Raw genomic sequence first — 142099 nt, 5'->3', positions numbered from 1 at the left:
AGAGTGAGCTTCCTGTCTGAAGCACTGCTCATTTCCATTCCTTCATCTGGCTCACATTTCTCCCGGAGGGAAGCAATGGGTACTGTCAGCTGCTGGGAGTCTTTATGGCTGATCATGCGAGTCACTGCTGGGAGTCATTACAGCTGAGTATGCGAGTCACTGCTGGGAGTCTTTACAGCTGAGTATGTGAGTCACTGCTGGGAGTCTTTACAACTGATCATGTGTCTCACTGCTGGGAGTCTTTACGACTGAGCACGAAAGTCACTGCTAGGAGTCATTACAGCTGAGTATGTGAGTCACTGCTGGGAGTCTTTACGACTGAGCACGAAAGTCAATGCTAGGAGTCTTTATAGCTGATCATGGGTGGGGGTGAGTGTGGGTGTGAGCATAGGCCCCGCCCCCCTACTGAATAAATGTTCACCCTGGTTCTGTGACTGTGGGTGTGACCATAGGCCCATAGGTCCCGCCCCCATAGGACAAATTGACTGATTTTGCCCTGCTGGTGACAGAAGAGAGGACAGCTGGGGCAGCAACCCAGACGACAGATGGGTAGGGGTTGGGTGGAGACTGTATGGATGAGGAATGTCCCTGAAACCTGAAACAGGAACCACACAGGGAAGAGGGCCATCGCGGGATGGAAATTCCTTCAAACTGTTCGGTATTAGGGGCCCCCATTACAACGACAGAGGGACAACCCTGTACTGCAAATCAGCTCCTTCTGCTGAGCACATTAACTGATACAAACATGGGGGGGGGGGGGGGGCAGAGATCAGATGGGCCCATTCTGCTTCTGAGGAGGGGGCTCACCTACAGCAGGCTTGTTCCCAAATGCCCTATAAACTCTTCCCTTATAAATCAAACAGTCATAGACTATGGTGACTGCTGACGTCTGCTGATTTGGCCTTAAAAGAGGCTTCCGACATTGTTTAATACAATGTCGGAACACATTGTTTAAGACGGCCACAGCCTGGAAAGGCGTGCGGGGGGCTGGCCTACATGAGCCGCTGGGTGGACCGCTTACGGCGGGGTGTCCTGGAGAGAGCACGGTGCCTCATAGAGCTGTCTTTGTGTGGCTGGGCCTGCTCTGCCAGGTGCTTCCTGGGAGCTGCTGTGCGCCGCCCTGGGCAGAGAGGAGGACGGGGGCTTCCTTCGCAGCATCTCCTGCCTCCTGGGGGGGCCCCATTCTAATCAGCCGACAGGAAGGAGGCTATCGATCAGCCCCTCGCAGGGAGAGGAAATCCTGTGCAAATGAGCTGGACCTTATTAAACCTTCTCATTCTACGTACCCCCCCCAGCCCCCAACTGCTCTGGGAGGGGGGAGGGGGAGAACTCTATTTTCCTTTTTTTAATTTTTATTCCCACCACAGCTCTCTTCTGAGTGCTTATTGCTTATTTGATGGTCGATGTGGCTGTTTCCTTTTCTGTCTCAAACACTGTAGCACTGGTAGGGGCGTAACTAGCAATTCCGGGCCCCTTGAAATGTGACCGTGGACCCCTCCCCCCAAATTTTGCGTCCAATTTTACATATTAAAGGGCTCTTGTAAAGTGTTGGCCCCCCCAAATCTGCCAGGGTCTCCATGCCCCACACTGCATCCCTGGGTAAAGGGTCGGTCAGCAGCAAAAGCAGTAGGGAGGTGAGCATCAGCACATGCATCACTGGCAGTGATGTAAGGACAGATATCACAGGGACTCCATGAGAGCACTGGGGATGGGGGTGGGGGGGTGGGGCTCCAACAGGGAGGAGATTTCCTAAGTAAGCGTGAGACCCAGTCAAAGGTCCGTCCTGTGCAGTTTTGTTCTGGCTCAAAGCAAAGTCAGTATTTTCTTATTTGCGAAACAAACAACGGAGACAGGGCAGTGTGTCATGCAGAACCTTTAAGTAAGACGGACGTTTTTAAGTAGATTATGAGCGGCTCTGTGAGGTCAGTCGCTGCCTGGAGGAGCAGATTCCCAGAGACAAAGTGCCATGACAGCGGCCTGTAAGAGACAAATTGGATTTCACCAAATTCTCTCACGCTGGCGCCGGGCAATTTGTCTGTGTGGCTCGAGCCTTCAGGTCCCCGCAGCCAAAACTGTGCGGAAGCAAAGGTATCCATAGCAACAGGCTCCCAGCGGCCCCCCGTGCCCAAGGTTACGCTCTATCACCGAGTGGAGCAGCTGGGGGATGCGGCAGACCCCACTGTACGCAGAACGCGTGAGAGCAGAGGCTTGGGATATTCTGCCCTGTGTAATTAGCCAATCAGACGGGCTGTTTGCTGGCTGGCGCCCACACTGGAAAGTGCAGCTTGTCACATTTCCTGATTATGGTAACAAAGCGTCATTGTGACTCGCAGGCAGGCAGAACACAGGACACCTTTATCTGCAGGTCCTGGGAGTGCGGGGGCTTTGTTTGAGCCACTTCCTGCCCCCTTACATAACGATGGCGTCCCGTTTCACTGACGCCACCCCTCCAGGCTGGAAGAGCGTCTGTTCAGACTCCGCATCCCTGAAATAGGTGGTCAGCGCCGGCCGATGTGACGCATGTGCCAGTTCTAAGGAGTTTTTAGAAGCTCAACCTTGCTGGCTGGGAAGATTTAACTGACCCGGATTTGTCCTGGAGCGGCAAGCATGCGACGCACTCAGCTTCAGAATTGTCACCTTTGTACCCATTACAAACGGCCCCCGTTTCCAGGCAACGCAGCTCTGGCGTTTTCTGTGGGAAGTTCAGCAAAGAGGACAGAAAGTGGTCAAGGAAAACAGCCCCGATAGAGTCTCGCTACACCACCTTTCTGCTCTTAGAGACACGGAGGACTTTGTTCCCAGATGATGATAATGTGTCTGCTCGCCACTAGCCATCGTCCTCGGCGTTTCCCCAGGGACTCTCAGGCCACCCTCCGGTGGTCGGATGCTTGATAGAAGCTTCTCCACGTTTCACTTCAGAGTGCTTCTCTGTCTTGCCCCCGCCTTAAGCCTCCCGTCCCTCCTCCTCCGTCAGTGTTTACCAGTATTTACAGACGAAGAAGAAAGAAAAAAAGGCACTTTCAGCCGCAGTTACAGAGTGAATAATCGCCTTGTGCGGAGCCGCCGTACGTGTCAATGGAATGCGAGGACAGGAAGGGATTTGACAGGAATGTGGAAGCACATTCCCGCCTCAGCAAACCTGGGTATAAATACATATCAGCTGCATCAGCCCATCTGAAAGGGGCAATAGCTGGATCTCGGCTGAGCGAGGGCGAGGGGCCAGGACCATGTGCATTAAGATGAATGGGTCTTTAGCGAGTCATTCAGATAAGACAGAAATCCCACTTTGGCTGTAGTTGGTTGACTCTGAAATGTTATCTGATGCCCCAGAAGCCTCCTGCTATAGGTAGGAGTGAAAAGGAGCACGGAAGCCGTTTTCCCAAAGAATCGGCTTGGTAAGAGTAGCTTTCTGTGCCATGGATGACAGGAAGTAGTTGTTGTAAACTGTGTTTTTGTAAGGAAGTTGGGGGAAACTGAGCTGACAGGGCTGCTGGTTTAGAGGCCACCCCTCTAAGCACAGTTTCAGGTGACGTGTGAGGGGGGCGCCGTTGAGCTCCCCAGCCCAACCTGGGAAACCAGGGCTGGGCGTTTTCACGTCGATGTTATATCGCACATGAGCAGTAATCACCAGGCGACTTTTTTTAAGCCCACAATTTCTTAAGCAGATTAGTACTACCTCGTATACCTAAAATATTAATGAGGCATTTTCCGATGCTCAAAGGTAAGTAATCAGTATAAATTCAGCATATCCTTATATTTAATAAATGTGTCGGACTTTAAACTGCAAAAAGTACCGCCACATAACCAACGCTTTGTTTAACTTGTTCATGCACAAGATCTCATCTTTTAAAACATGTCATGGCTGCTGAGCTATTCCTTTCTTCACCACCATTTCAGTGCATATCACACTGAAGTATACCAAACCATAGTATACCAAAACAGTATTATGTGGTGTGCCCCGCTAGAGTGCATATCACACTGAAGTATACCAAACCATAGTATACCAAAACAGTATTATGTGGTGTGATTCGCTAACCGAATTTAATAAACATAAAGATATGCCATGTTTATACAGATTCATAATTTGCTTAAATTCTGGGTGTAAATAAATGTTCATATAGTACAGAAAAGATGGCGCCCAGCCAAATGCTTCACCCCTCATCTGAACCCCTGGTGATTATTGCTCAAGCACGATATAATATCGATATGATATCGGCCAGCCCAATGGAAAACGTTAGAACCTGAGAGCCTGGCTGAGAAGCAGCTGTCCGGCGAGCCATGCAGTGCCACATCGTGGGGCCAGTACAGGTCCAGTCAGAGACAATTACAGAAATATTTAGCGTAAAGAAAAAGCTTCTTAAACAGAGGGGCGACAAAGGGCAGATAAGAAATGCAGGAACAGCTTAGGAGGGGGTGTGGGGCGGGGGGGGGGGGGGCACTGGGGCAGGACAGTAGCTCTTTTGTTTCAGACCCACAGCTGGTCAGGTGTCATGGAGCATGGAGAATGAATGATTCTGGTTGGTTCAGTTGGGCCTGGAGACTCAGGCTTGACTCGCCGTCCCCCTCCCAATACTCTCTCTCTATCTCCGGACCCCCATCCAGTTGTCAGAGACGCAGATGTTTGCTGCGTTAGCAGAGCAGTGCTTTGCTCCCAGCGCTGCTGGCCCAAATGGGATCCAGGTGCAGAGATTTGCGGGGCTTAAGCACAAGGGATTCACCACGTGCCAGGAGTCCGGCCCGTCAGCGAGGACCCAAACTGTGGAGCCCTAAAGAAATTTCAGAAAGAACTGGGCTCTCACCAGCGACGTCAAGGTGGACGGGCTGACTTTCAGAATTCTTCAGGCTAGATGTATTAATATAAATTCATCATATTCAAAATATATGATTTATTTTCTTCTTATCTAAGCTGCTTGTGAGCTTTTATTCTGTTTTCCAGGGTTAATGTTTGAGTTTGGGATACAGGACTGAGACACTTTGCTGTCCTGAAACAGACGGAGCAAACTGGCAGTAAGACTCCTGCTACTGATTACTTTGAAAATCAAGATTTATCCATATTGTGCTTTTAAAGACATATTCGCTTTAAAAAGGTCAAGTTGCATATTATCCGGCCTTACAAGCCCTGCGGGATCTTCTGCCATGAAATAGGGGGAGGGTTACAAACCACGGTCCAGCTTTCTGGCTTTTCAGAGCCCAGAAAATCGAAATCTACGGGCTCGATCGTGAGCAGTGCGAGTCTGTCCTCCGCTGAAGCGCTTTCTGGGCCGTGCTGCTGGCAGGAGGTCAATGTGACTTTGCCGTCATGGGATATGTGTGCTGGCGTGTGCGTGTGAGAGGGTTCTGCTGAGCGGAATGACGGACGGACGGACAGGGAGGAGGTCTCAGAGCCAAAGGCAAGGGAGGAAGCTTGGAAAGGAAGTGAGACCAGCAGCTCAGTCATCGTCAGATACAGATGGATTCTCACCTCTCGCTCACCCCTGCGTGACTAGCACAGGTTGGGCCAGGTGGTTGTGAGAAAAGGAGGGGGAGCCACTGAAGATCAGAAGAATGTTCCTCAAAAGACATAAAAACAGGCAGCTGCCGCCCACTGCTCTTCTCCCTCAGACACACCGACTTGAACACACCGGCTAAGCGAACTATGTTTACGGCGTGAGGAAGTAGCGGCACTGAAGGTGTGCATTTTCATGCACTGCCCAGGGGATTCGTCTGCCTTCCTTTTGTCCTGGTGGCCGTTTCACTGGGACACCTTACATTCCTCTGGAGAGTGGCAGAGCTACGCTTCTGCTGGCAGCGAAGCAGCCAGAGGTCTCTGTGGATCTTCGAGGGCTGGGGGGGGGGGGGGGGGACGCCGCCATAGCCACACTCTCATTCTCACCATAAACGTCTCAAACTATTAATGAAACTGGGCTGGAGCTCCAGAGGACACACAAAAAAAAAGCATAAAACAGTCAGAGGTCCAGCTGATCCCTCAGCACGCAGGAGTCGGCCAGTCCAGCGCTCTGCCGGAAAGTCCACCGGGTGCAAACACCATCCTGAAGGCCATAGTTCTTCTTGGGATTTCGATTTGCTCTTGATGTAAAGCAGAGAGCTCGGTGCCGTCTCCGCAGTCCCTGTCCCATGTGTCGCAGGAAGAAGGAAGTATAGGAGCAACATTCACTGTTGCTATACCAGGCTGAACCAAAGGGGTTCACTCTGAGCGGCACAATGCGTGTTGTAACCTCAGGCGAATTCAGGTGGTCCGCACACACACCATAGCACAAGGTTTCCCTGTAATTAATACGGAAAGACAAGCGGGAGCCTGTCGTCCACGTGAAAAACTCCAGCACCTGCCTTTTCTGCCAAGAGCTGTTGTAGGTTTTTGCGATTTGTCTCTCATTACAATTGCCAGAGTAGGGAATGCATTCTCCGGCCTGCTGTTTAAGGCAAATACGGAAAATACCAGTTAGGGCACCCACACCAATCACTTAGTACTTAAAAAGAGTCATGGTTTGGACAGACATCACTTACTTTAAGGACAACACAAGGTTATGTTTAACAATATATATATTTAATTTCAATGTACATTCTGTTTTGACAAGGCTTTTAAAACTCTTCATCACAAACAAAAAAGCAATTAAAATAAATACTATATAAAATAGAACTTCAAAATAAATATTTCTATAAAGGGAAATTGTGAGTTTCTTAAACGTGACAAAAAAACTAATATAGATTATTTTCTCAACATTTAAATGGCACAGAGAGTGTACATGAAGCCATCGGTGTGAACAGAGGGTTAGGGGTTATATAACTATCCACAGGATATGATGTCAGACAAGTATGGAATGACCGTCAGATTCAGGCAATGTCTCCGTGGGAGCAAAATGTTAATTGGTTAATTGGGCAATTAATAAGACTACAGTTACAGTGGGGCTTGCGGTCACATGTGCGTTTACCAGGCCAGGTGGGGAAAGAAACAGCTCTTCATTACCAAAATGGATGAAAGCTCTTTTTCCCCCATTGAAAGTCAGGGAATCTGGGATCTTCATAATTTATTTATTTTTTCGTATTTGTCAATTGGTCTTGGAATAAGGGGAATAAGAGTCAAGTTTGATGGAACCAAATGGAACTAAAGCCATCTGACCAAGTCAGAGCGTAGCCTCCGTCTTTGCAACGAGGCATCAATTGCATGTACGAGAGGTATTTCTAATGAACAAGAAAAGTATTCAAAGAAAAATCGGTGGCTACTGCTCTGTCCTCCATCGAGCTCCCTATCCTCGACCGTACTCAAGTACCACGTAGGATTTTCCTACAGGACGGCGCCACCACATGTACATGGAAACAGGCCCCCACTACTGCCACGACCGTCCGTTTGTCATCTTCCTTAGGGCGACCCCGATGGGTGGCAGCCGTTCGTGAGCTGAGCACACAGAGGTTTACATATTTGTGCAGCAAATACCAGGATAAGTCACAGACAAAGGTGGGGCGGAGAGAACAGCTTCTGTGCATGAAGGTAGGGATGCCGTGTCCCGAGCTCTTCCGGTCAGTTTGAGTGCACAACACAAAGAGAGAAATAAAATTTAAGATAGCACTCTATACTCCTTTGGCTGAAGCCCTGGAGTACCATAATATCACTAAAACAGATCTTATGGGAAAACCTTAAGTATTTACAATAAGACTATATCCTTTACAACATTAAGAGGTCAACAGCAGCACATTGCAGACTATGCTCAAAATAGAGACGGCGTGTGATGAACGTAAGGGGAGATCAATGACTGATGTTAACTGAGGTCCTTTGTAATACTGTCCCCATGTTTACATGTAGGGTTTGCTTGATCATAAAGAAAGAGAACAACCGACAGGGCTTGTGCAAGTCTCGCTATGTTTTTTTTCCCCCCTTTTTCCTTGAATCGGATGCTTGAAATCCATGAACACAGCATTTTCCGCTGACATGTTGCAATTCTCATGTCCCCCCCCCCCCTTGGAAACGACGGGGGAGTGAAGGCGTGTTATCTGCTCAGGAAGAGTAGCAAAGCAGCGCGCCTGCACACATTTTTCCGTGTGCTGGAAGTGAGTGAGGTCTCCCTGAGGTCTTTCCCTACAGCGACTTGCGTTCCTGCTTCACCATACGTTCTAGGTGCATCACGACTGAACGTCGCAGACATGCTGAACTGTGTTAAATTGGAATCAGATATCCGTGTCTCATAGAACATTTTCTATATTCAAATAAAGGCCAATAAACACTCCTACATTGTTCATGTGAAATTCAACTCTCTTCTGAAAGGGGAAGCTGGATTATCAGAATAACATTTGGACCGGGGGTGTACAGAGTGGACAAATGTTAATTGGTACCGTTTGTGTTGTCTGCTCTATGGAAGTCAGCCCAATCCCCAGCCAGCAAGCCAGCATGGCTGCTCTGTGCAAGGTCCTTTAACACATTTAGCTGGACTATGAAAACAACCGCATCTGCAGGCAGAGAGAGTGCAGCGTTGTGGAGAGAGCAGAGTGACAGACTGCAGGGACTTCGCTGTCGTCGCTAGGTTACTGCCATCTTGGTCACATGCTGACCGTTGACCGCCATGCACTGTTGGAGGGCGTCTAGAGTTCAGTCATACGAGGAGAAGGTCAACAAACCCTCTTAAGTACCATAATCTCAGCTGCAGACTGCGTCCTGCAGCTGATCTCCTTAGAGCCTCCACGGCTGGAGCTGGCTGGGTTCGGCCTATCAGGAGAGCCGCTTGTCCACACCACCCCCCACGCCGTCCTCCTCGGTGCCCTTACAGGCGGGCGGATGCCTGCAGCGGCACCCGGGCCGGCTGGCACGGTCGTAGCACTTCTGCGAGAGCTTGGCACAGCCAGTGGCTGGCGGGTAGCAAAGCAGGCAGGGCAGTACCAGAGACAGGGCGGACATGAAGGTCCAGCGGACGCAGCAGTGGGACCCGGAGCAGGCGCAGGGCCGCTCGGCGCAGGATCCCTCGTCATCCTCATCATCAGTGCAGTGGTAGAGGACACCTTTGACGAGGCACATACAGGTGGCGCCGTCCACCACAGTCTGGGCTGAGCACACACATTCCTGGTTGCACACCCAGCAGGAGGGCAGCGTCCTGGGCAGGGTGCACTCCGTGCAGCGGCACCTGCCACAGTGGAGACAGGGCGGCGTGTGTCCGTCCACGACCCCCGTGGCCTTGGGGGGCTGCGGGCTGGTGAAGCGGGGCGAGCCGGAGGCAGGCCCAGCTGTGGGCGGAGGAGCGGCGTGGTCCAGCAGCCTCTGATCAGAGGAGGTGCTACCACTGCTGCAGCTGCTGATGGAGCCTGGCCGGCCCCCAAAGGAGATCCAGGGGTGCGTGACGTCACGGGGCTCACAGCGCGGCAGGCAGTCCGGCGGCGCCCTCGCCCCTTTCTGCCCAGGAGGCTGTCGTGACACCACAGCGGGGCAGTCAATATAGTCGTTCTCAACGCGAGTAGATTTAATCTGGTCGATGGGGAAGATGGAGAGTGGGGGCTGCAGCCGCCCGTAGCCGTTCAGCAGGGGCTGCACCATGACGGATGTGGAGACTCCGGGAATGTGGTGAGGGACCCTTGACTCCATGTGAGCATCTGCTAATCCTGCACGGAGAGGACAGCTGCGTTACAACCCGCGTTGGAGACCGCAAAACACGGTGTACTGGGTCTAAAGATATCGGTGGACAATTCATTTTTAATGATAATCAAGATTTTGATACTCATTAAGCTGTAGTAGTAGATATTGGTTTGACTACGGCAGCGAAAGTTTATCACTTCTCGATAATTTACATTTAGTTGTTTCAGACACGTTAACCGAATCTTCATCTAGCCAAACAAAAATGAAGTCATAATAAAGGCAATGGGATTATCCGAAGTGACATGTTCGTATTGGTCTTCTGTAAGAATAATATCCTCAGTACACAGCGATTCAACAAGGACAGATCTGCCAAATGCCTTTGCCGAAGCTCCCCAGTCATACCACCGAGGCTGATCCACCGCAGGTGTCCGTCTTACTGGCGCGTCTCCAGCGAGTCCGGAGCGGAAATTGTGTATTTTATTGCTTTTCAATAAAGTCAAAAAATCGTTTTATACTACCATAACCGGAATCCACGTTGGACTTTTGCTAACAGTTTGCATGGTATAGTGCTTCAAATGTATAATCGGCAGCATTTTATCACTTATCAAATATATTCCAGATGTGAAGTTCTGCCCATATTTATTGCCGTCTTAAATCCAGCAAGGATCATACCTTGATCTCTCGTTCTGATATTACTTTCCAAAGCTTACTTGAGTATATAATTATGCACGCAGATAACTATTTGGAGTCAATATTAACCGATACAGGTCTGAAGCTTTAGTTAAATCATTGTTCATATTACAGGTTATTGTATGAATCACTCCAACAAAGACAAAATCAGCCGAAATGTCATTACAGTGCAAAAAGTATGCTTGACATTATACGTACAAACGTCAATGGATTCCATTAAATCCAGCATATATTTATGCTGATTTTTGCTCTACAAAGACACCCAATTAGAATCTTGTCCCTTTCCTTATGGAGGGACACACACTCGCACACATCTGCAGTTTGACATTTAACAGCGGTCCTTCTACAATATGTAGCCTCAGAAATAGATCAGAGTCCTGGTCTCGTTAACTATTCTCTGCTTGACAGTGAGACAGAAATGACGATGTTACCCTACCCAGGCTTATAAAGACCCAGAGCCCTTTAATATCATCACAGGTGAACAGTGACCGGTGGACTGCACATTACGCTGGTACCGCGATTTCATAATGTGAGGTCTTATCTTATTGTTCTCCAAGGTATTAAAACCACTGTAAGCTATCACCGTTTAACATTTAGAAAATACGCATGCCCCCGTTTTTCACGAAAGCCTACTTTATCCAAAGCCAGTGCACCGCACATAAAGTGAGATCCGTGCTTACGTCCATTTCGGCAAAACCTGTGCAAATCACGGCGATACCTGAACATCAAGAGTATTGCAAAGTAAAACGCTGGTATCTCTGACTAAATAAATGTGGCTCGGTAGCAATATATGAATAACGAGAAAATACACAAAACATAAAACATAAATACAGATCAGAGTGCGTACCTGAAGCAGGAAAATGCGCATTTCCTTTTCCGACTTGTTCAGATGCATAGATACTCCAAAGCTGTCGCTCCAGGTTAAAAACTCCAAAGTCTCCGCTGGCTTGAACCGTACTGCAGTACGGACACAAGCTGGAGCTGCGATGTTGCAACTGCTGGGGGAAATGGCTTTTATGAATGGGAGGGTGGTGGTCGCACTGCGCAGATGCGCTGGGGATTTTTTTTTTAATGAATGGGCGGGCATAGCGTTTCAGGTCAGATTATCGTTTTATGAATGGGAGGCATCGGAACGCTACTGCGCAAGCGCCATGTCCGAAATTCATGAATGGAGGGATCGGGGTGTTTTCTTCTGAAGGGCAGCGTTAGAGAGGATTACATGAATGGATGAGCGTGTACCTCACGCCACGTTTCCTCTTTATTTATGCATCCGCAGACTGAATTATTTCAGCAGGAGCTTTTGCCCTAAAAACATGATTTATATGGGCATTTCGTTTGCACTTCTTATTTTACTGACATGACTGATGGACGAAATACACAAAGACAAAAGCAGTGGCGCATAAATGATTTAAAATAACCGCTTCGTAATCGCCCCGCAGGGCCGAAAGCCGTTTTAGTCGGCGAGTTTCGATGTGACATTTCCGTTTCGACTTATACTCCTGATTTGTAATTTCAATACTGTTGTGTATAATATAAAAGCAAAAGCAAACCCTTTTACATTCCTGAAACAAACGCTGTAGCAGGCGAAAAGAACGGATTAGTCTGAGAGATTTCATACTGCAAACTCAACCCAAACCACCATAAAAGAGTATGTAACTTGGCGGCTCGCCAAACCCATAAACTCGGCTCAGTGTTTAGTCACCTCCGGCAGCCAAATAATGAATAATGGATTAATTTTTAGCTCACGGGATGTGCACTTTATACTTTTAGCAGCATGGCTTCTTCGCAGGAAAATAAAAAGAGAGCAGATGGCGAAGCTCGCAGGTCTTTAAACGAAGCTTTCTGCGCTTTGCAGATTTAAAACCTCCCTTAAAATGGATGCGCCACAATTTCCTTTTATCCAAAATGGATTCTAAAGGTTTACTCTTTGTCACTGCTAAGGTAACTGTAAATGCACGGCCAAATGTGAAAAGTACTGTTACGATACGTTTTTGAGATGGATGTTTATTAAAAAGTGCGTAAGCAGTGAGAGGGTCCGGCCCGCATGGGGAGTTTACAGAAGAACAGGATGTTGTTGATTTATACCAAAACCCTACTCAAAGAATTACTGTAAATTGCCTTCATCCCGCAGTCTGCTGTTCCTACCGCCTTGCCCTGCACCTAGGACACCGGCTACGAGCCGCTTAACTGGCAGTTACTGAATCGAAAAAATTAAATAATTAAAACGGTAGCAACGCCACAAATGATGAGATCTGTAGTAAAGGACATTCTAAGTGAAATAATTCTTTAGTGTTGTGAATGACCTACATCGAGGACAAATGCAAAATGTATATCAGATTTGTGAAACGTTAATTGTTTATTCTGTATGAATTATTTTGTTCTGGGAGCCGGCGGACTCGGACAGTCCTCGCCATAGACCAGTGTCCCAGAGGGCTCCTGCCTCTGAGTGTTAATGGGGCCGATGTCTCCTTCCTTTATGCCCTTGAGCAAGTAGGAAACCTGAAAATGCAGGTGCCTGAAATGCTGCAATGTCCGAGAGGTTCCCAGACTCCCTCCCCCCACAATTACACGTGTCAGTTTGTATAAACCCCCTCATAGGACCCCGGGGCAATTTGGTGTGGCCGGGAAAGCGAGAAACGTTTTTACACACGGGCGCTCTGTCTTAATCCCGTGAGTTATGTGGCTGTAGATTGTTTGGCATGCTGCTTTGCCAGCGGCCCTGCAGAAGTCCGCCTGATGTCGGTCAGTTTGGCCGTGCCTGTCCCGTGACCCGCGCAGACTGGCGAAGACCCGGCGCAGCTACCAAGCCGACTGGATTTTCAGGTCCCGCAGAGCCATCCTGGGCTCAGGGGTGTCGCAGGGTAGTGAAGGCGTGGGCGGTTATACAAGGTGGCAGGAAGCGAGAGCAATAGGGGCATCAAAAGGGGCAAAATAACAAAGACCACAATAAAGGTCTTTACAGGTGGGGACTGAGACATGACTTCCTGTGGAGCTCTGTAATCAGCTAGTGCAGACTGAGCGCGCTCCTCAGGCCCCCGCTTATTGGATGCCGCTCTCATTCCACTGCCCCGTTTGCCCCTGTGTTATTGTGAGACGGAGAACATGACCAAGAATGTGTCATGCAGGACTGGAACTGCGTATTACAACCACCTCGAAATGTTATAAGGAAAGCAAACAAGTGGAAACGTTGGTCAGACCTCAGCATGAATAATCCTGCCATTAATTATGCAGTAATGCTAATGAAATCAGATAAAATGGTGACTTGGGGAAAATTGTGTTGAGACATTGACTGGGAAATATTCAGTTGCAGTAGGACTGCTTATGAACTAGTGTGTTTCTGCCAGGGCTGGACATGCAGCTCCGTGCTCACTTTGGAGATGTACGATAATTGTTGGTAAGCAGCCCTCGCAGCCATGGTCCTGCTGGTGACGTGGTATTCAGATGTCGGCTTAGATGTCATCCTCTTAATGTAGTTGGTGTTCTTGTGATGTGGGGGGGGGGCATTTTGATTTTTCAGGCTGGAGCTGTACTTAGTGCAGGAAATCTGCAGGCATCGGCGTGTGCAGGGGCGTGCAGTGATCAAGGGTGACAAATCACAGGCAGAAATCAGTCCCGCTCCAAACCTGCTATGTACAACTAGTTCTGTGCGTGTGTGCGTGACTGTGTGCATCTGTGTCCGTGTGACCATGCGTGGCTGTGTCCATGACTGTCTCCATAGTCTGTGACTGTGTCCATGACGTGTTCGTCACTGTGTGATCATGCGTGACTGTGTGTGTGTGACCGTGTGTGTGTGTGTGTGTGTTGACTGAGTGTGCGTGACCATGTGCGTGACTGTGTGTGTGTGACCGTGTGTGTGTGTGTGTGTGTTGACTGAGTGTGCGTGACTGTGTGTGTGTGTGTGTGTGAGTGAACATAGTGATGGCAGATCTTTGGCACTTTACACGCTTCCATGTGAGATGCATAAACAGAGTTTTGGGTGTCGATGTGTGCAAAGGCGCACAGAATAGCGATAAGCGATTCTTATAATGTGGCCGTGAGTCACTCTGCATATGTTTGGGAAACGCCCCCAGTAACGAACCTTCCTAAGAGATGGTGAGCTGTATCTGTACGTGGCTGTGAAATTGTTTAAAATGGGATAGACCATGCTGTCCTCTACACACCGTTCTGTTTGCAGGAGAGACGAAGGAAAGAGGTGGCATGTAACAGCTATCTTTTAATCACACAGAGACATCAGAGCAGTCCTGGATCTTTGCTAATAATCATCCCAGGAAGTGTGTGTGTGATCAGATCAAAGGCTCCTCCCCCATCCCCCCGATTCTTATCATGTTTCTGTGTCCTTAGTTTTCACAATTACCCATTTTCAGATTCTGTTCCTCCAGTTTGCACCTCCCCATTAAGACAATGCAGAGAAGAGACTGTGGCCACAGCTGATTGGCTCTTATTCCAGAGTAAACGCGGATGCGGATTGGCGCTTAATCCCTTCTGTCCCTTGACGGCAGCCTGGCCCCTTAAAGTGACGCATATTCAGAGACTCTTCTAATCGGTTGACGTTTGCGCTTTGATCATAAACAATAGCAACATCAGCCCTTAATAAACACCATTTCCCTGGGTAGTTTCCCTGTTGAATTTCAGCCTAGTTCTGCCTAATTACGCTATATGTCATGTAGAGTTACAGTATTGCGAAATCAGATATTGAGTGAGATACAGCTGCTGTTTTATCAGCTAGCGATTATAGGCCTGGCTATTCCCAGTGCATTCCTGGTGTCGTGTCAAGGAATTTCTGGAGAGCAGAAATTCTTGGGGCCCTGTGGAGGCGGGGGGTGAGGGGTCTCCTTGATAGAAGCCCCTACTCCCTTCCTGTGGTGGTGTGGAAGGCTGGGGGGTCTGCCTCAGCTTTAAAGGAGAGGATGACCTCTGACCCAACTTGGGGTTCTGGGTGAACTCTGTCCACCGGCATGCCCTTTAACGAGGCGTGCCCCAAGGCTGCAGTTCTCCCGCGCGTCTTGTGCATTCTCGGCATTCCGCCCGCCGCTCCTCGCACATTTCATTAGTGGTTCAGGCCCCGCCTCCTCGCTCCCTGGTTGAATCCCACACAGTATAGCTGACACAGGGGTGTCTTGCAGTCACGATGATGGTCAGCCTTAAATGCCCTGTTCCTTTCGCCCTTCATTACATCTACGTCCTGGGGCACAAAAACACTTTGATCCTTTGATGCTCTGAATTCCCTTCTGTCATGTGCTGGTTGGTCACCTGATCAGCTCTCGTATGGTCCAGCTGAACCCAACCTTAGCCATAACCTTATAGTGGTCATTGTACCACAGATCAGGAAAAGACACAACCCAGCAAGAACGCCAATGTGCGTGTATGTGTCGGAGCTTCCTGGAGAGTCATGGTGACTGTCCCTGTCTCTGTCCCTGTCCTTATCTCTGTCCCTGTCTCTGTTCCTGTCACTGTCCCTGTCCTTATCTCTGTCCCTGTCTCTTTCCCTGTCCTTATCTCTGTCCCTGTCTCTGTCCCTGTCCTTATCTCTGTCCCTGTCTCTGTTCCTGTCACTGTCCCTGTCCTTATCTCTGTCACTGTCCCTGTCTCTTTCCCTGTCCTTATCTCTGTCACTGTCCCTGTCTCTGTCCTTATCGCTGTCCCTGTCCTCATCCCTGTCTCTGTCCTTATCTCTGTCCCTGTCTCTGTCTCTGTCCTTATCGCTGTCCCTGTCCTTATCCCTGTCCCTGTCTCTGTCCCTGTCCCTTTCCCTGGCTTTTAGCCATGTGCTCGTCACTCGTTTTCATGACCTCACGCTTTTTCTGTTTATCATGTTTCCCCAGTGGAGCAGGTCCCTCCCGCCCTGCGGCACTCCCCTCGCCCGGAAGGAAGAGGAGGGAAATGCTGACTGGCCTCCACCTTCGTCAGCAGGAGGAAGGACGGACTTGACTAACCCTATCAGTGGAGCATCTCTGAGTTGCCGGCAGAGGCTATATTTAAGGTGTGATTCAGCACCGCTGGCTCCAGCAGAGCAGAAAAGATCGGCACCCCTCCATCCAGAGACGCCCTCGTTGACGACAGACATCTAAAATAAGCTTCATCTCGATGGCATGGCCTTCCTAATCTGCGCTGCTCGAACTATGGGAAAGGGCATCGTCAAGGTCTTGGCTCTGTAAGGCACGTTATCTTATGGTGTCAGGTTCTGTTGGACATGCATATTTTGGATCTGATGAACAACAATTTTATGGATACAGCAGTCGGACAACAGAGGCAGCATTAGACCTGACTTTGGAATATTGTGTGTTAGCATCCTGACCTAACCGGCCGGCCGTACTCACCACTGCTGTGAACCCTGAGCCGTATCTATGGGAGACAGGCTCCCTTTATTCGAAGATGAAGGCTGTATTTTTTACTAATGCAGTTAAGGCTCAATGTCACTGACGTGAGGAGATGCTGAACTGGCATCTCACATCGAGGGCCAGGAGGAAGCAGCAGCTTTGTGAGTTAATGTTCTGCCAGTTACGCTCCTGCTCCCCACTTCCTGTGACCAGCTGGAGCTTCACGCCCACCTCAGGGACGCGGGGGCCTCGTTGAGGGACAGCCACACACGGGGGTGGGCCTCGCAGGGCGGCCCGGCCACCCAGCTGCCATTTGTTCTGTTTGTTCTGGCACTGCAGGCGTTGGGGGGGGGGGTGACAGAGCCCTGCCACTTGGGCTCCCGGTGACACGACTCATCGTCTCAGCCGGTTTCCTTGGCGACTGTCGCCCTGGGTCCCTTCTGGGTTACCTGTTGGGCTTCCCCAGCCTAGAGGAATAGCAGCAGGAATTCGGTGTCCTGGGTTGTTTCACCTCGCATTTCTGACTCAGGCTTTTCCACTGAGACCAATTTGCCTTTTTTTATTGCTTGCTGGTTTTTCAGATCAAATTGTCTGACCTAAACAAAACGAGAGCAGACCGCCGTCGACTTCACTGTGGTGTGGGCGTCTTATGTCCTGCCACGTCACATGGTGATTGGACCTCTGCAGGTGTCGTGGGAGGGGGAACAGGCGGACGAGGGGGAGAGCAAAAAGCGGAAAGAGGACCTGGCGTCACCGCGACAGACTGGCGACCGCTGTACGGTTATCGATATGGAGGGACAGGATCTGAAAGCCGGTCAAGAGTCCAGCCCAGCAGGGGTCTTTATGCCCCCAGTGGCCCTCAGCCAGCGGCCCTCAGTGAGCTGTTTGACAGCAGGGGGCCCAGGGGGGCCCAGGTGACATGGGAAACTTCCAATGCTGAATGGGAACCTGACATATAACACCTGGGATTGGGGAGCTTCCGGCACCTTCCGTTCCGGCCCATAGAGGTGGCTTTGTGTGGCCAAAGGGAAGCAGGACAGAAAAGATGCCTGAATTCAGCTGCCTTCCCATCTATCAGAAACGCTTTTAGACAGAAATTTTGCACGTGGAAAATTGCATTGATGACCTTTAAATTTACCAGCTAAGTGCCATGTTTGTTTATAATGTTGATGCAGCCAGACAGAGCTGCCATAAAGGCACGATTCCAAGAGCCCCCGAGTGACAGCGGTCATTAGAAATTTGGAACATATGCTATGATTTTGTAGGCTCCAATATCTCTAGCAGCATCCCTGGAGTCAGATACAAAATCTTTATAATCGGAGCTTAAATTGGAAGTAAATTTGAGGAAAAAAAGGGCAGAAGATGGGCACACAGTTAATAGGTCACATATATAAGATATGGATTCTTCCTTTAAATTCCTGATTTTTTACACTGTTTGATAGTGATGCTTCCTTGAACATCTGGCTGGTGATTTGCCCGCTTTCGGTCCAGTCTGACCAGAACATCTGTCAGGTCACTGAGGTCCACAGGTCAACATAAAAGGATAGAGATGAATGGGGGGGGCTGTTTATGGTGCTCGTGTAAGGAAGGTGGGGGCTGGCTAGTTAGAGGAATCAGGGCTTTCTGTCCAGGACAGAGCTGTAAATCCTGGTGTGACATTAACATGAGCCACAGAAAAATGACAATAGAAATGTTTTCTTGTGACCTCAGACAGGTAAGCCTTCTTGAAGCTCGTGCTCACCGCGTCTCGCTCGTGCTGTGTCGTGTGCTGGCGGTGCCGCGTGGCACAGGCCATCTCCCAGCACCAGATGGGCACAGCATGATGGCACAAGGTGATGCATTTGACACAATCCGGTGGTGTCATTTCCACAGGCTCTCCAGATGGCCGCTCTCCTTCTGCAGCCAGAGAGCCTTTCCACAGATCATCTGGAGACTGGACAGCAGGGTGCACGCTGCCCCATAATGCACCTCTGATGCTGTGAATGAGAAAGCTGCCTACGTTTATCAATGGATGTTAGATACCCATTCTCTCTCTCTCTCTCGCTCTGTCACTCTTGCTCTCTCTCTCTTGCTCTCTATCTCTTTCTCTCTGTCTTTGTGTGTCGCTTTGTCTCTTCTTCTGTCTCTCTCTCTCTTTCTCTCTCTCTCATGCAAGCACACAAGCTCTCTAGGAAGTGGATATAAAAATATTTCTTCAGGCTGGGTTTTGAGGCATGCTAACCACGGCTTGCTCCGCCTTTCGCTGTGTATTCCACTTCGCAGTTCTCCCAGTCAATCTCCGCAGCCGGATTTGATATTTTCCAGGACAATGTTACCATTTCACTTTTCTCATTTGTTCTCTTATAAACTCATCACCCAAAATGGATATAAGCAAATCTGCTCTCTGTTTTTTTTAATTCCTAGGAATAGTTTTGGGTTTTAAAAAGGTTTCTGTGTCACGTATTCCCCTCTGCTTGTTTGCTGCATGGAAATACCGACTAGCCCTGCCTGTTAGAGCACTGTGGAAATCACACAGCCAGGGTCCTCGCTTATTTGATCCTGGGCTTTTTTTTTCCAGCCGGAGTGGATCGAATTACCCTGATTGTATAAATAGTATGAATGATTTCCGCTGGCAGATATATAATGCAGGTATCTCTTTACAAAGCTTCCTCCTCTGGCCGGCTCGCTGCCTTTGCCCTGCCTCAGAAATCCCTCAGCCCCTAATCCCCTGAGCAACAAAGGTCTGCTTCTCCGCTTAGCGTGGCACAGCACTCTGAGCGCGGCTGCCGGGTCTGTTCTGAAGGCCAAAAGCCTCCTGTTTACAATTTCCCTATTCCTGTTTTTAAGGCTGCTCCGCGGGCCGCCACAAAGGCCCGGTTTTGTCCAGCGGGAACAAGGGGGCCATTAGAGGAGAAATGAGGAAGGAAGGAAGGCAGCTTCAAGTGGATGACCCTGGGGGGGAGGGGGGACAAGGTCCCTTTGGGAGGGCACTTGAGAGGGGCACTCAGGCTGCAGGAACCTTTTTTCGGAATGCGTAAGTGGAGCAGGGAAAGACGATGACCACTTTTTACATGTCCGTTCACTGGAGGCGCCGGTTCACTTTGACCCCCCCCACTGACGGCCACCTTAACCCTTTCAGCGCCTGGCTCCACCCTGCCCCATCCGCGCTGTGCGAGGTCATCAGTTAAGTCAGGCCTTCCTCAGTCACTTCCTCTGCAGATGGACGTCACAGATGGACGGTCCGTTCGGTCCCGGCATCGTCATCTGACAGCATCTGCCGCATTTGTGCTTTATTGACACGGTGAGCAGGCAGTGCTTTGGCCCTTAACCCGGGCTGATCCCTGCCCCGGATCCCTGCTCCGTACGTGTCACTCCCAGGCCCGTGGAGCGCCAGCCTCTCTGACGTCAGCCCAGCAAGCGGACCCGGCAGCTGTGGGGTCCTGGCCACGCACTCAACCCAGAAACGGTCCCTCCGGGGAGGGCTAGGAGCTGCAGAAGCACGCGCTTTCCAAAAGGCAGATGGACTCCCTATACACGGTCAGGACCAGTCAGGGATCCGGACTGGGGAGAAGATTTGCTAAGGGTGGCTTTTAGGGGGGATTCTAATCAATACGCAAAGGGAGGTAAAGGAGAATGAGAGAACCAGGCAGAGAGGGAGAGACTGGGTGAGAGAGAGAGACAGAGAGAAACAGAGACACACCGAGAGATAGAGAGAGAGGGAGAGAGCACCTCTCCTTTTCCATATGGCTGCCATTTGTCTGGGGGGGGGGGACACTTCCAGACATAAATAACACTTAAAAAAAAGCCAAGGCAGAGCGGAATGCATTTCTTCCGTGGGGACTGGATCTCCGGAGGCCTGGTGTCCTTCACGTCAGGGAGGGAGCAGAGATCCTGACTACCCAGGAGGCTGAGGGCGCCACAGGACAGACTGGGATGGGGGGGGGGGGAACACCAGCAGCTAGAGGCCATGCATGTGCATCGCAGGAGACTGGCTGTAAAATCACAAAGAACAAGCTGGCAGTGGCGCTTGCTCTGGCTTGGAGGGGGGAAGCTGGAGCCAGTATCTCCCGTGGGTCAGTGGAGGGATACCTGGAATGAAGTCTGCCATGAACCTGTGACCCAGCTCTGATTGAAGCTCTCTGCCCTGAGATGACATGCCAAGGCGTTGGCACACCTCGGCTGCCCTTCTGCATGCCTATCGGCCCTGGGGCCCAAGGCCCGGGGCCTGGAACAGCCTCTGTCAGCGTGCACCATGGTCACTGTGATTAACAGCCGCTCGGCATGCTGTGGGACGCTCGTTCCGGACCCTTCCTTCCTGCTGCAAGTGGAATTCTCATTAAGTCATAACTACTTTTCAAGAGGCGCATTCTTCTCAGGGGCGGGTGGGGGGTGTGGGGGGGGAGTTAAGCTGTCCAGCACTCTCCAATGGAAGCGGATCGCAAAAATGTTACAGACCGTCCATTACGGATTCGCCGTGAGATGCGGGGAGAATCCATTAGACCAGCAGGCAGGCGGCACGAATCGCTGCGGATTATTTTGATATCACACAAGCGGGGTTTTTTTTTTGAGAGGATTCAAAAAAAGGCCCCCATGTTTAACTTTTAATTCTCGGCCTTTTCCATTTTTAAGGACAGGAACAGCCTGCTAGCAGCTGCTGCTTTCGGATTCCTCACCGTAGCCTGTTTTTGGGCGGTGTGTGTGTGTGCGTGTGTGTGCGTGCGTGTGTGCATGTGTGTGTGAATGAGTGGGCCCCATAAGGATAGGTGTACCCTACATGTGCGTACGTGCATGCGTGTGTGTGTGTGAAAGAGCATGTGTGTGCTATGATAATCGCTCAGCAGCGTCCCCCCCCCCCCCCCCCCCCCCCCGCAGCCCTGCAGGGAGCCAATGGCAGCGACAGTGAGGTCACCTGATGCTCAGCTTCCTCACGCCTGTATTCTGTCGCTAACAGCCGGCAGCTTTGGGCTCCCTTACCTAGAATAAATGAAATCGCCAAGGCTGATTGACTTCAGTGCCCCCTTGCTTTGCCCTCTCATTTAGCAATTAGTTGGGGTCCGTCCTTTTGCTGCCGTTTCCTGAGTGCATGTAAAATGATAGCCCGCCCCCCTCCCCCCCCCCCGGCTGGGTGTAATGAGGGCAGTCCCACAGGAGACGTTAACAAAGCCCGCGGAGAGGCACCGGAGAAACACGAGCACAAACAAGCACCAGGGGCCAGTCTGGCACGGAAACGTTAAAGCGTGAAAAGCGGAACCCAGCGAGGAGCCGGGAAGCTGATGCGTGGCGACATTAAATAGCAGCACTTACTGATATCTGCCAAAAACCATTACAGAATATCCAAAATGATGATCCTGTCTATATCTATGCTTGCATGTCAATCTACATATGTGGGGGATGTGTTTACTTTGTTATGTAAGCATAGAAGGTGCCATATAAATAAAATGCATTATTATTTTCATTATTATTATATAATATTTGCAGATAAAAATGGCTGCCCTTAAGAGACACAGAGGCCTCTGGTTTTGGTCTTTCTGTCAGAGAAGCAGACAGCTGCTCTCCGGGTCGATGCTTCCTCCGACTCCACCTCTCTTCTCCTTAACAGAGGAGCGTTTTCGTGGCCCCCGGGGTCCCGCTCGGCTGGCTCCACCGGCCTCGGCCCCCTCGCTGGGACACCCAGGCTCTGCTCCCGGCGGCCACGTCTCTCTCTTCCCCCTTTTCTGTCACACGGGGAGTCATTGACGCACGCGCTCAAGGCAGGGGAGCGGAGCAGGCCTGGGCATGCATTTTTGGCATCTGTATGGGGCCCGGGAGCCATTGTGGGTCGCAACAGTTGGCTGACCGCTTCCATTCAAGTGCCGAGCACTCGCTAGGAAAAGGAAAATTAAATAAAGGACTCAAAGCAAAAGAGAGGGAAGAATGGATCCTTTTTTCCTGGCCCCTGTTGCATCACTCGGGAGGATAACGAGGTTGGTCTTGAAGCGGACTCCCCCGTCGCCCCTCCCTTTGAGTGTCCGCCGTGCGTAAACATCAGACGGGGCTCCTAAACGAGGCACGAACTGCGCACGCCCCCCAGAGGTTCTGCAGGAAGGCAGATGCAATATCCCATCCTGGATTACACTCACCTTGACCACAAATCAAATTTTGTTCTGTGCCACTTCTGTACAAGTACTGTTATGAACTCCGAAGTGGCAATTTCTGATAGTGACGGAGGTGAGCCCTGGGATACGCAGCTGCTGTAAGCGTATATGTTCACAGACACACACCCATGCAAGTGAATGAGCCTTCAGCTAAGTTGCAAACCTGGACGTCAGACCTCCTGAGGGTTATCATCGGCATGTTTTGAGAGTTGTATGAGTTCCTGTACATTGGATGTGATATTATATAATGAATGAGAGACAGAATCATAAGGAACCAAGAGGCCACCATGGCAGGTCTCAACTTCTGTCACATCCAATCCCAACAGGAAGAATATGATGGCACCCCCCCCCCCCCCTCCTACCGCCAGGAAAGAGTGAACATGAAAGAGGCCGGGCCCTTTTCATAAGTAGTATATCTTTCCAGCCAATTCTTTTAAATGTCAAAAGCCTGTGATCTGAACAAACATTCCGGTAAGGGAAGATAATCAGCTGATCTAAACTCAATAGATCGAGAAGGGTGGCCTTGTTCAGATTCTTAGGTATAGACTAATTGAGATTTGTACAGATTGACCATGATAGACTCACATTGACTGACCAGTGTGCACTCAAGCTTACTGACTAATGTACATTCGAGCTGACTGACTAGTGTACAGGTAAAAAGACTGACTAGTGTGGACTGGAGCTTACTGGCTAATTTGGACTGGAGCTCACTGACTAGTGTGGACTGGAGCTCACTGACTAGTGTGGACCAGAGCTCACTGACTAATTTGGACTGGAGCTCACTGACTAGTGTGGACTGGAGCTCACTGACTAATTTGGACTGGAGCTCACTGACTAGTTTGGACCGGAGCTCACTGACTAGTGTGGACCGGAGCTCACTGACTTATTTGGACTGGAGCTCACTGACTAGTGTGGACTGGAGCTTACTGACTAATTTGGACTGGAGCTCACTGACTAGTGTGGACCGGAGCTCACTGACTAATTTGGACCGGAGCTCACTGACTAGTGTGGACTGGAGCTTACTGACTAGTGTGGACTGGAGCTTACTGACTAATTTGGACTGGAGCTCACTGACTAGTGTGGACCAGAGCTCACTGACTAATTTGGACTGGAGCTCACTGACTAGTGTGGACTGGAGCTCACTGACTAATTTGGACTGGAGCTCACTGACTAGTTTGGACCGGAGCTCACTGACTAGTGTGGACCGGAGCTTACTGACTAATTTGGACTGGAGCTCACTGACTAGTGTGGACCGGAGCTCACTGACTAATTTGGACTGGAGCTCACTGACTAGTGTGGACCGGAGCTCACTGACTAGTGTGGATTGGAGCTTACTGACTAATTTGGACTGGAGCTCACTGACTAATTTGGACTGGAGCTCACTGACTAGTGTGGACTGGAGCTTACTGACTAATTTGGACTGGAGCTCACTGACTAGTGTGGACTGGAGCTTACTGACTAATTTGGACCGGAGCTCACTGACTAGTGTGGATCGGAGCTCACTGACTAGTGTAGACTGGAGCTTATTGACTAATTTGGACTGGAGCTCACTGACTAATTTGGACTGGAGCTCACTGACTAGTGTGGACTGGAGCTTACTGACTAATTTGGACCGGAGCTCACTGACTAGTGTGGACCGGAGCTCACTGACTAGTGTAGACTGGAGCTTATTGACTAATTTGGACTGGAGCTCACTGACTAATTTGGACTGGAGCTCACTGACTAATTTGAACTGGAGCTCACTGACTAGTGTGGACTGGAGCTCACTGACTAGTGTGGACTGGAGCTCACTGACTAATTTGGACTGGAGCTCACTGACTAATTTGAACTGGAGCTCACTGACTAGTGTGGACCGGATCAAACCAAAGCAGAGTGCAGTGAAAGTTGCTTCCTCATTGTTTTCCTCCTGGCTTTTTATTATTGGAACTGAGAGACAGAGCAACCTTCCTAAACAATAAGGGCCAAGGAGGCCGTCCTTTCGATTTCCTGCAATTGTGCTTCTCAGGAGGTACAACGCCCACTTTCCCACAGGCTGTGGAAAGTGCTCTCTAGTTAATGGAAGAACGCTCTCCGACATTGTTTAGAAGTTAGTTGATGTCGTCAACATGAATTCACTGTTAAACAAGCCTCTGCGATTGGGAATTACGCAATCACCCCAGCACGTGCATGTACATACTTGTCAGTTCCCTGGGTGATAATGTCATTTTTTCGGGTCTTACTGTTGTTGTTCACAGAGGAAGCGAGGCACTCTGCCAGACCCTCCCTTGGCATCCGTGATTGATTAGGACGGATCAAAATCAACTCATTACTTGCCTGCCATGAACACCCCCCAGCTGCACCATGGCCTGGACTTGGCTCCTCATGGGGGAGGACAGATAAAAGCTGGCTTCTAGGTCTATGCAAAGCATTAATGCGATCCTTATGTCTGGGTCGACTTCTCTCTGCCATAGGCTGCGTAGATCTCATGGAGCAGGCTTGACTGGCTCAGGAAGTACACTGATTCTCGTTATGCTTCAGGGAGTCTTTCAGAGCTGTAACCAGACTCAGCTGACAAAGCAGAACAAGTTCAGGATCATGTTGTCAAGTATGGAGCTATATAATGAGCACTGACATTCAGCACTGATTTTTAAACCCTATTTGTTAGGGACACAGTGAGAGGTGGGCAGTTCAGGTCCAGTGAATAGTGAAGTCCAGGCCAAGACTTTGTTTCAACCAACCAGTTGAGTGCTCTGTGGTTGTGACTCTTTACACTCAACTGGTTGGTGGAAACAAAATCTTGGTCTGGATTTTTATTCTCTGGACCCGAACTGCCCACATCTGGACAAAGTGTACTGTCAGGTCCATGGAGTATGCAGACTAAAGTAGAGTTTGAAAATCTTCCTGGAGGACCCTCCTTCCTCTGTGAGTGTTTTGTAGACAATCTCCCTTAGCAAGCCACACTGAGACATACTTAGATGAGTCATATATATTTGTTAAAATAAATAGTACAATCAGCTCGACGACGGATTGCTTTCATTGCTTGGTGACAAGGAGCTGCTGCCTTCCAGCTAATGTCATTCTTTTCACTCCTTGGGCTGGGAGTGCTTGGTGGTAGCTGCAGTCCAGGGTCACTGCGACAGGGAATGTCTGTATACCAGGTGTGACATTCTCTTACTCACCGTAGCACGCAGTTACCATTTAGCATTCTGGCATGACAATCCCCAGCATCGTTTCGGAATCCTGTCATCGCATTCCACAAGGAAGTCGTGCATTTTTTGAGCCGCACTCAAATCTGTGTAACCTCTTTCACATTATCCTCCATCACTGAGAGTTTCTCGAGGACTGCAGTGCGCCAGTCGCTGTGCTACAGACTGGTGTACCTCAGGTAGTGTGCAGAATGGAGCAGCAGCATGTGGGAGAAAGCCGACATGCTAAATGCTAAGCATCAGTGTAGCTCCATAGCCAAAACAAGGGAGCCCGGCTGACAGCAGGCCGCCGGCACATGCCAGGATCCCTGAGAGGCTCTCTGGACAGGGCACATCCCTCTCTCCGGAGAGGGCACATCCCTCTCTCCGGACAGGGCACATCCCTCTCTCCGGAGAGGGCACATCCCTCTCTCCGGACAGGGCACATCCCTCTCTCCGGAAAGGGCACATCCCTCTCTCCGGACAGGGCACATCCCTCTCTCCGGAAAGGGCACATCCCTCTCTCCGGACAGGGCACATCCCTCTCTCCGGAGAGGGCACATCCCTCTCTCCGGAAAGGGCACATCCCTCTCTCTGGAAAGGGCACATCCCTCTCTCCGGACAGGGCACATCCCTCTCTCTGGACAGGGCACATCCCTCTCTCTGGACAGGGCACATCCCTCTCTCCAACGCCTAGGCCGACACGTGCGACAGATGGACCCTCATCTAGCAGTCAGAGCCAACACTGAAACGCTATAATGGTCAGGGGAGGCCATGTCCCCCCCCAACCCCCTGAGTAAAATAAATACATGGCCACTCCAGTTGCCCCCGCACATCTAAATAATAACAAAATATAGATGTTTTATAGATGAGTTTTTAATATAGATGTTTATTTTATATAATAAGCAGAACTATATAAAAGGCATGCCCCCCCCTTAAACATAACTGCCCCCTGACACACGACCCAATCGAAACTTTCTACAGGCGCCAGTGAGCCAAAGGGCCACATGGGGGTCTTATTCTGGAAGTTCCACAGTGACTCTCTATTCGGCGTCTTTTAATGATGAAAAAACCGAATAACTTCTTGAAATGTTACTATGTTGGAATTTCCACAAAGTATTTGCTGTTTTTTGGAAAATATAAAAATGAATTCTCCGACGCATATGCACTACACGGACGTGTGTAATCTCACCCACTGTAATAAACACAAACACACAATAATTAATGCACACGCATGTAAAAAACCCTTTTCAGCTATTCTATCATTGACACCCAACACATATATGCAAAATGTGTTGAACAATTCAACACACACATGTTTGTATTCATTTGTATTTACGGGAACTCTCCATTTATTTCTATGGGATAAACTCTGATCCCTACAATGATGACCTTAAGCCCTACAAGCCCTAGCATTAACCATAAGTAACCAAGTAAAATTTGTATGGTTTTGACTTTTGGCATTTTTAATTCATTGATTGCAGTCACAGATTTTTATAAAGTCGAGTTTCCCCTTTTGGGGAGCAAAAACACATCCCCACATCAGCAAAATAACAGGTTTTTATCATTGTGGACACACACACACACACACACACACAGACCAACTGTCCCAACCCATCTCACAGTTAGTCTCCACGACAACATCCCAGAGGCCCAGCCCGTCTCAGTCCACTTCTCAGCAGGAAGCTGGACCCTCACATGACGAGCCCCCAGAGGCCATCATGAATGAAGCTGCCAAATTTCCCAGAAATCCCTTTGGCAGGACAAACTTCTGACCAGTTCTATTGCACTGGGAGTTGAATCGCAGATGAGGCTCTCTGTGAAGGGGAAGCATGTTGTTCTTCATACTCTGAACCTTGTCCTGCCTTTTCTATTCAGTCAATAAGATGCATTTTTGCAGCATTAGATGAGTGAAGTCAGTTCTCATTTTCACGACTTTAATATAATTTCTGCACAAATCACAAAGTTTCATCACTTGTGTTTTAGCTATTAAAAAATAGCTCATTTTATGAAACATTCTGCTTTATATTCCCAGTGCTAGAAAATGTGGTCCCTATTACAGGGCTGTTTCTCAGATGATTTCAGGAAGAGTGACACGTTATTTCATTCACCGTTATTGCACCCTTTTGGATAAACCCAAACAAATGGAGCTTTTCCACTGTCCCCACGGACCGAGCCGTACATGAACTGTACCCGCAGTGACAAGGCCACGCTTTCTAACAGGGCCAACAACATCACCAAACTGAGCTGGTCGCGTCACCACCCTCCGACTGGTCAAAATGCACGGAGCTACTGGTGTTCCGCATCATTCTGCATATTATTCATTATTAGTAGTATCACACATCGCAATGTATTGATATATTCCTGATAACAGAACTTGAACATTTGCAACGGGCTGCTTAAAAAAATATGATAGGCCAGCTGAACGGAATGCATTCGTAATGTAATTTTGCACAAGCGAATGCTAATATCTGTAGAGTTTGATGCTACCATTAGATGGTGATTCTCACAGACGTGCTAGTAGAAATTAGCATATAGATTGTGACCTACACCTCTTCGCTTTTATGTCACTGTTGCTCCCCAAACCCGGCAACGCCTTTACCAAGCACCCTTCTGCAGTGGAAAACCGAAGCGGGCTGGAACCGCACCGTAATCAGTGCCTCTTCGCAGTACTGATTGATTCCAGTATTTCCAATGGAAAAAGCGCCATTATACGTCTGCGTAAAATCTATGCCTTTGGTAGCCCGACATTGTAGCCAACACCTGTAGTTGCATTTTTGTGGAATTGTGCGTCAGGCTACGAAGTAGGGTGCAAGGTAGCGTAGATACTACACAGAAGTGTGAATCTGCCTTAACACACAACATGGATTCGTCCCTTGAAAGAACACAGTTCTAATCTGACACATGGTCACCCCCCCCCACCCCCAGACAGATGGTCTCCTTTAAATGTCTGGAAGGTACCAGCCTGGTGACCGTGCCTTTTGTGAGGAGGCCCAATCACCGGAAAGGAACTCACTGAACACTTTGGGTCTTCAGGAACAGCTCTGGTGAATGGCTTTTCCTGAGTGTCCCCAAATTAGAACACGTCTGACATGAAAAGCTCGGTGTGCTTCTGTGCATTATTGTGTGAAAGGGTGATGAATGGCAGTGACTTCCACGCTCAGTCATAACGTAATATCCTGTAGACGGATACGTTGGGAATGCCAGATATTTGCCATTAATAGCCTGCTGTTTGTGCACCGCCACAGATATCAGTCTGTTCCCTCTGTCCTCGGTCAAAGAATGACGGGAAGTGGAAGTGACCTTGACTGGGAGGAGTGGGGGGGCGGGAGGGGGGGTGCTGACCGCCCAGGGAATCATGCTGATGACGCGTGTGAAGCACGCAATTTTCTCTCGTCACAAATCTGACAAGCCCCAAACACACAACACAGTCGGCTCTCTCCCAAAATAGAAAATGAGACGGAGATGGACTTTCTGTTCTGGAAGCACTGGAGCAATCGTGCAGAGTCCACCCCTGGAAGGCGGCGTGACACGGAGAGAGCTGGGAGGCCGACAGAGCTGCTTTACACTGACACGTCTGGGCCAGATCTTTTCCCATTAAAGGGTCAAAGCTAATCCCCCCCCCCGCCCCTCACACCGTCATGCACCCAGGCTGTGTGTGTGTGTAAGTGTGTGTGTTGACTATGTTTATATTACATTGTAGGGACCAAATGTTCCCTACAATGTAATATAACCATAATCCACACACACACCCTGAAATCAAAAAATAAAACGCCAAATTCTTGTATTTAGTTTAGTTACTTATGGTTAAGGTTAGGGCTGGGTAGGGGTTAAGGTCGTCATGTTGGCATTAGAGTTTTCCCCATAGGAATGAATGGAGAGTCCCCACAAAGATATCAAACCTGTGTGTGTGTGTGTGCCCTTCGTCGCCAGGTAAGGACGGCTTCTCCATTCGATTCTGGCGTCAGCAGTGTGAGTAAGCAGGAACCTGGATGACAGAAGGGATTTGCTCCGGTCGGCCTGTATGTGACCACAGTGTAGGGCGACTCACAGCGGAGATCCTAGTGAGGGACGTGACCCACCTGGTCTCCAGATGAGTCAGACACGGCGCTATTCACTGCACAAGACCACTGTGAATAAATCATTTAACTTTTTTACGCAGAGTTTTGTAATATATATTCTGGTTAACATGGAGAAATCTGCCAGAGTATACAAGTATAAATCTGTATTAAAGCCCAGTTTTTGTTTGTTTTGATTTTTTTTCCCCAAATTCATGCCCAAACCTCGTAAAACAACTTTTCGAATGTATTAAATTATAGCAGTAAGAGACACGCCAACTAAATATTGCGTGAAAGTACTGATTCAGTGCCGAAGAGTCACTGGGAGTCAGAAATGCTTCCTGCATGCCTTTGCATACCTGTTGTATGCCCATCGCATGCCTGTTGTATGCCCATCGCATGCCTGTTGTATGCCCATCGTATGCCCAGTACATCTTATGGCAGGACCCCCTCTATGCCCTGTACTCGCCATTTTATCTTTGAGTTGATTATTTCTTTTACTTGGCTTTTGTGGATGTGTGAATTATGTTTATATTACATTGTGGGGACCAAATGTAATTACAATGTGATAAAAACCTGTCATTCTGAAATTGTTCGACCATTTTTCAGGTTCCCAAAAAGATCTATGAATGCCATCACAAACCTAAAAATGCCAAAAGTCTCATATTTTGCTTAGTTACGTATTGTCATGTTAGGATTAGAGTTTTCCGCATAGCAATGAATGGAAAGTCCCCACAAAGATATACAGTAATTACAAATCCGTGTATAGGTCTATGTGTGTGTGTGTCTGTGCATGATTGTGTGTTTCTGTGTCTGTGCATGCGTGTGTGTGTGTCTGTGTATGACTGTGTGTGCATGTGTGTGTGCATGTGTGTGTCTGTGTATGACTGTGTGTTTCTGTGTGTGCGTGTGCATGTGTGTGTGTGTCTGTGTATGACTGTTTCTGTGTGTGTGCGTGTGCATGTGTGTGTGCGCGCGCATGTGTGTGTGTGTGTCTGTGTATGACTGTGTGTTTCTCTCTTAGTGTGTGTGTATGTGTGTGTGAATGAGTGTACGTGTCTGTGTGTGTGTGTCTGTGTATGACTGTGTGTTTCTGTGTGTGTGCGTGTGAATGTGTGCGTGTTTGTGTGTGTGTGTGTGTGTGTGTGTGTGCGTGTTTGTGTGTGTGTGTGTGTGTGTGTGTGTGTGTGTGTGTGTGTGTGTGCGTGGTTTAGAGAGCCAGCAAGCTGGAGTTCAGGGGCTCTAATAACACCAGACTTTTTTTTATATTTCTGACCACAAGGGCCATGGATTAATGGTGGTGGGGCTGTGGATATCCCACCATCTATTTGGATGTGACGGGCGGGGGGTGGGGACCGGATGGAGCAGCGGGGGCCGCCTGGAACAGGTGGAGGGTGGGAGGCAGGCAGGACAGTGGAAGTGTGCTCCTGCAGTTTAGCTGGGCTTGGTTCCCCACCTGGATGGAAACCTTCCGCGGTGTTTTATGGAGCCCGGGGCCCGGCTGTGCCTGACAGGGGCCCCAAAGGAAGCCTGGGCGTCTTCAGCTTTACGCTCCTTCTGCAGCATGGAGGACAGGGGCCAGCAAGGAGAGATTTCTCTCCCTCTCTCTCCCTCTCTCTCACAAGTCACCCCCCTCGCCAAGCTCCCAGGTTGGGCTGAGGACGGATACAGCCCCCCCACCCCCCCCCCACACGGGCACGGTGTCTGTGCAAGTTTCCAGACTTGCAGAGCATTCATTTCACAAACCGAGCCCAGACACAGACCCTAGCAACACTTCATTCCCCTGTGTTGTGTAACGAAGTCTTGGGCCAAGTGAAACTGATCAGTCAACACAAGGACAAACCTCATAATAAGGACTTGGCAGGATGACGGCGGCCCTGTGTTTCTGAACAGGCTGTGGTGAGCCGCCGTTTCAATGCACTTTCAGCTCATCGTACCGGGACAATGTTGACTAGAAAGGGTAGGAGTGATTGTGTCTTCGTCGCACCTATAACTACCTATTAATTTAGCTCAGATGGACCAAGTACCTGCCAGGTTGTATAAAGGGCAAAAAAAAATGTGTGTGTGTGTGTGTGCTCTCAACCAGAGGACACAGACCACAGCTGCAGTCACACGGCACCAAACTCTTCCTCTGGCACCAGGGAAACCTACTTTGCCACCAGGGGCTCAAACACTGAACTGGACCGTGTAACCAAATGTTCAGCAAACTGGATCTGTTGAGCCCTTGAAGAAAGTGTCCAAGTAAAAAACAAAGACGAACTCTACGCTTCCCATGATCTGCTAGCGACGTATTTATAAGTGACCCTCTGTGATTATGCGCAGAAGATATTATTTTATTTTTTCATGGCTCTTGTTATGATGCAAACGTCTCCATGTGCCTTTTAAGAAATGTTATACTCAAGCAGGAGTTACATAACAGAGACTCTTCTCTGCCCCCCTACATCCATGACCTGATATTAGCTGAAATCGGAGCACTTTATCCCATAAACGTAAAAATGTTTAAAGTTGCGCCACAATAAGGACATTTACAGCACAATGCTGCCACCTTGTGGCCTCAATTTACAATGATTCGACGACCGATCACGTTCTAACGCGACGTGCCGAGAAAGGTAGAGAAAGCACTCAGTATAAAACAACCACGGACACCATGAAATATTTACATTACATTTAATTAGCGGGTTACAATTTCAGGTGAGAACATCTTAGCGGCTCATACGTGAATACAAGGGTTTGTTTAAACGATTCAAAGACATATGATCTCAGCCCATCAGTGAAATACAGCACAGTGTGTGATCTTGAACTGTTACATATTAAACTAACCAGCGTGCTACTCAGAGGTCACTGATTTCATAACAGGAAATGACGTTTGTAATTCACTAATCTCCTCCTCACGTGGGACACAACAAAGCATCAATTTGAATGCGTTTACCGTAATTATTTCATGGCAAGCCTGAATATTTTAATTATATAATTTTCATTAATACTCAATTTATATAACAGTCAAAAACATAGATATTTATACTTAATGCATATACCTGTAAAAATCACCTCATACGAAGAAGTAATACCATTGCAGTTTTTTCACATTTTGACATATTGATGCACCTAAATGCCAGACACTATATAGTTGTGGGTGTTTATGGATAAAATGATGCTCTTATTTTATAGTTAATTGGCTGATTAATAAATACATGTATTACAGTAAAGTGAAAAAACAAGTTTCATATAAGCACATTTTCTACACAAAATAATATTCAAAAAAAGATCTTATATGCAAGTAAAAAAATAAAGATTTAATTCATTGTTAGTGTTACGTTGTGGGGCACAGTATAAGGACAGAAAGTCACTGAGACTATTCAAGCTGTGTACTTACAGATAAAAGCTGAATCATTTTTATCAGCTATAATCACATATTAGCGGTGACAGAAATTCCAGATTTCTGTGAGCAGCAAGTTTAGTGTTTCATTATGTCAGTAGTTGGGAATAAATGGCCTAAAATGATGTTCTACTCGGTGAGGGATTGATCTTTCCCCTCTGCAGGCCTGTCTTCATTTGCTTGTGTTGTCTATTACGCGAGGTAAGAAGTAGATAGCCTTCTGCCCCATATGGGTCCTGGGTCCAGCCTTGGGCCGTCCGTTCTTCTTGATGCCAACATACCAGCCTTGGTCCTGGTACTTCTGAGACATGTAGGTGTTGTAGTGATTCTCCTCCAGCTTCTCCAGAAAGTAACAGTCGTCATTCAGGTCGGACTGGGAAAAACGTGGAAATAAAGGTGAAGATTAGCCCACATCTGTTTGCCAGAATTTGAAACCCATTTTAAACTATAAAATCAATAGGTCAACAAACGATTTGCCGCGAAGCTCACTGTGCCATAAAGCTGGCCCTGCTCGTTCATGGCCAGGTATAGCGCCGCCTCCTGGCCCTCGATCACCACCACACCGATGCTGACGGCTTTTAGCCGCATCACGTCTGCAACAGGGAAGAGGCGCGTCAGCAGGAGATAGGGAGCAGACGCCCTCCTGACACTGTGACTGAAGCTGGATGTCGAAGCTGACACGGCACCCAGATCCCGTTTTCCGCAGTCACACACTCATCACTATCTAAATCACAACGTTTACAACGTTAACAGCTGTGCCCCAGAGCCCCAGGCTGCCATCAGCCTCCTGAAATCTGATGAAATTTCTGAAGAAATGCGTCAGGATCCAACCTTAGATTTCTGATTAAATGCATCAGGATCCAGCCTTAGATTTCTGATGAAATGCATGCCAAAGAAAATGACTCATCATATATCACTGGCTAAGATCAAAATAGACCAAAGGTCTGTCATGTGGCCGCGTTACCAGAGGCAATGCCGTTATACATCAAACACTTTTCATTGCTCGTAGATAAGTGGGGGAGCCTTTTAAAACGCCGATGTTAAAAGAGCAGCACGGCACTAATAAGGCAATGTCGCTGCATATCAAAATGTCAAAACACCACCTGCGCGCAATTCATCTGACGAAGGCATTAAGCGATCGGAGGGTCCCGGCTGCCCCGTCGCCCCGGTACCAGCGCGGCGACCTGTAAACAAACAACCATCAGCCTTAATCTCGCCTGCAGCCTTACTGTAAGCGTCGTCCTCGTCCCTGCTGCCCTCCACCGTCCCATCAGACAGTATCCGCAGATGGTATCCGCCGTTCAGGCAGTACAGGCGCGTCAGCTTCTTGTAATCTTGCATGTCGATCCCGAAATTCTCCGGCCCCAGCGGAAACACCGTTATCTCCCCTTCCGTCATTTTACTGGCAGCCGCCCGGCGTCCCGATCCCGGTAGGAGTAGGTGCGCCTGTAACGCAGTTACGGGGTATGCACCACGTACCCTCCCGGAGCGGGTCCCGCGCTGCCCCCCGCACTGCCCCCCTCATCAGCCTCCGATCGGGCCCCCGCTTATCCCAGCAATCTGGGAAAGTACCCAGCGCTCCGCCACTTTTGTAAGCAGCCAAAGGTGCCTCGGGCAAAGCCTGTGCGAGTGCGACAGAAAAAGAAAAATCGAGAAATCACGTATAATCATATTAAAATTTAGTTTAAAAAAAAATATATATATATACCGATAAAGCATTATCATTAATTCATCAAATTATCTTTACATGATTATAATGCAGCCAGATACTAGGAGGTCAAAGGTAAAAAAGACACGATGAATATTTACACACTGATGCCACTGCAAATTTCCGGCTAATATCATCAGCCCAGGATCGTCACTAACTTCGCAAATCTATCTCACATATGTGTTTATTTAAAAACATACCCGCCTCCAGTTCTTATCGACTTTCCTTCGTGAAGAAAAGTAAGAAATAAGATTTATGAGGTTTCCATCTAAGGAAACACTGTGCTGCTGTCAGTGCAGCTCACCCATAAATCCACATCAGAACAGTAGCTGTAGTAAAACTCGTTATCATTAAAAACCAGAAATCTGGCGGAGAAAAGAATTTTGGAAAAGTGTCAGCGGCTGCTGAGGAATGTTCGGGTAGCCTGGAGAAGGACCATTTTTTCCGGGAAGTTCATTCTATTACTGGCCATGGGAAGCCTGACAGCCCCCTGAAATGCAAGCGAATCGCTCCAAGTGTGTCTCCGGTGACAAACAGCCAGACAGGGAGCTTGAAGAGATTTACCTGTGAAAATGCCTCTGGGGAATCGCCAAGGGTGGCAGCATTTCCGTATGCCGTGTCTGCAAACAGGTTAGTGAATGAGCTCTCAGTGGTCTGCTAGACATCCTGGCTCCGTCCGTCCCTTCGCTCTCTCGCCCACAAGTGCTTAATCCCTTACAAACGCACCCTACCCTAAGATGGCCATCACAAGTCTATATTTATCCCAGCTGGTGAGCTTGGCAGCTGAAAATGGGGAATGTCATATTCCCATACTGTCAGTGAGTGGCAAGTCCCGGTAAATGTCCCTGGTTTGAACTGGAAGGTAGGAGAAGGTTTCAGAAGTTTGAACTAAGTGGGAGCCATTTTGTCTGAAGGTTTCTAAGACAGGGACCATAGAAAATGAATACAAAGCCAACAGTAGACACTCAAAAGCAACTCACTCTATTTAATTCCTTTCCTTCCTTTTCCCATTTCTCTCTAATGATGTTTTATGTATCACAACACATCCATGTAAAGCACTTTGGAACTAATCTGTGAAAGGTGCTATATAAAAATGAATTGAATTGAAATGAACTGAACTCACTTGTGAGCAAAATGAACACTGTCTGTGAGAAGCAGTAAACATCCCCAGCATACAGGGTAACATCACAACCCGAGCTGCAATAATGTATGTCATTGATTTATAAGAAGGTGTCAGCCATTGCAAAGCCTGCATTCAAGTGCTTTGTGTAATTTATTTAGTCACAGGATCCACAATCCCTGCCCTTACTCTGATAAACACTACTTTTAGCTGCAGGGGTGTCTCACAAGGTCAGCCTCTGCTATTTTCCTTTTTAAAACGGTGACTTAAGGCAGTAGTCCCACAAAAGTCAGTCAGCTGGCAGGTTTATCCTGCATCATCGATCCCATCCAGGCCCCGGAGCCCCGGTGGAACCTCCAAGGAGGCGTGGTGAGGAACTCTGACACCTCACACCTCCAGGGTTGAAGGTTCTCCTTGCTGCCTCATGTGTCTGGAGTTCTCCTCAGTGTTTGCGTGGGTTTTCTCCCTCCATTTCCTGCCGCAGCCAAAAGACATGCTCTTCAGATGGAATGGCTTCACCAGTGCATGCTGGGATATGATCCACTTTTATCACAATGTAAGGTCGTATGTGGGGTTATGCCCATAGTCATGACTGTCAGTATGAGCCTGCTCATGATGTCACCTATCTTGGCATCTCCAAACACTTCTTGAGAATTGTGTGGAATTTTTGTACTAATAAGAGCACAACAGATGAGAAAATAATTTACTCTAAAGAAACACAATAAATTTGTTATCGGCACAAGCATCAGTGATAATCTGCAGCTTGTTACACTTGTTACACTGTATCAGCTCATCAGGGCCCATTAACAAAGCTTAGAGATAGAGTCAGATTCAGCTAAGATGGGGCTCCAAAAAGCACAGGTTTAGAATCACTAGGAGGATCCCTGAATAGGATAAGCAGTTACAGCAAATGGATGGATGGATGGTATGAGGGTTTACCGTAACCTGCATAAATGTTTTATTATAAATGGTTGCACCTCCTATGCTGTACCCCACAAACGATCCATTTAGTCAAAGCAGTGATGTCATTAAGAGTATCAGAGTATGCAGTTGTTCTCCCATTCTGGCATGACCTGGCTGCAGAAAGCCTTTTGACAGCGGCATCAAATGCTTAGCAGGGGAAAACTGGAAGCAACATTCTGCCATGTCTAAGAAATGCAGACAGGAAAGGATTAGCTGTAGGATGACTTAAAAAGCCTGTTGGATCCACCTCCAGGGTTTATGGTGTGTATGGAGTTTCAATGTTCTCCAGTTGAAAGGCAAACGGTTAGGAGAATTGGCTTAATTGGCCGTAATGTGTGAGTGTCCTACGATCGACACCATGACCTTGTATTAGAGAAGCAGTTATGGAAAACGTGAATGTTATGTAACGTTAACATTAAGACGTATTTACATGGTTGCTCTGCCCGTCCATTCACACACTCAAAATATACACTTTTTTTTCTAAATCAGAAGAATTTCTCTAGGCATAAAGGCTCAGTAGAAAGATTACCTAAAAAGGCTGCGGTGTGTTACCGCGCGCGGGGGGGGGTTGTACAGTACTCGCCAGCAGATGGCCGTAGAGGAGAGCAGAATGGCCATAAGGCAGGGTTTTTTAGAACGGGTAAGTGATTCAAAAATGTTCAAACCGGAGTATGGGATATGTTTTGATATAACATTTTGCTTTGTCTAAAAAAAGGAAGCTATTGTGGGATGTCACATCAACAGGAATCAGGTGTAAAGAAGATTGCCGTAATACCTATTTTTTATTGTCATGCATTATATTAATTCATTTACTTTAGGCTCTGGTTTCTCCCCATTTGTATATGTGGATATTTTAGAACAGCATTTCAGGTTACATGGGGTTGATGTGCCCTGCGATGGACTGCCATCCCGTCCAGGGTAAACCCCCAGTCTGTGCCATGTGCTGCCTGGGATTGGCTCTAGATAATCCTGAGCATGGTAAGCGATTGAAAGATGGATGGCTGGACACGTAGAGTAATCAATCACATTAATACTCTTTCTGAGTGTGACGCATTACAACTTTGTCCGAATTTTCACATGACGTTTTACCTTATCAAAGCCCCTAGACTGAATAGAACGTAAAGGAATCCGGCCAAGAAAAGCGGCATCTGTGTGAAGCGAATTCGATTCGGATTTAGACTCCCCGCCCAAGCATGACATCATCTCTCTTCAGGATACAGCCAACCAACCAACGGATGGACCTCACTGGGCAGAGCGCGCAGGGATCCTGCACTGACATTGGTCCGTCTGGCTGTCAGTCATATGGCGTTTTGATTCAGGGTAGGTTGGTGCTGAGTCTGCATCTGGATCGCGCGGCCGCGGTTAAAGAGCCGCGGAAGGAATCCGAGTCGGTCGCGCTGCACTGCCGCCTGTTCGCTTTGCTGCTCTGCAGGATGATGGCATCCGCGCGTTCCTGTCGTGGGACTGTGGTACTTACGGCGCTGTGTTCGTATTAAACATGGCATAGGTGGGCTTGGTGCCGCGCCAGCCGTAGCGAGTCGCGTACCCACCCCAGCCGGAGAGCCGGCGGTGCTTCGCCCGGCAGCGTAAGCAGCGGTACCCGGTTCGCTAGCGGACATTCTGCGGTCGCCTTGAGGGTTAAGCAGTCAGCGGGGGGGCGGTGTTTCTTTTCTTCTCTCCTCCCGGTAGTTTGGATACTGACCAGCTGGCTTGCGAGTAGCGGCTCCCCTGGACGATTTGCTCACGCCCGGCGGCTGCTGCGGCTTTGGACCCGGCGCAGACATGGGGCTGCCTGCCCTGGAGTTTAGCGACTGCTACCTGGACAGCCCCCAGTTCCGCGACAGGCTGAAGTCTCATGAGCTGGAGCTGGACAGGACGAACAAGTTCATCAAAGAGCTCATCAAGGACGGCAAGGCGCTCATTCAGGCGCTGAGAAGTAAGCCTTTCGCCAGCCGAACCGAGCCGAACCAGGGAGGGGGAGGGGCGATTCTGACGGCCAATACCCGCCCCTTGTCGCTTCCGCGCGGTCCAGCAGCTGGCAGTCAGACCGCTGGTTCCCCCTTTAACCATTAAGACAGACATCTAGATGGCAGGTGTGATGTCGTTCATTGAGGGTTCATGGGTATCATTTCTGGATCAGAACCCTTTCAGTTCTTAACTCAAGGTCACAGTGTCCTGCCGCAGCGGCTAGGTGTGAGGAGATGGACCCGGTTCCAGCTGGACCAGGACACATACTGGGTCTCAACATGCTGCTTCTCTATGTCCAGTGAAGGGTCAGGTCGTTTCAAGGAGTAATTTTATTATTGCCGGAACAGCGTTTGGTCACGTGCGTTATTCTTGGTTTTATTTTCATTCATGCTGCTTTTAAAGATGTTTTTCTGATAGTAGCTTAGAATGGGCTCACTGGAGCCACAGCTGACAGCTGCATGCACACTTTCTAATCTAAAACCTGATTAAATCCGTTTGCCTACAGTACATTCCTCGCAGTAAATGTTTGAGCTCAGAGCCCCTTCGGCACTAATCACAGAGATTTCTGGCCGTATTTTGTGCATTTTAGACTCTGCTTTGAATTTCTTCCGTGTGGTGCTTCAGCACTACCGAAGCCACTCTGAATCCTGGATCCCACAGAGATTGTTGATAAGTGGGGTAATTTTTCGCCTGGCAGAGTAACTGTTTGGGCACGTCGGTGAGTTTGGAAATTCAGCCTAAGCGCGGCACACAGCCAAAGTTGACCAGTTCCATCTTAAAGGAGTGATGAAACAACACACCAAACCTGTTTCAAGTTAAGCACGAGGGACAGACATTGTTCGAAATGAACTGAGAGCTAATTTCATGTTCGGCACATCTTGGTTGCTGGACAAGCCTGTAACCTTCATCTGCCTTCTAGTACTGAGAGATAATTTCATACTTCCCCTGTGGTCCGGCATGTCTGTTGTGTGAGCCTGACACAACCTGTCATTAGAAGTCAGGATGCGAGACTGGACCTCGAACCACAGGCTTCAAAATCATGGTAATTACACAAATTCCCCCAAAATTACAGTTTACATTGTCGCTGAAAAAAAATAACGGTTGTCTAGTTTAATTCCGAAATGATTTTGTTCTGTGAGATAAGGCCCGGTGTGACTTCAAATCATGAGAGAAATTGTGTACTGGCTGTGATTTCACAGCTGGAGCCGGGCGTTGTGTGAGGATAATCATTTTGGTCACCGTCAGTAAGCTGTAGCAAACTATGTAAACACCATGCAGACTAGGAGGCCCTGGATCAGGTTTAGGTGGTGAGGTTAATGCTGATCACAACCTACACTTGTAGATACTGCAGTGGGGGGTGATGTGGGTGATGGGTTAATTAGGTCTATGCTTTCTAGTTAATGATTAAACCAGTACCAATGGAACTAGCTTGAATTGCTTGAAGTCTGCTTTTGGTGCATTTTATTTAATCATTTCTTTAAAGAGTTCTGTTGTTGACGCCAAAATTTTTAATTTAAATTAATACGTTTTTTGCTTGCCGGCCAGTCCAAGTCTTCAGGAGCTCCTCCGACTTCACTGGAGAGTGCAGTGTGCAGTTCAATGGCTTCCTTCAGCTAAACCAGACAAGATGATCTTCAGCTGAGTCTCGCAGTCTGAATCCTACCAGATCTGTAAAGATCCTTTCCGGAAAATTCTGTAACTCCATCCCACAGGTTGCTTTTGAAATTGCTGTCTGTAGATAAGAGAACATGCAGTTAAGGTTTTTTCTTGTAAACTGCCTCCGGTGGTAACCCGGATTTTGGGCAGTCACTGTGTAGAGGCATCGCAGTCAGCTGGGCTTTGAAATGATCTGATTCTCTTATCAATGTTTTCCAAGGACCTGCAGCAGCAGTTTCCTTTAAAAGGATTTATGAATTTAAATGAGCTATTTAATTGTTCAAGGGCAAGGGATGTTGAATTAATCATTATCTGAAATGGTGAAGAGGTTGTTAAAAGGGGTAAATTGGGGAGAAACTATTTAGGAGTACATGCCTTTCATTTTTGCTGGTCTCCTCAGGACAGATGTTACTGGGAGAGACCCGGAAGGTTGTAGTGGGTATATGCTTAGAGGTTGCTTGCTCTCCTACACCCTTTGAGTCTCAGCCCCCCATCTGGTCACCTGTATGGAGACAGGGTACTGTCATTTTGACGGCACATGCTGGATCGTGTCTCTTCAATTCCGGCAGCCTGTCATGCTTTCTCCAGAAGTGCAGGCTACAACAGGCCAGTCTGCGCGAGCAGCTCCAGGGCGGGTTTTCTGCATGAAGTAGGTAATGGGGGGGGGGGCACATTTCCTTCAGGGAGATACAGCCGATGAATGGAGGTGCTCAAGTTACAAGAGGTAATGGCTGTAATGCTCCCATCCCAGTGTCGATGCTTTTTCCCAGAATCCCCTCTGTCTTCTGGGACTGTATTGTATAAAATCAGGCCAGCTCTTCGAATGTCTCGCTTCCATGAAAGGGTAGGGAAGATGACCTGCGTGAAATTCAATATTTCCCCTTTCCACCTTGTCATTATCTTCGTGTTTGGCTTTGTGTCACTGCTGTGTTGTTGTGTTACTACTGTTCTCCTTCTCTGTTTTTCGAGAGGTGCGTGGTGTTTAATTGCTCCTTTGTTGTCCTTCGAGTGAATTTATATAATTTCAGCGTTTATATCCCCCATGCGTCCTTTCCCAAAGCCTTAAGAGGATTCCACTAAGAATGAATTGGTTTGGGTGCCCCGTTTGCAGACTCGGCAGACTTTATACACTTGTGGATATATGCTTTTAAGAGTGTCTTCGAGGTGGATGAGACCAAATTGGGCAGGTTGGAGGAAATTAAAGGCAGGGAGTGGGCAAGGCCACTAAGAGAGGCGGAGCCTGCGTGTCTCTGACTGCACCCTGCTCTCCGTCTCGATACGCAGAGTAAATGTCACTAAGCCCAGGGTGGCTCAGGTCCTTCTATTTTCAGAGACGTGCTCTTTTTGACCTGTTAATAATTAAGATTTTCTAAGCTTTCCTTTTACCTCAGCTTCTAGCTGAGCAGGCTTCACATGGTGAAGGAGCCGTTCACACGTCTGGCCCGAAGAGGCTCTGGAGACGCCGCTTTTCCCATCCTCGCCTCCTTCTTGTGGGCCCTTCAGGTGGAGTTTGGGTTCACCTTAATTGAGCCAGATGAGAGAGCAGTCTAGGAAAGGGAGTGAGTAGAGGGAATGGAAGGAATGAAATACCCGAAGGAGAGAGCACGGGGGGGGGGGGGGGGGGGATGGGGGCTCTTGCCTCCTGGTTTAACGTCTCCTGATCCGGGAAGCCGTCCCACTGCACCTTTGAGGCAGCTGCTGGCCGCCCCGAGCCGTCTGCCTGTTAACGTGGCAGGCTTGTGGTCCAAATAGGAGGCTGTGCTTCCCCCTTTTCTCCAGCCCAGTGAACAGAGGCCTGTCACATGCTGACTGGGGGGGGGCAGGCCACTGGGGGCTCCTGGGGAGGGTCCACGGACCGGCGGTCTCCCCTTGTGGTCCGTTTCCCTCTGTGTTCCCGTATCTCCCTGGAATCGTGACTGTCCTGATTCGGAGCCCTTCCTGCATTTATATAAGCTGTAACATTCTCTGCTGTTCCGAAGGCCACGGTTCAGTTGGGCCGTTGATGACCTTCTGCTACTGACTTTCATTTGCTGGTTTTCTGCTCTGAGCGTTTGCTGTGGTTTAGCTTGGCTCTCCTTCGATCGTCTCCTTTATTTTAAGACACATCTTCTGTTTTGATTTGGAAAGCAGGTCTGTGTTGTTAAAAGCACTTGGACTGATGGAGGAGGGATGAAGGTCTCACACCTTTTCGATAAATGAGTTACCCTCCACACCGCATGGAATTTGTCTGCTGCTCAGAATTGAGAGCACCCTTGAAATACAAATCCCACATGTTTTCCTGGCTAAGGTGTCCTCTACCAGCATCTGCACCCATCTCCCTGGCTCAGGGTGTTCTTCACTAATTTCTGCAGTGTTTTCCTAGCCTGGGTTGTCCCCAACCAGCTTCTGCAGCCCTTTTCCTGGCTCAGGTTGTTCTTGACCCAGCTTCTGCAGCTGTCCTCCTGACTCTAGGTAACCCTGACTAACTTCTGCAGTAGTGACTCTCCCTTGGCTCCCAGTAAAAGCTGCTATGAGGTGTCTTTTACACACTTGGGTAAGTAGGGTTGTAGCAGGACTTCTGGAATGCTGGAACTGGTTTTGCCACCCTGCATCTTTGTGCTGCGGGTTGCTTTAACATCTGCATTGAATCTTTAAGTGTGCGGACCCTTGCTCGCTTCAGCTTCCCAGTCCATCTTTACCCACTGCTCTGCCAGCTGGATCGCCCCGGAACATTCCCTGGGCTTGGACTCCTCAGCAGGCTAGCCTGGACCCTGTGAGTGACACTGATACGTTCTTACGTGAGTGTTCCATAGCCCCTTCTGTGGTGTGGCAAGGTCTGCTCTGCTTTGTGCATGAGGCATGGTCCCAAGCGGCAGTAATGAAACCCAGGCGTCAGTGAGCACTGGTGGGATTGGGCGGGGTGTGTACACGTGCCTGTGGGAAGCGTCTGCAGACGTGTGCTGTCGGAGGAATGCATATCTGCTAGCTTTAAGCTGAAGGCAGCACTGAACTCTTTGCCTGCTCCATGTCCACATGTGTGATTTTCACCCAGAGTAACCTATGTTAGATGTGCAGGAGCCTGAGCCGAAGGTCATTCATGGGAATTCTTTTGTGCAGATCTTGTTCTGGGCTCTGTTCCTTCCCATAAGATGTGGTAAGTAACCCTGTTTACGTCCCCTGCCTGCTGCATATCTGCACCTTCCCTCCTGTGTCGCTCCCTTCACAGGATTCCTGCGTTTCGTCAGCTTGCTGTCTGGCAGAAGCACAGGCCGCCGATCAGAGGCTGCAGGCCCCGGCAGGTTATCTTCGCTTTTCTCGGATTCCTGCGGTCTGGCTCACAGAGGCCGATGCGTCTGTGTACGCAGGTGGCAGTGGCGTGGCAGTCCGATTCACTCGAGGTTATTCTTTAACAGCCGGTCGGTCTGGTTTGCCTGTGCCGCCTCCTGTTGGACAGTGTGGCTCAACTGTTCCCTCAGGATAAATCGGCCTCTCTGCGCTCACGTGATGCATGATGGGGCAGGTTTGCCTGTAGGCTACTCGGTGACACCCAGGAGACGGTCCCTGGGCCCGGGCCGAGAGGCTGGGGGAATCCGCTCACCTGTTTGATGATCCCGCTTGGATTTCACACCGAAAATACGCCGCTGTGTAAGAGGCAGGGAGTCTGGGAATGAGTCCCCTATCAAGTCACACTGTGCTCACTGGGGGATGCATGGTGCAGGTTGTAAATGTCAGGGGGGGATTATTATTATTTTTAGGTGACCATGTCTGGCCGCATTCTGGTGCGGTGGTGCGGTCCCCTCTGCACTGTGCACATTTCCCGCCTCCCCTTCCTGCATCCTGCTCCAAAAATGATCCCCTCACACCCCGAAAGGCTGCAGCCACCCATCGCTGGTTGTGAGGGGGGCCACCTTAGGGCTGTGATGCTTTCCGGTCTGATTAAGATGGCGATGACTGTAGCGAGTGACCTGCTTCGTGCTCCAGTCTCCTGCTGGGTGACATGACGTTTGGACAGCCCCCCCCACCTTCCCGCCCAGAGGAATGAGCTGTGTCCGCAGTCCTCTTCCTGTGACCTGGCCTTCGCGTCCATGGCAGGGGCTTCGGGATGTTGCATGTGAAGGACAGGCCAGGGCCGTCCGTCCGAGGGCCCCTCCCCCATCACTCGAGGCTGGCCCACCTCCTGCTTCCTGGGGCCAGGAGGTGCCACATTGACTTCCTGCCGCTCCCGATCCTCTGGATCGGGCGCGAGTCGTGCCGTCACACTGTCGCACACGCGGCTGACGGATGCATCTGTGCTCCTGTTTATTTCCGCCACCATGTCGACTCCCCGCCTGCAGTTTGCTGGACCCCCCTGGACCCGGTGTCCCGACTGCCATTGGGTACAGTCTCTGCTTTCTTCCTGACCGCGGCGGCACTCGCAGGTTTAATGATGACGTTTTAGCCGCTGCAGTGAGCTGCAGTTTCCTGCCGTAGGACCGTGTGAGATCATAGTGATCAGACCCATCCCTGTCCCCCATCTAGGAGACCGCAGGTATCCCTGTTTTCAGACGTGGTGTGCTCACAAAGATGGGATGAACCTGCTGACCCTGAGATCTCCAGAGCTCTCCGCTTCTGGGTGGGAGGGAGCGTTGGCCGCCTCGTGTTTCTCCCTGCTACGTGATCCTGCTTCCACATCAGGGTCAGGACTTTGGAACTTGGGACTTGCCCTTTCCATCAGGAGTGGGGCTCGAATCCCGACCCCACTCTGTGCAGTATGCATGCCTCAGTCAGCCCATGTGAGTGCATGTATCCCATGATGGACAAGCAACCCGTCCAGTGTGTCCCCTGCCTTGTGCCCGGTGATGGCCTGGCATCCCGTCCAGTGTGTCCCCTGCCTTGTGCCCTGTGATGGACTGGCATCCTGTTCAGTGTGTCCCTGCCTTGTGCCCTGTGATGGACTGGCATCCTGTTCAGTGTGTCCCTGTCTTGTGCCCTGTGATGGACTGGCATCCAATCCAGTGTGTCCCCTGCCTTGTGCTCAATGTTTTCTCGTTGACAGCACCTTGAACTGGGTAAGCCGTGATGGATCGATGGATAGGTGGGTGGCGTTCCAAGCCACATTTTCCCTGGAACTAATTTGAGTACCCAGTGAACTCCCTTTTTTAAAAAAAAATCATATAAACAGGTATGCGTCCATACCCTTGGGGACATTTGCTGTGTGCTCCTGATCCCCCCCACCCCCCCTGTCCCTGTGAGCTCATTGGGCTTTAATCCCTCAGGCCATTAGAGCGATTTGAATGGGTCTCAGGCAGGAGAGTGGAATCCTTCAGTGGGACTTTCCCTGTTTCTTTGTCAATCATCCCTGGGCACTGAGGATCCACCTTGGCCTGGGGGGTTCTGTGCAGACACTTCCTCTAAGGCAGGGGTGTCACCTGATTCTACTCCTTGTGCTAATTACCACACAGCTCTCGAGCTGAATTATTAGTGGGGGAACAGGAACAGAACTAAGCTACACAGGGCTCCTGCCCCCCAGGACTGGAGTTTGACATCCCTGCTCTAAGGGCTCCAGTCTCTGATCTAAATCACTGCCCTGTTGTGAAAAGCATTTTATTGAGGAATATATTTATAGATCATCGACCCAAGTTTTTTTTTTTTTTTTTAAAGATTTACTGCTTGTATGTGGGGGGAAAAGTGAAGTTAATGGGTATTGCGGCGCACTCTGATTGGCAGAGGGAAGCGCTGACAAGCTTTTAGGCTTTTAAGTACTGAGGCGTGTCTGCATTTGCGTTATGGAGGGCAGTGAATGTGGCTTTTGCAGGATGACATTTTTAGGGCGTTGGGTTGCACATGTAGATGACCCCTCCCAAAAAGGAAATCCCCGTGTATGTGAGTACTTGCCCAGGGAAATGCGGCCTTGTGTCCCTGGGGAGCCCCCTTAGACACCCTCCTATTTGGTCTTTGCTCCTCTGAGCAGGAACTGATCCTGGGGTGTCAGATGGCTTTGCATTATCATTTTACAGCTTTAGTGGAGAGGGCAGTAGGAACAGCACGTGCTGGGTAGGGAGGGGGCGTGTGCAGGGGGGTCTTTCGGGATGTGGATGCTGGTCAGGTTTTTAAACATTCCCTCCCCCTCCGCCCCCCTGAGCACCGCTGGCTGCCTGACCGCTTTGTGGCAGTTGCTAAGACACGGGGCAGCCCCCGCACTGCGTGAAGGGAGCGAGCGGGGAGGCCGCACAAAGCTAGCCTGTGGGGGTGGCGTGCAGTGCTGTTGCTTTGCTGTGACTCTGCAGACCCCAAAGCCTCCACGGATTCATCCCCTCTGCACCCCCGCAGCTCTGGGACTCTCGGCAGCACTTTTCCAGCTCAGTTTCTGGGCCGAGCGGGAATTCAGTGGCTGCAGTGCGGACGCAGCCCAGAGCCCCGGATCTGGCCACCTTCCGCGGGTTTTTCAGTCTTTGTGAGGGGGCCACAGCTGCCCTCCTCGCCTCTGCTCATCTCAGTGCTGCACCCCAACGGGAGGCGCTGTTCCATCCCTCTGAGAAGCCCTCTGGGCCTCCTTCCAAAATGGCCTGTCTCGCTCATCCCTGTAGGACTGTCACATTTCCTGTCTTGTGAGCGTCACTCCCCCCAATCTGCTTGACCATCTCTGCTCGGGCGCTTGAAGTAGGGTGCCTCTACGACAGCCCTGGGGCAGTGGTATGCGAGCAGTGTGCCCCTAAGAGGCACTGAGGATGAATGACTGAGTCCTCAACCATACAGTGCTGCCTTCCTCTCCATGTCCTTAATGTGCTGTGACGTTTTCATGGCCAGCACAGGCCTGTGTTTCCACGCTCATGGCTGATGCTACTCCCTGTATGCATGCATGTAGCTGATGTGCAGTGGTGGGCAGGGTTCTGCTAACTGCAAATTAGCAAAGTGAATCTTTCTTTTTAAAAACATAAGAAATTTACAAATGAGAGGATGCCATTCGGCCCATCAAGCTCGTTTGGGGAGCACTTAACAAATAGCTCAGAGTTGTTAAAATCTTATCTAGCTCTGATTTAAAGAAACCCAGGGTTTTAGCTTGCGCTGCAGTAGCAGGAAGACTATTCCATACTCTAACTACATGCTGTGTAAAGAAGTGCTTCCTCGAATTCACTTTAAAATGTTCTTCTGCTAATTTCCACTTATGACCACGAGTTCTAGTATTTAAACTAATATTGAAGTAGCCATTTGGCTGAACAGCATCCAGACCTGTTAGAATCTTAGATACCTGGATCATGTCCCCCCCTTAGTCTCCTTTGCTCAAGGCTGAACAGAGTGAGCTCAGCTAACCTCTCCTCATAAGACATTCCTCTAAGACCAGGAATCATTCTCGTAGCCTTACGTTGCACCCTTTCCAAGGTATGGTGACCAAACCTGCACACAATATTCTAGGTGGGATCTTACCAAGGAATTGTATAATTGTAGCATCACTGCCCTTGACTTGCATCTCTAGGTGTGTGGAGTTTAATCCAACATCCTATTGATCTTTTTTATTGCTTCCCCACAGTGGCGAGAGTGCGACATGGAAGCATCAACATACACACGAGGTCTTTCTCATAATCTCTCGTATTTCTGCTCCCTTCATGGATTACCTTATATTTATCTATGTTAAATTTCATCTGCCAGGTATCAGCCCAGTCGCTAATTAAATCAAGATCCCGTTGTAGCTTCTGTGCTCCTAGTTCAGTATCTTCTACACCACCCATTTTGGTATCATCTGCAACTTTAACCAGTTTACTGTATGTACTGGTGTCAATATCATTAATATAAATTAGGAACAAATAATGGTCCTAAAATTGAACCCTGTGGTACCCCACTATGAACACAGGCCCACTGTGACATTGTGCCTCTAATAACTACCTGCTGCTTCCTGTCTGTTAACCAGTTTTCTGTCCAAGCTGCTACAGTTCCTAAAATCCCTGATGCTTTGAGCTTAAGCAGGAGCCGTTTGTGGGGGGACATCAAAGGCCTTCTGGGAATCAAAGTAGATCACATCGTAAGCCTTTTTGTGATCAATTTCTCTTGTAGCTTTTCGTTAGCAGATTAGTGTTTCCACTAACTTTGAAAACCATTTGCGGAACAGTTAGCAGATTTGCAGTTAGCACAGCCAAATTTAGCAGAAGCTAAAAACATTTTTTCACCGTGAATGAAATTCAGTGGTCAGAAATGTTTGTAAATCCTAAAATTATGCATATTTTTTCCTGACTGTTGTGAGCAGGTCTGCAGCAGTCTGTCTGCCATGCTGCTGGCTGTCTACATGTAAATGCAAGACGTGATTGGCTGATGACTTGTCATATTTAAGGTAGTCTGGGCAAAATGGAAGTGAGTGAAGATGAAGTCCATTTAAACAGGTTCCCTGCACTAAGAGGAGAAGAGGGCCTGTATCACGCAGCTGCATTTCTTGCTTTGTTGCATAATTTGTCAGATTTCAGGTACCCCAGTTTAAATCCAGCTAGCATGAGCTAGTTGCGGAATGGCTATCTTCCGACAAAAACCATGAATGCATATAAACATCTCATAAACAGAATAGCACAGAAAGACCATTTCAATACAGATTTATTCCGAACACTCTACAGAATCCATTGATACCCAATTGTGTAAATCTTAAAAAATTTTAAATTAAATTAAAACTTTTAATCACTCTAGTCCAACAGCTGGGACTTGTGTGTTAAGCACATTAAAATTTGAGCTATCTAGGTATGTTTCAGAGCCAAAAACCAAACCAAAGCTAAATTCATATAATAGAAGTTAACGGTTATCGTCAGCTTCCGCAAAATTTTTTAGTGGTTTATAGGTATGGTGTTATGGAATTAAACTATGGAGGTAGCGGTTGCCTTTTCAGTTGGCTGTGCCCACCACTGCCAGCGCGGCCCACGTTCGCTCGTGGCCCCCAATGCGGCACTGCGTTTCCGCGCTCTCACTGTCCCAGCCTGCCCCCCGCACCTCTCCCCGCCCACCCACATGCAAGTCAGTGTTTCCTCCCAATGTGCATTTGTGAAATGAAATGATATTTTCCACCGCACTCATGCTAATTGTGGCTAAGGGCCCCTGTTGGAGGTTAGCGCTGGCAGTGTTCTTGGCCGTTCCTGAAATAGTCTGAGGTTGAAACGCAGCGTCTCTGCCCCTGAGGGATGACAGACTCAGCTACTGACTCCTCCTTTGCTCTGGTGTGTGATGCACCCAGCCAGAAAACTCGTGCTTCCGAGATGGGGGCACTCCAAGACCCCTCGGTCCCCTTGGCGCCTACTGAGGTTAACCGCCAATCTCTGGCGACTCCCCTCCCCTCTCATCCCTCCCGCCATGTCATTTCCTGTCCCCAGCATGACTCTCCTGGGGGGGGTGTCTCAGTGATTCCACTAGGAAATTGTTTGTAGCTGCAGAGTGCGCAGATAGATGGGCAGCTATCCGTGGAAATGGGGAGTATTCTATTGTTCCCTGGTCGATTTACTGGTTCTACACTCTGATCGCTGTTGGAAGGCATGAGTTCCTGAGGTGCTCAGCAGAGTGTGTGTGATTAAATGTGCTTTTTTTTAAGCTAACTGCAACACAGTGATGTGGGTGCACAGAATTGTCCACGATCAACAGAAACCCAACCACCCTACCCCCAATAGTGTCCAGCTCCTCCCCCAGGCAGAGACCCAGTTTTCCTGACCAGCTTGATGACTCTTGGCATCCACTGCCTTCATACTTAAGCTCCCATCCATGATGGTCCTAAAAAGATGCTGGACACCACAGACTCCTAGAACATCTGTAGCTTGGTGCCACAGACCGTCAGCTGCATCCTGTGGCTCTCTGCTGGCTGAGCATTTGGAGGATGGATAGATGGATGGACAGATGGATGGAGCCTGAGATGCGGAAGCCCACAACCTCCACGTGTTGCCTGAATCCTCCATCATGGGCAGCCTGAGCTTTGCTGCTTCTGTCCACGTTAGTGGCTCCTTGACCTCAGTCCAGACAGGCGCCCCCAGGTGGACAAGCCCGACGATAGCAGCTCAGCATCGCCCCCTATGCCAACCTGGGGGATGCTAGGAGAATAGCACTTGTGTGCATGTACGTGGATCTGGGTATGCGTATGTGTGTGGGTGTATGTAGGTGTGTGTGTGTGTGTGTGTGTGCGCGTGCTTGCGTGCCCGCCCACCCAGTGGCTGAGTATTGTGGAGCTCGTGGCTTGGCCCGGTACCAGGCCCACCTGGACAGCAACTTGCGGTGCTCCGTGGAGATCCCTGCACAGCAGCTTTCCATAGACCCTGTGCTGTTTGGGCCGGACGCGGCTGAGGGGAGCGTTGGCCCTCCGGCACAGTGTGCTACCATCACGCGGCCGGCGCAGATGATTAGATCTGATTCATGGAGTTTGTGATATTTTTGGCCTGTCCCTTCAAGGGCAAATCCCCCGATGGGGAATCCCTGACCGGTGGTTCGATCGGCTGGCAAAGGAGGTACTTGCTTTGGCATCTGCCGGTACGTTGGCCAGACCGGACGTCTTGCATCTGTGTCCGTGTTAGGCGTGCGCGGGCGGGAACCGGAACCGTAATTTAATCTGCGTGAGGATGCACACGCTCACACCACGGCTTATCACTCCCTCCTTTGTCATCCTGCTCCCTGCATCCCATCAGCCACGTGCCCCATGCTCCGGTCTTCTGTGCCACCCTTCTGGGGCTCGCTTCCATTCGGCTTCATCACTGTCCTGGGGGCTCAGCAGGGAGGAGTGTGGGTGGGGCTTAGTGGCTGCCCCCACCAGAAATGGTGATGGGATCGAGACCCCTATTGTCAGCACAGGGACCTTAGGAAGTCGGATGCCAGTGGAGTGTGGGGGGCAGGGAGGTGATTCAAGGCGTTGCTTATTTTTAGCTGCAGTCACTGTTAATCTTCCTCTGTATGCACACAGGAGTCCAGCAGCAAGATAACAATGGCAGCACAGACTCAGGAAGCGCACACACAGAGCCTAACACGCTCTCACGCTCGCTCGCACACGGAAAGACCGGTGCAGCTGCCATTCTGCGGGATGCGGAGCTGTGGCGAGCCTGAGCTCATGGGCATTCTGGCTGGGGGCTGTGTGGAGGTTCACCTGTTACTCCACCTGAAAACGTGTCACTCCATCACCCCCTCCCTGGCTTTGCTTTGCTGGGTCTAGATTCCCCGCCCCCTCCCCCTCCTGCGGGGGTAAACAATGCGAGGCACAGTCCCTGCCTGGGTCCTTAGTCTCTCTCTGTCCTGCAGAGGGAATAACTAGGTGCAGTGTTACTGGTAACATAGCCCAGCTGGAAGGCGGCCGTCCAGGCACGTGATTGGACAATGTGATATTTCTTTGGTGTGCTGATTGGATCTGGTTGGGGGCTGCTTCAGAAATCTGATAGGCAAAAGAGGGCACGGTACTGGTGCCGATCGATCGGACCATGCTCCTCCTCCTGCTGCCGGCGTCTGCGGCACAAAGAGGGCACTGTTGTTTTATCTCGGTGCCCGCCGTGCCTACAGGGTGAGGGTGACCTTGAAGGAGAACGTGCCTCCCCCGCCCCCGTGAGACTGCGCCTCCGATGGCACGTCACCTGCTTCAGGCCATAATCTCCTGGATATACACAGGGCCTTTGGCTGGGGGCGTTCAGACCTGCTGGTGCCCTTGCACCCAGGGCCCAGGGCCTTATCCATCATGGTGTGTGTGTGTGTGCATAAATACATGTGTGTGTGTATATATAAATACACATGTACTGTATGAACAAAAGTACTGGGACACACCTCTTAATTGCTGAAATCAGGTGTTTCATTCAGACCCGTTTCGACAGGCATATAAAAATCAGGCACCTGACCATGCAGGCAAACATTTGTGAAAGAAAGGGCCATTCTGAAGAGCTCAGTGACTTCCAGTGTGGGACTGTCAGAGGATGCCACCTTTGTAGTAAGTCGGCTCGTGAAATTTCTTCCCTGCTAGATATTCCACGGTCAGCTGTAAGTAGAATTACTGTAAAGTAGAAGCGTTTAGGAAACAGAAACTCAGCCACAAAGTGGCAGATCATGTAAAGGGTCACCTGGTTCTCCAGGGTCACTTGGTTCTCCAGGGTCACTTGGTTCTCCAGGGTCACCTGGGTCGCCTGGGTCTCCAGGTCGCCGAGTGCGGAGGTGCGTCGTGCATAAAAGTCGCCAACACTCCGTTGACTGGATAACTGCAGAGTTCCAGACTTCCTCTGCTAATAACTCCAGCAGAAAACCCGTGTGCCGGGAGCTTCATGCAATGGGCTTCCATGGCCAAGCAGCTGCATGCAAGCCTCACATCACCAAGCGCAATGCCCAGTGTTGGACACAGTGGTGTAAAGCACACCGCCACTGGGCTCTGGAGCAGTGGAAACGTGTTCTGTAGAATGATGAATCACACTTCTCTGACTGGCAGTCTGATGAATAAGTCTGGGTTTGACGGATGCCAGGAGAACGTTACCTGCCTGACTGCATTTTGCCAGCTGTAAAGTTTGGTGGTTGGTGGGGGGGGGGTGGGATAATGGTATGGGGGTTTCAGGGGTTGTGAAATGAACACAATGTTGCAGCATGCCAAGACATTTTGGAGAATTCTATGCTTCCAACTCTGTGGGACCAGTTTGGGGAAGAACCTTTTCTGTCCCAGTATGACTGTGTGTGTCTGTGTCTGTACAGTCATGTGAATAAAAAGTACAGCTTACAATGAAATGGTTTTATGGATCAGGAAATAATAAAAACATTATCAGCTACTGAGCAGGTCTTGAAATTAGGTAAATACAACACATTTATTTTACAAAAATTAAGTCAAATGGGACGTGTGGAAAATGTACTGCTTCCATAGGAATTAAGAGGGTAAGCAGCTGCTAGGGGCTGCTAATGAAATGCATGTGATAAACTTATCAGCAAGTGGGACCACCGCTCTAAATGCAGAGGGTTTGGCAGTTTGCTGGTCTGGGACATTCAAGTGTGTGTTAACACAATGGTAGGGAAGACGGACGTCAGCAGTGATCTTAGAGAAGCAAACGCTGCTGCCAATCGATCTGGGATGGGTTATAAGGCCGTTTCCAAACAATTTAAAGTCAATCATTCCACAGTGAGAAAGATTATTCACAAGTGGAAAACATTCAAGGCAGTTGCCAATCTTCCCAGCATTCGATGACCCAGCAAATGCAGGTCAGACCGTGCAGAGCTCAGAGAAACTGTAAAGAACCCCAGACTCTACAGCCCTTAGTTAGCATGTTAAGTGTTAAAGTTCATGACAGTGCTTAGAAGAATTAGAAGAAGACTGAACAAGTATAATTTGTTTTGAAGGGTTTCCAGGAGAAAGCCTCTACTCTCTACGATCACGGCAGCACGGTTTAGGTCTGCAAAATGGGATCCCACTATATTTCTGGGAACAATGTGCTTTGGACAGACAAGACCAAAGTAGAGATGTTTGGCTATAATCCACAGCACCACATTTTGCAAAAGCTGCATATTGGCATGAACACCTCACACTGTCAGGTGCAGTGGGGGAGGGCGATGATCTGGGCTTGTTTTGCAGCCACAGGACCTGGACACCTTACAGTTATGGAGTCGACCATGAATTGTTCTGTATACCAGTATATACTCAGGGATGAGAACCTGAGCACAGCCATGCGGCAGGTGATACCTCAGCACCACACTAGTCCAAATGGATCAGTGTGAAGTTTTTCCAGTGGCTGAAGCAGCAAAACCCAAGTGAGTTGGAGGATCTCCTTAAAGGTCTTGCTGAAGGGCCCAGTGGGGTAGGATCACTCCTGGCACGCATAGGATTTGAACCCACAACCTTCTAGTTGTTGATACAGATCGCTAGCCTCAGAGCCACCACTCCACTGGGCTGAAAGATGGTCATGCAACAGGACCATGATCCCGAGCACACCAGCAAATATGCAGCAGAGTGGGGGAAAAAGAACAGGACCAAGGTGTGTTTTAATGGTCCAGTCAAAGCCGGGACCTCAATCTCACTGAAGTGCGGTGCTGTTACCTCATGGAAGCTGTGCGTGAACGAACGGCGCTACAAAGAAGAGTGGGCCAAAATTCCTCCACAGGGATGTGAGAGTGATAATATCAAACAGAAAACTAGGGTTTCACCGAGACTTTTTCTTTGTATACTTGCCGATACTGAGTCCTGATACGAGTACTGAAGACAGTATTTATACCACTGAAAATAACAATGACCTAACCTGCCATAGCCAGACCAATACACTAATGAGACTTTATCTGGACCCCATCAGTTCATTTTCAGTGTTCACAAGGCATTACTAATGGGTACATTAAACGTATGAGTTGGTATGTTAAACTGTTACACCAGACTAACAAATACCATTACAGTACAATGAACTGCAAGATTTTTTTTCCCCCGTCTTTTTTTTAAAATTTATTTTCTTTTTCGGATTTGCTTAGCTTGTTACTTATTTAGATTGAAATGTATTCAAATAAAATGCATAACATGAGACAATTTTCCAACCAAATATAAACAATTTTGTAGTGCCTCAATGCTGACGCACATCGTCTAACGCAGCTGTCGTAACTTGGCTGGCGTTCGGGCACCGGATCGGCGCCCCTTGCAGCGTGACCTCATCTATTCTCCTTGCGCTAAACTGCGGAGAGACATCGGGCTGCATTGTTATCCATTCATGCATTTTCCAAACCGCTTATCCTACTGGGTCGCAGGGGGTCCGGAGCCTATCCCGGAAGCAATGAGCACGAGGCAGGGAACAACCCAGGATGGGGGGCCAGCCCATCGCAGTATCATCGACGTGTAAAGCCGACGTCTGAAACGCTATGTAGCAAGCCTGATTTGCTTTTTCACGACATAGAACACCTTTGGTCATTTATATATTGGCTGCGTGATCCCCAGTTTACAACTTGCAAATGACCGAAACCGGGAATGTGAAATACGCGAATATCAGCGGGTAAAATGAGTGTTCTTGCAAATTATTTTAATATGAACATTAGTTTTAGTAACCCAAGACTCATCGTCAGTTTTGACTCTCCCTCTCCAGCAGCCTGCATTTATTTCTTATTTTGTTTTTTTTAATCACCTGTAGTAAGTTTCTTTTTTAACACCTCGTTACACAGCTCGTTTTATCGTCAGTGCGCGCATATGCACATAATCCCGGGTGCAAATATAAAATCACACACTCTCAATAGAAGGTCGCATATGCGAGTATTTTGGTCGCAGTTTGGAGCCCTGCCCATTATCGACGATTAAGTTATTGCTGCTGAAGTTGGTTCTACAAGCTATTGGGTGTATTTAGCTTTTCACACACGGCTTCTCCATTTTGGTTTCATTTTTGTTAAATAAATAATTACACAGTGGAATCTGTTGTGCTGTTTTACATCTGAAGTTAGATTTAAATAATTTTAGAACCTGGTAAGAACCAGATTATTATTATTATTTTATGTCCTGACACATAAAACCACACCAACTGCACTTTCTTTTGCCACATTTCTATGCAAGCACCTAGCCCCCTCACACAGACTGCCTGCCGCTCCTCACTGCCCCGTTACCACCTGCTGCTTCCTGCTGCTCATCACTGCTCCGTTACCGCCTGCTGTTCCTTCTGCTCCCTGCTGCTCTATGCCACCTCGTTACTGCCTGCCGCTCCCCACAGCCCCGTTACCGCCTGCCGCTCCCCACTGCCCCGTTACCACCTGCTGTTCCTTCTGCTCCCTGCTGCTCTATGCCACCTCGTTACCGCCTGCCGCTCCCCACAGCCCCGTTACTGTCCTCTTGCTCACCAGCTGGGGTTACAGCTGCTCTTTAGATTCTGACTTAATTTAGCTCAGCACATTTCGGCAGGAAGGCTTGTCACAAATAAGCCCCCACTTCCTGTGTTCTCATCTGTTAATGTTCGATGGAACTTGAATAGGTTTAACAGAGCATGAATTCCAATAGTTTCAGGGGTCTGAACAGATGCCTGCACATTAATGTGTTGTATTGATGCCTAGACTACTCAGTGTTCAACCTGTACTGAGTTCACATGACTACGTACTGACTACGGCACGTTCTGTTAGTGTCTGAGCACAGAGGGGCTGTTTATGATTAGAGTAGTGCTTCTGGGTGTTGGTCTGATTTGGGAACGTCCTGATGAACACTTTGCTGCCTCCCCCTCTGCAGATCTGTCCACGGCCAACCGCAAGTTTGCAGAGTCACTCAACGACTTCAAGTTCCAGTGCATTGGCGATGCTGTCACAGATGACGAGATCTGCATCGGTGAGGCTGAGCTCTTGAAGGGGTGTTCGGGGGGGGGGGGGGTGGTTGGTGTCCTTTGGCCTGGTTCCGCAGCAAATGCCTCCCTGACTGGTCCGTCTCTCTGACTCCCCACAGCAAGGTCCCTGCAGGAGTTTGCCGGGGTCCTGAAGAGCCTGGAGGATGAGCGGGCGAGAATGGTGAGCGTGGGCATTACAGTGGGCTGGATGGCGGGTGCGTGGGCGGGGCTGGATGGCGGGCGTGGGGGCGGGTCTGAAGAGCATGAAGGCGGGGCTGGATCGCGGGCACGCGGGGGGGCTGGATGGTGGGCGTGAGGGCGGGTCTGAAGGGCGTGAGGGCGGGTCTGAAGGGCATGAGGGCGGGTCTGAAGGGCGTGAGGGCGGGTCTGAAGGGCGTGAGGGCGGGGCTGGATGGCGGGCGTGAGGGCGGGTCTGAAGGGCGTGAGGGCGGGGCTGGATGGCGGGCGTGAGGGCGGGTCTGAAGGGCATGAGGGCGGGTCTGAAGGGCGTGAGGGCGGGTCTGAAGGGCGTGAGGGCGGGGCTGGATGGCGGGCGTGAGGGCGGGTCTGAAGGGCGTGAGGGCGGGGCTGGATGGCGGGCGTGAGGGCGGGTCTGAAGGGCATGAGGGCGGGGCTGGATGGCGGGCGTGAGGGCGGGTCTGAAGGGCATGAGGGCGGGGCTGGATGGCGGGAGCGCGGGCGGGAAGGGTGGCGGTCACCCACAGCGTGTATTCAGTCTCGGTCTGATGGTGTCTTTCTGCATCCCTGTAGATCGAAAATGCCAGTGACGTGCTGATTACGCCCCTGGAACGCTTCCGGAAGGAGCAGATCAGCGCCGCCAAGGTGAATCCCCTCCCCTCAGGCGTGGCTGTTTAGGAGAGGGTGGGGGGGGGGAGCTGCTGCTCCTGTGGAGCCCAGGGTGATGATGTTAGAGGTGCCTGGGGGCCTCGATGACACTACATGGTCCTGCAGGCCTGAAAACTGCAGGCTTTGAACTGGTATAACCTGGTGGCAGTGAGCAGTGTGGCAGGCGGCTGGGAGGCAGCAAAAACGTGGACCGTCTGCGGGTCTGAGAACCGGGTTGGGAAGCAACGTTTTAGCTAAAGGATCCACATTTTTACTTACTTCATTAAATCCCCAACAAAATTTGTAAGAATTTTAACCCAATTTATTTCCCAAAATAGTGCTGTTACAGTAAATAGCGAAGTAAGAGAAGAAGAGCGCATTCGTGGACTGAGAAAAAATCACGAAAAGAGAAAAACTAGAGAAAAACCCACATACACTGTAACCCAATAAAAAATGGTCCCGCGACCCACGAGTTGAGAAACTGTGTTTTAAATTGTATGAATAACAATGTTTTTTAAATAATCCACTATGAATCTTTTCCTCCTAAACAGTACCGACACTAAGCAGTGGTATCATCCGCCATCTTTATTTGGGACACAGTCCTCACCTGCTGTGTGCTGCTGTCATTCAGCCAGCTGCTCATTAAGGCTAATGGACTGCAGCATAATAAAAGCCTGAGTATCCATTTTGCCCACAGGACTTTGAAGGGCCTCCCAATGCAGGAGGGCACTGTGTTACACTGCCACCTGGTGGCAGACTTGGGAAGTGACCCTGGTCAGTTCAACTGACTCCAGAATCTCTCTCTCTCTCTCACACACACACACACACACACACACACACATACGCAGCTGAGATGGATGACCCGTGGATAGTAGTGTGAGCCTACTCGCCCAGTGTGTGTGTGTGTGTGTGTGTGTGCGTGAGTGTGTGTGTGTGTCCGCACGCTTGCGTTCCTACTGATGCTCTTTCCCCTGTTCAGGAGGCCAAAAAGAAGTATGAGAAGGAGACTGAGAAGTACTGTGGCGTGATGGAGAAACACCTGAACCTGTCGGCTCGGAAGAAAGAGGCCCAGCTGCTGGAGGTGAGCATGGCCGTCACCGTCAGAGGGCGGGGATCCCGTGTGGGCGCCGGTACTCCAGCCTCACTTCCGTGGCGTCCCCGCAGGCCGACAGTCAGGTGGACCACGTGAGGCAGCACTTCTACGAGGTCTCCCTGGAGTACGTCTTCAAGGTCCAGGAGGTGCAGGAGCGCAAGATGTTTGAGTTTGTGGAGCCGGTAGGGTCCCTCTCCTCCGCTGGTCTCTCATCAGGATCTCCAGCCAATCAGTGGCCTTCTTTCATCCCCATGCCCTCTTGTAATTTTGTTACAGCTGCTGGCTTTTTTGCAAGGTCTGTTCACCTATTACCATCACGGGTATGAGCTGGCGAAGGACTTCAACGACTTCAAGACTGACCTCACCATCAGTATCCAAAATGTAAGCGCGCCGAGCGAGTACAGTAACTCCTGTCCTGCGATTGGCTGATTTCAGTACCGTGCACAGCGGCACACGGAGCTGCGTTTTTACGGAGTCTCTTCCTGTGGGGCGCAGACGAGGAACAGGTTTGAGGGCACGCGGTCCGAGGTGGAGGGCCTGATGAGGAAGATGAAGGAGAATCCCCACGAGCACAAGAGCGTCAGTCCGCACACCATGCAGGGCTACCTCTTCATCCTGGAGAAACGTGAGTGACCTGGGGTCAGGAGTCACATGACATGACATTGATCTGCTCAGCCCAAAATTGTAGCTCAAGGCAGGTGAGGTACAGGCTACTCCAGGGTAACCCCTGATGATGTAAGCGCAGGGAATGTCATGTCACAGACATGATCCTGTAACTCGTTTCCTGCTACCCTCTCCATCTCTTCCCGGGGGCTGTTTTGCTCTGAATTATGCTCCTCATTCCGGGTCCGGTTCTGTTCTGTGCCCTCAGGTTCCTTCGTGTCCACGTGGGCCAAGTACTACTGTAGCTACCACCGCGAATCCAAACGATTCACCATGGTGATGTTCGACCAGAAGTCCGGCGGCAAAGTGGTGAGCAGCGCCCGCCTCCGGCGCGAGCAACTCTGAGCCCCAGCTGGGCCTGGGTCCTCAAAGCCTCTCCTTTACTGTTAGGCGGGGGGACGCTGCCCCCACGCAGTTCCTGACATGGCCTGCAGGGGAACACATCCCTGCCTGATAGGGGTCGCTCTTGGTCTCTGAACCATTGTGTCAGGTTCTCTTAAATGTTCACTTAATGGTAAATTTAAAATGAAATTCAGTGAAATGTTACTGCCCTTTAAATAAGGGAAAATAGCAGAGCTCCTCTTGCGTGGCGACCTGCCCTGATCAGAGATGATACCCCTCTGTCCCTGGAAGCCCGTGGTTTGCCTGACAAGCGGTGTCAGGACACACACCTACACACACACCTTCATACACACACCCTCATATACACTGACACACGCACCCACACAGACAGGCGCAAGCACACCGCACCCTTACTGGGATGGTCCTCTTCCTGTGTCTGCCTCCTTTTCCTTGTCTGTGCCGCTGTTGTGTGTGTCGGGGGCCTTAGCTGGGGACTCACCTGCTCTGGGACAGCCCCCCCCCGCTCTCCTTGTGACCCCAGAATTCCCCAGTAAGCCGGTCGCGCCACATTCCGGCTGCGGCACGGCGGCTGGAGCTGATCTGCTTCACTTCCACTTTCTCTAAAGTGGCGAGTCTATTTCGCCAGATGTCGCTTCTGACAGCCGTTCAACCAATCAGATAGTTCTTTCCTCATGAATATTCATGAGGTTCCCCAGCAAGCTGGCCAGAGGTTGTTCAACATGAAGTAGGAGGATGAATGCTAGTGTTTTTCTGCTAACAGGCGCTGTTTGTGAAATGTAGACAAGAAATAATTATGATGAAGGTACTTTTGTTGGATGAATGTACTTTTAAGAATTAAAGAAACCGTCTTTGATCCATGTTATTCATAATTGAACTTTACTGAATTAACGTTGTCTGTAGAGTATAGAATAAAGCAGAAAATAACAGCAATAAGCAATTAAAAACGGCCAAAAAAAATAGCTATGTAGATGGCTTGCCCATGGTAGAACAGCAAAAATGCAAGGAAAAAGAAGGACTGAAAAATTAGCGAGTCAGCAGGACTCTCTGCTTCCAGAAGGCTTCTGCTAGGGGCTGCGGACATGCAGTGGATGGAGCAAAACTGCGTTGCAGCAGGAATACGGTGCCACCCCTCTCAGTGGAATTCTGGAGTACGTGTTAAAAGTGCACAGCTGACTTCTCGGGATACCAAACTGTTTTCCTGTCTTCTCTTCAGGGCGAAGAAGAGTCCTTTACACTGAAGTCCTGCACTCGGAGGAAGACTGACTCCATTGAGAAGAGGTTCTGTTTTGACGTGGAGGCAATGGACCGGTGAGCAGACATGCCGTCTGCAGTGGCCAGCAGATGGGGCCTTCGAGTCCGCCTGACAGCGAGGGGGCTGAACGCCCTCAGGCCAGTGTGAATGAACCGTGGCTTTTACACAGATCCCATACTGGTATTAGTTCAATACAAACTGAGGTATTGGCATCGAGTATCGTGACAATGGGGCCAGTCTATTCAGTTTTTTGTTACTGTATCTTTACGTCCTCGGTCTGATAGATGGGGACATTTTGCCAGAAGGAACGCTAACAGCTTGGAGAGCGCTAAAATGTCAGCGGTTTGGAGGTATTTAATAAAACACCCCTATATACATACAGTTTGTCTGCAAGGAAATACCGTTTGCCGTTACCGTCACACTGCCCCAAGCATACATAGTATTTCTGCTAATAAATTCTTTGGCTCGTAAAAGTGAAAATCTTGAAGTACAATTGCATCCGGGCTGGTTTCCGCGTCTGTGTAGATCACTGTGTAGTGACGCTGTAGCCTCGTAGCCTGAATGTGTGGTTACTGTGATACTGGCGGGTTTAATGCATCCCCAAGCCACATAGTATATGCTGCAGCGATTTGTAGGTAAGGCGGTATCTACTGACGTTTGTACCAGATGGAAACACAATAATTATTAATAAATTAATATTTACTGCCAAGTGTATTAAAATATGGCAAAGCAGCTGGCTACTTGCATGGATCCTATGCAAGAGGAACCGGCACAGATTTGGGAGGGGGGGGGGGGGGGGTGATGCACATGCTGAAAATACCTCTGGTGTACCCCTGACCCAAGAAAAGTATCTGCTAATGGGCGTCTGCCTTCCACTTACATAACCTGTAGCCAGCTTTGAACACCCGATTAGTGGATGGAAATAATGACAGTTCATTTTAGTTGCCAATAATTTGACACTCAATGTTTTGTGAAAGGTTACGGATTTTTGATAACATTGGTGAAAAAGTGCCTTTTTATTTGGATAAATTATTTATTCACAACCAAATGACCATTACAGTCAAGCATGATGTTGCCTTGCACATAAAGGAATGATCCCAGTCTCTTCCACACTGAGACAAACAGCTTATGAAACGCTGGTATCGGTTCAGTACTCGGTATCGGCTGATATCCAAAGGCCGTTATGGGTCTTTATCGGGACTTAATAAGTCAGATAGGTACCTTTATCTTTGATGGAATCCTAATTGCAGGTGGAAAGGAACCAGATGGCTAATGATGTGTCCTCTCTGTTTTGGCCCAAACGTGACACTGTCACCCCTCCGTAGCATCTGCTCATTCTCCTCCCTAGTGTCCCTTCCTGCACAGTACTTTGTCTTCTCCTTTCTCCTTGTGAGATCTCCTCACCACAGTGAGGCAAAGCCCAGAGAAGCAGTGGCGCCCCCTGTCGGCGGCCTGGCAAACCTGCATTTTTGTGGTGAAGGTCGTTCGGCAGGCAGGTGGGGGATGTGGCGTCGCGATGGCAGAACTTGAACGGCTCGGTGCCGAGTTGGGGGCACTGGGCCGGACCGCGCGGTTCCGCTTGGTGGATTCCTGGCGCTGGAGACGGAGCCACCTGTGTATATGAGCTGGGTTCGGTTATCAGAATCTGCCCACCACCTCCCCCGGTTGCCGCGGGATACCGATAGCGGTGGGCCTAGTGACTCCTGCTGCTGCTGTGGTACCGCGTGGCCAGTCCTACGTGCCGGCGATCACGTCTCTGTGCCTGCAGTGCTGACAGCAGCCTATGGGGGGGGCGTGCGTCATAGATGCTGCCGTAGGAGGGGGGGGGGGCTCGGTGGTCTATAAACTGCCCCCCTGGTTTTTTCAGGGCCGTGTTTGGCGCTCTCAGGTGGTAACCATGGCGACATGCACGGCTCTGATGGTTCTCGTCGATGACAGGAGCGGCGTGGTGACGATGCAGGCCCTGTCGGAGGAGGATCGCCGTCTCTGGATGGAGGCCATGGACGGGAGGGAGCCGGTAAGCTGCCGCCCTGAGGATACGGGCCTCCGCGTCAGATCCTCTGCGCTGGCTCACCAGCCCCCAGGCCGGGCTGCTGGGTGTATGCATGCGGGGTCCTGGGTGGGATGTCCTGCTCACGATCAGGCCGATCACATGTGTGTCTGCTTTGATTGACAGGTGTATAACCTGAACAAGGACAGCCAGAGCGAAGGCGGTAAGCACTGCCGCCGCGATGGAGGGAGGTGCGCTCGACGTCCCAGGGTAGACGGTTTCCTGCGTATCATTACCGCTCTGCCAATCCCCAGGACCGGTGGGGAAACGGAAAGCGATCGCTGGTCATCGTGTCACTTTACACGGCTCTCGAGTTCCTGGCTCCGGTCTCGCATCAGAATTAGTCTTTCCTGGGAATCTCTGCCTAAGAGCGGAAGTGTGACTGGCCCAGTTCAGGTTCCTGGGGCCGCCGCCCTCCTGGCCAGCTGCTGGTCTCCCTCAGAGACCCAGTGCTTCATGTTACTGTCTCTCTGTCCTGCTGTCCGTCCATAATCAGTGCATGACTCAGCTCTCACTTTTTCAGTTGCGCAGCTGGACAGTGTTGGCTTTAATGTCATCAGGAAGTTCATCCACGCCGTGGAGACCAGAGGTGAGTCTCCCTGTCCCCCGACCATGTCCCTGTCACACCAACCGCGCCCTGCCTGCCGCTGTCACACATCCAGGTTCCTTGACTGTTTACAGCCTGTAGCATTCATGCATAGCAGTTTTAACTCTTGTATTAGTTACTGTAAAAATACATTTGGATGTGATTGAATTCTGAAGTCTGTCCTGCCACAGGCGTATTAAATCAGAACCTTTGAGGTATTCTGCAGCTCCGGCTGTGGGTGTGAAGCACGTATACTGGGCTCTCTCTCCTGTCCTGCCATGCTGTCCCTCACATGACATGCTCCTCGCTGCAGGCATTGAGGAACAAGGCCTCTACAGGATCGTGGGAGTCAGCTCCAGAGTGCAGAAGCTGCTGAGTCTGTCCATGGGTAATGATACACCTTCCAAAGGGGGAAGCAGGGGTTAATCGCTGACCAGAAGAGCCCTGCTCCCCATGGCGCCCCCTACTGGAGGCTTGTCTGCCGGCACAGCCATCTATTGGTCTGCAGGGGCTTAACCACAGAATAGGCCTCGGTTTTCTTGGGGGATTAAAGATATGGAGCTGGGAGGACTGCGCTGACCACACGCTCCAGCTGGAAGTTGGGTCCAGTCCCCAGAGGGTTGCGCTTATGGACGCCTGAGAAAGCGGCTGTATGGCAGTGTTGTGCCGAGTCACAAGCTCATAATCATGATAATAACAGTGTCAGTATTGAGAATGAAGATGATGACAGTAGTATTTGCCACTGTGTGGCCCCCAGTGCCCCCCCTCACCCCCAGCACCATCTGCACAGGCTGATTTTTATATGATAACAGCAGCTGTGTAGACATCCTCCTCTCTCCCGGCCTGTTTCCTTCCTTCCTGAGCCTCTGAGGCCGGCCTGCCCCCCCCCCCCCCCCCGCTGTCCCACACACATGCCGCTCTACCTGTTCCTCGCTGGGGGGCCAGGCGGGTGATGCGGGTTTGTGACGGGCTGCTGATTTTGCCATCACTGTTCCGCAGACCCCAAAACCAGTGCAGATGTGGAACTGGGCAACTCATCAGAGTGGGAGATAAAGACCATCACCAGTGCGCTGAAACACTATCTGAGGTGTGTCCCAGAGGGGCCTGCTGCTCTGTGCCGTCCAGGGGGGGGGGGGTCCCTACACAGCTGTCCTTTGATGGGGGAGCAGAGCCTCAGCAAGGCGGTGATGTCATTCTCGTCTTCTTCCCAGAATGCTCCCTGCTCCCCTCATGACATACCAGTTCCAGAGGATATTCATCAAGGCAGCCAGTGAGTCCTCTCTCTCTCGCTCTCTCTCTCTCTCTCTCTCTCACTCGCTCTCGCTATCTGCCTCTGTCTCTCCCCCTCGCTCTCTCTATTTCTCTCCCCCTATTTCTGTCACTCTCTCTATCTGCCTCTGTCTCTCTCTCTCCCTCTCTCTCTCTATCTCTTTCTATCTGCCTCTCTTTCTCTATCTGCCGCTGTCTCTCTCTCTCTCTCTGTCTGCTAACCGCCCCCATGTGTGCACTGGGGGCTAGGCCTGGTGTTGGCTGGTCTCAGAGGAAATGCTTTACCATGCTAATGGGGGTGTTATTATTGCTCTGGCCAAAAGCTTTTCACTCACTTTGGGAGGAGCTGAGCTATTAATTATGACCCCCCACCCACTACCTGGGTGTCGCAGGGATGTGGGAGAGACCCCAGGGCCTGCCTTTGGTTGCCCTGAAAGTGGGAATGAAATCTGATATTGGTCGACATAAACCTCTGCGAGGGCAGGACTGCAGCACGGATCAGTACCCACCCAAACCACTAGGTGGCGCCAGATGAGAACGTGTGTGGGCTTCTGTGCAGCCATATGGCCAAACAGCACGAGTTCAACACGCTACTGCTTCATTGGCAGCAGTTTGCTTTCTAGCTTGGTCATTTCACCATTTATTCTGAGGGCTCTGTGCAGAGCATGGCTGCCGTGTGTGGAGACGGTCGGCAGTCCCGGACTGGGTTTATCTGTCCCGGGCTGGCCGTCGCCATGCAGGGTAGCTCAGCAGGCCCATTCACTCCCCATCTTGGCTTTTGGAAATGATGAAGAATGCATTGTCTCCTCAGAACTGGACAACCCAGAAACCCGGATCTCCGAAATCCACAGCCTCATCCACCACCTTCCAGAGAAGAACAGGCAGATGCTGGACCTGCTCATGATGCACTTGGCAAAGTAGGTTTGCCTGAGTGCCCCCCCCCCCCCACTCCTGCTGTCCTCCTGGCTGCCCATGCCTCCATCAGCATTCTTCTGCAGGTTCTCCTCAGTGTAACTCTGAGCTGCTCCATTCATAGTAAGCATTTTGGCCAAAGTTGAAATGTAAAGAATATTTTTTTTAAATCGTCCCCGGAGGATGAGTGAGCCCTTGAGGATCACCGCCCTCCTTGGCGCCCAGAAGCGCTTCCTGTCTGCGGGCTGTGCAGCTGCTCACAGCCCCGGTCAGCTGACACCCGGGAGACGGGTCACTGGGTCCCACGGTCCCACTGGAGGATACCTGCGTTGGGTCACCCTTCCAGGAAGCGCCTGGGTTCGGTTAGGTGCCTTAGAGCAGAATTTCTCAAGCTGGTCCTCGGGGACCCCCAGACAGTTGGAAGGGAGTTGGTGGGGGAGCAGAAATGTGGACCGACTTCAGAAACTCTGCCTTAGATGATGTCATGGCTTTAATTGAGCAGGGTGAGATCAGGAAGTGATGGATGTGATTCACAGAGGTGCTCTTACTTGGGGCCTGTTGCTCTGGTGACAGCTGTGTACGCTGGGCGTGCGACTACGTACCGGGACATCCAGGACTCGGCTGAGTGCTCCCACGAGATCCATTTGAGATCATAAGTTTGGGCACAGAGCCACATTTCTTGGATTTGGAAAGGCTGAGATGTTTCACATTATTCCTGTGACGGTTGTTCATTTCTGAGCCTGATCGCAGCTTTGGCCAGCCTTCAAATTGGTCCCGTGTTGGACGCATCCCCCCCCCCCACCCAGTGCTAAGCGCCGGGAGCACCCTGACCTGGCGTTCTCTCTGCCGCCTGCCACAGTGTGGCCAGGCACCACCAGCAGAACCTCATGACTGTGGCCAACTTGGGCGTGGTGTTTGGGCCGACCCTGTTACGCCCCCAGGAGGAGACCGTGGCAGCGATCATGGACATCAAGTTCCAGAACATTGTCGTGGAGATCCTCATTGAGAACTACGAGCGGGTGAGTACAGCTCGCCTTTATTTTGGGTTATGGATTTAGCCAAAATCAGGTGACCTTCTAAGTTACGGTCAAGGTCTCATCTCAGAGGGAAAAGAGTAAATATCTCTCTATCAGTCCACCTCCCGCCAGACAAACAAAAAAACATTCTTCCTCGTCCTTTATTCCTGTGGACACTGGATCTGAGGCCTGGCCTGTCTGTGTGTCACATTACATGTGCCGCTAAAAGGTGATGTAACGCTATATACCAGGTTTCCGAAATGTATTTCCGTTACTAATTAATTTTAAGGATGTTAATGCCACCCCCACCCCCCCATCAAATCTCTGATGACCCTCATTTCCTGATGCATTAATAAATACCTGAATTCATCCATCCATCCATTACCACCTGCTTGTCTGGGGTTCGGGGGTAGCAAGTTCAGGATAGATACCCAGACCTCCCTCTCCCCAGACCTCCCTCTCACCTACCACCTCCTCGGGGGGGATGCTGAGACGTTCCCAGGCCAACCTAATTAATTCCTTAATTGTAACAGTGCTCATTATCCCCTGAAGAGCGGCGCCCATGAGTCAGAACAATGAGAGTCGGCCATTTATTTTGTCATGGGCAAACATGTTGCAAACAGCCGGCAGCAGTGTGTTCCTCTCATACGTCTGTAGCCACCAGTCTGAGTCTCGTTTCAGACGGTCTGTCTGGGTGATTCCGGGACTCAGACTCCCCTTTGCTCCCTCTGCTGGGATGACAGCAGTTCATCTCCTTCACCTCTTCTGAAATAAGCACGTTTATTTTCTCTGTTTTCTCTTTCTCTCTCTCCTTCTCCACCTCTTTCCCTCACTCAGATTTTTAAAGGTCTTCCCCCGCTGGACGGTGGCCAGCCGGATCCAGTGGGTAAGACCCAGAGGCCTCACGTAGACAGCAGAGCCCCATCGTGCAGTGAGCGCCCCCTCACCTTCTTCCACACACCTCAACTTGCTGAGCCAGGTAGTTTCACCCATGCTACTCCAGCACATCTGTGTGCCCCCACATCTGTATGTCCCTGCATCTATGTCTGCATTCACTGTGTGTGGAGCCCCTGCGTCTGTGTGTCCTTTGTCTGCATTCACTGTGCCTGTGCCCCATGTGTGTGTCTCCTGCGTGTGCATCTCCTGCGTGTGCATTCCCTACATGTGTGTCTCCTGCATGTGCATTCCCTGTGTGTGCGTCTCCTGCGTGTGCATTCCCTGCATATGCATCCCCTGCGTGTGTGTCTCCTGCGTGTGCATTCCCTGCGTGTGCATCTCCTGCATGTGCATTCCCTACATGTGTGTCTCCTGCGTGTGCATTCCCTGCGTGTGCGTCTCCTGTATGTGCGTGTCCCATGTCTGCGTCCCATGCATCTGTGTGGCTCCCGTCTGCATGCCCTGCGTCTGCATGCTCCCAGTACTGACATAATTCTGCCCTCTGTGCTTGCAGCCAACAGGAGGGATAGCGAGGCCCTGAATTCCAGTGCTGAGTCTGTCCATGTGAACTCCAGCAGCGCGCCGGGCCGCTCCCATGTGAACAGTGTTCACAGCAGCAACCCGGAGCTGGACAGTGGCCCCAAGGGCAGGCGAGATAGGCCCAAGTCCCTGTGAGTAGCCCTCCACTCCTTCTCCCTCCATCCATCCGTCCGTCCATCCATCCATCCATCCATCCATAAACTTGTACATCTAATTGGGCAGATTGATGTTGAGTGGTTAAGCCAGGGCTGCCGGCATGTTTTCTGTCATGGCTCCTGCAGAATTAAAAGTGTTGAACTTAGTGTGTGTGCATGCATTTGTGTCTGTGTGCGTGTATGTGTGTGTGCGTGTGTGCATTCATGTCTGCGTCTGTTTGGGTCATGAATGTATTACATTGTGAGAACCAAATGTCCCCACAATGTGAAAAAACCTGATATTTTGATGTTATGCTGACTACATTTTCGGTGCCCGCAAGGAAAAATTCAAATCAAGTCATGTGGTTTGTTTGGTTACTTTTGGTTAAGGTTAGGGCTGGAATTATGGTTTCCCATAGAAATGAATAAATGGTCCACACAAAGATCTAAATGTGTGTACGTGAAATGGGTGGTTTGCCTGTGAATGACGGAGCTGCTTTAAACCTGGGAGAGGAAGTAATATGCGTATGTGTGTGTGTGTGTGTGTGTATGCATGCATATATGTATGTATGTATGTATGTATGTAATCAGCAGTGACATCATCGCAGGGGGTGGAGAGGGCAGCCTGCATCTCCTTCATGACCTTATTCCTCAGCTGTGGTCCAGAGCACATATATTGACCCCTATCTCTGGATAGGACAGAAAGGTGACCTTTAAGGCTACATTTTCCATTTCTGTCACTGTTGAAGATGGCTGCCCCCCCCCCCATCTCTTCTGACTGGGGATCTGAGGCGTCCTTTGTCGTTCTTGCTTATTTGATAGAATTAAACTGTTCTAAGACTTTAATTACACGGCTGAAAAAGCCTGAGAAAGTATCTCCGACAGTGACTCAGCCTTGACAGTCACAGTTTAATATCTGAGCCAGAAACTAAGGCCGGTACTGGCTGCCGTCTGCGCGGGCCTTGCTGTGCAGAAGGAGACCCGTTAGTCGTTCTGCTCCCTGGCCCACTGAAGAGTATCGAAAACGGGATCTGTTAACAGGGATGTATTTTAAACTGGGGAATCCGGGTTGGGCTCGCCTACACCCAAATGGAGAGCCTGGATCAGTGAGTGTTACTGGGCGGGCCGCAGAAGGGAGGGGACCCCCCCTCTGGTCTGAGTGCAGGGCCACCGGGAGCCAGGACTTCACTTATGTATTTACATGGAACTCTTCCCAAACATAGAAGGTGTAAAGTTAGACTTGGGGGGGGGGGGCACTGCAGTGCAAACCAGCACAGAGCTGCAAGCCACTGCAGATGCGTCACACAGTTTTCAGAGGAAAACAGCGATCGCTCGCCAGTGCTCACCTTGCCACTGCTGCCTGTATTTCCGAAGGAAGGCCCTTATCAAATCTCTTATTTCCTTCTGGAACGTTCCTGGGCCCGAAGGTGTCCTGGTAAATAAAGGTGATGAGAGCTGCCGGAGCTCGGCTCAGAGCCGCATTAGCCCGTCGACGTGCTCTCCCCTGCGGTGAGAGCTGACACTTATGGGACGTCTGTGTCCCGACTCAGGAAATATGGGGCAATTTGTGCTTAATGTGCATGAGCACTGCGGTTATGCGGCCCTCCCAGCGTCCCGAGCCCCCCGGTCACATGGCTGTGACGCTAATTGAATGATGCTTGTGGAGATTTATGGGGCCGGGGATCGATACAGATGGCGAGATGGAGGACCATCTGAGCAAAGCTCCCCCCTTCGAGGATGGAGCGGACAGCGGAGAGATGGGACGCGCAAGGCAGCTGGCGGGCTCTTCTGGGGGCGGGGCCTTGGTAAGAGGCATTGTGGGAAATTAGCCAGCGCGTTGAAGGTCAGCCAGCAGGAAGGTCGCCTCCTTCTCCTCCTCTTCCTACGGGAGGCGTGTGTATGATGGGAAGAGCTACGTCGTCTGAGGTGGGCTCCGTGTCACCATGTGACCCTGCCATGCGCTGGTCTCTCCTGACCCGGCTGAGTAGCTGGCTTAACGCAGCTGCCCTATTTATAGGTGTGAACAGCGCCACCCGCATGACTGTGCGGTCAGCGCGGTGGGTGGGGACACATTAACAAGGTGTCATTTTCCCAGGCCTCCAGGCCCCCGGCACGGCGATTTAGATGTTTCACCCCCTGCCAGCCTGAGTATTTGTCTGCCAGCCTGAGTGTTTGTCTGCCTGAATGTCATAGTGTCTGTCTACCTGCCTGAGTGTGTCTACCTGTCTCTCTGCCTGTCTAGCTGAGTGTCTACCTGATTGTAAGTGTCTGTCTGCCCGCCTGAGTCTCTGTCTACTTGAGTCTCTGTCTGCCTGAATGTCATACTGTCTGCCTGAATGTCATAGTGTCTGTCTACATGCCTGTCTGCCTGAATGTCATAGTCTGTCTACATTCTACATATCCTTATGTTTAATAAACATGTCAGATTTAAACTGCAGAAAGTTCCGCCACAGCTCTGACATCTTATTATCTTGTTTATTCACAAGATAAGTAGATTTTGTATCCACAAGTAAATAAACGTTTGTTTAGTACCGAAAAGCTGCTGTCTGGCCAAATGTTTTGCCCGTTACCTGAAACCCTAGTAATTATTGCACATGCGTAATATAATATTGATGTGAAATCACCCAACCCTATAGTTTGGCTCCCAGAGTATCTGCCTTCCTGCTTGAATGTCATAGTGTTTGTCTACCTGTCTGTCTCTCTGCTTAAGTGTCTGCCTGTCTGTCTCTGTATACCTGTCTGTCTGTTTGCTTCCCTCAGTATCTGCCTGTATGTCATAGTGCCAATCTACCTGTCTGCCTGTCAGTCAGTCTGAGGGTCTGTCTAAGTGTCTGTGTCTGTCATAGGGCTGAATTTTAAAAATCGGTTTTCTGATTCAAATCAATCTTCATTTGCATAATCCGATATCAGTTTGTTATATCCCATTGTATTTATGCCTTTCCCCATGGACGTGTGAAGCTTCAACCCCATTAGCTTCTCATGGAGATCTGGAGACAAAAACAGATAAATATAGTGGCGGCGGCTTCACTGAAGGTATTTCGGATTTCAGAAATAGGAAGTCTGTGAAGGAACATGTGTGTAAGATGCTTGTGAAAAACTGCAAAAATACACCAATCTTAGAGAGACGTCATGCAGATGCACAATCCGCAAAAAATGTCTGATCGAAAACGTATTGCTCATGTTAAATACAAAGTTCATTAATGCAGCTGTTTCGGGGTAAATTCTTTATGCACATATGAATATTTTTAATAACGTACCAAGGTAAAGGGTTCCTCGCACAATTTACAGCATTAGTTATCTGAGAATCTCTTTCCTATTCAAGCAGCATTGCTGTTGTAACTGAAATATTCATAATCAAATCAATATTAAATCAAATTGAAAATTGAATCGAATCAAATCAGCACCTTGTGAATTGGAATCAATTCAGGAAATCAGTGGCAATAACCTGTCCTAGTCTGTCAGGGGTGACCGATTATTGGATCCAGTATCATCACTTTTATGATTATCGGTATATCTATCTATCTGTCTGTCTGTCTATACAGACAAAGCACTCTGATTGGTTGCGAGTTGCAAGTAATAACATAACTCAGAAGGCTACTGTGCCCCAGACAGGCACAGAGGATGGCATGTGCAGCGCGGAGCAGCTCTGGAGAGCAGAGTTTCCGATCTATTTCTGTGATGACAAGCATGCCCAGTTAGCTATATCATTCAATAACACTGATGTCAGTGCAAAGAGGGTTGGTGTTTTTACATGTTACAGACAGTCAATGGTCATAGCGTAAGCTAAAGTTCAGTCTCATAGAGCTAACTTGAATGTGATACTTCATTAATTAAAGTTCATTAGTTGATCAGTAATTTGGCCAGCCCACCAGCTTGTCACTTAACCAGGTCCGTCATACTCGCATTCGGTGCATTCACATGCTTTATTAACCAGATTATGATCAGTGTATGACCAGTAACCCTGTTCCTCAAATGCCATGTAAACAGAATAACTCCATTAAGATCGGCTTGTGAGAAGCTTTATCAGACTTCGAGGAGTTATTTTGTCTGCTTGTCTGTCTGTGTCTGTCTGCCTGTTTGTCTGTGTAAATACTGGGCAGATGAAAGTATGTGATTAAGTAGAGAAATTAACATCAAGATCATGAAAGATGGGGATTGTTTTAGAGGGTGCATCCCTGGGCCTGTGTGATGTTGGTGTTCAGTTACCTATGACCCATCTGTGTGGTATGTTTCTATTCGTTCCTGTCTCTGCGTAGTATGTTCCTATTTGCTCCTGTCTCTGCGTAGTATGTTCCTATTTGCTCCTGTCTCTGTGTGGTATGTTCCTATTCGCTCCTGTCTCTGTGTGGTATGTTCCTATTTGCTCCTGTCTCTGCGTAGTATGTTCCTATTTGCTCCTGTCTCTGTGTGGTATGTTCCTATTTGCTCCTGTCTCTGCGTAGTATGTTCCTATTTGCTCCTGTCTCTGTGTGGTATGTTCCTATTTGCTCCTGTCTCTGCGTGGTATGTTCCTATTCGCTCCTGTTTCTGCATAGTAATGTTCCTATTTGCTCCTGTCTCTGCGTGGTATGTTCCTGTTTGCTCCTGATTCTGCATAGTATGTTCCTATTTGCTCCTGTCTCTGTGTGGTATGTTCCTATTTTCTCCTGTCTCTGCGTAGTATGTTCCTATTTGCTCCTGTCTCTGTGTGGTATGTTCCTATTTGCTCCTGTCTCTGCGTAGTATGTTCCTATTTGCTCCTGTCTCTGTGTGGTATGTTCCTATTTGCTCCTGTCTCTGCGTGGTATGTTCCTGTTTGCTCCTGATTCTGCATAGTATGTTCCTATTTGCTCCTGTCTCTGTGTGGTATGTTCCTATTTGCTCCTGTCTCTGCGTGGTATGTTCCTATTCGCTCCTGTTTCTGCATAGTAATGTTCCTATTTGCTCCTGTCTCTGCGTGGTATGTTCCTGTTTGCTCCTGATTCTGCATAGTATGTTCCTATTTGCTCCTGTCTCTGTGTGGTATGTTCCTATTTGCTCCTGTCTCTGCGTAGTATGTTCCTATTCGCTCCTGTCTCTGCGTAGTATGTTCCTATTTGCTCCTGTCTCTGCGTGGTATGTTCCTGTTTGCTCCTGATTTTGCGTAGTATGTTCCTATTCGCTCCTGTTTCTGCATAGTATGTTCCTATTCGCTCCTGTCTCTGCGTAGTATGTTCCTATTTGCTCCTGTCTCTGCGTGGTATGTTCCTATTTGCTCCTGTCTCTGCGTGGTATGTTCCTGTTTGCTCCTGATTTTGCATAGTATGTTCCTATTTGCTCCTGTGTCTGTGTTTCACGTGTGCCGGTTTTTCCCTGCCCCCCCCCTCCCCTATTCCCGCATGTCCCTGCAAAGGGAAGTGGCTGTCTGAGCTCTCTAAACAGACACTGACACTTTAGCTGACCCTTCCCTGTGATGCGTGCAGCCCTGTACTCCCTGAGGACTCTGCCGTTTCCTGATCTCTCACACCGTGCCGTGCGATGGGCTGGCATCCCGTCCTCGCGGGTGGATGGCTGGCGGTATCACAGGTCACATGTATTGCGGTTCATCCTTTGAGATCTACGGTGTCCATTATGACATTACAGATTATAACAACGTTAAAGATTGTAATCTTTTGTTCGCAGGAACACTCGTGGCCATGCAAAGACGACTGTCTGGGCTGCTGTTGTCATGCTGATTATTATTAGTAATTATGCAGAAGTCTCTGAGGACAGAGGTGTTCCTGGGTGTTTGACACAGTCTTGATTTATCATAGCATGAACCCATGAGTCATTTAGCTGAGGGCAGCTCTTGGCCAGGAGGAAGCAGTATTTTACTATATGGTGTGTCTGGCTCATTACCATTATTTGCTCATCCGCCGATGTCATTGAAGCACAGTGACTGATGTGGCCCAATAAAACCTGATAGGTGGAGCTAGATGCTGCTTCGATTAGTAATGTCTGACGGAAATATCAAGGTCACAGAAGACGCAGCGGGAAAGAACCCTCCGTACGTATCTGTTCGCTAGAGACCCTGAAGCTTTGCAATGGGATGCTGCCCGGCAGGCGAGAGGGCGGCGGTCAATGCCGGACCAGGTGGGGGCGCTATCCTGCCTGATGGGAATGTAACCTCTTCTGTCTTCTGCTGCTTGCTTTGCAGGGTGAATCCAAAGAGCCGCTCCAGTGTCTCCACAAGGTAAGAGTGGGGGGGGGATGTTTTCTCATCCCAAACATTGATGTGCAACCAGGGACATATCGCTGCTATCTTCGGAGGTTGGGTATAGAGAGTAAATCTATCGTGGGTTCAAAGGCCCCCAGACCCCATTTTGATGGGTGTGCCGAATGTGGCCCCCAGACAACAGGCAGAGGCGGAGGCAGACGTGGCCCTGCAAGGAGCTCGATGAGCGATGGTGTGCTCGGGGAAGACTCTAGGGGGGCTCCCCTGCCCTCGCTACACCCAATCACACAGCTGCTCTCCGTTGTTAGAGATGTTCCCCATCAGACAGCAATTGTTCTTGTCCCTGAAAGTCGTGAGCTGGTCCCGAGGGCTGTCACCCAATGGCTGTCACCTGGTTCAGGATCGCTGCAGCCGATCCCGATATAGCTTTGGGTTTCAATTTTTTAATTGTAGAATTTCATTTGGAATTCAATTCATCTTAGTTTTCAGCATGGTTTTAGTAGTCTTCATTTAAAAGAAATAATTCTGGTTCGTTTATATGTAGTTTAATATATTTTTGGGGTTAGACTGAAAGTTGTAGGACTTAGCTAGCTACTACAAAATGTTGTAGGGTAGTGCTATTGGCTATTTCTGAGGCTCATTGTGCAAAACAGGCCCAAAGCGTGGCGCCATCTAGAGGAAATATACTGAGCTACGTCTCTCTGAATTCTTTCCATTAAGCTGGAAAGATAATCAAATCATTAATTGTTATTAAACAAACATCAATGAAACATATTTGATGTTTGTTTTTATGTTGTTTGTTAGTTTTGAAAGTAATATTCATAGTTTTCGTAAAATTTTAGTTTTTTATTTTAGTTATTATTTTCGCATGAGTTTTCCTGTTTTCTTTTCTTTGGCAGAAATGTCTTCATGTAGTTTTAGATTCCGTGAGCGATAGTAACCCTGCCGTAACCTAGTCTGCAGGCTAGGCTGAGGGTCTCACATTGGCGGCCACGCGCCACCCTCACACCAGCGTCTTTCCCTGTAAACGTCGACTGCCGCGCTGCTTTAGTTACGAGTCTTAGTGCATCTCAGCAGTTTTTTGAGGGCTGGGGTACAGCTAGTCCCTTGGAAAGTTCTGGTATAACTGGGTACATCATTCCTGCTTTCCATGCTGCAGTTGTCCGTCTGCTTCTGCCTTTCAAACGCTGGCTTTTGCTGTTTTATTTTCAGCACATTTTCATCAAAAATTGTGATGACTGAAATTGGGATGTTTTTATTACGGCTTAAGCCTGATTGGAGCTCCTCTGGTTATCCTGGCAGTCGCAATAATTATGCAGGATATTCGGTATCCTAGCGACTGACCACCTGACCTCGTCCTGCCTTCGCATTGGCCAGCTCGCATCTCACTGCTTTTTCACCTCTGTCTTGCAGCCTGGCCTCCCCCAGCCCCTCCTCCCCGCGTTCCCCCTCCTGGCCCATGTTCTCCGCTCCCTCCAGCCCCCAGCCGGGTTCCAGCGACTGCTCCCTGGTCAGGTGTGTCTCTGTGCCCGCTCCGCGCCCAAAGGCTCCTCCGGATATGTTCCTGTTCCCCCTTAATTCCTGCTGTTCACCTGCTTTCGCAGTGGATCCTCATTTGCCAGCCATTAGCATCTGGGCAGATCACTGGCCTGTTTTACTCACAGCCCTGAGTTCTATCCACATGCTGCTCCATGAGCTGGAAATAAAAGCCATTCCCTGCAGGGAGCCAGTGCCGTCACCTTGGCCTGTGACTCTGCTTTGGCGACCCTGAGGGGTCACACGGTGCCTGCAGATGACAGAAGTAGGGCCATGAAAACAGAAGGTGATTCATCCTGTCGACAGAGCAAATTAGATTTGCTTAGACGGTTTAATTACAGGTGCAAGGAGGGATGGTTTATTTAATTTTGCGATCAGCACAGAGTGTGGATTGTTTTGTTTTCATTATGATCCCATAGAGGTGGATGCTTCTGTCTTGTGTTCATTTCAGACACATTACTTTGCTTTTACTTAGCAGACTGCATGAGTGCGGGGCAATCTCTGACCACCTAAGTGATGAACCTTCTCAAGAGATGATCTTAGAGACTGTTGGTGCTTGACACGATAACACATCACGCAGAAAGGAGTGCCCTGACACCCAGCAGGATCCTCGCCCCCCTGACGGGTTGCCAGTCCGTCACAGGGCACGCACACCGTGAATGAATAAAAGCTGCATTTATATAGCGCTTTTCAAAACACCCAAAGCACTTCACAAAGCTAGGTGGGAGCCACTTCATCCACCACCACTGTGCAGCCCCCACCTGGATGATGTGACTGCAGCCATTCTGCATCAGTACACTCGCCACACAGCAGCTAAGCTGGTGAGGGGGCAGCGGAGGATTCACCAGTTAGATATAGGTGATGATTAGGAGGCCAGATCTGAAAGGGCCTCAGTGGGCAGTTTTAGCCAGTTCATCGGGGTACCACCCCTACTCTCTTGAAATAAGCCCAGGGGTCTTTTATGACCACAGAGGGTCAGGACCTCAGTTTTACATTTCATCTGAAGGACAGCACCATTTTTTAGCAAAGTGTCCCCATCACTGCACTGGGACATCCACACAGACCTTTTGGCCACACCAACACCTGTTTCACCAGCAACCCAGCTTTCCTAATTTGGTCTCCCATCCAAGTAGGCCCAGACCTGCTTAGCTAGCTAGGCTTACCTAGGCTGACCTGCAGGTGGCTTACCTAGTCTGACCTGCAGGTGGTTTACCTAGGCTGACCTGCAGGTGGCTTACCTAGTCTGACCTGCAGGTGACTTACCTAGTCTGATCTGCAGGTGGCTTACCTAGGCTGACCTGCAGGTGACTTACCTAGGCTGACCTGCAGGTGGCTTACCTAGGCTGACCTGCAGGTGACTTACCTAGGCTGACCTGCAGGTGACTTACCTAGGCTGACCTGCAGGTGACTTACCTAGGCTGACCTGCAGGTGACTTACCTAGGCTGACCTGCAGGTGGCTTACCTAGGCTGACCTGCAGGTGGCTTACCTAGGCTGACCTGCAGGTGGCTTACCTAGGCTGACCTGCAGGTGGCTTGCCTAGGCTGACCTGCAAGTGGCTTACCTAGGCTGACCTGCAGGTGGCTTGCCTAGGCTGACCTGCAGGTGGCTTGCCTAGGCTGACCTGCAGGTGGCTTACCTAGGCTGACCTGCAGGTGGCTTACCTAGGCTGACCTGCAGGTGCTATGGCTGCTGACAGAGCCAGATCAGAGATGCCGCTCAGTCTGACTGCATCTCTTTGGACTGAGAGAGGTAACTGCAGTGCTCAGAGGTAGCCCCCAACCACACAGGGAGGTCCTGCAAACTCCACACCCCCAGAGTGTAGGCAGGATGCTGCACCCACACAGCCTTAGACAGAGAGATTTATTCTATGGGAATTTCTTGCCCTTACAGCCCTGTGGCACGGAAGGCCAGGGCACTGTACGCATGCAAGGCGGAGCACTTGTCTGAGCTCTCCTTCACCGCGGGCACCATCTTTGAAAACGGTGAGTGTCTCTGAGGGACTATGAGCATATGTGTGTTTGTGTGTGTGCCAGCAAGTACAGTCGAACCTCGTTACTACGTATCCCGGATACAACGTTTTCACCTTTTCAACGTACAGGTTTCCAATTCCCGTTTTTAGCCGTATTATTCCAATAGCAGCCATTGTTTACAGCGTACACCCTTACAGCGTAAACTACGATACAACATCCAAATTTCTAGAGAAAATACGAAAACTAACCATCGTTACAACGTACAGCGCTCTCCCTGCCCACAACTTGTGTCGCTACACCTATCTGTATCTACCTGATCTTCGCCCGACAATGCACATAGGCATAGACTGTCTACATTTAAAGTAAAATTCAAACTTCCTGCGTTAAATGAGTTGCCTTGACCGATCGTTATTGGACTGAGTAGTAATGGCTTGTTAAGTGTTGTGTGCGTATTCTTTGTTTATTAAACCTTGTGAAATACCGGTCATGCCGGTAATTGTGAATTCAGAATAATAATGGAAGTAAAAGATTTTATGATTTAATTTGACCAATATTTCAATAATATTTTCAGGCCAAATGCCAATTTGGATGCGAATGTTTATTTTAAAAATCCATTTTGACCAGCTGTATTTTCGTTGCCGTTTATCGCCGGCCGGTACTAAGTAATCGTGAGTAATTTAAGGAAAATTTCAAGGATCCGAATGAGCTTTGTAATAATGTGTTTGTTTGTTTTGTAGTCAATTTAAGGGTCTGTTCTATTAAAGTTTTATCATTTACATGGATATTTCGTGAGTTCTTTCATCCATCTTGCACTAAGTGGTTACAACGTTCTATGCTTATAACGTACATGTTTTTGATATCCCGTCTTGTACATAGTAACGAGGTTCGACTGTACAAATATTACTGATATTAGACATGCATTTACTCTAACAAGCCTTATTTTGTGATAGTTAAATTTGAAACACTGACAGACGAGGTAATTCCTTTCAACCTCATCACGGCCTCTAATGATGGGGGGGGGTTGTCACTATGACGGCCGCACTGTCCCTCTGTAGGACAGTCGGTCCTGCCCAGGCACCTTGAATTAGCCATTCAGCCAATCCCCTGGTCAGTAGGTAAAGCCCCCCTCCTTGTGGCTCCCATACTGTTCTCCTGGCAAACTCTCTCGCTGTCCCGCTGTGCTGTAGGGTCTTGTTCAGAAAAGGATCTAGCTAAGGTTTTAGCCTGGATGTTTCCTCATTATTTTAAAAACTAAACAAACATTGAATTTGAAATTGACATAAGGAATTGCAGTAATTTTGTGAGTATGTTGTACAAGTAGTGTGTCAGTGACACGTGGCGGGTTTCTCTCACAGTTCACCCGTCGCGGGAGCCTGGATGGCTGGAAGGAACCTTGGAGGGGAAGACGGGCCTGATACCGGAGAATTACGTGGAGTTTGTATGAGCGGACTGTGTCGGGCTCTGTCCCTAGGGGGCACTGGCCTTCAGGAGGCCTCTCTGCACGTGTGTGTGTGTGTCTAAGCCATCATGCCTGTCCTCTTATTTCCCCTCCCGGCCCTCACTGTCATTCAGCACAGCTCCTCCCCCTTCGGTCACCTGAGCTTTGGCACTGTTTCTGGGCGTCTCCCAGACGCCTGGTGCATCACTTGATCTTTATGGGAAAGATGGTTGCCTGGCGACAAGGGAGCCTTGTCTCTGTGTCGCCACCCTGACGCCCAATCTGAGGTGACAGTGGAGACAGGCAGGGGGCACCCTCAAGTCCCCGGGTGTCTGACATGTGCATCTCTTCATTGTTTGTGCTCCTTTGTTTAGAACTACTACGAATAATCAAATTGTTCATCTTGAAGAAAATCCTTAGAAATAACGCACCGTTTCAAATGTTCGGAAATATTTGTACATTTCATTTTGACAAATTGTGTTTGGTTATTTACAGTGATGTAGCCTGGGAATGGGGGGGGGTTCAATGTGAATATAGACTCCTTGGGTCATGCATAAACCTCTTTCAACATTAAATTAATGTTGTAGGATGGCACATGAAGTAGCAGATACTTTGATCATATTAACATTGTAAATACATGAGGTAAATTTTTTTAAGTAAAAGTTTATATTTTGTATTTTATATTTTGCATACTAACTTAATTTTTTTAGCTTAATTGTTCACCCTCTCCCCTGTCCATTTTGACTGTTGGATATTGTTTTTGATTAAATCTTTAATATAATTTTCTTTCTTTACACAAAGACAGCCATAAATGAACCCTGGAAGCCATTTTACGAACAGGAGGGTTTTGCAGCTGAATTTTGTTACCATCTGTTAGCCGCTTTGTACAGCAAATGCAGAGAGACGCCCATGGCAGGGAGGCTCATATAAACAGGGGACTGGAGAGAGAGAAAACCCCAGCGACACCATTGGTAGGGAGCAGCTGTTAATCGCCACCTGTACTGGTTAATCAGTGACTGGAGCTGGTTTGTGTCTCTTCCTGCATATTAAAATGTTTTGGCTCATATGGCCAAAACCCCACCATAACATTTTAAAAGTTAAAACACAGTATAAAATGCCATTAAATAGACTTTGTTGCTACAGGGGGTAACGTTCAGCTTAATAATAGCTACGCCGTTTTGGACTGAAACAGCGTAGAGATTTAGCTTTCTGCTGGGGTGCGCCAACGCGTTCAGTTTTTGCAAGTTTGTGGAGTAGAAAATGGCTGTAAAGAAAATGAAACCAATAAAAGACGTTAAAACAAAACGGAAATGGAAAAGCAGTTTTATTATTATACGATTGTTCACTTGGACTGCATTAAGTGTGATATCTCCCCTTATCATACCCAGGGAAAGTACCACACAAAGACAGTCCAACATTTAAATCGAATGGATGAAAAGATCAACGTGTTTACTACAGGCAGAATAGAAAACTCTCTTAAACAAATACACTGTGTACTCTTTACATGGGATTACATTTACTAAGTGAAATACAAGCAAACATCTTAATGAAAGCCATGAACCAGTGAATGATGATCTGCCCTTAATCTTTATAGATATATGCATCTTATAGAAAATATACTTTTTGAACCAGTATTTATTAATCAGGGTAGTGCAACACTCAGGCCAGTAGGTTACTTTCACACTCAGCTCAGGTCTCTGCACAGTAACATCCAAAAACACTGATCTATCGTACAAAATGCTCCTTTTAAAAAAAGTTACCGGATACCTTGAATCACTGCTGTACAGGGCATGCTTGTGTTTTTTGCTTTGGTCACTATCTTCGATTTTTTTATATCATATATATATATATATAGTATTTATATATATATATATATATATATATATATATATATATATATATATATATATATATATATATATATATATATATATATATATATATACACATATATACATATATATATATTTATTAAAACATTCTCCAGTTTATTTAAATTTTGTTCAAATGTGGCACTTAAAACATTTCCCCCAGAGATATAGAATTTACATTTATTTACAAGTGGGTGGTACAAACTTCACGTTTGCATATGGCTCTCAGATTTTGTGTGTGTGTGTATATATTTTATATAACTATACTTTCCCATATATATTTTATATAACTATACTTTCCCATGTCATATTAACAAATTCCATACTGTGTGAACTAGGAAACCATGAAAGTTGAGCAATTAAAGTGTATCACACAGTTAATGATTGGCAGAGCATAGTGCACCAGATAAATGATCTAAAAAGCAATTAGGATTCTTAGTAAGGCTCTCTGTTTCCTTTGAGAAAGTGTATAAAAATACTGTATCAAAATTACTCTACAATGCTCTGTCAATGCTTTCTAAACTCAACTCTCACTATATGAGGGGTAAAACACGACTCGTCCGAGGGTCCGACCCACAAACGATCACAGCTGTATGTGAAAGTAACCCAGAGGTGTAAATGAACAATCCACCAAAGCACAAGTAGCAGAAACGAGGCCGCACGCCGCCTGTCATTACGCACACGCCGCGGCTCATGGAGGGGACTGCCCCCTCTGGCCGGAAAGAGTAACAACGTGAAAGGTGGTGCATGGCGGCTCGAGACAGTCACTCACATGAGATTTGGCGAAACGTAGACAAAGATCTGACTCAGCATTGCACGGGAACGCAAAGGATCGGTACAATCTCGGCCGTTCTCCGCTACGCCGCCAGTGGGAAGTCTCGATACGGGCACTTACAATCTGGGGGGTTGTTGAGCTAGTGACATGTTTTGTGCGAAAGTACAAAGTTTTGTTAAAGCCAATCATTTGTTACACTACAGAAAAGTATGGAATCAGATTCACATTTAGTCATCCATAGGTCAATGAGAGTCACTGTGCTCTGATGATGGTTACCTAACGAGAATATAAAAATCAAAATGGCAGGTAGAGAAAAACTGACAAGATAAATGTGCTGGTGTTCAAAGAAAAAAAAAAAAAGCATTATAAAAATACCTACTGAGTATTTTGATGTATATAGATATACATTTATATTTGAATACAGGTAGATATTGAGCAATGCTGAACTGGCTTGTACTGGCTGGTGGGGGCACAAGCCCAGATGGATCAGTTACCAAGACCCTCAAAGTAGGCGGGGCAGCCTCTCCGACAGAATCATCGACGGGCGAGGTGCGCGGTCATGTCCTCCTCTTAACAACACCGACGTCTCTTAAGACACACGTAAGCTGAAGCGTTCAAAATACAACTTTATGGGTAGTTTGGCACCAAGGGCGTTAAAAAGGATGCACACACACACACACACACACACACACACACACACACACACACTTTATGGACCAGAGGATGGGGGGCTGGCAGGGGGTACAACGAGAGACACAGATCACCACATGAGAGCAGGAGGACGAAGCACAGCGACAGCAGAGAAACGACCTCTGCGAGTGGGGACTCATGGAGGGCGTTCAACACAATCACTGCGTTTGGACACCGCCGCCGTCCGGCCTGCACCACCTCCCAACGTCATGTGAGCCCTGCAGGACTGCAAACGTGAGATGACCCCCACGCCCAAGGGGGGGTTTTGGGGGGTTGCAGGAGAAGCTGATGCTGTGAAATGAGGCCATGCCCGGCTGATAAGGGCCACTTACAGTGGGGGGGGGGGGGGGGGGAGCCAGAGCAAGAAGACAACAGTTCATATGGATGTGGGGCATGCTGAGCCTCGCCGATGAGGAAAAACAGCACAGCTTAACAAAGGCACCTTCTCCCTTCTCCAAAAAACTCTGTAAACCATTTAAACACCTGCATGCATTTATCGTCAGTCCAACATCATCTGACTTTCAAAATATTTCCAGGCGATCGAAGGGAATGCTGAACTCACAAAGCACATTCTACTTAAATGGCATGGCATGGACCTACTCCTCAAGCCCACTCAGCACGAGCTGCTGGTTACTATTTCATCCGGAGAGCTTTTTTTGGGCGGTAAATCTGTCGTCAAATTCATCTAGGTGTGGATTCCGGGAAACATGGAAATTTCTGCGCTTGATCATTCATACAGATGGCTTGGAGTGGGCTTGGAGTGTGGTGGGTCTAGATATTCTGGGGTCTGGGAAGTGTCCCCGCCCCCCTGAGCTCCCCGTCCACCGGCTGGGCTTTAAGGCATCGCATCGCGCTGTAAGGCGGTCACTTCTGGTGAAAGAGCAGAGGTTTCATGCTGCCGGCCTTGAACTTGGGCAGCTGGTTGCTGATGATCTCGGCCAGCATCTCTGGAAACTCCACGCTAAGGGACTTGTTCACAAAGGTGTAGAAACAGAAGTTGAGGAGCCCCCCGACCAGCTGTGGAGACAGGAGGCCGTCAGACACCCCCGGCCGGTGGGAGCCTCAGCTCAGGATGGACACACCCCTGCAGCGCGAGTGGTGTCCTTCCCTCCTATTCATGCCAGGAACTCTTCCCACAGAGAAGGTCACTGTCCCCCTTTCAAGCCAGGCTCCCTACCACCTAAATCATTTATCATGGATCATGCCCCTAGAGCTGCCCCCCGATCAGATTGGCCCGGCCTACTCACCTCGTGCATGGAGTCCAGCAGCTTTGTCAGCTGGTAGAACCTCTGCCAGTTCTGGCTGGAGCTCTCCTGCCGCCGAACTATGGCCTTGCCCAGCTCCTTGATGTAGGACATGCGGATCTCGTCAAACACAGCCTGGCTCTTGAGCCCTTCCTTCGGGACTGTGGACAGATGCACCCCGTGGTTAGTCAGGGTTTACGGGATGAGGAGCCACGAGACGGGGAGCAAGATGCAGACCTGGCAGTGAATGGACGCTTAACACGGCAGACGCTAATGGGTTCCCAGTTTACAGTCTCGGGCAAGATGTATGTGCATGACACTTGACTGACACAGCAGCACACGTGAGCTTATTACTGTCCGTAATTAGCAGAGGTAAACTGACTTTCCTGTCCCTACTCAGGCGGAGTGGTGGCCCGGGATTGTGTTTCCCTACTCAGGCGGAGTGGTGGCCCGGGATTGTGTTTCCCTACTCAGGCGGAGTGGTGGCCCGGGATTGTGTTTCCCTACTCAGGCGGAGTGGTGGCCCGGGATTGTGTTTCCCTACTCAGGCGGAGTGGTGGCCCGGGATTGTGTTTCCCTACGCAGGCGGAGTGGTGGCCCGGGATTGTGTTTCCCTACGCAGGCGGAGTGGTGGCCCGGGATTGTGTTTCCCTACGCAGGCGGAGTGGTGGCCCGGGATTGTGTTTCCCTACTCAGGCGGAGTGGTGGCCCGGGTCCGTGTTTCCCTACTCAGGCAGAGTGGTGGCCCGGGATTGTGTTTCCCTACTCAGGCAGAGTGGTGGCCCGGGATTGTGTTTCCCTACTCAGGCAGAGTGGTGGCCCGGGATTGTGTTTCCCTATGCAGGCAGAGTGGTGGCCCGGGATTGTGTTTCCCTACTCAGGCGGAGTGGTGGCCCGGGATTGTGTTTCCCTACTCAGGCGGAGTGGTGGCCCGGGATTGTGTTTCCCTACGCAGGCGGAGTGGTGGCCCGGGATTGTGTTTCCCTACGCAGGCAGAGTGGTGGCCCGGGTCCGTGTTTCCCTACTCAGGCGGAGTGGTGGCCCGGGATTGTGTTTCCCTACTCAGGCGGAGTGGTGGCCCGGGATTGTGTTTCCCTACTCAGGCGGAGTGGTGGCCCGGGATTGTGTTTCCCTATGCAGGCGGAGTGGTGGCCCGGGATTGTGTTTCCCTACTCAGGCAGAGTGGTGGCCCGGGATTGTGTTTCCCTACTCAGGCGGAGTGGTGGCCCGGGATTGTGTTTCCCTACTCAGGCAGAGTGGTGGCCCGGGATTGTGTTTCCCTACTCAGGCGGAGTGGTGGCCCGGGATTGTGTTTCCCTACGCAGGCGGAGTGGTGGCCCGGGATTGTGTTTCCCTACTCAGGCGGAGTGGTGGCCCGGGATTGTGTTTCCCTACTCAGGCAGAGTGGTGGCCCGGGATTGTGTTTCCCTACTCAGGCAGAGTGGTGGCCCGGGATTGTGTTTCCCTACTCAGGCGGAGTGGTGGCCCGGGATTGTGTTTCCCTACTCAGGCGGAGTGGTGGCCCGGGGCTGTGTTTCCCTACTCAGGCGGAGTGGTGGCCCAGGATTGTGTTTCCCTACTCAGGCGGAGTGGTGGCCCGGGGCCGTGTGTCCCTACGCAGGCGCAGTGGTGGCCGGGCCTTACTTGTGCTCAGCAGCAGAAGCACCTTCATGCACAGATACTCCTCATGGGACACCTGAAGCCGGACAAACTCGTTGGAGATCTTCAGCATCTGCTCGCACTGGTCGTTCATGTAGGGCAGCTTCATGCGTTCCCTTGGAGACACAGACGGCATCAGCCGCAGGGCCAGGCCTGGTGTGACTGAGGCCCATGCGACACATTGTCTTCACTCACACTCCTAACCAGTATCCAGGGCCCCCGTTTTTCATGCTCGTTATTCTAACTAGGGACTTCCTCCAACCATGAAGAGCCCCAGAGATGACCTCTTAACTCTGAATATAGAAATAACACAACGGGACGTTTTTAAACTGGGTTATTAAACAAGCCCCCCGAGTCATAGCGGAGCACAGTCCGGTGTGTAATTACAAGGTCATCCCAGACAGGCCATGACCGAGGGATAATTACCACAAACAAAAGAGGCCAAGGTGTGATTTTACAGCAAAATACCTCTGTGGGGGGGGGCACCATCACAAATGTTAAAAGGAGGGGATTCATACTTTAATCATGACAGGGACTGGGAACCATTACCTATCATGTAATCATTCCATCATAGGCAGCACAGAAGGGAACTGAGGGTCCCATTCAGCAAAAGGGGGCCTACAGTAATATCACAGTGACATCACAGCCCTCCTCACTGCGATGGCATAGCACTGTAGAGCATCACACACCACGCTATACCACCACCCAAAGCAAACAGCCAGGATCACCAGGCCATCCTTATGGTCTTAAGTGCTGCCCCCTTCAGGAGCGCATCACTCGCAGTCCAACGGCCTGATCAGTGACGTGATTTCATAGCCTATCGATGGATTCCTCACAGCAGATTTAGTAAGGCCTGGGTATGATAGACCCTGTAATCCCAAGAACACACTTCCCCGACTAAAGTCTCCCTTGTGGTCCAAATATTAGTTATTAGCTAGTTAAATATTAGCTAGATTAGAGAGCTGCCTACTGGCTGGAAGTCTGCTGGTTAAACAGAAAACTAATTCCAGAATTAACCCTTAAACACCTTTAGGTGCAGCTCTGTCAAACACAGACACACTATGAAATGTTCACTTGAGTTCCAGTGTGCCCTCAGCGGCCAGGGCGACCCCGTGCAGTAGTGTCACTCACTGATTGATGACGAGATCAGGGGCAAAGCAGAGCATGCTGCCGTTGCACTGCTGGTAGGACCTCCATCCCAGGCTGAAGGACATAAGGAACAGCCAGGAGCACTGCAGCAGGGTCATCTGGTCATCAAGGTGAAGGTTCCGGAAGCCTGTGTGGGACACGGGCTATTTCTGAATATGGGCACTTAACCGTTCTTGTGTTCTCATGTACCAATTTTAAGCCCAGATCAAATACATACAAGTACAGAGAACGGTTGCCAGATGTTGTTCTTGCCCATCCGAGACCAATCCCATGACTCATCGCACCTCAAGTTCAGGGCATTGCGCGGGCCCATCACGCAGCGAGGAAGCTCACCTGGCAGGGCCTTGGCCCACTTAACGGCAGAGATGACCTGGCGGCCACCCAGCCTATTCAGCGTGGTCATGAGGCGGGTGGCGGTGTCGTGAATGGTGCTGTCGTAACCCGCGTAGATGGTCTCCGGCTCAATGGCCTTCAGCAGCGACAGCATGGTGGGGATGAGCTGAGGCATGGACTTGGGCACCAGGGTGTGAGCCTCTGCCATGGCCGCTGGGGGGGGCTCCACGATGGCTGCCGGCTGCACCCCCTTCAGCCTGTTCATCTTTTTAGTTTTTCTTGCTGCAACCAGAGGGAGGAGCCATCAGAACCTCAGACCCTCCCCCACTCAGAGAGAGACTGGAGCCACACTCGCCACCAGCACCGTGACGATATACCGGGACGTCTCTGTACACCTGTGAACACAACCCCCCCACATGGTGAGGATCATACACCTCCCAGGCCGACTCCTAGTCCCTCCCAGTATCTGTGCTCCCCTCACACGGTGTGATGGGCTTCATGTTACTCTGTCCACCTCCAAATTCCCTTTGAAATGTCCTCCATTAGGGTTTCCATGACGACCGAGAGCCTTGCCAGCAGAGGGTGGGGTTTCGTTCTGCCAATCCGTCGACAGTTTACACGTCTGTACAGACAGCACAGCTCACAGCTGCCGCACGTGGCATTGAATAACGCACACGACTCGCAAGGGAGGGATGGGGCGTACCTTCCAGGTTCATGCCGGCTTGCAGACATTTTCGATAACGACACGCTGGGCAGTTCTTCCTCCGGATCTTGTCGATGATGCAGTCGTTCCTCCCGGCGCAAAGGTAGTTATGCTGCCCTGAGTGACGGCAGGAAAGGAGTGTTAGGGAACGCAGGCGGGCAGGGATGCCAGTGGGCGGCAGCCCACCGATTACGCCTCGGAGCAGGAGATAAACTGGAGTCAGCAACTGCGATCTCCCAGAGACACGGAATTGCCCACCAGCTCCTGCCCTGTGGAGGCCAGCAGCTCCCGTTTCTTAACTTAGCAGATCTTTCCACTGTTACCAAAACACGGCATCATGACTGTCTAAACGCCGAAGTGCTTAAACACCTGTTCTTAGGAGAACTCAAGAGGACAGAAGCAAAGCTGTGCATCACCACGATAAATGTGGGGAAGGTTTTTATTATTGTAGCAGACGTGTTTATCCTGAGTGACATACAATTGAGAAAGCAAAGTCAGACAGTCCCCAGGCCAGCTGAGGTTAGGGGCCTTGCTCAGGGGCCCAATGATGACATCACCCTGCCCACTATGTTTGAAGACCTTCGTGACCCACAGAGCCGTGCAGCCCCAGTGAGAAATTTCACTGGATGTCCCCCCCCCCCCTCCAGCAGCCAGATGCTGAGAGGGTTTTTGAAAGGGAAATGATGCGTTTCTAGCCGTATGTCAACTCAGGGCATCCCGAAGGCAAGCAAGATTGAGAGCGCCACAATACAGGCATGCATGCTCAGCAGGGCCCACAGAGGGCGCTATGCACAGGCTCGGCCGGTCAGGCCAACCAGCAGAGAGACAGCAAAGAGTCACAGGATTATGGGAAGCAGCGCAGCCTCACTGTGAAGTTCAGGAAGTAAAAATGATCCCCCACCCCCTTAATCCGAGGGATTTTAATGAATCTTAATCCTACACCCCTTTAAGTAATAATCCCATTAAGAGCAGCTGCTGTGTATGGATCCTCTTCATTAAAAACCACAGAGGCAACATGAGAGACAAAAGGATGTTGCTGAGGCTCATGGGATCAAGTTCATCTCGCTGATATACCTCAGGTTATGGGTTTCACCGAGACCCTCAGGCGGCCATCTTTAGCCAGCAGGGGTGAGGAGGGGGTTGCTGTGCGATTCACTCACCGGATCAACATGTTGGGTAAGAGACCAGAGGGGCGCTGGTTCAAATCCCAGGATGGGCAGACTGATTTCAGTGTTGGGTCGTAAATGTGCGGTTAAGACGGCAGGTGTTACGAAGGCAGGGCCTCAGCACAGAAGCTGGACAGTACACACAGCAGCACAGACAGAGGGAGGCAAGACAGAAGCAACTGGCCCCTAAAATAAGGACTAAGGGACATGATACCCCGCTGGGGTGCTATCTATCCAGGTGAAGAAGGCAATCTAACCACCATAGCAGTGAGTTTCACAGCTTGTGCTTCACCCCCAGCACCCCTGAATGGCATCAAGGATAATACATCATATTTAGCTGACAAAAGGCGGCGAAAACACTCTGTGGTGCAGATAATATCAGCTCCCTGAATAGCAGGGACAAAGCACAGCCTGCACTGCGAATCAGCCCATTTTCACTGCGAGAGACACTTCCGGGTGTTTTAAAGGACGGACACAGGTCTCAGGCTGGGGAGGGGCACTCCCTGGCTGGCTTCTCTGGATGACACGCTGCGAAAACGCACTCAGCGGGTGGCGGACACAGCTCGACGTAAATGACCTTCACTGAACGCTTTCGCTGTAACAGGCCTCTCTTTCATTAAAGTCTTCTGCAGTCTGCCTACTGCTGAAATCAGTACAAACCTTAAATCCATCGAGCAGAGCTTTTTCATAAAAACACATTTCTTTCATAGCCTTTTCCCATTAGACCTTAAAAGAGCGAAACAGAGTCACTGCGAGGAGAAGCAGACTCACACGCTCGTGTGAAAGGGGCCAGTTTGTTTACTACACTGCAGTGCCCCCCCTGACCTTTAGCAGAGCCAAAAGGCGCCTATTATCTACGGATTAAAGCCTGTTCGCCATCACACGCCAGGCAGAGTGTCAGAAAACACGTTTAAAGCTGAAGGGCACGTGTAACCACAGAAGGAGGGGCAGCCTTTGTAAGGCAGCACGGAGGAAACATTAAGCGTCTCGGCGTGCAGGGAGCAAGTGAATCTCGTCACATCAGCTCCCCAGCCATTGCAACTTCCCCAAAACAGAGTTTATAAACCATTAGGATTTCAGTGAGCCCTCAGCCAAGACTCACTCACATGTTTTCACTCAGTAAGGCAGTGATGATGCCTGCAAGTTGCTTCAAAGTTTCTCCTGGCCTTTGCACCCTGGGACAGCCCCCCGCCCCCATCCCACCACCCAGAACAGGACCTAACTGTAGAAGATAGATGGATGTCAGCAGATTCATTGATAACCTAAATCAGGGAATAACTTTGGGAATAACTAATATCTCCCTCAGAAGGAGACACATACAAGCAGGGGTTCTTTATGGACCGAGATTCTCATTCCATATCAATGACAGTTAAAAATTCAATGTTCAATATACTGCAATTACATTTTAAATAAAAACCCATTTTGTACAAATTATCCAATTAAAAACTCTATAAAGGATTAATCGCTCACACTCTGGACATTTTAACAGGCCACAGAAATGAGATCCATGTATTCACCCTGAAGATGCCAATTAAAATAAAATTTTTAAAAGTGGTGCAAAAGCCTGGCAATGTTCTAGGAGAGGGCGGCCTCCATGTGAGGGACCCCGGGGAAAACCTGAACACGTCGGTACGTACTCCCGGCAAAGCAAGCCCACGTTTATGGGTGCCGTCTGCAGGCCGGGGCCCGTTTGGGTCAGGAGGCGGAGTCTGGAATGCGTTAGACCGTAAACATTACTGCTGCGCTGGGGCCGTGCCCGATGTCGGTGTGGTGAGCAGGCAGGCTGATCCAAAGCAAACGAAGAAATCACTCATCGAATGGTTTTTGTGTGGTATTCAGCATGATGTGCGATTTTACAGAAACATCTCCCCGACTCGGGGCGGCATGGTGGTGCAGTGGTTAGCACTGTTGCCTCGCACCTCTGGGATCTGGGTTCGAATCTCCGCCTGGGTCACATGTGTGTGGAGTTTGCATGTTCTCCCCATGTCGTCGTGGGGTTTCCTCCGGGTACTCCGGTTTCCCCCCACAGTCCAAAAACATGCTGAGGCTAATTGGACTTGCTAAAATTGCCCGTAGGAATGCATGTGTGAGTGAATGGTGTGTGAGTGTGCCCTGCGATGGGCTGGCCCCCCATCCTGGGTTGTTCCCAGCCTCGTGCCCATAGCTTCCGGGATAGGCTCCGGACCCCCCGCGACCCAGTAGGATAAGCGATTTGGAAAATGGACGGATGGATGGATCTCCCCGACTCCTTATCCTATTCCTTCCACCCCGCTTGTCTCACCTTCCACAGCCCTCTTGAAGAAGACCTTGCAGCTCCCGCAGGTGAGCACCCCGTAATGGCAGCCGGACGCCTCGTCTGAGCACACCAGGCAGATCTTCTGGACCGCTCCGCCGGCCTTCCCGGGACCCGCAGCCACAGATGCATTGGTGCTGGATCTGGCCATGGCACTGTGTGACATAAAAAAAAAATAAAGAACAGAGTGTTCTGAGAAGTGCACTTGACACAGAGGGAGGAGAGCCCCAGCAGGACCGCTCCACAGTGCCTCCGCCCTAAACACCGGACCCAGCGCCCCCCTCATTGTGCAGACAAGCCCTCGCCGACAGCGGCTGCGACCTGAACAGGCCGTGCTCTTACGCCACAAGACAGACAGCACACTCTGCTGTGACCGGGCCAGTAAATCCGCCTCCTGTCCTGCCCAACTGGGCACAACACTCCCCATGTTCGGCATGTAGGCAATGCCAAGATGCCCCGTATTGGCAGGGAGAATCAGAGGGCATGTACACAAAAGCATACGAAACTACACTGCTACCAAAAATAGAGGATGAACAACTAGTTCTTTGTTAGTTATTGGGGAGATCAGCCAGTTAGGCCACAGAGTCACAGGCGACTTTGCGGAAGAATTCTTCCATCGATTTTCACGAGATCGATCCTGTGTTGGACGCATTAAGCCCCAAGGTGCCATTTAATCACACGCAACGACCCACCAGTGCGAGCGGCTACTGAAACGTGCCCCGATGGCAACTGCAGGCAGCCAGAGAGACGTGGGAAGCGGCTGGCGTCACCAGTCTGACTGAAGGATGTCATGTAAGAATGTCATTTGACGTCAAGATGAGAGTGCAGGGGACTGGGGGTCGTGAACACCTCCCATCCTGACGTCCATAGCCACAGGAGGTGGGGGAAGGATGTTCATAGAGGCACTGCAGCCTGGGTCTTACCCAACAAGGTGAAGGGGCAGTTGCAGGGGGAGACCGTGTTACTCCCCCAACGTGATTTGCAGACCTGCGTCTGGGTGTATATCAGCAGGGGTCAAACGGCAGGGCATGCATGAGAGCAGGGGGCAGCTGGCCAACATCTTTGGGTTGAACAGCCGTTGGGAAATTACAGAGGGGGGGGGGGGGGGGGGGGGGGACAGGAGCAAGGAAACCTAAGGACCAGCGTCCCGAAGGACAAGTCCGCAGAACGCTCCATATCCTGAGGGCAAATGTCACCCACAGAACAGCTTCAAGTCCAGCTAACCAAATCACCCCTTTAATTTATGGCTTTATTCTGTGATCCAAATGGTGCCATTAAAGGCCTCACTGCTAGTGGAGGATTTCTGCATACCGACCGGGACACTCACTCAGTATCCCGAGAGCGAACGTGTTTGTATGCCAGAGCACACCTCAGGGCCGACACAGCCCGACAGCGACACCAGGAGGCTTCGTGCCCCTGGCGAGAACCGACACTCAAAGGTGCATCCGTAAGGGCTGACAGAGTGGCTGGGGACAGCGAGCAGCCGGACGGCCACGTGCCGCTCAGGGCCCAAGCTGCCGTTATGCGGCCGACCTTGAGGTTTACGTCACGTGCAGCCAGCTGGCTGCCTATCAGTTACATAACGGTAATTATCCCGAGATGTCTTAGCGGAGGATTAGCCTTTTAGGGTTTATTCAAATATCCGATGACTCTAAGGCGTAAAAACGACACACTTCACTGCTGATTAAGATCTCGTTAATAAGCCACCCGTTTTCGACTTGTCCTTCACATTCTGACAGGTTCCCACAGATGGCGTCATACTTCAGTGTGCATGAAGCACTAATGGACTGATGAATGTTTTCACTTCAGATACAGCATCACATCAGAGCAATTCTCACACCACAATAATCTTGCTCTCGTTATCATTTTGCATAAGCAGCCCTAAGCTGTCAACATGAAGGGAGACAGAGGACGTCCCACAGAAGGACGTCCTAAAAGGGGGGGGTGAAACAACAGAAGCCCACACACATGCGGGCGGGGCCGGCTCTCACACACAGGCCCACACTCTGAATTAAACATCTTAATGACCCCTTTGATGCCAAAGTCCTTGCACCCCTTATGGACTGGTCATTAGACATTCAGGGTGACTGCCGCGGAGACAGGCACCTCGACAGGACTGTAGTCATTCTGACCGCAGAATGACTGCTCATACTGGCGTGTCGACAGGCCGGCCCTTCTCATCTTGCAGATTTAAAGGTCTTTCGAGTGTGTTACTAGGCAACTAAATACCTCAATCCTGTCATTTTGTTAAGTGCATCAGGGCAATGATGTTGGGAATATAGTACAGAAAAAATTGCATCCATACATCCATGCACGCATCCATCCCTACACAGCTGCATATCCATGTCAGGGCAAGGGAGGCCCGAGTCCCCTCACCGGCAGGACAGAGCTCAAAGCTGGGTACACGCTAGACAAGGTTGTAGAATGATTTACAGAAAACCTGAGAAATGTTTGGCTTCTGCAGGCACACACATACATACGTAAACAAACACCACTTGCACACGCACACACACACACACACACGCGCCACTTATTTGCCAGCCCAAACCATTAATATTTTAAATTTTTCGCTAACTTTGTTGGTTTTGCAATAAACAAACAACTGGTCATTTTAGTTTTTAAATCTTGCTCAATTTTTTCCAATGGCTCCCTTGAGGATTAATGTGAGATTCTCAGAACTGCACGACTATTCTCGATCGTCAGTTAAGGAGTGAAATTTCTTGGAAGATTGCAAAAGTAGAGTGCAAGTTATGAATATTTTCCATGCACAACATTTTACATCAGGCTATAAACACAGCATGTTAAAATATGTTTAGGGTGTCTTATCTAGTAACACTTTACAGACCAAGTGTTCCTGAATCAGGTTCAAACCCCGCTTAGCCAAACAGCCGAGTGAGAGAAGTGCAACTAATCTGACTTGTGAAACCATTACTTCAGTGAAAGCAGAAAAAAAAGATGTCGACAGCAGGACAAAGTTCACAGAACGAAGTTCACACTCCGTCACGATGCCAGTCTGCCGGTACCCCTATCACGGTCCCTTTGGTAAATTCCAATAAGGACAGAGAAGTAGCCACAGAAAATTGTCACATCCCAAATGGGAGTAGCTAGGAGAGCATCATGACGATGACATCAGCAGCCAGGATCCCTGGGGAGTGCTCCCTCCATAGGGCACTAACACTCTTTCAGCAAACCTGACGGAAAAGAAGGCGACTGGCAGGTGCGAAGGAGGTGCAGCCTTTTCCACAAGAGTGCCCTCATACGAGAAGCGCGCAGACGCATGCCGACGAAAGCCAGTAGGATGCCACTCCAGTAAACCAACAGCGAGATCTTGCGCCTCAACTGCAGCTCTCAATTCCATCCCCACGCACTTGGCACAGAGTGGAACCTTTCGCAGTACAAAGATAACCACAGGTTTCGCAATGACTGTCTTTCCCATATGAATGTGTGTGAACATTCGGACCTTCAGATAATGCCACGTGCAAACTTCCATAAGCGTTAATGTAGAGCAGGAAGCAGCCTGACCCTCATCAGTCTGGATACATTGTTAGCGTCCAAAATAACACATTTCCATCGATCGAAGCAATGGTCTCATGTTCCTCAGTTAAACATACATACATTATTCTCACAATTATCCCTGACAGCTTCAAAAGGGCCATAAAGTTCTGTCTGCTAAAGCCAACCTTGGTATTTCAAGCATGCTGTCTTAATAAACATATTAATTAGAAAGAAAGATAAAACGTTCAGATTAACCACAAAGCTGACTGTCTGCCTATGAACAAAGTGACAAGCACATTCGGCACTCAGCATTTGAATATTATTTTGAGGATTACCTTTTCCTAATTAATTACTGTGGCCGCAGCAGCTCCACACAGGAGCACCAGAGAATCTGCTAAAAGTCAGAACAGTCTCGTGAATAATCACCTGGCATCTATTCCTGTCACACCCCATTACATAAATGGTTGCTAAATACAAAAGACAGCCGTGATGAAGTCCGTTTCTACAGCCTGATGAGTGTGATGCTGACATTCACGTAATACCAGAAGTGTGATCAAGCAGGCCAGTAGCAGCACCAAAGCTCACGAAGCGCCAGGACCGGCAGACAGAGTCACAAACCTCCAAGGTTTAGGGGTCCGAGAATCACTGTACAAACATAAAAATCTAACAGGCACTCATCACAAAAGAGAGGAGAAAGGGCCGAAAGAAGCCGTGAAAACTGAACGGAGCCCTGAGCTCCGCTGCCCAGTGAGTCACGGGGGACGGCTTTACTGAATCGCCAACTGCCCCCAAGTCTCCGCGGACGGCTCCAATGCCCAGCGAGTAGCGGCGGACAGCTCTATTGCCTTGCCTACTGCCCCTCCTGCCAAAGGAGGACCTTTGAAAAGCAGAGTGCAGGCAAGCAGATCACAGCACCCACAAGCACGGAAAAAGGAACCGAGTGTTCAGTAATATTCAGAAATGATGGCCCATCTTCCCTGCATGCACACCCATAAAAGGACATGGTTTTAGTAAGATTAGACCAGTTTGAACCTAGATGGAAAAAATACAAGAACGATGAGCAGCATCATGCTGTCTACCCAAAGAGAGCACTGGCCTGAAATAACAGCAAAGCTTCAGCAAAACTCCCATTACAGAAGCAAAGCCTCCAGCTTCAGTGCTCCATGCTCCTGCTTCAGGGAGCCTGCACTGGTCCTCACGTCTGAATACAGCTGTCTGCAAGGCAGCCATTTGCCACTGCAATTTTAAGTGGCCTGTACTGCTCTGGACGGGTTGTTCCCTGACCGCTCCCAAACATGACAGGTCAGAAATTGTCACACTGATCAGAGGGTCTTTCCACAGATAGGACAACCCCCAAAGTATGCCCCATGCAGCCATCCAATAAACGATTCTTTCGGATCTGCAGTGTGCGTAGCAGTGGACTTACTCATGACACTCTGCTCTAACAGATGTCACTCTGGATGGAGCAGCAACTCCATCAATAAGTCACACAGTAGGTATGGACAGGATACGCAACGCAGCGGCACGGGAGGGTGACCTGCCTTTCTGCTCGCTTACAGGACCAGGAAACAGCTGGACAGAAACAAGTTAAAGCAACTGAAGTCTGGGAATAAAACAAACAAAACAAAAGTGCCACTTTTAGCCTGCGGTCAAAAGCTGAAATCTTCAACATGTAAAAGTACTCCGATATTTACCACGGTACAAAAACAACTCTGTCTCAGTCTGTGGCCACTCAGGACCAGTGTCCGCCAGAGAGGTCTGGACAAGCTCTGCCACAAGAAGCCGCTGACTGCAGTATTACTACCCAGGGTAGAAAGAACTACGGCAGGCTGCAGAGGTTTCTCTTACAGAGCTCCACAGCTGTGGAATAGTCTTCCACCGGACGTGTAAGATTCAGGCTCATTCTCAATAATCAAGTCTAAACTAAAAACACACCTGTTTAGTCTAGCTGAAATGGACTCTAGTTCTAGCTCTAGCTAACTCCTTACTCTCAGTCAGACCTATAGTGTGAGGTGTAGAGCTGGGTGGGGATTGGTGCCATTGGCTTTGGATGAGCTGAACTGTCAGTGCCTTCACTCTGGCTTGCTCTCTAAGGGGCTTTGGGCAGGCAAAACGTAAAGAATCAGACGATGTAATGTTGTGCAAGTGCGCTATACAAGCTTGAGTTGGAGTTGAGTTGGACAGGTCACCAGAGACAGCCAACATTAGGTACATCAGCAGCAGATACAGCAAGTATAAGCTACACAGAGCATTCCTTTAGAAGTGCAGACAGTAACCAGAGAGAAGATTTCACCACCTCAGGCTTAAGATGACGTGAAGGCACACCACACAGACGGCCTATTTACTACACACACACACACACACAACACCCCCACCCATGTCAAAGTGCCACCTGACTTGCTCTGGCACCTTTATGGGCGATGCTGATGCCAGCCACCATGCAGGAGCAGTGCCACATGCTCAGCCTTTTCAGGAACAGGTTCTAGCTGCTTAGGCCGAGACGAACACGCATGTCGCTCTTGCAGTTATTTCCAGCTTCCCACTCGGTAATGACTCGGCGTTTCCTGAACTTCACCAGGCTGGCACATCCCTGGATTCTGGGACTCCCCAAGCTGCTTGGCGAGTGGCTGCCAGATATTCTTATGCTGGGAAGATTCACTAGCATCCCACCCTCCCCTGACGTGGGCAGTGCGACTGTCCCTCAGAACGCCGTACGGACAGGTGGCTGGAAGACAGGCGGACGATTGCGAGTGGGTCAGAGAAACCCAGAAATAAGTTCAGAAATAACAGCATAATCCTACAGTTTTATCAATTCTTTGATCAGATACAGAAGCAGTGGACTGATAGTCAGGGACAAAGTCAGCTTTGCACCGGACAGGGTCTGGCCCAATGTCTAATCGTTTGCCAAACAGCTGACACTAAGTATTCCACCCTCTTAGCCAACTCTCCACACCTCAGGGCCTCACTACCAAATTTGGGATAATTTTCCTTCAGACTGCCTCCGAGTACTACAATGCACAAGGGGAGACACACAAAGACACACATGTTTATATTCATATTTTTGTGGGGACCGTCCGTTCATTTCAATGGGAAAACCCTAATCCCAACAAGTTTTTTGACTGCAGTTACAGAGTTTTATAAAATTGAGTTTCCCCTTGTGGGGACCGAAAAAGTCCCCACAACATCAAAATAACAGATTTTCATCATATTGTGGGAACATTTGGTCTGTCTCTCTCTCTCTCTCACACACGCACGCACGCGCGCACGCGCGCACGCGCACACGCGCACGCGCACGCGCACGCACACGCACACGCACACGCACACGCACACGCACACGCACACACACACACACACACACACACACACACACACACACACACACACACACACAGGTGAGGTGAGTGGCTCTCCTTAGCAACCAAGCCGCTCGATACAGAAATCGATGATGGGCTGCTGAGAGCCTCTGAAGGCCCCTGAGGCAGTGTGAAGTAAAGCAGGACGGCTGCCACCCTCTAAATTTTACAACGCCACCTTCAGCAGGCCAGCGGACTTATAGCCCGTCTATTCATAACAGTCACACCGAAGAGATCCAATTATCACCAGGTCACCTTAAGCTGACACACACGCTACCAGCTTACGTTGCTTCAGGCATGAGAAACAAAGAGTGGCGTCATAGAAAAGCTCACAATTTAAAAACCTTTTCTCACTCCTTACTGTAAATACAAGGACACAGAGCGGTAAAAGTCCCTTTAAGAAAAAAAAGAGGGGAAGTGACAATAAATGCTGTTTTTTACTGAATTCGATGTCTCTAAAACCTACAGAGAATGGAGGACGTAATATTGGACAAGAGTAGAACATCCTACCTCACTGTACTTTACGATAAAGGCAGAAAACGGCAGATTCTTGAGATTTTAATATCAGTATCGGGATCAAACTAGAAAAAAAATTATATTGCGCCATGTTTACTTACAACTAAACATTTAACCCACTTATAAAATACCAAGATATATATCGTGTGCACTGTGCCTAAAAATACCAAGATATGGTTTTTCATCCATATTGTCCCACTCCACCTTGGCAGCTGGGTCTGCATTTTGGTCTACTGACTTATTCTTTTCTTTTTTCTTTCCAAAGAATATTCTTCATCTTTTCTTTCTTGTTCTCTTCACTAAATCAGCCACCGCCTTGGCTCGTGCCCACAAGCGAGAACACATGCCACCCCCTGTCTTTCAGCGTTTCTGGCCCAATGAAGCCTGATGAATCAGACCTCTTTCTCGATACCAGGGGGCGTTTATGCTTCCTGGTGAGCGTGGACTGTGATGCTTCTTCTGCTCACCGGACCGTGCGTGTTGACACTGGTCTGGAGCACAGAGGGCACAAAAACCTAAACAGAAAAAATGTTTTTGCAGAAAATGCTTAAAAATGAATTTCTCTCACGCATATACCCAGAATCAGCAGTTTTTAGAGGGTTACTGTATTTCCACACAGCCGGTGTGACAGCTCCGGGCGTATGCGGTGTCATCACGTGACCTTCACTTCGGTTTATGGTATGTTGTGCTAAGGCTACAGGCATTTTCGTCATTTTTCACGCTAGACCTACCTCTGCCGGAAAATTGTTGTTCTCTGAGCCGTTAATTTTTTAAAACAAAATGAACCAAATAATGTCTCCTCGCCTTTCTCCTCCAGGGAGACTGGTTCAATTATAGCTGAGCATTCTGGCATTTTGAGCAATGGCATGGCACTGTTTACAACAAAGAAAGAATCCTACAGGTCTCTATTAAAAACCTTTGCTTAAACTATCCCCCATTTGGGTATCAAATGTCATGCATACGGTACCTCAAAGAAACAATGCAGTATGACCCTAAAATTTCACAGCCCTAGTTTTAATACACAATAAAAGTATGCAGATAATGTTATTGCTTCATCCTAAAACTTCTTTAAAATATATATCAATGTACCATAAATTCTTTTAAAAAACAAATCAATATACTGCTCCGTCCTAGTACTACCCTATTTACGGTCCTTTTGTACAGCTAGCAAGAACCGAGCTGTGCATTGACAAGGTCTTGCTTACCAGCAGGGCCGAAAGCATGACCACAACAAGCTGGTTGCGTCACCACCTTCTACTGAGCTACTAGTATTCTGCTGCATTCCTCCTATCTGAAGGGAAAAAGGGCATATTCTATATATTATTCTTTATTGGTAGTATCACACATCGCAATGTATTGATGTATTCCTGATAACAGAACTTGAACATTTCCAACCGCCTACTTAAAGTACTACAGAACAACAGAACAGAATGGATTAGCAATGGAAATTTATGGACGTGAATGCTAGTTCATCTAGCGTTTGATGCTAACATAAAACAGTAATTCTCAGGCGTGCTGGTGGGTATTAGCACACGCCGTGTGAACAGTAAATAAGCCTCTCTTTGGTTCTATGTCACCGTCGCTCTCCAAACCCAGCAATGCGTTCTGCAGTGGAAAACCAAAGTGAGCCGGAACCGCACTGTAACCAGTGGCTCCAAGTGGTACGGCTTGACTCCTGTGTGCCAGTGAAAAAGCACCATTACAGTATTCCACAGATATTATTTTATTATTACTGAATACAACCTAAATATTAACACCCCGTTAGTCAAAATAAAACAAGATAACAGGTCAGAACAGGGCAAAAAAAAAAAAAAAAAAAAACACATGCACTGGCCTCCATGAATGGTTTCTGTGTGTTCATTTCCAGGTATAACTCCAGATATGACTGAGGTGTTAGTAACCACATTCCAAGCATACTAAACTTAATTATAACAAAACCTGCCACATGTACTGCTGTAGACTTTCGTGCAAGCCATCCCAAATCTGACCACTTTCTTGTTGAGGAGAGCACCTTATGATCTGCCAAACCATCATATGTTTCATCGGGTCAAACTCCGCTCTCACTGTTTTTTTACTGCAAAGTGGTGGATTGTGCTTTGTTGGTTAATACAGCCTGCGCCGTACTAGCCCCTACAGATCATATCCATGGCTGTCAGAAGAGCACATAAATCATGCAAGTTCTTGCAGCCAAGCGCGGTTGCATTCTAAAAGTCAAGCGGTAAAAACGGACAAGTTAAGACATTTAGCACTCAAAATTAAAATACCGACATGTAACATCATCAGATATAATGCAATTTATGGGGGGTCTTAAGACCAGTGCAGTATCTACACTGAAACAGAAGGTGGTAATGTCTGCCAAAGGTTGCAATCCCACAACATACTGTTGCCACATTGTAACGGTGAGACTATGATAATTGTTACGGCACACTATTTTGCAGTCTCTTATTTATGGTACAGGTAGGGCACACGGGGTAAGATCTGAGTAACAATGCCATTTCTGTGAGCAAACAAACCCATGCACTCACATTATCACATTTCAGATCACCCCTTCCCACACAGACCCAGAAATGTTGTGGCGTAGGGGTGTGCGACTTCATGAAATTAGTTCATGACCGATTACGCCTTTACAAATAAGGCTTTTTAATCAGTCTTCACAGAGAGATTGTTAGCATCATGCTAAGTTCATATTCTATCAGTTGCAGCTCTGAGTCACACACACATCTGAAGTAGTTTCTAAAGATGCACCGATGAATTGGCCAGGGACCAAAATCGGGCAATTTTCAGCATGATCAGCCCAGACCAGGGAACGGCCGATCAGTCTCATATATTTCCAATACTGAATCGGTCCATTTTATGCATGCACCACACCTCAGACGTACAGCAGCGCAGGCACCCAACTCACAGCCGCGCATGCGCACTCACGGCCACATGCTAATATGCCATTAGCATGGAAGCTCTTCACTGTGAGTGAAGAAAACACGAAGCTTGCCATTTGCAATACATGTAAAGCCAAAGTAAACCATGGGGAACCACCATGAAAACGTGGTGAAACATTGGAAGTAATCTTAAAACTGATTATTAAACATTTTTTTAGTATGACAGAGTAAAAATGTTTTAGCAAAACTTTAATCCCCTGCACTATAATGTCCATACAGTATGAAGGTATGAAAAAGGCTTATCTTAATCTTACTAGATTTTTGTGTGCCATGTAAGATTTTTATGTGCATAACATGCAATGTCAGTATTAATATTACCATGCACCTATTACCGTATTTCCCCAATGATAAGCCGTCCCATTCTATAAGCCACAGAAAATGCACATTTATGTTTTAAAACTCTAAGATGAACTGCCCCATATTACTAGCCGTAGCGTTTATTCTCTCCGTCTGGCCGGCAGCGGCGTGCGTCGTTCAGTCAAGCGTGCGGATTGGCTATTTCGGCATGGAACAACGTGAAACCAGAAAGCATACAGAACGGGTTTCACAAAGCCAGAATCCTTCCTCCACCTACAAGCCTACCAGCAGCATACGCAAAGTCTGCAATATCCAAGAGCGATACCAGTGACGAAAGCGTGTCCGACATCAGCAACAGCAAAGCAGCTCAGGTTGCGATCCAGTTGTTTGGCGACGACGATTACGATCTGATATTGAAGGATTTGAAGAAAGGTAGGCCTAATAAATTTTGCTTTTCAGTGTTGCTAATTTTATACTGAAGAATATACGTGCAGACAGATGATTGACATTGCTGTACTGCAGTACCCCCACCCTCCAGTCATTCAAACAAAAATTAAAAACTCATCTTTTCCCAGCCAACGATAAACTTTTGTTCCTTCTATTTCTGTTAGTTTGCTTTTTTCCTAGCTTGTATTATATAATAGGATGTAATGTAATTTAGCGAAGGCCTAAATAATTACATATTTACATTACAGTAACGAACCTGAAAGGGAAGAAAGTGAAGAAGAGGCTGGATACAGCAGCACCAAACGAGAGAACATTAGTGCGTGGCTCAGTGGGCTAAGCCTGGGTGCCTGTAATCTCAAGGTCGCTGGTTCAAACCCAGCCTCCTTAGCCCCCAGCGTGTCCCAATAGATGGCTGCCCATTCCGGACAGCTTGCTCTACAAGAGGAAGTTGAGGGAAACATAAAAAAAGAATTTCCCCAAGGGGACAATAAAGTATCGATAATTGTTATCATCACTGAACCAATGATGGCGTCATTCTTAATTGACATGATTTTTTAGTCTACTGGACAACTCCTTCACATGCTTTTCAACCTGTGAACTTATTTTAACTATGAACACCGTCGCTATCTATGATTTTTTTTAAAGTAAACAGTACATTTATATTCAACGAATCATTTGGGTATGTCATCTTTTTGTGCACTGAATTATACTTTTAGCGAACGCGGTGTCATATTTTTAGACAGGCCGCTCCAATGCAGGTTTGTAAAAATAATTTATAAGCTGCGGCCTATCGTTGGGGAAATACGGTATTTGGAAGAGTATAGTACACATTTCATTGTTGTGTGCTGTGGTGTGTCAACAATGAAAATTAATTACTTTAGTATAAAAATGTAGAGCTATGGAGGGGCTGGTCCCTCAAAAGATTTTGACATTGGTAATATTTTCTCTTTTAGGTTTTATTACCTTATAATGCTATATGTATTTTTAAAGAACAATTAGTTTGGTTGCACTGTTCAGTAACTTGCAAAATCGTCTCAAAAACCTGCATGAAAAAGAATCACGATAAGATCGTAGATTATGATCCTGCCTGAAAAATATTGTGATATTTTCGCAATATCACCCACCCCTATCATGGAGATTGCTTGGGCATGAGAGCTCATGCTCCCACAAAACCCTGCTTTTCCATCAGTGACCGACACTGAAACTTACATCACTTAAGGTGATGATACACAGGGCAACTTTTTAAGCATTGCTGCTGGGTGCCAACCAGGTGAGACAAAGGGCTATTCATCTGAAGTTGGATGACTGTGAAAAGTTGCCTACTGCCGATCAAGTTTTTCAAATCGAAATTTGTTGCCCAATATCAACAGGAAAGCACTGAGTAACACTGGTCAGCAACATTACATTGCTCAAAAAATTGCCTTGTGTCACCATTACAGTCCCCCTGGCCTCAGGCAGACCCTGTTCCCTGTATGAAGATGTGTGTTCACAGACCGTAAAAACTATGACAACTGACTTGCAGAACACAGGGACATCCCCAGATGACTGTGACATTCTGGCTTGTTTGGCTCCACCTGGTCAGTTACTAGGGGGGCCAAGGGCTTAAGCGGTTTGGCCCATATGAGGGGTGTGAGCTGCAGATGTTTCTGCGGGTCTCCTGGCCTGGTTAGACAGCACTCCAAGACACAATTAGCAAAAAGAGCGCTACCCCAAACATCTTCATCACGATTCCTGCCATCCGCAAACCGAGCCGCCCCAGGTAAGGTGGCGTTCAGCCAATTCACCAAGGGCACCACAGTGACCCTCCATTCTCTGCGCGATACCGCAGTCACACACGTACATGCATATTCATAGTAAGCAATGCCGGCAAAGAAACAGTGTATTCATGCTTTTTAAACAAATAAAATTGGACTAATTCAGAGGGTTAATCACAGTACAAAATAAACACCCACAGAGGTGTGATGTCATCGTACCTTATGTGCAGACCATAGACTGGAAATTTCCATTATTCTTAATATAAAAACAAACAACAGTGATGGGAGAGGGTTTGTGCCAGGGTAAATCCCAAGCGTACCAATAAAGTCTCTAATAAACAGTTTTCAGTGACTAACAATGCAGAATAACCCTACCGAACCCTGGCCATCGCATCACTAATTAACACTTACAGGATTTCATTACAGTATATGACCTCATCACATGCTGCATTTTGAACCTACATGCAGACAAAGCAGTTTACATCAATACAATTAATGCCCTTAGAAATACCCGGCATAAGTTTTCCCCATTATTCACAACTTGGTTGTAAAAGAAGAAAATGCTTCAGCTTTAACATTAGCTCCGGTCAAGCTAATTCAAAGGTTTCCTCACACTTTACTAGACTGATGGAGCCCATCAAATCATTCTGCCACTTCAATGGCAGTTTTCACTTTAAAAGGAGCCAGCTTTAAAGAGCAGATTCCCAGATCAAATCTGCAGTCACACACACACAGGTTTGTAATTACATCTTTGTGGGGACTCTCCATTCATTCCTATGGGGAAAACTCTAATCCCAACATGACGACCTTAACCCCTACCCAGCCCTAACCCTAACCATAAGTAACCAAACTAAATACAAAGCTGCGAAAAAATGGTCCCCACATAATCAAAATAACAGATCATCATCACATTGCGAGGACATTTGGTCCCCACAACATAATGTATATCTGACCCACACACAATCACACACACACACACACAACTAGGTCAATGGTCTAAGTTTTCCCTTTTGTACAGTGGGATGAGGATAGAGCATAAGCGTATGTCAGGTGATTTATTTTCTGCTTTGGAAATTACTACTCCCTCCCTTGCAGACCAGAGCATGTGTGTCAAGAGCGAAACAGATTTTTAAGCCATGTTCACAAAGTCAGACAGTCAGCTAAATGGGTGGCCAGACCTCAGAGCAGGGTTTTAAAAGGGACCGATCTCTCCCTTTGTGAGAATGCATTTGGCGTCCCCTGGCACGAAGAGCTCGACCAATCAGCCCGCGTCTCAGCGGCCGGAGCTATAAATAGGCTTGCGGGGGTGTGGCAAAACAAATCAAGCTTGCTGTTCACATTGGCGTGAAAAGAACCCGTCGGAGACAGAAAGAGAAAATGTGGGGCAGGGAGAGGCGGAAGAGCTCGGGTGTGTGAGGCGGACGTTAAAGGGGCAGTCAGTCACAAGGGAGAGGTGATGGGGCCCTGATGCAAGCCAGGGTGCAGTACAAACCACAAGCGCAGCGAGACACTGCCAATCACACAGGCAGAGACCACATGAGCTCACAATCAAGCCAGACTGGGGAGCAGCTGACGTACTGCGGTTCTGCAGCAGCTCACTGTGCCGTTGGTGCATCGGCGAGATGTTATCAATGGCAGCATCCTGAAGACAGTTTGTTCAGGGCAAAACTGTTGCATTTCAATGCCAGAGTTTTAACTGAGCAAAAAACACACACAAATAGCAGCAGCAAACCACACTGGAGGCAGTAAGCAGAGATAGAGAGACACACTCACCAGCAAATCGTGTCAACAAAAGACATCAACTGCAAAAAATTATACATAAAGGAGCCCAAAAAAAGCAAAAATGAGGGAGACCATCTCTCTTAGAGCAACTATAAGCAAACCTCAGCCTAAACTGTGCTGGAGCTGAACTGGAATTGTTTTTAGATTTATTTCACCACAAAAATAATGGTCAAACTTACAACACCACAGGTCAACAGAAGGATGAAAAAAATAAACAGCTTTGGTTCATTATCAAAGCAGTCAGGCCCTTCATAATGTTAAAATGACTAATAGCACGTAACACATTAAAGCCAAGCTGAATAACGAATGAAAGTGCAACCCGGGTTCAGGGGTTTCCAAGCCCAGCCTCACTGCTCAGTCTCTGCATGGTTTGTGCACAATCCAGAGCATTATGTCCGGCTCAGAGCCCCCAATCGGAAATTCTCCAAATGCAAGCCTCAGACAGGCTTCGAGCCAGGTGGGCTGACGGAAGCGCTCTTATGTTCTGTGCCGAATGGCGGTACGGTTACAAAAATCCTCCACAGGTGTCTGGGCTCAGAGAACAGAAGATCTTTAATCTTAGCAAGGAGCAAGGAGTTTAATGGGGCTTTTGCAGCCAAAATGAAAACACAAGGCACCTTCCCCAGAAAAAAAAAAACAAAAAAAAAAAACAACAACAAAAACAACAACAACAACAACAACAACAACAACATCATCATCCCCACTGCTGGAGTGAGGAGGCATCTACTGTGGGTGAGACAACCAACTGCATGACGATAAACAGCTGCCGATCAGCATCATTCCAAACATTAGGCCAACATGAAACACACAAATTTACCTTAGCGCACAAACACACACAGACACACACGGCTGAAAATGACCCAGAAAGCTCATAGAAATGCATTCAGCTGATAACCTTACAGGAGACACCTTGCAGTACTAGCAGGACATTTTTTAGGTCTTCCTGGGAATAAAAAAAAGCCGTCAGCAGCGGCACACTAGGCCAGCGGGCGAGCGCAAAGAAAGACACGTGTGTAATCGCACCCTCTCGGTGTCTGCATGCCCTTCAGTCAGACACGCAGCTTGCCTGTCATTAGCAGCAAGCATCGCAAGAAACGTGGCACTGCAGTTGTGCATGAGGCTGTGATGTGGCCTCCTGCAGCTCTGCCAGGTCGGCCAAGGAGTCTCAGAGGGCCTTAACGAACGGCTCGATGCAGGCAGGCCAAGGTCACCGGCGAAGGAGGTCAGACTGCCTGGTATGGATCCCGTTGTGCTACTGCACAAGTAATAAAGCTCCCTCTCACTAACCCAGTCTCAGCAGGGCTCATCAGCAGGAGCAGGAAATTAATACTAAATTTAAGATACTAAATGTTTCACTTATATCATACATGAATGTCTTGCTGCCAGGTGGCGAGGGCGCTCTGAAGCCTAGAGGCAGAGCAGCCCTAACACATTTTATTTTTATTTAGGTGACGAGTGCAGGGAGGGGCTGGGACGGCCCAGAATCAGAGTATACAGTCACACGCACGATGAAACTGACAACACCAGATCGGTGTTGTCACTGCCCTGCACATCTCACTGCCCCAAGTGGCTAGTAGGCGCATGTGCAGTTTAAAAATGCAGCCAGAATCACAGCAGAAAAGGGGATTTTTTTATTTATTCTTTGCTCTCCCGCATTTGCAGATAGCCTTAAGCTGACTGTGCCCATTTCACAGGACTGGAAGGAGGAATGAAAGAGCTCAGCTACGAGCAGAAACAAACTTACTATTAGCAGAACACGTGCTGCACTTGGCAGATCCAGGGGTGGTACTCTGTCACCCACTCACACGACCGGCCAAATCTAAACCAAAAAATCCCAGGGAGAACGCACAATCCGAGTGCATGGATCAAATGTATCACTCCACAGCAGCTCAAGGAGTCGGCCCTTTGGATGACGGTCAGGAAGACATTTGTATTCGTGGGCATCCTTCCTCAGCCCTGCTAATATTCAAATCCAGCTGGATCTCGGTCCAGGAAATTCCAACTCAGATAAAGTCAGACTGAAAAACAAGTTTGAACAAATCATACGGGATGATGAAAGCGATGTCAGTGAAAGGACGGCACAACCACAGGGGACGCCCACCTGGTTTCAGCAGACATGCCATGAGGTGACTAGCTAAGCCAGTTCTCTGGTAGTGTGCCACAAAAACAGATATAAATGATTGACAGTAAAACGGATAATTTTTCTTCCCCACTCACATGTTGTAAACATATTATTTTGCTCACACAAGGCAAAAAGACACAAAAGATGCCAAACACATCAGTCCCTAAATATAGACACTTCTCAATTTCTGAATGCAGCACTGCGATCAATAGAGTCTTTTTGTGCGCTGTACCTTTAAGAGCGGCGACATCGAGTGAGGGAAACTGAAGGTCACTGGAGAGGGTGTACAGGGAAGCTGAACGGGCGACTGGCCGGTCCACCGAACAAACAGCGGAGCCAGGCGTAGCTCAGACGACACTGATGATGAACATGGTGCCAGGCAGCAGGTAGACCTCTATCTTTCAGAAAAGCCCTTGATCAGCGGGTGGGTGAATAAGTCCAGCTGATGGATTGTCCATAGCATAACAAGTTGGTATAAATAAAAGATAATGCATACTGGTGAGACATTTATGTCAATGTGCCATGCTTCCTGACATTCACAAAGACAAGAAAGATCAGAGAGCATCTGTGCGGCCAGTAAAGGAGGAAGTCTGTCCAGCGCAGGGAGAACGGAGAAGATACACCTAATCAGACAGGCAGGAACGATGTGCCATTCGCCCGAGGGATTTCAAGGTTTCCAGAAACCCCACCTTAATCTACATGAGAGTAACAGATTTGGGGGTCTTAGCTCATGGTCTGCCAGCATCCAGAGCCTCAGAGGCAGCTGGGGTTAAGGGCCCCGCAGTGATATGATTTCCTGCCTGCCAGCCACAGGATATGATCCCATGGCCTTCCGTATACGGGCACAGCTTCCAAATTCGCTGAGTGACACCCCAGCCCTATTTCCGGCACCCTCATCCAGCCAATCCCATAACCGGCATCATGGTTTGCCATGAGAACCTTGGAAGTCTGTGTAATGAGCAAGCCAGAAGGAAAATGTATCTATTGATGACAACAGACCGGCTAAGTGGAGGGCCAGCGACTACTAGGGGCTGAGCTTGCCCAGGCATGCCCCTGTCTGTCACTTTCTACAGCAGAGGCACGGCTTTTTGGAAGCCCGGAAGATCACTACGGTTGAGCACATTACGCCCGACGGAGACCGTTTTAACACACGTCAGTTAGTCTGAGGTTAACCATCACAAACAGAGGATTACTGCTCCATCACACCAGCCAGTGCTATGAGCTCCTCTCATAATGCTTTTCCACTGCATTAGGTACCGTACTTTTGGTACTTTCCTATTTTCATTGACTGCCAGTCAAGTACCAGTACCAAAATTTCCAGCATGGAAAATACCAAACCTGCTTGGGTACTTTTTTGGTACTGTACTTTGGGGTGGGACTTGCAAATGTGTTCATATGTCGATTGGTTATGCAAATACACAAACACAGATCACAGAAACACAATAAAACACAATAAAAATCTTGGAAAAGGTTACAAACTCAGAAAACAACAAATGAAGATAAAATAAATAATAATAAATGCGTGAAGAGACCCAAGCTTCAACTGCAGTCTGGTTGGAAGAACCAGAAGATCATCTGGGTGTCATGACATGAAATAAAAGTATTTGCTATAATATACTGGGCTTGCACGAAATTGGAAAAATAAAATGTTGTGATGTACTTTTGTTTTAATAAATAATGGGATATTTATTTTAAGAAGAGAAATCTCTCATGTCTAGGAGTAATTTAATCAAGAAAGGATGAAAATGATCATGAATGGCTCAGAAAGCACAGACATATTTTAAACCAATACTACAAAATCTTGAAAAGGAACAAATCATTAAAATTACAATGCCTGTTAAGTTTTGCACCCAAGTAAAAATGTTCGACAAACTTAAAATCCCGAGCTATAATGTCTGGACAGTATTTCGACACAGCTGACTATCGCAGTCCTTGCGATGTGAAAATTACAAGAGCATAACATATGATGGAGGTGTTAATACTGCACATCACCCAGCCCTATAATATACTACAGCCATTATTGTAATTCTGTACCAAAGACCCTGCCTTGCATTGTGATGTCATTCTGCGACGGTACCTGTTTTTTCGGAAGTACCAAAAGTGCGGTACCTGGTGCAGTGGAGGTGTGCTCTCAGATTGGTACTGCCGTTATGCAGTCTCACCACAGCCCACCTGGACTGCGTTTTTATCACTGAAGCATAACCACACGCTAAGGTCTGGCAGTCTCAAGCAGGACCAGAAAGGGAGCCTTGAGGTTCAGACAAACAAAAAAAAAAACAGGGAAAAAAAAAAAAAAAGAATCTTGTTTTCAGTTCCACCCACACCCAGAAATGACTGTGGGAAAGTAATGAATGCGGCTGGGCTGCGTGACACCCTCCGGCCAAAAGCAGAGGGCTGCAGGGCCCTCAGAGAAGCTTTCGAGCAGCGGAACAGGTGCACAGTGAAAATCACAGATACACTTCCACTACTCCCGAGATTAATACAAAAATTACACAAATGACATCCTCAAAACTGACGGAAGAGGAACACATTTTCAGTACATAAACTAAATATTTTCTAAAGCTGGCCGTACACTCTGACATACGACGCATGCTCGGTAAACACTCGCTACCGCAAGATGGTACCTGTCAACCCGTGCCCCCATGTTTAAGTATGTTACGCGGCGGCAGCTGTCAAGAGAAACCGGGTGTTCCGCACGCTCCGGACCCAGACGGCCATTTCACCGCTGCGGTACGGATACACTGGATGCACGGGAAGCCTGACAAACGAGGGCAGCCCAGCCACCTGGAAACAAGCTTTCTGCCTCCGGAGAACAGCATCACAGACAAGCGATGGACTGGCACAGGGAGCACGTGCAAATGTATGCATACATCATAAGACCCACCAGCTTCTCATTTAAATAACCAAAGTGGGGACACACTGGATACGCCAAATCATCAACATCCGTACACAAAGTCACTGTCACAGGTATTTATTACCAGGTATTACTCAGAATCACCTACAGCATCCAAAGCAAGTGAACCACTGGGAAGCACCTAAAATGTAAACCTCCTGCACATGCACTATGATCTATAAAGCCATTACACTTTAAGGGTCCTTCAGTCCTTTTTGGTAATTTCATGCAACCCTGCCATCATGTTTCCTGAACTTTTACACCTGGCATTAAAAATCAAAAGAGACGGCCCCCACTTACCTGATGAAGGGAGAAGCAAAAGTAAGGCCACTGGAGAAGGACCCACTGCCCCTGGGCATCCCAGCCAGGTCCCCGTACACTTGGCACGTGCCACCCGGCGTTTCCACGGAGGAGGGCAGCGGCCGAGCCACAAAGATGGGTTTCTGGTCAAGTTGGCGGACAGCTGACGAAGCAGAGGCGCTGACCCCGTAATGGTAGCCCTGGCCACCGGAGGCGCTCACGCCGCAGATGGAGATCGGTGAGGTGCTCTGGCTACAGTCGGTCTTGGGCTCCATCTCCTGCTTGATCACGCCGGGGGTGCACAGCTGGATGCAGGCATCCTTCTCCAACTTAACCTCTGACAGGAGGACACTGGTCTCCGGTGCCCGTTGGTCATCCCCCCCGCCGTTACTGTAGCCGACGGGCTTCGCGTCCTTCACCGCTGTGCTGAAGTCGGCCAGGAGCGAGTCGTCCACCGCCAGCGTCGAGAGGAAGGCAGCCTCATCACCCACATAGAAATCATTCAGCTCGGAGGGGGAGCCCGTCAGTTCGAAGTCTGGCAGGATGTCAAGGGTGCTGGTGGACGAGAAGCCCAGGCCCTTCAGGGTGTCCTTCCCAACCACCTCAAAGGACTCCTGCTCCAGGTCGGGGGGTGACAGATCCTCCGTTTTCAAGAAGAGGTCCGTGTCGGTCCCGCCGATGAGGGAGTCCATGGAGGTGCTGGTGCGGCCCAGGTCGGCGATGCTCGCCTCCAAGCGAGAGAAGTTATCCTCCAAGCTGAACACGCTTGTGGGCTGGAAGTGCAGGATGGCTGCCTTCTGGTCAATCCCCAGCACCTTGGAGTCAGGCCCCGCTGCATAAAAGCCCAGGGAGGGCGAGGTGTGCTCCTCCGGGGGCGGGGCGCCGCCCAGTCCATTGGAAACCTCCCCGGAGCTCGACTGCTTTCTGGGAACGGATGGCACAGACATGCCGCTGCCAGGCATACTGGGATACGCCCCCTCTGCCTCCTTGTCACTGTAATCCAGAGTCAGGCCATCATCCTGCATGTCGCTGCCTTTCAGTCCCACTTGATCCATGTGTCGTTCCTGTCGGGCACCGGAGGGTAAAATAAAAATAACCGGATTAAAAAGCAGTAAAACCCACACCTGCTGGGTACATCACAGCGCCCCTCTGCTGCTCACAAACAACACCTAAAGGGAATGAATAAAAGTCTGCCGACCTGCCATGGAAGCGAGTCGGACGTCCTGTCTAGCTCAGAGCTACATGCCCCAATTGGGCACCGAAAGAAGGAAGGACTCCCTAAAAGCAGGCAGACTGTTGAGAGTTTGCCCATTACTGCGACGCGGACCAGCCCTTCACCGAGCGACAGCCCTGCCAGTGTTAATTTCAGCTGCCTTTTTGATATCCGTGGGACAGCTGGCCGGTTGATAGGTTATTTTAGTTACTCATACACCCTGCTAGGAGTTGGCAAGAAAGGCAACTGTCCGTCCGGATCAAATGCTTCATTAAAAATTACCGTGTTCGCAGCGCTAATGGCAAGGCCCTCTGCCGAAATAAAGTGAATAAACGCAGAAATACACTTATGCTTATGAAGAAAGTCAGAAATGCCCGTAGTTTCTTCGCGTGGCCAGAGCCCCTACAAAGCATTGACACCAGATAAAAGTAAATGTAAATTCCAACGGGGTTCTGTTCTGGGAAAACTGAGGGCTGTCACTTACTAAAAAGTGACAACTTTAACCAGGGACAAAAACACCAAATTACACCGCAGAGACGTATTCGCCCGCATGTCAAACACATACTGTCAGTAAACAGCCCTGTCAGCGGTACTGTCACAGAACCACTAACCTACCAAACGGGTTATTCACGCCTAAACGGACTAATACATCTTGTTTTTTATTATTATTTTAAATCCCACGGTTTGGCACGGTGACTGTAACAGTGGCACTTCCTCCTCGCACACAGCCAGGAGGCCGGCGTGCTCCGGTTACACCATGAAGCTGAAAGCCAACTTGCGCCGATAAAAAGCGCCCGAATCGGCGGTGTGAGTCACGGCAGCCCAGCGGGCACACGGGCCACGGCCTACCGTTACGGTGGCGGCGAGGCGCACTCCCAGCCCCGGCATCGCCCCGACTCGCCCCGGCCCCTCTCCCAGCGACAGCCACGAAGGAAGCGCAGACTTCCCGCCGGAGTCTCCCAGACACACGGTCCCTCTGAGTCGTCTTCCCTGGACTTTAACAGCCGTGCGCCGGCAGCCAAACAAACATAAATGGCCAGTTTTACCGCCCGCTATCCGAAAATGTTTTTCTCGTCCTGACAGAAAAGCAGCCTTCGTCCCGCTAGCCCGCCAGAAAGTGCACAAAATGGAGTTCACTCCATGCAGCCCTGGCCGGCCCCCGTACGCGGCCCCCGGCCGGCCGCCGCCTGCGCTCCGCGAGGGGATGGCGCCTCCTCTCGGACGTAAGCAACCACTGCAAGCAGCTCCGCGTGCAACTGGAAACCCGCGTGCGCCGCCCGCATGTTTATAGGGTTACATGTACCGGGGTAAGGCCGTGGTAAGGGGGGAGGGGGCTGCGCTGACGGCGAGGCCATACCGGCATTAAAATGTGTTTTACTCTGTCCTATCAGTGTCGCAACACAGCACCCTGTCAGTCGCTGAGATGTCGAGTGCAGCCGACAAAATTCCACTATTTGAGCGCAAACCAAAAGCGATCTAAAAAGCATTTATTTTTAAAGAATAGGTAAAGCTGACAGATGCATTTTTGTAATGAATAAGTAGATTAAATACACGTACCTGGTTTGAGTCGTGAGGTATCTACACCATATTCTGCAGTCAGGGTCAGCGAAGAGAAATTCAGCGTTGAAGTTCAGTGACTCACGCCCCCCTCTGTCAGGCCAGATATGCGCTGCCGGACCGAGGCTTACCAGCAAGTCGAAATCATCCGTTCAAAGGCGGCTAAATTATCTATCGTGAATGCATTCGCTTATGAGGTGCCCGGCTCTAGATGAACAAGCTGCCTTCTCTCCGCGTTGCACAGCTAGGTTGGACACAGCAGTCTTTCCGAGGCTCCGTGCATGGCTACCAAAATACAGACTAGGGATCACCGGCAGCGCCGCTTCCTCTGCTATGCAAACGAGACATTAACGGTTACAAATAAAACAACGCATCCCCTATGTCCATATCAATATAGTCTACCGCTTAAAACATCGGCTACATCCTTTCCCCAAACAGTTCACGCCCCACTGCACTAATCAGCTCTACAACTCATCTAAAACGAAGCAAAACGGGGTGCCCAAGCAAACATATGGCTTAAGTACGCTTTATGCGGACGTTTTTTGCTTTTTTTGTTTGTACTTGCCGTTGACAGTGTCAATGACACATATCGTACATGTGCAGGACCTGACATGAGCCCTGAGTTGCACAGTGAGAACGCGGGCAGCGCGCAGTCTGCACCGGAGTCGGTGCGTCTCGGTGCCGATCAGCCCCAACCAGGCACGGACAAACCCGAAGCGACACAGCAGGCGCGATCGACCACTTCCCTGAAAAGCAAACTTTTTGTCCAGTTAAACCTCTTTGGCAGCCAAAGTACTGAGGCCGCCTATGGCTTTTGAGTCTTTCAAAGGGAGGAACTGGTGTCGAAAAAAGGCTGCGATATTCAAGCTTTAATGACGCAGTATAGGCTGTGTGCAGAGAGGGACACGCAGCATGCCCAGTCGCAAATAACCGCACAAGTCGTCCGGGAAAAGGACATTAAATTCCACCGAGGCTAAAGCACCGTCCTCCAAGTCGGCCCTCGCTGGCGCGCCCCTGTCAGTCGTCGTCCTGCGATTCAACGCTGCGCCCAGCCCCACGCAGACGCCATGAGTGCGGAAACAGCGCACACTTCCAGGGCTGAGATTTCGCCGATGAGCCCGAGCGGCCCATGCGCAGAAGAGCCCTGTGCTGATCGCAGGCGAAGGGAATGAGCGGTGACGAACCGGACTTGTGGCTGGGTTAGTCACGGACGAGCAGCATCCAAGTTTTGTTTATATTCTGGTCTGTTATCGACTTCGGCTACAGAAAAGCTTGACAAAATATATAACGTTCAGAATGCTTAGGATGAATACAGTGCTTGTTTGACTTGATTTATTAAAACCATTAATCCCTTCGGTTTTGTTGCATTATATTATTAACAGTTTGTTAGAACGCACAATTTCCACATACCATAAAATGCAAAAAGAAATGATATCATTGGTATGAATGATACATGCATTTAAAATAGTAATTTATTAAATTTCAAAGTTATACAAACTTTGCTTTTCCACTAATTCAGTAAGAAAACCATCTAAAAAATATATTTTCTACCACATAATCTGCATTCAGACATCAAGTGTGCTTTCATGAGGAAATCATTCTATGTGACCCTAAAAGCTTTCTATTTTGCAGCAGGCCTATATAAAACCGGATTGGCTGAGTGATATGAAGAACCCAGGATAAGTCACCAGATTATCCCTGCTTTGTACTAATTTCCAGCTTTAAACGTAACTCCAGATAGTTAAAAGCAAATAGTCGTGGGGGGAAGAGGGGTGCCGCGCCCCGGCTCCCCTTTATTATTACAATAGACGCCTCTGCTAGGGCGCGCTGGCAATCATCCCTCGTGAAGCATCTTATACAGCAGCTCGTAGAGGGATTCCGAACGCCTACCGCACTCTCATGCATTTACACTGAAGTCCGTTTCACCCCCGTGATGGACGCTTCTGCATTAATTTTGCGCTGCTGGTGATTTATAAAGCATCATACATCTTATCAATCTGAGGAGAGACTCTCACCAACCATATTGACTATTGTAGTTAGCTGGCTTCCACTACAGAAGATAGGAGTACAAGCGAAACACTGCAAAAATGCATTTGCATCCGTTGTTTGCATTTCTGACGAGGAGACGATCGTTATGCTTCTTTACGTACTTGAGCTGGCCAGTGAAGTGTCTGTAACTGGCTGAATGACTGTTAGCCGGCTGTTGGTTTCGTGAGGGTCCATCTGTTACGGTCAGCTGGAAATCAGATCGCATGTTGTGAATGTAAGATTAGCTTTGTGATTAAGTGATTAAATGAAATTCCCGAGAGAATACGTTTTTTAATTATCATTATTATTATTTGAATTGCATGTTATTATCAGTGTTACGTGAGTCTTAGCAAGGTAAACACTCCCCCCCCCCTTCCCGGAGTGAAGAGAATAGGGGAGAATCTTTTTGGATACTGCGTGGGTTGTGGTCTTCTTTCAGTCACGCCACACTTCCAGTGCATACAGAAAAGTATAATGTTATCAACGGGGGGGGCACTGACAAAATGTACCCTTGCCCTCCACAATTTTACATATAGTTTTGTACGTTGAAGGGCCCCGTTGCTGCCCACCCCGTATCTTCCAGGCCATCCATGCTCCCATTACACCTGTGGTTATCAAATACTGTGAAAAATAAAGAGGTGTTAATCTAACATAAGCAGAGAGTGCAGCGCAGGCAGGGACAGGCTTTGTTTCATAGCAGCCCCGTGCTCCTCTTCAACACAACATTTCCATCAACACCAGTATGATACTGGGCCACCCTGACAGTGTGAACTCTTTGCATGACTGATCGGTTGGCCCCAGCACTGAACATTTCCTGTAAATTTATCCGGCTTGGCTCCAGTCATCACTAGGAGACCAAACAGGTCAGCCTTTGAACCATGCACCCCATTAATTACCTTTAATTGCATTTCACTTCTTGAATTGTTTTACTAAAGGTCAGTTCCTTAATTCTCTCCTGCAGTACTGGTGAGAATGATCCCTCCTGCTCACCTCACATTGACATAACCAGTGGTTAATTATGCCTGTATTTCTGGATTAGGCAGCCAATACAATGGCAGGAAACGCGTATCCTCTTGTTTGAGAAAGCAGACACGGAATCAGAGCCGAGGGATTTTATATTTTTGTCCCTAAGTAGAACCTCAAATCCAAAAAGCTAAAGTGATTTGTCTAATCACACGAGGGGTATTAATACAGCAGCTGTAAATAACCACCTGGGGTAATTGCCATCAAAGGGTTGCAAAGCATGCAAACTGGCAGTTCATTATGGAGAGCATGTGTGGTTTTAACTAGTAGTGGTACAGCATTGCAGGGGGGGGGGGGGGGGGGGTATGCTCATCAGGGGCAGGCTGCCGCGAGCCTGGCCTCTGGACATGGAGTTAGGAGGAGCGGGGAAGGTCTGCACCAGAGGGGGGGGCTCCATTCTGCTGGCATTTGCCCCATCTTTTACCACCACAGCCCCCGGATCAGGGAGCATTCAAGGATTCCACTATTCAAAAGCTTTATGGTCAGTTATACAAATACAATAAAATGCTTGCATACCCCCCCTGTAGACTTAAACAACCTGTAATGATGAGGAACAGCAAATAGCAATAATGGAATATTGAACAAAAGCATACATACAGTATACAAGATACAAGCAAGACACAATATACATACTATATGCAAAACAAGTAGGACAGCAAGGTGCTGAGGTTTACAATGGCAGCGATTAATAAAGCACAGTGGTCACTGATCGCACTGCAGCTTATCACGGTGTATTCATGCTATTGTCTTATTACTACCCAGTCTACTCAGGCTGTCTGCTTCTCAAACCATGAGACCCAAGATCCACAATCCACCCTTATAATGTTAACTTAGCCACAGATTGACAACCGGAGCCAAATTGCCTGCTGTGTGAGGATATTTGGCCAATAAACCTGATTCTGATTGCTGCTACTGGTACAGAATTATATTATATCAGGTGTCAAGTAAAATAATACTTAATGACGTGACTTTGAAACTAAAAAAATACTGGTTCAAGGCCCAGAACAGCTCTGCTACTCTTCTGATAATGGTGTTTGAGTATAAGATTAGAATTTAGGAAAGGGGCTGTGGATGAAGTCTGGGCCTGGACCTAAGTTAGGTCATTTCAGATGCTTCTGCGCTGATGCTGTTGGCCACCATGGGGGCAGAGGGGCTTGTGGGAAGCTCACACTCCCACTGTAGCCCTTCCCTGGCGGCTGCCGTTTATTCCATCGTGCGAATGAATCATGTTTAATTAGGGCCTGCATTTGCACACAGGCTCCTGCAGCCAAACTTAGTCACCGACGCCGTGATGCATTTTGACTGCAGTTTCAATCCGATACAGGAGAAATGTCATCAGTTTCTTTTAGCCAAACTGTTACTGCATGAATGTTCATGGAGTCTTAAAGGGGCAGTTCAGCCCACAGGCCAAACGCATCACTGCGCAGACGTGTGCGGAGTTCTGTAGACGAAAACAGTTTGTGCATTAAACGGCTTACTACAAAGTCTGCAGATCATCCTGAGTAACTTAATCACGATTCGTGGTAAGAGATGCTGCTGTTGAGTTTTTCAAAGGCATTTTTCTGCCGCTTTAATCACCACAGAAAGAATGACATTCAGTCCCATTATAATTGGGAGAAGCCCGACATTTCAACCAATATTTCCAAAACCAGACAGCCAGCAGAACAATCTAGATGGATAGACAGCACTAAAACTCCTTCTAAGATAAAGGGGGAGTTTTTCAAAACTCCCCCTTTAAATCCAAATTATTATGATTTTAAGGATTTATGTTTTTTTTTTGGGCAGATGGGCAATCGTTCCACAAAGGGATAGTGTGCATGCAGGTTTTTGGGGTAACCTTTAGGTCAGCTGTTCCAACCCAGTAGTGAGAACTCATCAGCCAATCAGTCCTATAATTAGTAATCTAATTAGGGAGTTGCAGTGAAAACCCACACACAGAGCGGCCCTTTCTGGATAAGATTGCTCACCACTGAATTATTTGAATTCATAACCATGCATCCATTTTCCAGAGCTGGGTTGCAGGGTGTATGGGGGATGAGGCAGGGTACACCCTAAATGTACCAGGATGCCAGTCCATCCCTGCACACAGACATATTTAAGTAAATATCTACAGCATTAAATGCAGTTTGCTCTTATTTCTATAGTATTTTGTTCCTGTTTGATATCAAAACACTAGTATTATTTTCTACTGTTTGATACTATTTGATATGAAAACACATCATTATTATTTCCTGGGAGAGTTTCCAGCCCCGTAAATGGTTACCGTTGGTGATGGATGAGCCAAGGAAGACACATGCAGCTACCTGGAGCCTGTAAGCAAGCTGAGGATAGATTTGTGCACTAACACCTTCACATTGCCTATTTAAAACCAGAGCTGTGCATCATCCGCTCAGTAAAATATTATAGCTCTCTGCTAATCACACTGGCTTTTCTTCACAACCTGTCAAAGAAAATAATTGTTTACATTAATGGTCTATAGAAACCATTGCACTTAATAATACCCAACTGGTAACGCTTTACATTAACTGCACTCTTATAATGCCTTCATAATGCATTTGTAAAACATTCATAAGCAACATGTAACTATATCTCAACATGCTAACATACCATAACAGCTTTAATATACATTAATAAAAAGTAAGGTTTTACATGCCTTTATAATGCATTCGTAGAACATTCATTGCATCTTCATAATGCATTCATAGAACATTCATAAGCGACATGCAAATATACCACAACATTCTAACATATCTTAAAGTTTTAATATACATTAAAAACGAACATTATATGATAATGACAAACTTTATAATCGCGTAATGTTTGTCATTAATGTATTTTGAAGTTCTTGAGGTATGTTAGGATAAGGTATGCTTGCATGCTTCCTATGAATGTTCTATGAATGCATTATAAATGCCTTATGAAGGTGCACTGAAGGCTCTATTAATGCATAATGAATGCATTATGATTGTGCACTTAACATAAAGCGTTACCACACAATTATTTAAACCCTGATTGTATTACCCCTGTTTTTCTCGATTTTAAACAAAAAAATAACACGAGTAACATTGAGATAAGGTTACCCTGGCAACATCACTGTCATCCCTTTTTATATCCGGGAGGGGGGGGGAACCCTGTATTTGGAAATAAACAATAAAAAGATCAGTTACATTTCAAACGTCGGGAAGAGAAAAGTCCTGAAAATGGCAGGTGGTTAACAGAGTCCATCTGCAGAGGGATTATTACAGCGTTCAGTGAAAGAAGCCATATTCATTTTCATCTGATGCAGCAATTAATATTTCTGGGTAAAAAGCACAAAGAACACTGGATGGACATGTCAGGCCAAAGCCGAACTCGTTCACAGGATCATGATAGATAATGTGCCTCACCGATTACAGCCCTGCATCCCTGCACCTGGCTGAGATTAGCATAAGGAAGTGACAGGCACTGCAGGCGAGTTGGGATGTTAGTGTTTGTCAGTGCATGAGACACACGGCACCGTTAATTACACAGAATTACATGCTGTCGCTGTCCAGTGAAAAACACGTACCTCCAAAAATCGATCACTTCAGGACTATTTTCTCAGAAACTACTTTACACAGTAAACCTTTAAAAAATACCAGGAGGCATCCATGTCACCCCAAACAGACACCTCTCATCACACAGCCGTCGCTGAATAGTTTAATGATAAATTGTCGATTTTACAATCAACATGGATGTAGTGAGCTAGCTATCCGGCTATCGATGTTGACAGTAGTGTTGTCAAGTAATCAATACAAACAATCTTCATGAGTACAGATGTCAGCTAGTACTAACATAAATACTAAATGAAATAGATGACTTTATAAAACATCTTTTCATTGGTCAGTTAGATGCCATAAGCCATCAGTAGAAGAGGAGAGTGTGCATGTTCCATCCACAGTCAAACGCTGCCCCCAATACAAAATGTCCAGGTCCCCTCAGTAACCTTATCTAGGAGATTTGGACAGAAAAAAATATCATTATAGATCTTGATTATCACATGCTGCACTACTCATAGTGCGTTACTAAATGTATTTGGAAAACCATTCACTTAATTAATGGGTATCCAATCATACAGTGTATCAATTCCAGCACACAGTTCAATAACGAGTAACAGCTAAATGTCAGCTAGTAGATAATGAAGCTTTGATGGTGAGATTCGATCTGCAGAAACAAAACATGACATGAGAAAAACCAGCAGCGGAAACTCGACGATATGAACCATCCCACCTGGAGGCAGACAAGGCAAGTCAAATTCATTTATATAGCGCCTTTCATATACCGTGGTCATTCAGTATCAGTGCTCTACACACAATAAAAATACAGAATACAATGAAAGAAATTTATTTTCAAATTAAAAAGAAATGAGAATAGAAATTAAAAACTTTCAAAACAGTAGATTTAAAAGAGAAAAAAATCTGAAAATCTGAAGAGAGAAGCCTGAAAATGAAAAGGAAATTACATATAAATTCAGGTAAAAAGGTGCTGTTAGAGGGATAGCAGTGCAGCATGGTGTTCAGCTGGTGTTAAGCTGGTGTTAAGCTGGTGTTAAACTGGGCTAAAGCCTGATCAAAGAGGAATGTTTTCAGCCTGGATTTGAAAATGTCTACAAAGTGTCTCAGGACTAATAAATCGGCAAGTTAATTGTAACTCTAACTTTAAAGACGTGTCTTTAAACTAACTGGGTGCAAAACGTACTGACTCACCGCCCACCTTGGCCTTCTGATCTTGGATTTTTTTTTGTGGATTTTCATCCAGCTCTCGGGGGGCTTCAGGAAGGGATGCTGAGGCTGTCAGATGTATGACCAGCCGACCCGCTCCGGGATCAAGTTCACGTCGCCCTTAAATGGCCAGATCTGGCATGTTTACGGGGCTGTGCTGGTGGGGCAGCACCCTGCCACGCACAACAGCTCATGGTGTGGAAGCGGGACACACGATGTTAATTAACGAGAAATAAATAAGAATAGACAAAGCACTGAGCATACAGAAATACCAGCGTAACCCAGGTGGGGCTCACTGTGAACTGCTGGCTAATCTGGTATTATTTCATTAGCTGACACGTTTATCCAAAGTAACATACATTTTCTTTTTTTTTTTGTGAATGCAGAGTCAGCTAATCCCTGGAGTGTTTGGGCGTTAAGGACTTTGCTCAGTGGCCCAGTGGGAAAATCACTTTGCTGACCCTAGGATTTGAATCAGCAAGCTATCAACCACAGGCAAAGTATCCTAACTCACAGATACACACACTGCTTCATGCAGTGTGGGAGGAGGCATGTCTGACGGCGGAGATCTGCTGCAGCCCTCAGCGGGGAGGAGGATTTGCGGCTGACAGACTTTTCCAAAAGCACCTGAAGGAGGAACCTGCGTTTATACCCTTAAAGTAGCAAAATCAAAAATTATTATCTGCAGTTCTGCTCTTGGAAGCATTCAGGGTGTTTCACAGTGTGCCCAGGAGCAGATGAATGCTGTAACGAATAATCACATGACAAATTAACAGGGTCTGCGAACAGGCTCAGGGTTAGAAGGGGGGTGGATGGATGGATGGATGGATGAATGGATGGGTAGGTATTAAGGGGCCGTCTAACAGACTTTAATGCCTAAGAAAGATGAAGAACCTTTGACTAGAATAGTATGACTAAGATGCAGGAAATGGCCATACATAAGGTGTCCAAACCAAAGTGAATATCTATATCTTTGAAAGGGCAGAAAGCATTTCTGGGCTGATTGTGTGGGAAGTGAAGTGAAGCCTGGTGTACAGGGTGAGCCGAGCCTCTTCCATGACAATGGTCCCCAGGTCAAAGGAAGCCAGCAGAGATGGCGAGAGCAGGACAGAGAAGAGAGGGTCGTTCCCACGGTTTACTCCATCTGCGAGCCCACGTCTGTTCGGCCGTGGGGGCAGACTGGAAACCAAGGGACAGCGGGAGCAGGTGGCAGCTGACAGAGAGCCTCCCTCAGGCCAATGAGGCGGTGAACTTCTGAATGACCTCATCGCTCTGCGGTGAACATACATCCTCCTTCAGACGCGTAGATCACAAGCCAATCCAGCTTAATTAAAGGGTCATCGGCATCACATCGAACTGCACCCAGCAGCTTTACGCAGCAGCAGGCTGAGAGGACATGGCTCATTTGGAAGGGGGAGGACGACCCAGAGCAAAGCCATGGAGACCCTGGCTGGGGATCTGGAGAACGGGGACGGCGGTCAGAGTGTCCATCTGATGCCACCAGATAAGATAAAGCAAGACGGGACTCGCCCATCCCCACAAGGGGGGCTGTCTCTGTCCAATAGCATCCAATGAGGAGAATGCAGCATAGGACAATGTCGGCAGAAACAAATACGACAAAGGATAAAGGGATAATGTATGTACGAGAAGACAATGAAAATGTAAGGAGGAAAAAATCTGCAAAAAAAATATGTCAATTTGAAATGGAGTGAGTAAGGACTGTACAAACAATGACCCGCTTTGGTAAAAACAGAGCAGTACTGTCTGTTAAGGATGCAAGTGTCTTTAAATTTACATCAGCCTGTTTTCTGAGAAGCTTTTACATAAGCTGTTTAACCACTTACATTTGCATTAAGAGATAATTAATGTAACCCCCAGTCGACATCTATGCCACCGTGGAAAGTAGCGGGGGGGCCTCAGCCAGCTCAGAACCCCAGGGCCCTTGGCCTGTGTCTGCTGATGAATGATCTGCCCCTCCGCACCGATGGACAGGCTCAGGGTCACTGTGACCCCGCCTGCACAAGTAGCCATTATAAATATGGAACGGCTCGTGCTAAACCTTTCATGCCTGTATTCCACAGTAGGAATCAATTGTGTTTTATTACCCTTCTGTGCCAGTCAGTCGCAGATTCCTGCTTCTAGCGTTCTACGCGTGGAAGACGGCGGTCTCCAAGTTCAGAGAGGCAGCGGGGAACAGTGTGGATACGGAAAAAAATGGCAGGTCTTCATCGCGGGGCCCGATGTCAGACGATACCAAAGTGTGCCGAGGACAATTAGCAGACCTGAGGAAGGATGTGTGAATGTGTAGGTCATAGTGACGGACCTGCATCTGAGAAGAAAATCTTTAGACAGAATTTCAACATCGACATGGGGAGATGTTACAGGTTCCTGTTGGTGGAGGTTGTGGGATTTTATTTCTTTCTTAAGAAAAAGAATAAAAAATAAATAAGGAGAACATAAAAAATTTACAAATGAGAGGAGGCCATTCGGTCCATCAAGCTCGTTTGGGGAGAACTTAACTAATAGCTCAGAGTTGTTAAAATATTATCTACCTTTGATTTAACGGAACCCAGGGTTTTAGCTTGCGCTGCACTAGCAGGAAGACTATTCCATACTCTACTATACTCTGTATAAAGAAGTGCTTCCTCAAATTCACTTTAAAATGTTCTGCTAATTTCCACTTATATGGCCACGAGTTCTAGTATTCAAATTAATATTGAAGTAGCCATTTGGCTGAACAGCATCGAGACCTGTTAGAATCTTATATACCTGGATCATTTCCCACCTTAGTCTCCTTTGCTCGAGGTTAAACAGATTCAGCTCAGCTAAACTCTCCTCATAAGACCAGGAACCATTCTCGTAGCCCTACATTGCATCCTTTCCAAGGCAGTAATGTCCTTTTTAAGAAATGGTGACCAAAACTGCACATAATATTCTGGGTGGGGTCTTACCAAGGAACTATATAATCGTAGCATCACCTCCCTTGACTTAAACTCCACACACCTAGAGATGTAACCCAACATCCTATTGGCCTTTTTAATTGCTTCCCCACACTGGCGAGAGTGCGACATGGAAGCAGCAACATACACGCCGAGGTCTTTCTCTTAATCAGTTACCTTTATTTCCGTGGAACCCATAAAATATCTGCACTTTATATTTCTGCTCCCTACATTTATCTATGTTAAATTTCATCTGCCAGGTATCAGTGCAGTCGCTCATTAAATCCAGATCCCTTTGTAGCCTCTGTGCTGCTAATTTTGTATCTGCTACACCATCCACCTTGGTGTCATCTGCAACTTTAACCAGTTTACTTTATGTATTTGTGTCAATATCATTAATTTAATGTAAATTAGGAACAAATAATGGTCCTAAAATTGAACCCTGCAGTACCCCACTACGAATGCAGGCCCACTGTGACATTGTGCCTCTAATAACTACTCGCTGATTCCTGTCTATTAACCAGTTTTCGATCCCAGCTGCTACAGTTCCTAAAATCCCTGCAGCTTTGAGCTTAAGTAAGAGCCGTTTGTGGGGGACATCAAAGGCCTTCTGGGAATCAAAGTAGATCACATCGTAGGCCTTTTTGTGATCAATTTCTCTTGTAGCTTCCTGAAAGAACCCAAGTAAATTCATTAAACAGGATCTACCTCTCCTAAATCCATGTTGGCTGTCCCTCAGAATGTTATTTGAATCCAAGTAATCTACTATTTTCACTTGGATTATAGCTTCCATTAATTCTCCAGTTATGCAAGTTAAACTGATTGGCCTATAGTTTGCTAGATTACTTCTATCCCCTTTTTTGAATCAACTTCAAAAAAGTCGTAAATGTAACTAAGATTGCGGCTAATTAATACGTAAGTAAGAACATAATATGATATTATTTGTGCCCCATCAAGTAAAGTGTTACCAATTAACCAAACACTGACTACCCACCAGTGCTGCTATAATTCTTCCCATCAGGAAGCTGGCTATTCAGCCGCTCAAGCACTTGGCATTGGGGAATAAGGGCAGCTCTCCTGGCCATCTGTACCTTCTCAGGCCACATGCCTTATAATAATAATTGGTACTTTATTGATCCCCATGGGGAAATTCTCTTTACGCCTCCCCCAACTTGCTTTCTGTAGGTGAGAACAAGCTGGCCATGAAGGGCAGCCACCTGTTGCAGCACTCAGGAATCTGGGGGTTAAGGGCCTCACTCAAGGGCCCACAGACGTGCCCAGGTCAGGCTTGATCCAACAACCTTCTGATAAAGGCACAGAGGCTTTAATTATGCTGTCGGCATATGGAACAAGACAACGCAATGTCCGCTCTTCGGTCTGACTCCAGGCCGTAAAAAGTTTATAGAGAAGGCTTGCAGTCATTCTGCCAGGTGAAAATACTTGTTTCAAACTTAAAGAAACACACAGAATCAATTATTCATTATTCATTATAATTGTATCTTGTCAGAGGAAAACTGCTGGAAATAGCATTTAAAACTCAACTGAAGTGAAGACCTGATAACACACTTCATAATTGGAGGCATGTTTGTTTGTTGAGGCAACTTGTTGTGGTTATTAGACAATATTAGAGGCGAGAGCTCTAATTAAGGATAAGAATGCGCTTTGGAGGATGTTGACATTCATTTTCCAGTGGACACAGATGTTCCAGTACTGCATTCAAAACAACAATTTACTCTCATTTGCAGAGCAACGTAACACGCTGTTCACCAATGCAGATGCTGCCAAGCCTCAGGACTCACCAAATATTACCACGGATGGAGATGAGGCCACTTTGAACACTCAGGGGATGAGGCGTGACCTCACGGGGCCTGAAACACAGTCCCTCTCAGATTTGGCTTTACCATGTGACATGGACGGAGATGAGCCCACTGTGAACACTCAGGGGACATGGCATGACCTCACGGGGCTGGAAACAGCCCCTCCTGGATTCGGTTTTATCACACGACAGACTTCTGTCTTATCCCTCTTATTTCACTAAGATCATAGGCAGGACTGGGATTTCAGAGCTGTTCATGCAGAAATTTACTCATTACATCCAAAATTACATAATCAAATACAAAACACACAAGACAGACAAAAAAAACAACATAATCTCCTCTTATTCTTGTCTGTTCCATTTTTCAGGCACAGCGCCTGTCAGACAGGCTGTTATGTTTGAGTCCAGCAGCTTCTGAGGAAGCTGCCTCCTTCCTGTGGCCTGGGGCGGGACTTCCTGTTGTGGAGGTTCCACCAGCTTCCGTGATTCCCTGATTTGCTGTCAGAATGAATAGAGGCGGCTCAGGAAAGGTCAAGTTACATGCATAGAAAAGGGCCAATATTTCGCCATACAGGGGTAGTATGGTGGTTAGCAGTGTTGCCTCACACCCCTGAGACTGGGGTTCGAGTCTCTGCCATGGTTCCATGTGTGTGGAGTTTGCATGTTCTTCCTGTGTCATTGTGGGGTTTCCAGTAGGTACTCTGGTTTCCCCCCACAGTCCAAAAACCTGCTGAGGTTGAGTTACCAAATTACCTGTGTGTGTGTGAGTGAGTGAATGGCCTGTGAGTTTGCCCTCTAATGGGTTGGTGCCCTATCCTGGGTTGTTCCCCACCTTGTGTCCATAGGCTCTGTACTGCTGTGAGCCTGAACAGGACAAAATGTTACAGAAAATGGATGGATTTCTCTGTGCAGCATCTGTCTGTGTGATCATATTAAAATAATAAGAAGCTTTCACATTTTTTTCGAGGTTTATTGCAAAAAGTGCTAATCTGCTTGTTCTGTTTATCGCTTTGTGATGGCAAGACTCTTCTCCTTTAACCGAAAGATGTTTTTCATTCCCAGCCATTAAAAAGCACCCAGAATCTCTGGCTTTCTTGAAAGAGAGGGTGTTTGTGTCATGTGGCCCTAGGGGTGTTCGTGGGTAGGAGCACAGGGCTGGTCTTGCTGGTGGCAACCAGGCTGGGGCCTGCCTCATCAGGCTGCCTCATCACCCTGCCGGATACCCACCAGACGATCCCTTTAAAGGTCAGGAATTTGAACACTTACAAGAAGAAACTGACGCGAAATCCCATAATGAGCAAATATTATGATAATTTCCTGGAAAGGTGAAGTCTAACTTCTGGTAAATAAGTTTGGTTCTTCTTGTAACCAAAAAAAAAGACAAAAATCTTTCATTCATCATTATCAGAACCATCTGTTTGAACTCTGAGCCAAACAGTAACTTGCATCACCCATACAGAACAAAACTGAATCATCAACTGTAATCGTCAGTACATGTTGCTCTTAATCTATAAGATTATACAAATCCCCTAACAAACGTTAAAGAACAAACTCCTATGATATAACAGTGAGCCCAAGTTACATTATTTATTAAGTAAAGGGTTTTAACTATACATTCATTATTCAGACAACCATCCATCCATCCATTTTCCAAACCACTTATCCTACTGGGTCGTGGGGGGTCCGGAGCCTATCCTGGAAGCAATGAGCACGAGGCAGGGAACAACCCAGGATGGGGGGCCAGCCCATTGCAGGGCACACTCACACACCATTCACTCTCACATGCATTCCTACGGGCAATTTAGTAACTCCAATTAGCTTCAGCATGTTTTTGGAATGTAGGGGGAAACCGGAGTACCCAGAGAAAACCCCACGATGACATGGGGAGAACATGCAAACTCCGTACACATGTAACCCAGGCGGAGACTCGAACCCGGGTCCCAAAGGTGTGAGGCAACAGTGCTAACCAATGCACCACCATCGCGCTCCTATTCAGACAACCATTGCTGGGGAAATACAAACTTTTCATTTCATTTTTATTTCACTTTTATTCCTAAAGCAGACCCTCGACTTATAGGTTAACCAGGCGCATTATTAATAGTGTAGGAGATGCTTACAATACAGTAACACCCAATGAGAGTGATTCATTCCACTAAGTGCTGGGACCAAAATAAAAATATATAATTTTTAACGTTACATATCAAAAGAAAAGAACTCCTCTATATGAAATGGGGCATCTCTTCTAGAAGGTGGAGTTTGTGACTAAACTTCACAGTACAAGACATACTGTACAACCTTGGAGACCAAAGCTTTTAATAAGACCTTTTTTTCCTCCACTGAAGTCTTTTGATGTTTTTGCGCAGGTCTAATTTTAAGTGGAATAGAATAGAACGGAATAGAATAGAATAGCGAGCTTTATTGTCATTGCACTGCAGCACAATGAGATTAAGGTGCATTTTCCTGATCGGCGCCATAATATTTAGGGAAATAAAAGGACTAAAAAATAAGTGAAAAATATGCAATATAAAATGAATTTGTATTCGTAGCAAGTGATTAAATGAATCATTTATTCCTTAGCTTAGGGATCATGTGGGATATTGAAGAATGCAGCTGTGTAGAGCGTGTAGAAAGATGGGCAAAAACATATCAAAATGTACTTTATATGTATAAATAGCATTAGGAGACCTGGCTATTACACTCACATGACCTTCTATGGCATCCCATTCTAAACCCACAGGTGTCAATATGGAGTCAGTTCCCCTTTGCAGCTATAACAGCTGCCACTCTTCTGGGAAGGTTTCCACAACATGCTGGAGTGTGTGGGAATTTTTGCACAAACATTTCATGCACATGACCTCATCAAGCATACATTATGGGGAAAGTGTTGCATTTTCAAAACAGAAAAATACTGAACGTTAAATTATTTGATATAAATTACATAATCATTTTATGAAGTCAAATACAAATTGCAAAATACAATTCTGGTATTTAAAATATATGTAGCAGAAATACTGCCCATCCTGTATGTGTGTGTGGAGGGGGGGCACATTCAGTTAAGAGCTGATAAACCTCACTCTAGTGCATGAGTCTTGGCTCTTCCAGTGACAGTCCCTCAGGTCATTACAGCATCATTAAGCGCTTGATAGTGGCCACTCACCAGCATTAAATAGGACAATAAAAGGGAAATGCAAATGCTACCCTGGCTGCACATGCTGTCCAACGCAACGCACACGGCCAGCACGCAATTAACAGAGCCATCGGGACGCGCTAAACGCCATATCAGCAGCTCGGCGGTGCGGAAAGCAGCCGAGCCACCTCGGCCATGAATATGCAGATGGATACAGTGGGACACCATGATCTGGGCCAGCTGGTGAAGGAGGGCTTGTCACGGGGACATGGGGGCCGAGGGCATGGGGGTCTTTAAGGTCCCAGGAGGGGCCGGGCAGCAGTCAAGCTACAGAGTGAGTTCATAAGAGGGTATAAGCGGCACTGAAATGGGGAGGTAGGAGAAAGGAGGGTAAAAATCTGGAGAAGTCAGGAGATGCAAGTTACAAGCTCTGCTCACACTCACGCATGAGGCATGGCCTCCACCTCCTGTGGCATGATGGCCGGGGGTGTCAGAGCCTCATGGTTCTGTCACAACAAAGCAGTCACAGTGTCGGAAGGTGAGAAGGCGCTCACAGGAAGGTGACTAACCAGACAACTAAGCCTAGCATGGCTAACTACTAATAACCAAATAACTGCCAAGGTCTTATTTTAACATCAGATTCTGAAAACTAAATTCACATGGTGAAAATGAATTCCTATGTGGAAACCATGCTCAGTACCACCCACATCTGAGAAACAAACTGACAATTTGAGACACAAAATGCATTTGACCCAGAAATCGATTGTGTTTTCAGCTACATTAGAGTGCAAGAAATGGAACAAGCCAACTGGCTCCATAACGATTTACAAAATATTTCTAATTGTAATTCACTCCTAACGGTCTAAAATGTGCTGTAATCAAAATGCTACAGGCATCCTCAAAGTGTAAAAGAATTTACTCTTTGTCTAGGGAGCGCATCAAAGCTTAGGTAGACTAACGAACGCTGAGCACGAGGAAATCCTGAAGCGCATAGCGTAGTTAGATGAAAGCTGTGTGGCTTTCTCTGTCCGATCTGACACACACTCATAGAGCGACAAGCCGCGCTGATTACAGGAATCTGCTCACAGCCACAGCATCTTTCAGAATAACTGATCCGTGACAGACAGCCAGGTTACGTAACGTCCATACCGCCGCCTGCGGGAACACAGGCACAAAAATAACTCAACACTGACCCCTAGTGTTAGACCTCTGCTTGAACTGCTTTTTAGGCCCCTGCAGAGTCAGGGCAACCTTGACAGCAAAAATACAATGGAGGAGATGCATTCTACTGGGTTTTGGGAAACAAAATAAAAGCAACGATGAAGTACTCCATTTGTAACAGACATAATATTACGACTGTTTTTATATGGTTAAAAGTTAGGTTATTCCAAACTAAACTATGATGGTTATTCTCCTTAAGCATGCTGAATAACTGTCTACAGTGCACCGCACGACACAATTCCAAGGCACAGCCTACCAAAACCGTAATCATGCGGATGGTGGGAAGAAGCCATAGCAGCTGAGGAATCCATGTGATAACAGGGAGAGTACCATACCACCCAGGCGTGCGATTGTATAGATGTAAAGATTACAGGGTGCCCCTGGTGGTCGGAGGCTGGAATTTTATAGAGCAACGCATTGTAAACTACGGTGTTCTTGAGGACGTATTTAAAAAAAAAAAGCAACAAAAACAAGATATCACATCTTTTATTTCCATAGAACATCATTAAGGAAGCTCACACATACAAATCCAATGGTACAGTATACAAATGTGTGCACTCTGTACATTACGTTAAAAGAAGAGGAGCATTTTCAGCAGCTGGGATCATTAGGAAATGGACGCGGCTCGTGAACCAGCCAACGCTCTGCTCGGGAAAACAAGCCTTTGATCTTGGCATCAGATTTTAAAAGCACTGCTGCGAACAAGCAGATAATCGAACACCAGCTTCGCACAACGAAACTAACATCGGTTTAGGTCCTGAATTTATACTGGCCAGTATCGTGGGCTGTTATCAGTCCTTTTTAAGCGAGCGGAGTCATCGGCAACCAACCACTAGAAGTGTTACTAAACCACAAGGGAATGAACATGGAGAAGCATGTAAATGGGCCTCGTCTGGAAATCCTCTACTCTGGTTTGTCCAATTCTGATGGAGGAACAGCCCCCGGCTGAGAGTGAATTACCTATAAAAATATGACCGTGGCAAATAACCACCCTATGATCCCATCGTTAAGTCAGATGGAGAGTGATGGATCAAACTAATGGGTCTGATTACAGAGCAACGGTGAGAAAAGACAAATCAAAGTGGTGAATCTCGAACACTTCTGCTATTCCACGTCTTTCAGAAAGGGGATTCCACTGAGAACAGCTCTGCTTAAACATAATGACAGCTGATATTTTCAAAGGAAATTGTGCTCGTATAGCAACACGCGACCACGCCGCAGCGTACATGCAGGCTCCTGCAGTTCCGCCGGATACCTAATGATGGTGCCAGAGAGGCGTCCAGAACAGGGCCCGTTTCAGAGACTGAACAGAGCAAGGCAGAACCAGGCTTTGGTCAACTTGTTTGCATTATCTCATATCATCATCTCATATAACAAAGACTCAATCTAAAACAAAATTATTGTGCCCCATTAAAAAGAAAAAAAAAAAAATTCTGCATGCAAACAAATATGAAAATAAATATGGTTGTGTGTGTGTGTGTGTGTGTGTAGCCTAAGAGTAAGCAGACACTGGGGGCGGCATCAGAACAACAAAGATAAAGAAACATCTCGAAGATTCAAAATGATTATTATACATATTCTGCATTGATGATAAAAAGTCTAACTTGAATTTCTGCAATGATGCCGACACAGTCTCTAAAGGCCACATTGATCGGTCCTCTGGGGAAGGGAGAGGGGCGTGTCACAGCCCAAACGAGGCCTGGCCGCCAACATTTGCCAATGTTTTCCTACTGGACACATCCACGCTCATCCCCGGGGAACGGTCTGGCCCTTCGACACTTCAGGATGGGTGTGCAACTCTTACTCTCTCCTACATGCCAGGTGTCCGTCTGTCGTGTTCTACGTGCCAGGGGCGCCCTGGGTAGCTCAGAAGACGGATATCAAGGCAAAAACGCCGTAGAGGAGGGCGCAGGGGTAAGCCACCAGGAGCTGCTGTCCGTCCATGGCCAGGGCTGAGATGAAGATCTTGGAGGCAGAGAAGCTGCACCAGCCGATGATCACTGCTGTCACCACGATTCCCATCATGCCTCTGCAACCACAGGAAACCCCAGGATTTATTTCAGGTCTCTGTACGCATGCGAACGACGCGACATCTCAGATCCAGAGAGTGGCGGACGGAGGGAGACGGTACTTACTGCAGCGAGAAGACAACAGCCACGCTGGACAAGACGATCATGGGAAGCAGGCAGTAGCCCAGGACGCTGGCCACACAGCCGAAGGAGACGCCCGTCACGCTCATCAGGTTCAGCAGGCAGTACATGGCCAAGCAGCCGATGGCGCTGATGCCGTAGACATAGCCAAACTGGATCTTCCCGGCCTAATAGACACACAGACGGCCTGGTCAGGGAGCCGGTGACCGGGCATAGACCCTACAGTGGCCCCCCCCAGCACTGTCGCTCTAGGACTGAGGGCAGGAAGCCTTACGGAGCAGAAAGATGCCATGAAAAGCAGAATCAAGCAGTATGTGGGGGGTCAGCAGGACAGGCACGTCAGGAGCCTTCCCCGAACATACCTGGCCCGGCAGGCTCAGATTAATGTCTACGCATAGACAGCCAGGACCACAGATCTCACAAAATGCAAGGAGCAAGCATGCCAACCAAAGACATACAGCGGCTTCACAGGAATGAACTACATACGTCTCAACCCAATGCTTATAAAATACTGGTAATAGATATGCAAGAACGGCCACTGAAAGCAGAGTAGTATCGCATGACCCGTCCTTTCGCATGGGGGGGGGTCAGCCGGTAAGACCACGCGAGGGCCGACGCTGAAACACGGTGACCGACAACACAGCCACTCATTTAATCACAACCTATTGCCCGCTGTCCACGCAGCTGACATCAGAGAGGGATCGTCTTTCCAGACACAGACAGGTGTGAGGAGATTTTATTAAGGCGTTATATAGGTAAACGCATCCAGCACTTCAGCAGGAAGCAGGACACTGACGCTTTGCTCATGACCTTCCTGATGCAGATGCTCCCGACGACCCTCACCAGCAGCAGCGTGGCCCCGAAGGCCAGGCAGAAGACCATGGGGCCAGCCATGTCCGTCTCATTCATGATGCTGCCATCTGCTGCCTTCATGGGGTGCAGCACTGTCAGCGTCTTCTGCCAGATGTGGTCAAAGTTGATTCCCAGTTCTGGCAATGTTTAGGACAAAGGACTGCTTCACAGACAGGCTTACAGTACCAGTAACAGCAGCAAGGTTCATCATCATAATAATAATAATAACAATAATAATAATATAATAATAATAATAATAATAATAATAATGATAATGGCGGGGCGGCATGGTGGTGCAGTGCTTAGCACTGCTGCCTCACACCTTTGGGACCCGGGTTCGAGTCTCCACCTGGGTCACATGTGTGTGGAGTTTGCATGTTCTCCCCATGTCATCGTGGGGTTTCCTCCGGGTACTCCGGTTTCCCCCCACAGTCCAAAGACATGCTGAGGCTAATTGGAGTTACTAAATTGCCCATAAGAGTGCATGTGTGAGTGAATGGTGTGTGAGTGTGCCCTGCGATGGGCTGGCCCCCCATCCTGGGTTGTTCCCTGCCTCGTGCCCATTGCTTCCGGGATAGGCTCCAGACCCCCCGCGACCCAGTAGGATAAGCGGTTTGGAAAATGGATGGATGGATGGATAATAATGGCACTTTATTGATCACTTGTGAGGACATTCGCCTAGCATGACACACAGACATGTAGGTGAGAGTAAGTTCGGAAGTGAAGGGCAGCCACCTGCAGCGGCACCTATGGAGCTGGAGGGCCCACAGATGAGACTATTCTGCTGAGGTCGGGGCTTGAACCGACAACCTTCCGATCACAGGCACAGAGGCTTAGCTCACTGAGCTGCACGCTCCCCCCTAATAAATACTAATATAAAGCTATACTGTGAATTTAATCTGTGTGATATAGATCAATGGGACGTGAAAAAAAAGGAAAAGGACATATATCAATTCCCAGGACATCGGGACCCATCCAAAACAGTCTAGTGGCCTGCAGTCCAGCCCCTGCTTGCGCCACCTGCTGGCGGCCTTACCCTCCAAGAGGGGTGGCTCATCCTCGAAGCTGCTGCCGTACATGGACTGCGAGGTGCTGGGCGTGAAGGCTGGCGTCGGCTGGTAGATGTGACCCGTGTAGGGTTGCTGTGCCATGCCCGGGGACGGGACCCCATATCCTCCCGGTTGCTGGGGGTAGCCGTAGCCTCCGTACGGTCTGTGGAAACATCAGAGATGTTACTCGCCTCCTCCGTCCTTTTGTTTCCCGGGGAAAAGGCACAAACCAAAATAAGGGCACATTAACTAGCAGAGGAAGCTGACTACTCACTGAACATGCAGGGTCTTTTAAGAGGTACATGTATTCTGCATTTTATAGGTCACACCCTTAATTAAGCACAGCCAATCAGATTCTAGAGATGCTCTACTTGGAAGGCCTTACACATTGACCGAAGCTCACATTTCACGGTCAAACTAAACAAAGGTGACATCTCAAGCCAGGAAAATCATCATTCATTATAATTGATAAGAACAACAATTATAATGATTATTATTTTTCACAATGATAATTATATTACATTGGCACTAAAACACATCCACTCAGTATTTTATTTAACACATTCAGATGTGATTAATTTATTAAACGATTTTTTCTCTACTATGTTGCAAGGCAAGTAATTCAGCACATCAAACATCTAATCTCTTTAGTTAGTCGTACATCAACCTTTCCTTCTAAAATAAGCTGCAGTTCCTGTGTCTCTGCTGATTCCGTTTTTTTTCTGAAAAGGGGAAACTCTTCTTCTCCCAGATAGCTTTTTCTGGTTCCCAGACACTGCCATGCTTCAGAAGGCGTTTTACAGGCGGAATGCGCTAGCACAGCAGGTATGCATATACACCGCCAATGCTCACAGTGAGGGCTTGTCTATCTAGTTAAACCAGGACTGGGCATTTAGGATAACGGGTTACTGCACAGTTACTGCTACTAAGAATAATGCACTTTATCATCTTTACATGCATAAATGATAATTATCAATAAATAGATTAATGGTCCAAGTTCTTCACCTTAGTACCTTATGCCTACCGTTTAGGAACTGCTTTGCCACCAAAATCAGTAGCCAAAAACAATTTCATTTCATGAAACTGTATGCAAAATACTGAATGAACACGGTTTACTGAACAAAGAATTGACAAAAAAAATACTGAAAACAATCATTAAAGACGTTCTGAAGAGATATTGATAAGAAGGGATACGTGACATACTTGTTATATGAATCTTCCGTGTTGGCATAGCCGTAGGCGGCCTGCCCTTGGTCATCTACACTGTAACTGGACTCGTAGAAATCAGTATTGAAGTTGTCAAACCCTGACATTTCAAATCAGCCTGAAAAAGAACAGATTTCGGGAAGATCAGCATACGAGTCAAATATCACAGAAAAGCGAGTTAAAACCACAAATTTACAAGACAGTCATTAAGATTGAATAACATAAAAACAAATAGATGATTGAAATAACTCCAAAGCAAAAAAAATAAATAAATAAAAATTAGCCCCAAGGGCTCTGAAAATGACCTGAAAGATCTTCATAGGCTAAACAGTTTACTGAGCACGGCCTTTTAATAACACTATTAATCCACTTAGAAGCTATTTTAACTCATTATATTTCTTGCACTGAGACTCATATCCATTAATGGAGTAACAGTGAAAATAACCATTAGTGAAACACGGACGCATATACAGCGAGCCTTCGTATTAGGTACTTTAACACTTTTGTGATTTAGCGATCAGCGATTCCAGCTTAATGTGTCTGTTAAGGGCCTGGAACACAAACCCAGTGCCGGTTATGGGCCGGAACCAAGGGCTCCACAGCAATCTCAGCTTTACCAACCAAGAAAGACAAATGCCAACGCAACCCGTACAACTTAGTTTCCACAACTCACGCCACTTGACTCAAAGCTAGTTTAACGATATCTGGTCAACATTAAAAACAACCATATAAATATGTAGGTGTGGGGCATTACCGTGTGATGGTCTCTATCTAGAACACCCCCCGCACAATCCGCTCTCTGCCGCTCCGATGCTACGTGTCAAACAGACCCAGGAACCACTTCCGGGTGAGGGACGGCTTCGCCGCCGGACTTCCGGTTGCAGTCTATTTTGAAACCTGATCCGGAAACAGATCAACCTCTCCGCCGCACTGTTACATAAATACGAGTGACGTCAATAATCGCCGATCTCAGATCAGTTGGTAAAGGCGTGTTGTTTTCGTGCCGGATAAAGGAAACGGTTTTCTAGCCGAGCGAGTCGAGCGGATATCGGGACATTTTATTTTTAAAGCACCATAACAATTATATGGTATTTCCTATTTTTATGTAGATTCAAAGTAAAACATTAATAAAACGAAATTACAGATAGCCTTTTTGTTTAACTAAGCGTTTTGTATTTTCGGTATACTATAATAATCTGATGCATGATTTTTATGTACTAAAATGTCATATTGTGTCATGTCTAGTAACAATCCCTTTTAACATATTTCTGCCAGAGAAAAACTGTATCATCGGTAGCGCTATTATCTCTCACCTCCAGGGGTCAGTGATCTTGCTCTGTGCTTCAGATTTCCTCTCGGTACACTGTCACAGTCCTAAGGGGCGATGACAAGCCAGTAGTGATGTGTTTTCAATACCTTGCTCATGCCTTAAAGCATGTTCCCTGAGCAAAAGGGAGTAAACATTTATTTTGTAGATGTACCTACTAAAATATTAACTCATTTATTAGTGCTTATAGATGTGGGTAAACAAAAATACTGTCATGCAATATTCAGTAATTACTATTGCTACAGCTTGGTCACCATGATAATGAAAGAAAATGAAACTAGCTCTATGTACAGTTTTACATGTAACCTGGACTGGACTATAGTTGCAGGAAGGTGGGAAGGAATCTGACTGGTGACATTATGAGATATACAACACGGGCTTCATTCCACCTCAGCAATTAGAAATCGCCAAGGCCTCTCCACACTAGTATTTTGTTGTTCTTTAACAGACTTAGCCCTGTCAATAGTTAATCTGTGCCTTATGTTTGTGGGACCTTTTCATCATATTTCTGTCCTGAGAAAAGAAAGGAGTCAAATGTGCTGCTATTTTCATCAGGCTTGTAATTTCTCATGAATTGAAAATGCAGTTTCATAGGTCAGGCACAGCAGTGTCAATTGAGTAAACCGTTACTGAACAATGGAACACACATATATGTAGGTGGTAGTGTAAAATTATATTAGCACATTCCTAAGCGTATGATCAGAAAAAAACATGCTTAATTTGCTACAGGCTTTCTGGATTGAACCGTAAATCAATCCGACACACCAAAGAGCACTTTTATTACTTGCATCTTTGGCTGATTTCACCACTGAATGTTTTTGTCTCTCAGGATGTCTGAACAGCAGCGGATTCCTTTTTTATAAGAGTACTCTGAATGTAGGCTGGAATATTCCAGAGGGTGCATCCAATGTAGGCCACTGAATCGCTATGCAGAGATGATTGCATCTACCTCTGATATTGGGATTAACCTTGTATAATTGTCAAAAAGACAATAGGACCATTTTCCCCTTCCTTCTTCGCCCTTCATCATGTGGTTAGAATCGTGCAGAGGTGGTGTTATGCATGTTCCATTCATTTCTGGTTGAGTGTCTGTGTTTTTTTGTGCCGTGTCGTGCTATGGAATTTGTTGGAGCACTTTCTTTCAGTGCCTTTACACAGGATCTGATGAGCAAGTTGAGGCCTGTCTGCCAGGCAGGTTTGTAGGTGAGGCTGCTGGCTGCAGCAGAGTTGCTGTTACAGGGATGAGGAGATAACACCCGACAGGGCTCAGCTTGGGTAAGAAGAGGATTCATTTAAGCTGTACGGCAGAGCTGTTGTACCACATAGTTCCAAACTGCTCCTTCATGAGAGGACTGTCGGAAAAGGTGTGATGTAACTTTCTTTTCTATTCCATCCACCCATGCTTGGTAACCATTGTCCTATCTGAGATTGCGTTGACCACCTGCACATCGATTCTGTTAGCTGCCACCGTCCTACTGCTCTCTCTGACCAGCAGGGGGCGACTGTCAAAATGAGCAGGCTGCTGTCTTGTGTGAGTTTCACCTATGACGTCATCTTAATTAGCATAGCATAGGCTTAATTCAAGTCCTGACATTCAGTCTATTCAGAGACACTGATTGCTCCAGACAGAGCCAGATGGTGCATCCACTCAATCTGAAACAAGAGGAAAAAAATAACACAGATACTGAAGTGTTGGATATTTACCCAAAGCGACACAGTGAGACTGGCACATTTGATAGTAAACATGAGCCATATATTCTTTCTATTTTCTTTAACAAAAACAAAAGCTGGGTATGACAGTCACAAATCTCCCATGGTAGAATTCCATGGCAGTGACGCTGATGCCTAGCAACATGTTCAAGGGAGAGCCCCTTCCCTGCAGTGTCGCTATCATGTTCCAAACAGCCCTGTTTTTAAGGTTTTCTTTACCACTCAATGTGGGGCACAATGGCAGAATGCTTCCAGCAGGCATAATATCCTTCTGTCATGTATTTGCATCCTGTTCCCAGAATTCCTGTTCCTGGAGAATTTTACTTTGAACCTGATTGAAATAAAAAACCCCCCGGTGAAGGGGCTAATTCTCCAGATTATTATTATTATTAATAAGAACATAGCACAAATGCAGCATAAATAGGAATAAAAGTGAGTGACTGCCAAAGCTCCTGTGGTTCCTGAGGCTGCATTTTTAGACCAACACAGCTATCAAATCTTTGTCCCCATGATCAGTCCTGGATTCTGCCTGTGTGGTTTTCGGCTTTTGTCCCATCCAACTGGTAATGATTTAGATATTGAATCTACTAGAACATGTAAGCTATGGGTAATTTCAGACGTGTGAGGTTGGACTTTGTCTTTAAAGCTGTCAAGCTGCACGTCAGCAAATTCCCTCAAAGGGTTCCTGTGTGCAAACAGAACCTATTCTGATAATTAGCACAGCAAGGCCACTAACCACACAATCAGGGAAAAACGTGAGTATCCATCAGGAACACTTAGCATGAGCTCACACAGTGAAAGGCAAGCACTTGCAAAATGTCCTGGCACGTTTCCTTGGACATGACGCAAGTGACAAGTGCTGAGTATTCAGGCAGGTACATATTTTTGAATAGCAAATGTACAAATCACAGTGGTAGACATAGCTTAAGTGAGGCTGTTCAAAAGCACAGAAAGATGGATAGATAACTAGATAGATGGATGGATGGACAGATAGATAGATAAGAAGGCTGTTTTTTCCTCTTCACATTGTAGGATGGTAACAGCCATGGTCTCGTCATCTCTACACTGCAGAATAACCCAGCTCCAGCTCCTTTTATTTATACATTCCTGCTGCTCCTGCTTCCAGTGGTTTGTGTTTTTGTGTAATGTATTCTTCTGTGATCAGCTTGCCATTAAAATATAAGGAAATCAACTTTTTTTGCATGAAATGACATTTAAATAACATCTGTGAGTCACATGACAGTGCCGCACTTTATAATAAAGTCTTCTCTTGACACAAGGAGGTGTGGGGGGTGGGGTGGTGAAGCTCAACTGCTGCCTCTGTGTCTGCAAAGAACCGACTGGTGGTGGGTCCGTGACAGGAGAACCGACTGGTGGTGGGTCCGTGACAGGAGAACCGACTGGAGGTGGGTCCGTGACAGGAGAACCGACTGGAGGTGGGTCCGTGACAGGAGAACCGACTGGTGGTGGGTCCGTGACAGGAGAACCGACTGGAGGTGGGTTCCATCCATCAGTGGAATCGGTGGAGCAGGACTCCCCCATACATCACATGACTTTATTGATTAGGCCAGTGTTTCCCAGTGGACCCTCTGTGGGTCCCCAAGACCTGGGTTGGCAAACACTGGATTAAGCCTTGGGGCGGTAGGTGGGTAGACTGGGCCTGCCTTTGAGCATTGAACTGACAGGATACAGACCAGCCTGGGGGTGGGGGAGTCCATTTCCTAATAAGCTGACATTTTATTCTAGTTTCATAAAATGGCAGATTAAATAGACCAGATGGCTGAGAGTAAGACTGAAGACTGAAGCATGATTTTTGCAGGTGGAGCAAAAAAAAAGTCTTCTTGCTTGCCCTGCATGTCGACACCTATATCTGACATACATATAACCTATTATGCTGACTATAATATGGTTGTGGTTTTCAACCTGGTCCTCAGGGACCCCCTACATGGTTCAGGTTCCAAAATGTGGACTGTCAGACAGGGAGCTGGGAGGGAGCAAAAATGGGGGTCACCGAGAACCATCTGGGGGTCACCGAGGACCGTCTGGGGGTCACCGCCAGCTGGGGGTTACAGAGGACCGTCTGGGGATCACCGAGGACTGTCTGGGGATCACCGAGGATCGGCTTGGGGTCACCGAGGACCGTCTGGGGATCACCGAGGACCGTCTGGGGATCACCGAGGATCGGCTGGGGGTCACTGAGGACTGGCTTGGGAAGCACTGATACAGGGTACCAACAAACTGCTTATGCAAATTTGCAATGTGCCATCAAAGAACAGGTATCACCAGTTAATTGCGTTTTTTACTCCAGCAACTGCCCCCCTCTCCCCATCCAAACTATAACTATTCCCACCTCTTCTAAAAAAAGCTGAAATGTCCCTGCATTTTGCTAATCCTCCTCCAGTGCATTGTCTCACTTCATCCTTGCTTTCTCAGAGTCCCCCTTCCCCCCCCCCCCCCCCCCCCCTTCTTTTTGGTTGGCCATCTAGTGTAAAATGCAGTTTATTTTCCCGCAAAGCAGGTTTATACCACTTGCGGGGCCCCCGCCTTTCTCTGCGATGGAGACCTGCGTGTGGAGCCCCCGCCTTTCTCTGCGATGGAGACCTGCGTGTGGAGCCCCCGCCTTTCTCTGCGATGGAGACCTGCGTGTGGAGCCCCCGCCTTTCTCTGCGATGGAGACCTGCGTGTGGAGCCCCCGCCTTTCTCTGCGATGGAGACCTGCGTGTGG

The 142099-nt window shown here is 48.3% G+C and overlaps 5 protein-coding genes and 1 long non-coding RNA gene across 12 annotated transcripts; 1 reads left to right on the top strand and 5 right to left on the bottom strand.

Moving 5' to 3' along the window:
• Window positions 1–6522: 6522 nt before the first annotated feature.
• On the bottom strand, window positions 6523–11240 carry LOC125751078 (protein sprouty homolog 4-like). The gene is made up of 2 exons (XM_049029589.1): window positions 11091–11240; window positions 6523–9579 (listed from the first exon to the last, which is right to left on the bottom strand). The coding sequence occupies exon 2, from the start codon at window positions 9560–9562 to the stop codon at window positions 8699–8701; it is 864 nt and encodes a 287-aa protein (XP_048885546.1). The 5' UTR covers window positions 9563–9579; window positions 11091–11240; the 3' UTR covers window positions 6523–8698.
• Window positions 11241–32545: 21305 nt separating this feature from the next.
• Window positions 32546–35686, bottom strand: fgf1a (fibroblast growth factor 1a). 3 transcript variants are annotated; one of them, XM_049027247.1, is made up of 4 exons: window positions 35544–35686; window positions 34501–34892; window positions 33761–33864; window positions 32546–33644 (listed from the first exon to the last, which is right to left on the bottom strand). In XM_049027247.1, the coding sequence occupies exons 2-4, from the start codon at window positions 34667–34669 to the stop codon at window positions 33444–33446; spliced, it is 474 nt and encodes a 157-aa protein (XP_048883204.1). In that variant the 5' UTR covers window positions 34670–34892; window positions 35544–35686; the 3' UTR covers window positions 32546–33443. The 3 variants fall into 3 exon arrangements, with proteins under 3 accessions (XP_048883204.1, XP_048883207.1, XP_048883205.1); XM_049027250.1 differs by lacking the exon at window positions 35544–35686 and adding an exon at window positions 35180–35198; XM_049027248.1 differs by lacking the exon at window positions 35544–35686 and adding an exon at window positions 35085–35143.
• LOC125750019 (rho GTPase-activating protein 26-like) lies at window positions 35318–80944 on the top strand. Of its 2 annotated transcripts, XM_049027245.1 has the most exons (25): window positions 35318–35609; window positions 38276–38998; window positions 56771–56866; window positions 56981–57042; window positions 57633–57704; window positions 58687–58788; window positions 58872–58982; window positions 59077–59181; window positions 59296–59425; window positions 59672–59772; window positions 61040–61134; window positions 63017–63095; window positions 63255–63291; window positions 63652–63717; window positions 64028–64102; window positions 64714–64801; window positions 64926–64984; window positions 65795–65900; window positions 66755–66914; window positions 67749–67890; window positions 68362–68518; window positions 74676–74711; window positions 76107–76208; window positions 78122–78213; window positions 79557–80944. In XM_049027245.1, exons 2-25 carry the CDS (start codon window positions 38845–38847, stop codon window positions 79643–79645), a joined length of 2316 nt encoding a protein of 771 aa, XP_048883202.1. In that variant the 5' UTR covers window positions 35318–35609; window positions 38276–38844; the 3' UTR covers window positions 79646–80944. The 2 variants fall into 2 exon arrangements, with proteins under 2 accessions (XP_048883202.1, XP_048883203.1); XM_049027246.1 differs by lacking the exon at window positions 38276–38998.
• On the bottom strand, window positions 77223–77951 carry LOC125750021 (uncharacterized). Its single transcript, XR_007400270.1, has 3 exons — window positions 77878–77951; window positions 77693–77777; window positions 77223–77417 (listed from the first exon to the last, which is right to left on the bottom strand). It is a non-coding gene; the product is annotated as an uncharacterized LOC125750021 (long non-coding RNA).
• Window positions 80945–82420: 1476 nt separating the features above from the next.
• Window positions 82421–115315, bottom strand: nr3c1 (nuclear receptor subfamily 3, group C, member 1 (glucocorticoid receptor)). Of its 4 annotated transcripts, XM_049027243.1 has the most exons (10): window positions 113550–113842; window positions 113480–113510; window positions 111418–112481; window positions 91511–91677; window positions 88064–88180; window positions 87361–87642; window positions 87010–87154; window positions 85864–85994; window positions 84223–84380; window positions 82421–83992 (listed from the first exon to the last, which is right to left on the bottom strand). In XM_049027243.1, exons 3-10 carry the CDS (start codon window positions 112470–112472, stop codon window positions 83840–83842), a joined length of 2208 nt encoding a protein of 735 aa, XP_048883200.1. In that variant the 5' UTR covers window positions 112473–112481; window positions 113480–113510; window positions 113550–113842; the 3' UTR covers window positions 82421–83839. The 4 variants fall into 4 exon arrangements, with proteins under 4 accessions (XP_048883200.1, XP_048883199.1, XP_048883198.1 ...); XM_049027242.1 differs by lacking the exons at window positions 113480–113510; window positions 113550–113842 and adding an exon at window positions 114188–115315; XM_049027241.1 differs by having other exon boundaries at window positions 113480–113843.
• Window positions 115316–131550: 16235 nt separating this feature from the next.
• On the bottom strand, window positions 131551–137201 carry yipf5 (Yip1 domain family, member 5). Its single transcript, XM_049028908.1, has 6 exons — window positions 137092–137201; window positions 136335–136455; window positions 135119–135294; window positions 134074–134219; window positions 133216–133397; window positions 131551–133109 (listed from the first exon to the last, which is right to left on the bottom strand). Exons 2-6 carry the CDS (start codon window positions 136442–136444, stop codon window positions 132947–132949), a joined length of 777 nt encoding a protein of 258 aa, XP_048884865.1. The 5' UTR covers window positions 136445–136455; window positions 137092–137201; the 3' UTR covers window positions 131551–132946.
• Between the last annotated feature and the right edge of the window lie 4898 nt (window positions 137202–142099).

This window comes from Brienomyrus brachyistius, chromosome 10, assembly GCF_023856365.1.
Source record: "Brienomyrus brachyistius isolate T26 chromosome 10, BBRACH_0.4, whole genome shotgun sequence".
NCBI lineage: Eukaryota > Metazoa > Chordata > Actinopteri > Osteoglossiformes > Mormyridae > Brienomyrus > Brienomyrus brachyistius.
Note: the sequence above shows the minus strand (reverse complement) of the source record. Positions and strands in the feature narration are given on the sequence as shown.

What these genes read in the sequence shown, in the direction of transcription:
- LOC125751078 (XM_049029589.1), bottom strand. Translation starts at nt 9,562, where the DNA reads ATGGAGTCAAGGGTCCCTCACCACATTCCCGGAGTCTCCACATCCGTC.
- fgf1a (XM_049027247.1), bottom strand. Translation starts at nt 34,669, where the DNA reads ATGACGGAAGGGGAGATAACGGTGTTTCCGCTGGGGCCGGAGAATTTC. An exon ending in GGACGAGGACGACGCTTACA is followed by an intron (nt 33,865 to 34,500) that starts GTAAGGCTGCAG and finishes TCCCTGTTGCAG; the next exon opens with ACGTGATGCGGCTAAAAGCC. An exon ending in AGGGCCAGCTTTATGGCACA is followed by an intron (nt 33,645 to 33,760) that starts GTGAGCTTCGCG and finishes CGTTTTTCCCAG; the next exon opens with TCCGACCTGAATGACGACTG.
- LOC125750019 (XM_049027245.1), top strand. Translation starts at nt 38,845, where the DNA reads ATGGGGCTGCCTGCCCTGGAGTTTAGCGACTGCTACCTGGACAGCCCC. An exon ending in GCTGCTGAGTCTGTCCATGG is followed by an intron (nt 64,103 to 64,713) that starts GTAATGATACAC and finishes ACTGTTCCGCAG; the next exon opens with ACCCCAAAACCAGTGCAGAT. An exon ending in GCGCTGAAACACTATCTGAG is followed by an intron (nt 64,802 to 64,925) that starts GTGTGTCCCAGA and finishes TCTTCTTCCCAG; the next exon opens with AATGCTCCCTGCTCCCCTCA.
- nr3c1 (XM_049027240.1), bottom strand. Translation starts at nt 112,729, where the DNA reads ATGGGCAAACTCTCAACAGTCTGCCTGCTTTTAGGGAGTCCTTCCTTC. An exon ending in TTTGCTTCTCCCTTCATCAG is followed by an intron (nt 91,678 to 111,417) that starts GTAAGTGGGGGC and finishes TATGTCACACAG; the next exon opens with TGCCATGGCCAGATCCAGCA. An exon ending in CTTCAAGAGGGCTGTGGAAG is followed by an intron (nt 88,181 to 91,510) that starts GTGAGACAAGCG and finishes GCCGTCACTCAG; the next exon opens with GGCAGCATAACTACCTTTGC.
- yipf5 (XM_049028908.1), bottom strand. Translation starts at nt 136,444, where the DNA reads ATGTCAGGGTTTGACAACTTCAATACTGATTTCTACGAGTCCAGTTAC. An exon ending in ACGGAAGATTCATATAACAA is followed by an intron (nt 135,295 to 136,334) that starts GTATGTCACGTA and finishes ATGTTTCCACAG; the next exon opens with ACCGTACGGAGGCTACGGCT. An exon ending in GCTGTTGTCTTCTCGCTGCA is followed by an intron (nt 133,110 to 133,215) that starts GTAAGTACCGTC and finishes CTGTGGTTGCAG; the next exon opens with AGGCATGATGGGAATCGTGG.